This window comes from Macaca fascicularis, chromosome 4 (genome assembly GCF_037993035.2).
Source record: "Macaca fascicularis isolate 582-1 chromosome 4, T2T-MFA8v1.1".
Lineage (NCBI taxonomy): Eukaryota > Metazoa > Chordata > Mammalia > Primates > Cercopithecidae > Macaca > Macaca fascicularis.
This window is the reverse complement of record NC_088378.1, coordinates 124,298,268-124,442,446: the sequence shown is the minus strand read 5'-3', so window position 1 is coordinate 124,442,446 and position 144,179 is coordinate 124,298,268. Positions and strand designations below refer to the sequence as shown.

At 41.5% G+C, this 144,179-nt stretch overlaps 1 protein-coding gene and 1 long non-coding RNA gene across 2 annotated transcripts; both read right to left on the bottom strand.

The window, feature by feature from the left end:
- Positions 1-70,246: 70,246 nt before the first annotated feature.
- Positions 70,247-143,898, bottom strand: TNFRSF21 (TNF receptor superfamily member 21). Its single transcript, XM_005552789.5, has 6 exons — positions 143,404-143,898; positions 120,859-121,510; positions 118,863-119,357; positions 93,154-93,419; positions 73,783-74,011; positions 70,247-71,668 (listed from the first exon to the last, which is right to left on the bottom strand). Exons 1-6 carry the CDS (start codon positions 143,497-143,499, stop codon positions 71,439-71,441), a joined length of 1,968 nt encoding a protein of 655 aa, XP_005552846.2. The 5' UTR covers positions 143,500-143,898; the 3' UTR covers positions 70,247-71,438.
- LOC141410106 (uncharacterized) lies at positions 107,619-110,567 on the bottom strand. Its single transcript, XR_012433741.1, has 4 exons — positions 110,380-110,567; positions 110,120-110,272; positions 107,986-108,049; positions 107,619-107,754 (listed from the first exon to the last, which is right to left on the bottom strand). It is a non-coding gene; the product is annotated as an uncharacterized lncRNA (long non-coding RNA).
- Positions 143,899-144,179: the final 281 nt, after the last annotated feature.

Below are 144,179 nucleotides of genomic sequence, written 5' to 3'. Positions count from 1 at the left end.
CCTGGCTAATTTTTTTTTGTATTTTTAGTAGAGACAGGGTTTCACCACATTGGCCAGACTGCTCTCAAACTCCTGACCTCAAGTGATCCACCCGTCTTGTCCTCCCAAAGTACTGGGATTGCAGGCATGAGCCACTGTGCCCGGCCAGGAGCTTCTATATAAACTACCAAGGAAGTTCTCTGGCTTTCAAACTTAGCCTTTAATTGCTGCTTAATCCCTCATAGCTTTTCATTATTTAGTTCCTAAACTGTCCATTGTGCTTAGCAACAGCCACCCACTTCCACTTAGAGTTACTTTTCCCCCTACAAACCCCTGATGCATGGCACCTGCTGGAGCATTCTCTTCTTTCTGGAATATCTTTCCAGTTCATCTCCAGTACGAGTGTTAATAAGTGCACTACTACCTTGTGCCAGGTGCTATCTGATGGTTGGTAAGGTCATCATTGCCAATGAGCAGTGAGTGAGCCAGCTCCGAAAATCCCATTTTAGCATCTGGTTTCTCAAACTACTCCTGGCACCGACTGTCACAGGCTGGGTTCCTAGGAAGCAAACTTAGTGATAGAAAGTCATACACAGGAAATGTGTTACAGATTGTTCTGGTGGTTAATATCTGTGGAAGAGGAGAAGAAGCAGGGCTGGGTAGAGAAAGAAGTTGGGCTGTATTGCAGGTTCAACAAAGCTTCAGGGGACTCCTTGGGAAGCTCTGAATGTGGGATGGTCAAACACAATTGTGCAGAATCTGGCCAGCCTTTTCACCTTTTTACCACTAGTCACTGGATACAGGCTGACCTAGGAAGGGGGTCTTGAATTTGGGTGAGGTGACCCTCTTTAAATAATTCTGAAGAGGATTGACAGATGAAGGCTCTGTGGACAATATTCTCTGCAGCCGGGGGAATAGAGTCTTTTGGTGCTAGTTGGGGACCTAGGTGGCCCACCTCAGCACCCACTACAGCTTCTCTATTGTATAAGGACATGGGATGATTAACACAGGCAAGAAACTGAGGACTAACTTTATTCTTCTTTTAGTAGTTTTTAAATTAACATATAATAATTATAGATACGTATGGGTACATTGTGATGTCTCTCTATATAATGTATAGTGATCAGATCAGGATAATTACCATATCCATCATCTCAAACACTTGTAATTTCTTGTTTTGGGAATATTCCATAAAAGCACCAACTTTAGACAGCTCACCCTGGAAGGCTGTGTGCCCACGAAAGGAGAGTTTGGTTCAGAGAAGTTGTGTGGGCTAAATAGAAGGCAGGTCACTGAATCAGAGAGAGGTCAAGGCTAGATGTGGGGAGAGCACTGCATGGAGGCTCAGGAGACAGAGACTGGGGCCTTTCCTTTCTCAACTACTAAAGACGGGGAAAGTTGATTTACCTCTCTGACCCTCTGTTTCCTCTTCTGAAAATGAACGTGATGGATCAGTGGTTGCTTGTGTCTAGAATACACAAAGGTTTCTCAAAACTCAACAATTAAATGAAAAATTCAAAAATTAGAAAAGGGGCAAAAGGCAAGCAGACATTTCACCAAAGAGGATATTCTGATGGCAAATAAGTACACAAAACGTCAAAGTTCAACGTCATTAGCCATGACAAAAATGCAAAATAAAACTACAGTGAGATATCACTACACAACTATCAGAATAGCTACATTTAAAACAAAATAGTGATAACACCAAATGCTGGTAAGGATGTGAGGAAACTGTATCATCCATATATTACTAGTGAAAATGTTTTGGTTCAGCCACTCTAAAACCAGTTTGGCAATTTATTTAAAAACTAAACATACGCTTACCATATGACCCAGCAAATGTACTCATCGGCATTTATCCCAGAGAAATGAAAACTTATTTTCACACAAGAAACTGAACATGAATGTTCATAGCAGATTTATTTGTATGACCAAAAACTGGAACAAACCAAATGTCCTAAGTGAATGGCTAAAGAAACTGTGATACATCCATACCATGGCACACTACTCTGCAAGACAAGGAGAAAAAACTGCTGATAATGCAATAACTTAAGTGGTTCAAAAAGAAGTCATGCTGAATGAGAAGAGCCAATCTCAGAACTGTATATACCGTTTGATTTAATTTATACAACATTCTTAAAATGATAAAATGGTAGCTATGGAGATCTGATTGTTGGCGGCCAGACACTGGGAGTGGGAAGCAGAAGGAGCGAGGTGTCTGTAGCTCTGAAAGGGTAACATGAGGGACTCTTCTGATGTAACTGTTATATATTTTACTGTGGTGGTGATCTCATGAATCTACACATATGACAAAATTACATGGAAGTAGATACACACACACACACACACAGAGAGTACATGTAAAACTGATGAAATCTGAATAATATTGGTAGATTCTATCAATGTCAATTTCCTGGTTGTGCTATTGTACTACAATTATGCAAGCTGTTGCCAATTGGGAGAAACTGGGCAAAGAGTATATGTATTATTTCTTACAATTGCATGTGAATCTATAATTATCTCAAAATAAAGTTAAAATGTTATCAGAGGTGGCTTTAGGATTGCATTAATTGATCGTCAATCAGGAAAGTGATCATCACCCTCCGATTCGAACAGTGGAGAGGTTCATTGGGAAGAGAGTCATTTAGCCAATTGTATATTAATTCATTCAACAAATATATAGTAATTACCTATTACGTGCCAGGCACTGTGGAAGAGGCAAAGAATACAACAATAAATAGGACAGATGTGATTTTTCCCTAATGGAACTTACAGCATAGAGAGAAAGCCAGACATTAAACAGATAATTACGTAAGTAATAAACTCAAAATTACTGCGTAATTACTGGTTTGGGTACAATGGGAAGCTTGACCATATATATGGGGCTACGGAAGGCTTCCCTGAGGAAATGGGGTTTAAGATGAAACCAATGGAAGTACAATTACTTAAAGGTAGAAGAGGAGAGGCCAGGCGCAGTGGCTCGTGCCTGTAATCCCAGCACTTTGGACGGCCAAGGCAGGTGGCTCACAAGGTCAAGAGATCAAGACCATCCTGGCCAACATGGTGAAACCCCGTCTCTACTAAAAATACAAAAATTAGCAAGGCGTGGTGGTGCACACCTGTAATTCCAGCTACTAGGGAGGCTGAGGCAGGACAATGGCTTGAACCCAGGAGGCGGAGATTGCAGTGAGCTGAGATCGTGCCATTGCACTCCAGCCTGGGTGACAGAGCGAGATTTTGTCTCAAAAAAAAAAAAAAAAAAAGAGGAGGTAGCTCCAGGAGAAGGAAATAGACTAGAGCCATGAGAGCAAAGGGGCTGTGTGGGGATAGTTCAGGGACCCAAATTGAGTCTAGAAAGGCAGGCAGGCAGAAACTGGATCATGTGGGTCCTCCAGGGACAAGAGCAATGGGAAGATACGGAAGGTTTTAGGCAGAGGGAGAGGTGATTGCAGCTGTATGAGAAATGTAAGCTATTTCAGGAACTTTGCGATTACAATAGAAATTCAGTACTGGAATAGACTATCAACAGAGCTTGGGGGAGCATTGTCCTCAAATAAATCGAGTTGACTGCTAAGGAAGATAAATAACCTCACATGGGAAAGCGTGCAGAAGAGAGCTGCAGGGCTTTGTAAATTAGGTCAGAGTGAGGGAATTGGACAATGCAAGCATATCAGGCCTGATATCACGCCTTTAAAGTAAGAAAGAAAAAGTAGACATTGTGCTCCTTTTGCCACAAGCTGGAAGTTTACTTTGCAAAGCTATAGTACCGTTTTCCCATTGTTTCTTAGGCTCACTACCATGCAGGGTGATAGGGCAATATTTCAAAAGGGAAGGAATGGTTATGACAGCCAAAAGAACATGCCCACAAACTTCTGCAAAGAGTTTTTTTTAATTTTTTTTTTCTGAGACAGGGTCTCACTCTATCACCCAGGCTGGAGTGCAAGTGTGCAGTCTCAGCTAACTGCAACCTCTGCCTCCTGGGCTCAAGTGATCCTCCCGCCTCCACCTCTCGAGTGGCTTGGACTGAAGGTGCGCATCACCACACTGGGCTAAGTTTTTGCATTTTTGGTAGAGACAAGGTTTTGTCATGTTCCTCAGGCTGGTCTCAAACTCCTGAACTCAGATGATCCACCTGCCTTGGCTTCCCAAAGTGCAGGGATTACAGGCGTGAGCCATCGTGGCTGGCTGCAAAGACTTTTTCAGAGACTTCTCCACCCACATCCATGGATGATTATTTTCCTAGAGCAACACCTGTGTCCAATAGGTGGGCAACTTGTGGGGAAGAGAATAAGGAAGAAGATGATCTTAATTTTCAACAAATTCTCAAGAAATTTTTCCTTTTCCTATACGGTTTCCCCAACCTCAGGCTAAACTCTGTGTGAGTCCCTTTGTTCTGTTTCAAAATTGCTGTTGCTTAAGAACAAATAGTTACAATGCTGGAGTGGGGAAGCTTGTAAAATCTGTTGTCACAGTGGTCAGTGGTGATAATTTCTAAGTACAGTTTCATTGTATTTAATTATTGATAATTACATTAATGGTTATTGAGAGCTACATGCCATGCTAAGTGTATATTGTTTTATACATGTAATTTATAGAAAAGTATGAGTGCAAATGTTTATTGAAAAAGTGACTGAACAATAAATAAAACACTAAGATAAAAGTGATTAAACTACAATAATTCTCATTAGGTAACCGGAAACTGACGACAGAATTAGGGAGTGAATGAAAATGAGTCCTACTAAGTTAAAGAACCCTAATTTGGCACACATCTACCAGAGAATACACCTAGCTGAAGGAAAAACAGACAATAATAATCACTTAATTACCCACATTGAGAAATCTCTAAATTGGCTTGGAATTTTGTAAAGCTCAAGTACGTCCCGGTTACTAATTGATTTGAAAGGATTATCAAGGAAAAGTTAAGCAAATTAGCAGAGACACCTGAGTAAGCTTAGCTATTGTGTAAAAGAACAAGGAATCATTTTGATTGCATTTGATGGGAATCGCTAATGAAAATCCCTTTTAATAAGTATGAACAGAGCTAGACACTGAAGGGACTATGGAAATTGTGACCTCGATGTGTAGGAGAGGATGTGTGTATATATGAATAAAATACTGTGAGAATTGAAACTTCCACATTTACTAGTACTTCAAACAAGCCTTTAACCCTAATATTTTATTTGGTCTTCTTTGATATTCCTCTTAACTGAATATCAACTCCTTTCTTTCCCTTCACTGAACCTAGGCTTAGAAGTTAGAGAAAAGTCTGAGAATCTATTGAATGGCAGAGATCAACATACAGTAACCAGCAACACCCAGCATGTTGGTTGTTCTATCAGCCTGATTCCCTAAGCCAAGGCCCACTGTTGACTCATAGTTGGCATACAATTTGAGGAAGGAAAAAGCCTTTGTGGCAGCAACTCACTGAGAGTTTATAGTTGCTTGTTATTGCAGAATAAATCTAGAGCATAGGGCCCAGCTCTCACTAGGAGCTCAATAAATGTTTTATTTTGTTTTCTTGAATCAGGCTCACAGAATTGGAACATTCATAATCCTTGGTTCATGAAACAGCATCAGCAGTAATCCATGCATGACCCTCTTTCATTTTATTTATTCTTTTGAATTTAATTATTGTTATAATGAGCATCTATGAGCCTATCACCCAGCGCAAGAATGAGAACATTGTCAGTAAATTCATCTCTGTGTGCTCTTTCTTTACCCCAACCTCCCTGCACTGATAATTTGAATTTACTTCTTTTTTAATTTTGAATTTTCTTTTTCTCATTTCATTGCTTAAAAAAAATCAGTTTATACATATATATATAAATGCCTAACCAATTTATTGTTTTGGCTTCCAAACTTTGTTAAAAGGTTATTTTACTGTCTATATTTTCCTGGAACTTGCTTTTTTCATTATTCAATCTTATTCATTCATGTTCTTATCCATAGCAGTAATTCTTTAATTTTCTTCACTGTATAATATTGTTTTGCATGAATATCCCAATTGTCTCTGGCTTTATGCTATTATGAATTATGTTGCTATAAACATTCTTGCATATGTCTACTAGCATACATCTGTAAGAATAATAAGATAAATACAAAGGAAGGGACAATTAGATATCTTTCGTTATAAAATTATTTGAAATATCAAAAATTTAAAAATCTACCAAGATTACGTGTTGGAATGGTAAGTAGCAATGAGATCTTGTATACACATTGCTGGTAGGAATGTAAGTATAAGCACCATTTAAAACAATTTGGCATTATTTTTAAAGTTGAACACTGGTAAATCCTATAGCAAATCTCCATAAATGTTGAATGAACAAATGAATGAGTAATCACCCAGCAATTTAGTCAAAGATATTTTCTATCTTTTGTCTCTGACAAGTTTCCTGGTGATTTTTCCATATTCATGGATTTTGCTTCCTGGCCCACCACGTTCTTCTCTGCCATCATTTAGATTGACATCAATTCCCAAGTGAATGACCCATGCTAGACTTCTCTTGACATGACAACAGTTACGAGGACCAAATAAGCTAATAAATATAAAGTGCTTATAGCAGTGTCTAGCACAGAGTAAGTGCTATATAAATGTTTATTATTATCATATTTCCTTCAGAGCTCTTATAGGAATTGTGACTACGGTCTGTTACATAATTTAGATGTTGTTGGTTCTTGGCCAAATGTTGTATTTGTATGCTCCTTTCTATTTCTTTCATTTTGAGTTTGGGGCCCAAATATTTGTTTTCCTTTGTTTTGCAGATTTTCCCTTGGGTGTCACCCCACAATGAGTTCTGGGTCTGGTCAAATCACGCATTATTCAAGTAAGTCACAACTCCCTTCCTTTGGGAGAATTGTTTTACCCAAATGTTGCCTGCCCTCGGTCATTACAATACCTAACAGAGGTCTGAACTTCATCTCTGCCTGTATCTGCTTGAGAGCTCCCTTTGGAGCTCTGACTTCATTAATTGTCTCTGCCTGTTGCCTCTTACTCATTTCTACTTCCCCATTCAATCACACTGTCACCTTGAAACTTACCAACCAATGCTTGAAATAGCCGATGCTGATCTTCTTGTTCTTCCTCTCTCCAAAGTATCCAGAATATATCTCCCACCTAGTGCATCTGCCCCAGTCATCAGAGGCAGGTTCTGCCATTGATTTTATTATTGATTCTTTGTCTATAACTTTCAGAGAACTGCTAGAAACTTTCCTTCTGGGTCAGAATCAAACATGCATTAGGCATTGCTATTTTGAGATTTAAAGCACATGCTATTGGCTCTGGCTTCACCATCTATTCCATCTAAGCCAGGAAGGACTTGGAGGGTGTAGCTGGGATTTAATGAAGTGGTTACCATACTAATCTTGTGAGCCATGGAGTACAATATTTCATTTTTGTCTCCACCAGGCAGAGGTCATCAAAACAAGTCAACTACCAAGGTCTGGGAGAGGATTGTGTCCTGGGCAGCCCGGATACATTGTTTACAGGCTTCTGGGAAAGGGCTTGGAATGGGACATGTGTCTCACAATAGCACCTGGAAACGTGGTTTACTCAGTCGGTAACTATGGGCATGAACTGGTCTAGGTTAAGAAAAGGATAGAAAAAATAGGTGGATTAATAAAAAGAGTGCCAGATCTGAATCAGATAACAAGTGGAAGAGGGGTTAACACTAGATCATGCATGCCTTCGAGTCATTGAATTTCAGAACCGAAAGCGACCTCAGAACCTGTCTAATTTAACCAGCTCGTTTTACAGGTAGGGAAGCTCAGATCATAGAAATGAATAGAGTTGCCCAAGGTCAGAGAGCTGTCAGCTGGATGGAAAACTCTTTCCACACCAAGGTGTCTTCTTTCCACTTCCTGTACTATAAGGTGGTAGGGGCGGGGGGAGTAGGAAATAAGCTAAATGGCTACAAATAGGAAGGAAGTAAGGAAAACATTTGGTTTATGTCAAGCAGTTTATCATAACATGAAAAAATGCTTGCTATCTTAAGGGTTAAAAATAATGCGGAAATGTAGTGTAATAAGGTAAGAATAAAACTAAATTAACCAAAGGTTATTTTTGGTCCCTTGGCCAAAAACTATTACAATTTTACCTTGGTTTTTAACCATGGATGGAGGTTTTCTCTGGTCCAGAGAATTATAGGTATTTTTACTCTTCTATTCTTCTGTATTTCCATTATAATCACATATTTCTTTCAGAATGATTAAAATACATATGGTTTACCCTTTGACCTAGCCTTATTGGTCCCCATCAAATTGAGCAGAAAAAAACAGTAAATTAGATAATCCCTCATCCCATTTTATGATATGCAGGACTCGGCAAACTTCTTTTAGTTGCTATTCTTAGCAGAGAATCCATTTTAACCTTCTGCTTCACACAGAGTCTCAGGTACCCTCTTTACTCTCCATTTTCAAAGTACTAATATAGAGTGAGCTAGAGGATGGAGCAAACCCGATATGGGATCTAAACATTGTCCTACCATAATAAAAAGCAGAACTTCCCACCACTTCTAGATGCAGATAAAAATTCTCCCTGCTCAGCTTCTATCTGCCCTCAACCAGGTGAAGATAAACAGAGGCCAGTCATAAATGAAGTTGCTAAATCTTCCAACTTAGTCTCTGAACCTCAGTACAGGCCAAGATGCCTTCTCCAACCTTTTTAACTTTCATCCAACCCCACCCTCTGTTCCAGGACAACAGGTGATCACCTAAGTTTTCAGAAATACTGCTTTTTAAAATAATCTTGAATGTCATCTACTGTTTTTATTTTTATTAACATAGCTAGAAACTTTAGAATATACAGAAAAGCAGAAGGAAGAAACTAAAAGTCATTCAAAATTTCACCATCCCAAAATGACCTCTTTTAATATTTTTTGCATATTTCCTGGCAGTCCTTTTATTATTTTTTGCACACACATAATATAGAAAACTGAGATCATATTGTACATACTCTTCATATACACTGTAAATTTTACAGATCATTAAATATTATTCCATAGCACATTTAATGCCTGAATAATAATCATTTGGAAGTACAGTAATTTATCAAGCCAATCTTTTAGGGTTGCACAATCAGGCTGTATTCCATTTTTCAACATGCCGTACCACACTGCTGTCAACATCCTTGAATAGAAACCTTCACTCATATCATTGTTTTCCCTGATTTGCTATCAAAGTCAATATTTAATATGTTTAATTCCCCTGTCCCCCAGGTGTTGGAAAAATGTCCCTATTTTGTCTACAGAAATTCTACCTCTGATTAGGAAGTTTCTACCTATACTTAGACGTGTCTATATAATGTATATTATGTATTAAGAGACATAGAATTAATGCTCATTACTTATAGTAGTTATGGTCTAAAATGTTGCCATGAAGATTGAATTAGTGAATACCAAATTGCTCCTAGGGGAAATACAGGATTAGGTTCCTGCAAGCCTATGATCACAAGATTTTCATCACTCAATCAATGCATAACCTTGTTTTATGTTTTTCTGTTTAAAACACTATATTTAAAATATAATACTGATTCATTAACATTGAACTCAATCACCAATGGCACTATAATTCAGGCCTGGATAAAGCTTATCTGGCCTGGCGAGTTGGCTCACGTCTGTAATCCCGGCACTTGGGGAGGCCGAGGGGGGCAGATCACGAGGTCAGGAGATTGAGATCATCCTGGCTAACACAGTGAAACCCCGTCTCTACTAAAAAAAAAAAAAAAAAAAAAATTAGCCGGGCGTGGTGGCGGACGCCTATAGTCCCAACTACTAGGGAGGCTGAGGCAGGAGAATTTCGTGAACCCAGGAGGTGGAGCTTGCAGTGAGCCGAGATAGCTCCACTGCACTCCAGCCTGGGTGACAGGGTGAAACTCCATCTCAAAAAAAAAAAAGGCTTATCTAATCTAATGCATATCTTTCCTCCATTGCAGCCTTCCTGTTCTTTAGGAAATCAAACAGAACTTCAGCAGTATGCATTGAGACCATTTTAAACAGTGAAATCACCAATATAAAGCACAAATATTTGAAAACATTACCTTAAATAGACCACAAAAAGGAAACCTGTTAACAGTATAATAACTGAAACAAGAAGGCAGAGCATCACCCTGTTTGACCCCAGCTGGGAACACATCTATCAGATGACTCAAATGTTTTCTTGCTCTGTGCATGTCTGCAAATGACCATGAAAGCCACCTATACTGATTTTGGAGTTACAAGTAAATTTTAGCAAGTAAAAAATTTGCAAATACATACAGAATCCACAAGTAATGAGGGTCAACTGTATTTTGTTTTCACATATTTATTCACACTTCATTATATGTGGCTTATAAATATAAATAATTATATGCTGCTTATCTGCATTAACTTTTACACTCATGTATAAGATTTCAACTGAGACTTGGTTAATTCTTCCTCTTCATTTGTTTTCTGCAATTGTGCCTAAAAGGTGATCAGCACAGGACAAGCATTCAGAATAAACCTTTCATGGTGTGCCACATTGTGCTTCAAATGTATTATCTTTAATAATAGATTTATTATTAAATCCTGCTTGATATATAAGATCACATAAATGCACCAAGATGCCAAGAAACTGAAGGACTTGCAACATCAGTCATGGCTGGTTCCATACCTGACAGCCATTCTTTCTTTGCTGACAGAACCCTGATTTTGTGTTAGCAGCATTGTGCTCAAACCCACTGGGTGAATTGTGAATTATCAATGCTAATCATGGCAATCCATATTCTTTAGCCAGTGAGTCTCCTGGAGATCTAACCAATGAGAAGTAAAGAGACATCTGCTGGAAACTCTGGCAAAGTTTCTTCTACCTGATAAAAGATATGTGGAGAAAACCCTCTTTGGCATTGCCTCTTTCTCTCTCCTTTCTTCCTTCCTGCTTTTAGAAGCTGTCATGTGAGGACCTAATGCCTAGAGTAGTTGATGCCATGTTGTGTTTAAGAGGAGGGAATGAAGAAAATTGCAAAGATGCCAAGCTTGTACTCTGATATCACTGAGGTGTTTCACGTAATTTGTACCAATTAGCTCCAGACTTTGTGTTAGATGAGACAATTAAATGTTCATTTATGGCTAAAGCAACTGCTGGTTGGGGTTTCTGTGACTTGCAACCCAAAGATATTCCTAATCAATGCCATTGGCTGACGTCATCATATTATTAGCAGAGCTGGGCTTGAATGCAATCTATCTGGCTCCAAAGTCCCTTCTTCTTTTTTCCTTAATTTTGGATTTTTTTGGAGAAAGGGTCTTACTCTGTTGCCCAGGCTGGAGTGCAGTGGCACAATCTTGGCTCACTGCAAACTCCATCTCCCAGCTCAAGCAACCCTCCCACGTCACCCTCCGGAGTAGCTAGGACTGCAGGTATGTGCCACCATGCCCAGCTAATTTTTTTTTTTTTTTTTTTTTTTAGTAGAAACAAAATTTCACCATGTCATCCAGGTTGGTCTCGAACTCCTGAGCGCAAGCAATCCGCCCACCTAGCCTCTCAAAAGTGCTGAGATTACAGGCATGAGCCACCCTACTCAGTCATCCCAAAGTTCCTCTTTCTGTTATAACGTGCTAGTTTCCTTCCTCTCTAAATAATGAGTGATCAATTCTCTTAAAATACTTTTAAGTTTTTGAAGGGGAGAACCTAGGTCCTGTGTAATACCACCTTGTTTCTATAAGACTATTAAGATCATTTTTAATTTTTCTCTGGTCTTCCTGACTACTAAGCATATTACCTTATTTAGTACCATTATCAAATTTAGTTAATGCCATTTTTACTTTTCTCCAGTTATTCATAAAGATAGAGAACAGAATTTTCTCCAAGTCAGCCTCAAAGGAATACCATTTGAGTTTGAACTTCCCTTCTCCCCATCCTTGCACCCCCAGCATGCCTTCCTCTGAGCTGCCTGTCCATCTGGGTAGCCCTAATACTAGTGATTCTTGCTACCTACTCTGCTGCAGCTGGCAGTGACCAGAGGGCCTGCATGTTCTCTTTTTGCTTCACGAACCTCTAAAGAGTACTCAGTCTGGAAACTGCTCCATCTATTCTACTAGTTGGCTTAATTTTACCAATCACCTTAAATATCACACAGCAAGTTAAGACATTTTGCTGCTTATACAACCTGAATTCCTAGAGTAAAAAAATAAGGTTAGTACTAACTGCAGTAAGCTTTTAATATCCCATACGATATATCATCCTTCCTAAGGAAAGACTTGACTGCTAAGCCACATGATTATGATGTTATCACTTTCAGAAAAATAAGGGTAGAGAAGGCCCTCCAAAATGGTGTTTCATTCCAAGTTAATAGGTTTCTTGATCCCAAACCACAGAAATGGACCTTGATAAACTTAAGCAAAAAAGAAGTTCCGTAATAAGTCCTGGATAACTCACAGAATAAAATATAGTATTGAACACTCAGAAGGATGGGAAGGGAACAGCTTTGGGAATCTTGGTAACCGGGACTAATCCATAGGCCCTGCTGGTCACTACTATTGGAATGACACAAAGCCAGAAGGATCATTAATTCTAAGCAGATCACATGGAACAGGGAAAGGAGAGTTTCCCCAAGAAAAGTGGGGCTCTTTTCAAAAGATAGAGGGAGGAATACTCAGTGCACTAGTGTACGTGAGTGTGCATGTGTGGGTTGAGAGTGAAGAGAGGAAAAATCCATTGACTGAAACTCTTTTTGTTGCAGACTAAAAGGAATCACAGGAGCAGAGTTGGCATCTAAATGAAGGCAACAAGGAGACCACAGAAAGGTGTTATTTCCCAGACTTTACCAGCTACTGGCTATCATAAACCATCTAAAAAACTGATTTCAAAGTTAGGAAGTTTTGTCATTTGGAGAGTGCTAGAGTTCCTGGAGAATGGGAGATGAGGTTACATAAAACTGAAATGTACCTAGAATACTGACCACAATAAGCTTGAAATTTCCCCCAAGGAAGTCCATGAGCTGTAAGCTTCTCCAGATCTGGTACTGACATGCACAATTTGGCCATGCCCAGCCTGGCAGGCATCAGGGCAGCCTCAGAACCTACTCCCTAGTATCCTATGATGATTCCCTCCAGCAAAATGCACTTGACTCACGTCTTCTGCATTGGGGAGCTCAAATTCCCTCTGTAGGGGAGATGGAGGCCTTGTCAGACTATCCATATAGCTTAACTTCTTAGTCAGTGCTGGAGAGAAGGTTTTATGTTACAAAGGGTAATGAAACTTAGCCTGAGGGCCCAGAATGGTACTACAGTGTACATTTTGTTATTGGGTAGCTTCTTTAGCTTTGCATAATCAGAACTTTCCCCCTTTCTTCATGTAACTGTTTAAAGCAGAAATCAGAGTCCCTGGCTCCTAAGTTAATGGCAAGGAGGGGAAATGGAGGCAGTGAGGAACACTACCTGAACCTTTATGTGGCAATAGTCATTGTTGTAACTTCCCGCCCTGGTCACCAACATTTCTGCAAGTGACACAACCATCCGTCCGTTAAGACTGGCTATATCATTTGTAGAAACCAGTGCAACATGAAAATGTGGCACTTCTTATTCAAAACTTATTATGAATTTCAAGACTGCAACAGCAGAACATAAAATTAACTGTGGACCACCCTGAGTTCAGGGCCTAAGTAAATACATAGGTTTCATTCCCATGAAGCCAGCCCTGTGACCATTACTTCCAGCTCACTCATCATTAAATTTCCAGCATTTAAACTATTTATGGAACTGAAGAGTTATTCTTTTCTCTCTTTCCAATCTCTCCCAGAGCTGTCTCTATTCACAACTTTCATATGGAGGTATCAAAGTAAAGAGAATGTAGTAAAGAGAAGAAAATGCTTCTATTAGTCAGGGTTCTCCAGAGAAACAGAACTAACAGGAGGTACATGTATATGAAGAGTTATACTAAAGTCATTGGCTCATATGGTTATGGAGACTGAAAACTCCCACAATCTACAGTCAACAAGTTGTAAACCCAGGAGAGTCAATGGTATTGTTTTGGCTCAAGTCTAAAGGCTTGAGAACCAGGAGAGTTGGTGGGAGAAGTTCCAGTCCAAGTCCTAGTCCAAGAACCACGTCTAGACTGAAGGCTGGAGAAGATCAATGTCCCAGCTCAAAGACAGTCAGGCAAGGAGAGCAAAGTTTTCCTTATTCCATCTTTTTGTTCTATTCAAGCCTTCAATGGGTGGGATGAAGTCCACCCACCTTGGTGAGGGCAATCTGCTTCCCTCAGTCTACTGATTCAAATGTTACCCTCATCCAGAAACACCCTCACAGACACACATCCAGAATAACATGTAATTAAATATATGGGCATCCCATTACTCAGTCAAGTTGATGCATAATATTAACCATCATAATGGTTTTCTCTCTTTCCTCTGCCCATCACTAGAATTCCCATGGTCGTTTTATTCCCTCCAATGCAAGAGGAAAACTAGGCCTGGCTTTCAAGATAACAAAGAAGCCTAGGAATAAAATCTGCCTATGCACACTGGCCTCCAACCAGTCCTCCTCACTCAGAAGTTGGCAGGTTGATTCATTGTCTATACTCCACCAGAAACTTCCTCCTATCCTGTGCTGGGCATCAACCCCTCATGATTCAGGGTTGTGTTTTCTTGGCTTCCCTGAGCCTAACTACTTGGTACAGCTAATCCAGCAGAAAACCTCAGCAGACCATTCTATACTTCTTCACACCCAGTGTGTAACTATTTCCATAGAAACTTCCTGATAACAAAACTAAACTACTTTTTCTTTTTTTGGTCATTTCATCCATTTGTGATACTGGGGCTAGAGCTAACATGTCAAATAGGAAGAGCAAGGGTAGGTCACTGGAGACATTTGGGAGCAAATAGGGAGTCAGGACTTGCCTGTACTTGCTAGAGGGGCAGGGTTGCTTCCACCAACATATCTCGGCTGTATCTGCTTGGTGGGGAGGAAAGAGTTTGGTTTTGGGGTAACCGCTGCCTAAATCATTGCTAACTTACTCTGTGGCTTTGGACACATTCCTTAGTACTTCTATCTGGGCCTCAGTTTCACCATCTGCAAAACAGGGAGGCTGGTATCTATGCTGTGAAATTGCTTTGAAGATCATAGATAAATGCATGAAACACCTGGCACGAAATAGAGCCTAAGGAAATAGTTACTCACAGTCCATCTCCTTGTTCTACAACTAGATCTTGCTGATTCATTCTAAAGAACAAGAGAGAGATGAGATGAGCACATACCCTCAGGGAGGCCTTGAACAGACCAGACGTGTCTTCCATCTTCAAAAGAGGACGCTTGGGCTTGGTTAGCGTCTTGCTTTCCTTTCCCCAAATCACTTCCCCTCTTGGTTTCCTGCAACTCATACCACTCTGGGGCAATCACTGAAGCTGCTGACAGCGAGCCCCGCTCCTTCACTCCTTCCAGGGCAAACATGTCAGCACTTCGTGCTCAGAAACAGAGTTTGCGGGCCCTACTGACATGGCCAAAGGTCACAAAGAAGGACTTGGCTTTGTTTCACATTTGGCAATCAGAGGGTAGCTGGAGATGTTTAGCTGAGATATATAATTCAGGTAAAAAAAAAAAAAAATCCCCTTTCCCCTTTCTCCATTTACAGAATGCCATCCACAATTGCTTAATAATTACATACATGGTCCAGTATCCTTCTGCCCCAGACCTCCGCACTGAAGGTCACACATGTGTTAAACTCTCAAGGCTTGTGGGCAGCTAAGATTTATTTCCCATACCCCATACATAAAGGTTAAGTAGGCAATGCCTCTGGGTTCCAAGGCTCCTCTGGGGTCACTTGAGGTGTCCATCTGGCTATATTTAATAGGGACAAAAAACTGGCCTCCTTCAGTTACCAGGCCCAAGACTGTGTCCTACTGAGGCTTCCCTGGCCTCCCTTACTCAATCCCTCAGACCTCGTGCTCTGCAGTGGTCGACCTGCATGGCTCCCCACTGCATTTCAACCTCAGGCTGGCCAAAGGCCTCCTGTGTGGGGTGCAACTGCAGCAGAGTTGGCAGAGGCTTTCTGTACAGGGCCTGATAATTAATATTTTAGGCTTTACGACCCAAGAGGCAAAGTCAAAGATATCATTTGTGTATTAACATAACACTTTAGGCTGGGCATGGTGGTTCACAGTTGCAGTCCCAGTACTTTGGGAATCCAAGGCAGGAGTATCACTTGAGGTCAAGAGTTCGAGACCAGCCTGGTCAACATGGTGAAACCTGTCTCTACTAAAAATACAAAATCAGCCAGGCATGGTGGCAAGCACCTGTAATCCCACCTACTTGGGAGGCTGAGGCAGGAGAATCTCTTGAACCAGGAAGGTAGTGGTTGCAGTGAGCCAAGATTGTAGCACTACACTCCAGCCTGGGCGATAAGAGTGAAACGTCATCTCAAAAATAAAATAAATAATAATATAACACTTTTAAATGTATTTTTGGCCGGGTGTGGTGGCTCACCCCTGTAATCCCAGCACTTTAGGAGGCTGGGGCAAGTGGATTCCTTGAACTCAGGAGTTTGAGACCAGCCTGGGAAACATGGTGAAATCCCATATGTACTAAAAATACAAAAATTAGTCAGGCATGGTGGTGCACACCTGTAGTCCCAGCTACTCGGGAGGCTAAGGTAAATAGATTGCTTGAGCCCAGGAGGTCGAGCCTGCAGTGAGCCAAGATTGTGCTACTGCACTCCAACCTGAGCAACAGAATGAGACCCTGTCTTAAAAAAAAAAAAAAAAAAAAAAAAGGACTTTTTTTACTTTTAATAATTTTAAGTTTTATTTGCAGAAGTTCTATTTGGTTGTTTGTTGTCGATAGTCTCTTATTTTTTGCTCAACCATTTGATAGCATCTCTTCTGTGTTAAGCGTATCTAACATGCCTGAATTTGTTTCATAATTAATAATCAAGCATTTAAAGTGTTTGTCAGCCTATATCTGCTGTTTGTTGTTTTTTGCTAGTTCTTTTTCATGGTACCTTGTTTTCTCAAGTATATTATGATTCTTTCCTTCAGTTGCAAGCTCCAGTTCAATAGAATTTTATATCTGGAAATCTTTTGATTTTTATTGTTGTGAGTACATAGTAAGTGTATATATTTACGGGGTACATGAGATATTTTTTATATAGGCATATAATGATGTGTAATAATCACGTCAGGGAAAATAGGGTCTCTATCCCCTCAAGCATTTATCTTTTGTGTTACGAACAATGCAATTATACTCTTTTAGTTCTTTTTAAATGTACAATTCAATTGTTATTGACTCTGGTCACACTATTGTGGTATCGAATACCAGATCTTATTCATTCTGTCTAAGATCTGGGAATCTCTGAGGCCTGTGATAACAGTGGTTCATCCAGTGAAGATTTGTGCTTGTTTCTGGACTTGAGAGTACTTCCAACTCTGAGTCACATTAAAACACATTTTCAGCTAGGATTGTTCAAACCATAATGATATTATAAATTTGGTTACAAGCCTGCATAAAGCTAACCTATAGTTACAAATTCTCAGATGTTTCCCTACCATCAGAGTGAACAGGCAACCTACAGAATGGGAGAAAATTTTTGCAATCTACCCATCTGACAAAGGGCTAATATCTGGAATCTACAAAGAACCTAAACAAATTTACAAGAAAAAAATCAAACAACCCCTTCAAAAAGTGGGCAAAGGATATAAACAGACACTTTTCAAAAGAAGACATTTATGCAGCCAAGAGACACATGAAAAAATGCTCATCATCACTAGTCATCAGAGAAATGCAAATCAAAACCACAATGAGATACCATCTCACATGAGTTAGAATGGCGATCATTAAAAAGTCAGGAAACAACAGGTGCTGGAGAGGATGTGGAGAAATAGGAACACTTTTACACTGTTGGTGGGACTGTAAACTAGTTCAACCATTGTGGAAGACAGTGTAGCGATTCCTCAAGGATCTAGAACTAGAAATACCATTTGACCCAGTGATCCCATTACTGGGTATAAACTCAAAGGATTATAAATCATGCCACTACAAAGACACATGCACACATATGTTTATTGTGGCACTATTCACGATAGCAAAGACTTGGAACCAAGCCAAATGTCCATCAATGATAGACTGGATTAAGAAAATGTGGCACATATACACCACAGAATACTCTGCAGCCATGAAAAAGGATGAGTTCATGTCATTTGTAGGGACATGGATGAAGCTGGAAACCATCATTCTGAGCAAACTATTGCAAGGACAGAAAACCAAACACCACATGTTCTCATTCATAGGTGGGAACTGAACAATGAGAACACTTGGATACATCACACATTGGGGAACATCACACACTGGGGCCTGTCATGGGATGGGGGTTGGGGGAGGGAGAGCATTAGGAGAAATACCTATTGTAAATGACAAGTTAATGGATACAGCACACCAACATGGCACATGTATACATCTGTAACAAACCTGCATGTTGTGCACACGTACCCTAGAACTTAAAGTATAATTTAAAAAAAAATAAAAATAAATAAAATCTCAGATGTTTCCTCTTGCTATCTAGAGCCAGGGTTGAGGCAGGCAGATTTCCTTTCTATTCTTGTGTGGGGAAAGGGAGTTGAAGAAATTCCTGGTGTAAATAGTCACTGACAAGATACCCTTTGGGATATAAGGTGACTTATAAGAGGGTCTCTTATCTGACTTCCCATGTTCCCCTAGACTTTGTCTCATGTTTGCTATGCAGATGTCAAAATCAGCTCTCTGGGTCACTTGCAGGTAGATATCCGTCTCTGGGGGAGTCTTCAGCTCACGCACTCACTTATCTCCCTGGATTCATGCTTCCTTGTTTGTTTGTTTGTTTGATCTCTTACTTTCCTGCAAAGGTAGTGATGCATTTTTAAAGATTTTTAAAAATATTTTATTCAGCATTTTTTGGTACTTTAAAGATAGGTCTTTAGGATATACAGTTCACTGTATCACCTCTGGTATATGTTTTTTTGTTTGTTTGTTTGTTTGAGACAGAGTCTTACTCTGTCACCCAGGCTGGAGTGCAGTGGCACGATCTCAGCTCACTGCAATCTCTACCTCCCAGGTTCAAGCAATTCTCGTGCCTCAGCCTCCTAAGTAGCTGGGATTACAGGCATGAGCCACCACATTTGGCTATTTCTGTATTTTCAGTAAAGGTGGGGTTTTGCCATGTTGGCCAGGCTGGTCTTGAACTCCTGGCCTCAACTGATCCACCCGCCTCAGCCTCCCAAAGTGCTGAGATTACAGGTGTGAGCCACCATGCCCAGCCTATATGTTTTAAAAGCTCTAGTCTCCCCAAAATATAAACTCAATGGTAGCCAGTCTTTGAGATGGCCCCCAGTGGTTTTTTTGTATAATTCCTTTCCACATTGAATCAAGAAAGGTCATAGTGACCAATAAAATACAGCAGAAGTGACAGTGGGTCAGAGACTAAGCTATAAATGGCACTGATCATCCTGTTTGCTCATTTCTGTATCATTCACTCTTGGAGAAGCCAACTATCGTGTTGCAAGAACACTCACCTATGGAGAGACCCAGGATTCGAGGGACTGACGCTCACCAAGGCCACATGAGTGAGCTTGGAAGCAGACTATTCAGTCAGCCAAAGCTGCAGAGAACACTGTTCAGGCCAGTATCTTGTTTGCAACCTCATAAGTGACCTTGAGCCAGACCTACCCAGCTACGTGGCTCCTGAACTCTTGACTCTCAGAAACTATGTGAAATGGGAAATATTTGTTTTTCAAAGCTGCTCAGTTTGGGAAATTTTTTGCACAGCAATAGATATCAAATATAAACTGTTTCTGCCCTACCTGTAATTCCAAGAATTTTGGAAATGTTTTATGACAATATGTCTAGAAGTTTCTTATTAAATTGAATACTTATTATATCAATGGGTAAATATATTAATACTTAACCTCACATTCTCTTCTGTAACAGGCTACCCCTCTTTAGAAAGCAGTCCTGGACACATGAGACATGAGATGGGTTCATTCTGCTGAGGAGAGTGTTGTGGGTCTGGAGTGAGGACTGCACTTAAGAGGGGCCTGTTGCGAATGGGGACCATGATGCCCTGGAGTGAACAGGGTCACTGAGGTGGCGCCTCCTTCTATACCTTTGTATACATTTTCTCCCTTTGTGATCCTTCTGGTCCTCTCTGTTTTTCTAAACTCTACTCATTCTTCACTCAACTCAAGCCTCACCTTCTCAGAACAACCTTCTCCAACTATACCAGCAAAGAGTGATTGTTCATTCCTGCTTGTGAAGTCCCATAGCTCACTCACTGCTCATGCTCAGGCAGCACAGAGCAGGTCCTATCTCTTCCAAGTTCGATTAGAAATGTCTATACATCTATGTAGCCCACATCCTAGTACCAGGCAAACAATTTTGCATATAGTAGCTGCTCTATGCAATGGTGATGATGAAGGTCAACTTTGGGAGTGGTTTGCCTCCTATTACGACTTAGATTGGAGCCTAAAATAAGATGATTTAGGCTTTTATATTAGTCAGGGTTCCCTAGAGGGGCAGAACTAATAGGATTGATGTATATGTGAAGGGGAGTTTATTAAGGAATATTGACTCACATGATCACAGGCAAAGTCCCACAATAGGCCATCTGCAAACTGAGGAGCAAGGAAGTCCGTCCAAGCACCAAAACCTCAAAAGTAAGGAAGCCAATAGTGCAATATTCAGTCCGTGGCCGAAGGCCTGAGAGTCCTTGGTAAATCACTGGTGTAAGCCCAAGAGTCCAAAAGCTGAAGAACTTGGAGTCTGATGTGCAAGGGAAGGAACCATCCAGCACAGAAGAAAGATGAAGGCCAAAAGATTCAGTGAGCCTGCTCATTTCACTTTCTTCTGCCTGCTTTTATTCTGTCCATGCTAGCAGCTGATTAGATGGTGCTCACCCAGATTGAGAGTAGGTCTGCCTCTGCCAGTCCACTGACTCAAATGTTAATCTCCTTTAGCAACACCCTCACAGACACACCTAGGAACAATATTTTGCATCCTTCAATACATCAAGTTGACACTCAATATTAACCATCACAAATCTACCCCTTGTCAAATAAAAACAATAATAGGGTTATAATTATACCTAACATAAGACAGTTATCCTTTCTACAACCAGAAGTGCACTAATCCTTAACATAAATGTTATTACATAAAGTTAATAATACTTATATTCTGATTTGAAGTCAACAAATCTTATGTCACATGATAAAAGGAAAAAGAAAGGAAGTGAAGATATTTTCTTAGTGCCAGTGTATACATGCACAAACATATTCTTAACAAAATAAAGAGGAAATATTTATGACAATTACAGTCCTCGTTTCTACAACTGGTCACATGGTTGTAGCTGGTATTAATGATTACCTTCTTCTACTACTCATTCTGTATTCCCTTTGCCTTGAGCAAGCACCGCAGTGGGATTTTCACCTGGTGGAGTGACCCAAACCCTCATTCCCGAAGGGTCTGGGCCATTAGTAGTCCTGCCTGGATTGGGTTGTTGTAGTTTCCCATTGACCTTAATCACAGGGCATGGTAATGCTAAGAGATGCCCTAATGGATCTCCTGTATTCCATGCATATGCTTTCTTACCTTCAATGTAGAGTAGTAGACTGATTTCGTATTGATAGTCTGGGTGAATCACTCCAGCCAACACTGTAACTCCCTTCTCAGCCTGTTGACTTAGAGATAGGAGCAGCCCAAAGTGGCCAGGTGGCAATCTTAACTTCCAGTTAGGGGGAATCACTGTTGTGTCTCCTGGTGGCAGCATTCCTCCCTCTGGAACTAAGACCTCTAGGCCAGCAGAATGTAACGTCAGGGGAACACGAAGCAAAAATTTTACTACTGGGTCACTAGGGGATCTGCAAACTGAGGAGCAAGGAAGCCCGTCCAAGTACCAAAACCTCAAAAGTAGGGAAGCCAACAGTGCAATCACTAAGGGTGATGATGAGTGGTGCTGCTTCCACTTTTCCCCCTTGATTCCTGGACCTGTGAATCCTGGCTATGGTGGAAACATACCATATATTGGATGCTGATTCAGAGCATACATAGTCTTCTGGAGAACTTTGCCCCAGCCTTGCAAAGTGTTGTCACCTACTTGGCATTGTAATTGTGACTTCAAAAGGCCATTTCACCACTCTGTCAACCCAGTTGCTTCAGGATAATAGGGAACATGTTAAGACCAGTGAATTCCATGAGCATGAGCCCACTGCTGCACTTCTTTAGCTGTAAAGTGAGAGCCCTGGTCAGAGGCAATGCTGTGAGGAATACCATAGTGAATAAGGCATGCTGTGAGGCCACGGATGGTAGTCTTGGCAGAAGCATTGCATGTAAGATAGGCAAACCCATATCCAGAGCAAGTGTCTATTCTAGTGAGGACAAATTGCTGCCCTTTCCATGATGGAAGAGGTCCAACATAATCAACCTGCCACCAAGTAGCTGGCTGATCACCCCGGTGAATGGTGCCATATCAAGGACACAATTCTCTCTCTGCTGCTGACAAATTGGGCACTCAGCAGTGGCTGGAGCCAGGTCAGCCTTGGTGAGTGGAAGTCCACATTGCTGAGCCCACGTGTAAACTCCGTCCTTGCCACCATGGCCACTTTGTTCATGGGCAATGACAGGGGCAGCTGGGGAAAGAGGCTGAGTGGTATCTATAGCACTAGTCATCCTATCCACTTGATTATATAAATGTTCCTCTGTTGAAGTCACCCTTCAGTGAGCATTCACATGAGATACGAATATCTTCACAATGTTTGACCACTCAGAGAGGTCCACGCACATGCCTTTTCCCCAAATTTCATTATCACCAATTTTCCAATCATGATGCTTTCAAGTCCCTGACCATCCAGTCAAACTATTGGCTACAGCCCATGCATCAGTATAGCATTGCATATCTGGCCATTTCTCCTTTCATGCAAAGTGCACAACCAGATGCACTTCTCGAAGTTCTGCCCACTTGGGAAGATTTCCCTTCACCACTGTCCTTCAAGGATGTCCTAGAAAGGGGCTGTAGTGCTGTGGCTGTCCACTTTTGGGTGGTGCTTCCATATTGTGCAGAACCATTTGTAAACCAGGCCGTCATCTTCTCTTCCTCTGTCAACTGATCATAGAGAACTCCTCATGAGGCCATCGGTGCAGGCTGAGGGAGGATAGGCAGGGTGGCAGAAGTGGTGAACTAAGCATTTGAGCCACTTCCTCATGTAACTTACTTGTACCTTCAGGATCTGCTCGAACCCGATCACATATATATCACTTCCATTTGATGATGGAATGCTGCTGTGCATGCCACACTTTATGGCTAGATGGGTCAGAAAGCACCCAGTTCATTATAGGCAGTTCGGGTTGCATAGTGACTTGATGACTCATAGTCAAACGTTTGGTTTCCACCAAGGCCCAGTAACAAGCCAAAAGGAGAGTAGTCATCTGCAGAAGATGACAGAGTCTTGCTCCAAAACCCTAGAGTCCTCTGCTGTGATTCACCTATGGGGACCTACCAAAGGCTCCAAACAGCATCCCTATCTGCTACTGACACCTAAAGCACCATTGGATCTGCTGGGTCATATGGCCTGAGTGGCAGAGCAGCTTGCACAGCAGCCTGGACCTGTTGCAGAGCTTTCTACTCTTCTGGACACAACTCAAAACTGGTAGCCTTTCAGGTCATTCAATAAATGGGCTGGAGTAACACCCCCAAATGAGGAATATGTTGCTTCCAAAATCCGAATAGGCCCACAATGCATTGTGCCTCTTTCTTGGTTGTAGGAAGGGCCAAATGCAGCAACTTATTCTTCACCTTAGAAGGGATATCTTGAGAGGCCCCACATCACTGGACCCCTAGAAATTTTATTAAACTATAAGGTCCCTGAATTTTAGTCCAATTTATTTCCCATCCCTTGGCACACAAACATCTCACCAATAAGTCCAATGTGTTTGCTACTTCTTGGTCACTGAATCCAATCAGCATAATGTCATCAATGTAATGGACCAGTGTGATATCTTGTGGAAAGGAAAAGCAATCAAGATTTCTCTGAATAAGATTATGACACAAAACTGGGGAGGTGATATACCCCTAATGTAGGAGAGTGAGGGTATATTGCTGGCCTTGCCAGCTGAAGGCAAATTGCTTCTGGTGGGCCTTATGAACAGAATGGAGAGAAAGGCATTTGCCAAATCAATGGCTGCATACCAGGTACCAGGAGATGTGTTAATTTTTTCAAGTAATAAAACCACATCTGGTACAGCAGCTGTAATTGGAATCATCATTTTGTTAAGCTTATGATAATCCACTCTCATTTTCCAAGATCCATCTGCACAGGTCAAATAGGAGAGCTGAACTGGGATGTGGTGAAAATCACCACCCCTGCAATCCCTGTAATCCTGCCAGGGATGCAACATTGTTTTTGATTTACTATTTTTCTAGATAGAGGCAGCTCTAATGGTTTCCATTTGGCCTTTCCTACCATAGTAACCCTCACCCTACCAGTCAGGGAGCCAGTGTGGTGATTCTGCCAGCTGCCAAGTACATCTATGCCAATTATGCATTCTGGCACTGGGGAAATGACCACAGGATGACTCCAGGGACACACTGGACCCACTGTAAGTCATACCTGAGCTAAAAATCCATTAATTACCTGACCTTCATAAGCCCTTACTTTAACTGGAGGACTACAGTGATGTTTTGGGTCCCCTGGAATCAACGTTGGCTCGAGCCAGTGTCCAATAGTCGCTGAAAGGTATGATCATTCCGCTTTCCCCAGTGCAGTTACCCTGGCAAAAGGCCAGAGGCCTCCTTGGGGAAGGATGGGAGAAAGATTAACAGCATAAATTGTCAGTAGTGTACCGGAGTCCTTCCTTAAGGGGACCCAGACTCCCCTTCATTCAAGGGGTTCTGGGTCTGTAAACTTGTTTGAGTCTGGAAATTGATTGAGGGGCTGTGACTCTCTACTTTTACAGTTCAAATTAGTCTTTTGTCCACTCAATCTGGGAGGTTTCCACTTATACAATTTTTACTTATACATTAAGTAAAAATGCAGTAGGCTTCCTATCAATTTCACTTCTAGGAACACTGTGATCAACTAGCCAATGCCAGAGCTCTACACAAGTCAGAGTATGCTGATTGCTGCTTTGCCTCCACTGTCCATTACAGTAACAATGCTCACCCTGTCTTTGACAGTTGAGTGGTGCCACTTAGTCCCTGCCACCTTGGGTCCAATTATTTCCATTGCATTTAAATTTTCTAATTGAGTGATTGCAGTTCCCACTGTCAGATCTGGCATACAGAAAAGAACAATCACAGAGCTCTTCAAGGATGCAGGTGTTCCCCTCACAAATCTATTTTGCAAAGTATTGATGAAGGGTATATATTCTGGACCCTCCCAGCTGGGATGAGTAGGTCTAAAGTGATTAATCCACTCTAGCATTCCAATCTCCCTAAGCCTTTGGATCCCTTCCTCTACATTAAACCATGGGAGATCAGGCATTTCCAGCTCACTCACAGTGGGGCAACTTTTAATCCATATGTCAGCTAACCAAGCAAATAAACTGTTAGAACCTTCTTTAACTCCCTGAACTGCAACATTAAAAGCAGGATCCCGCTTAGTGGGCCCATATCAACAAATTCAGCCTGATTAAACTTTACATTCCTTCCACCATTATCCCACACCCTTAATATCCGTTCCCATAATTATTCTCCAAATTTCTGCTTATATAAATTAGAAAACTCAAGCAGTTCTTTTGGAGTGTAAGGCACCTCCTTGTGGGTCACACTTTGAACCTCACATCTAGGGGCCTCCTGGGACTTGAGTGTAGTTATAGGTCTAGAAGCAAACAAGGTTGTTAGGGGTGAGTCATGAGGTGAATCAACATTGTCTTGCATGGCAACTGCCTCGAGGGAGGCCATCCACTGATGCCTCAGGCAGTGCATGGTTAATCTCCTCAGAAAAGGTGGAAAGGCTGCCTGGGTAGGGGAGAGGATGTTGCCACCACTGGGGGTAGAGAGGCTGTTTCCTCTGGCAAAAAGGGCTCATCAGAGTTTACAAGCTCAGTGTCTCTCCAGCTTCATCAGGGTCCTCCCACATGTCCCCATTTCAAGTTGCAGGATCTCATTCTTTTCCAATCAATACCTTCACTTTAACAATAGACACCTGGCAAGGCTATCGTTGCTGGTCAGCCATTCGTGTGACCATTGTTGCTGGTCAGCCACTCACATGATAAGAGCTCGTGTCTGATTTTCCACAATTTCAGCCCTTTGTCTACAGGAGATAAGACTCACTCAGAGCACCCTTAGAAAACTTGGAGCTCAGTATCTGCTTCTGAAGCCCGGAGTTAGAATCCCTGAGCTCATCCCTTTCTTTTGTCACCTTGTCCAGCAAACTTAAGAGCAGCAACCAACTTCATTATATTCCTTGGTTCTCCACTTATGGTCAAAGGTATTATGTATAGAGTCACTAAACTCCTTGCCTCTCATGAGCAGTGAATCTGGAATATCAAATGTATTTATTTTGCATAACTCTGTGAACAGTTTATGCCAAGGACTATCAATGTTCTCCATACTATTAGAAGTAGAGTTCTTAGCATTTTGGGGTCTAATCATATAATATTAAGCATATTGAGCAACCCCAGAAGCCCCAAAACCAACTAAAGAAATCCATTTTAAAAATTCAGTTCCTCTACAATCACTCCCGGTACCAAAATCTGTATTAGTCAGGATTTCCTCAAAGGACAGAACCAACAGGATAGATGTATATATGCAGGGGAGTTTATTAAGGATTATTGACTCACACGATCACAGGATGAAGTCCCACAATAGGCCATCTGCAAGCTGAGGAGCCAGTCCAAGTCCCAAAACCTCAAAAGTAAGGAAGCCAACAGTGTAGCCTTCACTTCGTGGCTGAAGGCTTAAGAGTCCTTGGCAAATCACTGGTGTAGGTCCAAGAGTTCACAAGCTGAAGAACTTGGAGTCTAATGTGTGAGGGCAGGAAGCATCCAGCAAGGAAGAAAGATGAAGGCCGGAAGACTTGGAGAGTCTGCTCATTTCACTTTCTTCTGCCTGCTTTATTCTAGCTGCCCTGGCAGCTAGATTAGATGTGCTGATTAGATGGTGCCCACTCACATTGACGGTGGGTCTGCCTTTCCCAGCTCACTGACTCAAATGTTAATCTCCTTCAGCAACACCCTAGGAACAATATGTTGCTTCCTTCAATCCAATCAAGTTGATACTCAATATTAACCACCACACCTTCTAATACTTAATCATCTCATTGGTGAAAAGGGGATGAACCTAGAGTAGGGTAGATGAGAAACTCTCCCCATGTTTTGTTATAAAGTATGTGCACTCAACAAAGGGACCCAGCTGAGGCAGGGCATTGATGGCTGAAGTCCAGACACCATTCCCCTCCCCAAATCTTGTGTCAGCTAGAAAGAAGGGACACATTTTTGTAATTCATTCACCAAAAGGGTACTCACATAACACACGCTAGGTTGTGAAGTGCCCAGGGCCTTTCTATTATGCACTTCATGGCCTAGAGTGACACAGTTTTGTCACCTGCACCCTGCCCTAAAACCAGTCCCTGGACTCTGCTGTTAGGAGCCATGGGAGCATCAAGGAATTGTCAAAGAAGCCCAGGCAAGAAGCTGGTTCCATTCCTCAATCACATGGTGAAGAAGTCGGTGCTAATGCTTCTCTATGTGATTGATTGAACCTGACTATATAACCTTGATTAGATATTGTTTCCGTGGACAAAGTTCCTACAAGTTGCCACGTTGCTATCTTCCCAACTCCTGTTCATTCTGTCATGTTGTGTGTTTAATGCACATTGTTTCCTGGTTAAACCAGTTTTCAGTGTTGATATTTAATACATTTACCTTAAAAAAAAAAAGAAAAAAAAACCCTACAGGGTGTTTCCATTTGTACAATGAAAAGTCAAACAAACAGGCCCCGTAACTGCCACTCAAATGGTAACATGGCCCTTTTGTTAAGAAATACAATAGCATAGGCCTTCTTTTTCATCTTCTTTCTAAAGTTTTCCTGTACCCTGTCAGCAACTTCTTATAATGAAGAGAAGATACTTATAGTTACTTAGATTACCATGGTATGCTCTTGATCATTTACATATATGTAAACTTAAAATCTATCTTTAACCCATAACCACATTTCTATACTATTCTGACTTGTGAGAAGATGACACATATTCTCAAAATTATCAAATCTTTTATTATGTCTTCCCACAACAAGAAAAATACTACCACTACAAAAAACCCCAGTTAGCATCATAAACGTATTTCCCAAAACATTACTGTCTCCCTGACTCCTGTTCATTCTGTCATACATTCAGTTTTGACCAAATGGTCAGTTGTTCATAATAGTTTCAACCACATAGTAAATAATGGTTTGATACAAGGTATAAAAACCGGAGATCAGGGTCTCGTGTTCCCTCTGCATCCCTGAATGTCCAAGACTCTAATAAGTTAATTATTCTTCAAGTGCCTGGAGATAGTTTGCTTCTGTCTTCCAGTCTTCATCATTTTCACTGTTATTTTTCCACTTCAGATGTTGTTTTTCTTCATCCATGTCAGCAGTATGTAGAGACGATGCTGGAGGTTTCTTTTTTGTTTTTTCAACATTTATTTTAGATTCAGTGGGCACATGTGCAGGTTTGTTGCCTGGGTATATTGCATGATGCTGAAGTTTGAGTACAAATAATCCTATCACCCAGGTACTGAATGTAATACCCAACAGTTAGTTTTCAATACTTGCCCCCCTCCTTCCCTACTCTAGTAGTCCCTATTGCTGCCATCTTTATGTTCCCAATGTTTGAGTACCTGATGTTTAACTCCTAGTTATAAGTGAGAATATGCAGTATTTGGTTTTCTGTTCTTGCATTAATTCACTTAGACTAATGACCCGCAGCTGTGTCCATGTTGCTACAAAAGATATGATTCCATTCTTTTTCTTTTCTTTTTTAAATCTTGGATATTTTAAATTTATTCTCTGGTTGAATCATGCATTTTTTATGGCTACAACATTCCATGGCATATAAGCACCACGTTTTTTTATCCAGTCCACCATTGATGGGCATCCAGATTGATTCCATGGCTTGGCTACCGTGAATAGTGCTGTGAGGAACATGCGAGGGCATGTGTCCTTTTGATAGAACGATTTGTTTTCTTTTGGATATATATTCAGTAATGGATTGCTGGGTCAGATGGTAATTCTGTTTTAAGTTCTTTAAGAAATGTTGGAGGTTTCTTATGGGCTGTAATTAAAAGAGAATCAGGGAAGTCTTCCTAAAATATAGACACCAACAAGTACCACAAGCCTGAAATCTCCAATGAATGAACCTCCTTGGGTGTAGGTGTTGCCTTTCTCTAGGATCACCTATTTCTCCTCTTGGCATTTTATTACACAATTTTTCAAACACAGAGAAATGTTGAACCATGTGTGCAGTGGACACCTCTAACTGCAGGTTCTACAATGGGCATTTTTGCTGCGTTTATTTATTACAAAACTAAGCATCTATCCCTTCATCAATACATCATATTTTTATGCATGTCAGAGTACATTGCAGACATCACTACACTTCACCCCCAAATTCTGCAGCATGTATATCATTAACTAAAGCTTAATATTTGTTCATGACTCCTTTTTTTTTTAAGGTTTTATTTACATACAATGAAATGCACAGATCTTGAGTAAACTAATGGGTCTTACTTTGGATCCTCTTTTAAGATACAAATATTATCCGTGGAATAACTCCTGAAGTCTTTCATGCCTGAGCATGAATTGGACTTACTTGTTAGCCTTTTTCTTCATATAGAAAAACCCATGACAAGATGGAAATACATAGAAAACAAGGCAAATGGAATGTGGAATACATTTCTAGTTACCTACAATATTACTGTGAAAATCAATACTTCTAGGAAACATCATTTTCACTAGCACTTATAAGGATCTTCTGTGTGCTAAGGCACTGAACTGATTTCTTTATAAGCATGTATTCAATCTTCACAACAATCATGAGGTATATGTTGTTATTATTATTATTTTAGAAATGTGGAGATGAAGGTTCAGAGAAGTCAAACAACTTGCCCAACATCACGCAGCTCACAAGTGGTACAGCAGAAACTCAGAACTGGGCAAGTCTGATTCCCCAGCCCCACTCAATATCAACATTTCACCAGTATTTACTGAGCACTTACTAAATTCCTACCACAGTTCCAGGCATCTGACACACAGTGGTAATCAAAACTTGATGCCTAGAAGGGCTTACAGGTTAGTAGAGGAGATACGTTAAACAAATGAACACATAAATTTTGTTTAGTAAATGAATTTTCATGGAAATCATGAGTGGTAGATTTCATTAATCCCTGATAACGTATTGCAAAATGAAAAAAACTAGATGCCCAAAAATAAAATTGGTCAAAGGCAACAGTTCTAATAAGCATGCCAATGGGATTAAAACACAGATCAATTGAAAATGAAGACCATTAATGGCACATGGTAGTTTTCTTTGTTGGCAAGATTTTGCAAGGCTAAAGAAAACAGAAACAGATGCAGTCAGCAAAATCCTTAGACTGAAATGGAAGCGAAAAAGAAGACAAATTCAATTGAGCACAGAAAACAAATTGTACAGACTTAGCCTGTGACCCTGCTGACCTGGAGAAAGATGAAATAGCCCAAGAGGTAAAGATCAACAAAGAAGAAGCACATCTCAGAAAATTGGGTAACGTAAGCAAAAGGTTCCCAAAGAAGACAATAATCTTGGGGGGAAAAGTCACCAAAGTGCTGTTTTTTTGTTTTTTGTTTTTTAAGAACTCTTTTCACATAGCCAAATAGCAGGATGTTCTATTGCTTTTACATTGGTACTCCTGATAAGTTGTATCCACACTTACAATTACACAGAGCACGTATATACCTAGGATCCATCTACAGCAATTGAGACAAATATTCCTTAAATACAGAGATTTAGGGCCCAGTTCCATAAGAGAGAACAATGGGGAATCAAATTAGATTGCGTTTGTCTTATGTCTTAGAAGGGATGAGGGAAGATTAGTATCATTACAAAGATTATTACAATGATTATTTTTAAAAATATTTAAATCGGAATCTCTGGGGATAGGGTCCAGATATCAGTAGTTTAGGTAAGCTTCTTGGATTGATTCTAATGTGTAGCCAGGGTGAAAAAGCATTGGCTTTGAAGAAAGAGCCTGGGGGTTGGAGTCAGAGAAGTGTGAGTTTCAGTAGAAGTTACCAGCCTTGTGGTCTTAAAGCAAGTTACTAATGTCTATTTCTGTTTTCTCTTTTAGAAAATTGGGATGAGAACATTAATCTTATAGGACTTTTGTGAGTAGTAAATAGGACAATGTAAATGCAGCCTTTAACAGAGTGCCTGATATGGCAGAGAGGTGCCATTAAAGTCACTGAGGCTATTCTTTACACATGTCCTAATAGCAACAAATACATATCAGATTTGAATGATTTTGCAATGGCTACACACCAACCAACTCTGCCTGGATTATTAGGAGATGCCAAAATGACTTATTTCTTCCCCTGTTACACACACATGTATACACATATATTTACACACACACACAAAGGCAATGCTGTTCAAAGGAAGCAGCAATTAATTTCTAGTTGGGAAACTAAGCACCCAGGACCAGAGGAAAGGGAGAATAGGAAGGTAAAATACTGTCAGGAAGGGCGGAATGAAGAGCTACAACAGTATCTCAGGATGCTGCGGAAGGTAGGTTTAGACCCAAAGACAAAGAACTGACATCTTAGAAAGCCAGACACAAACATTAGCCTGAGATGAGGACTGTTGGTTTGGGGAACAGGAAGAAAAATCAAACAAGTTAAGGACTCTCTCCAAAGGAGGTCTGGGATCCGTCTTGAATTTTTATGCTCCAAACTCTGTATAGTTAGGTCATTTATGTAATTCTTACTGCCTGTGGCAGAGTTGCTGCTGCTCTGGTCTGAATGTATTTCATAATTTCCAACAGTAATACCTAGCAGCTATTAAGCACTTTCTGTGTGCCAGACATAGTGCTAAGCCCTTTATATGCATAGAGAGAACTATATGGAATAAGCACACTCTTCTTCCCATTTTACCAATGAGAATGCTTTGAAAGGTAGTTAACTTGCTAAGACTCACACACTTAGTCTTGTGGTAGGAATGTGACGCATCCAGGTCCATCTAATTCCAACACTGAGGCTCTTAGAACTGTGCTGTGTGCCCATACCTACTGGTGTGAAAATCCCTTTACTAATTAACAAGGATTTGCCCAGCAACTGCTTTGGGGAAGAAACATCAGGGCAGCAAGATGAATCAGACAAGGTTCCTACTGTCACATAATGTGCAGTACCTCAAAGGAGCCAGATAAATGTGCACGTATTTATTAAAAAGAGCCATGTGTGAAGGGTTGCCAGACACAAAACACAGGGTGTTCAGTTAAATTTCAATTTCACATAAGAGACAAATTTGTTTAAGTATTTCCTATGTGATATTTGGGACATACTTAAACAAATTTATTTGTTTGACCTGAAGTTGAAATTTGACTGGGTGTTCTGTATTTTATCTGTTTACCTGTATTTTATCCGTATTTTATCATGTAATTGGTTTTATGACAGAGATTTAAAGTGGAAACATGGAAGTGAGAGCTCTGGAAACAAAATCAAGGTATGAGAAATGGCAAACAGATGGGATGCCAAACTAACTCAGAAGAAAAGAAGATTGTACCTAGTTGTGTAGTTAGGAAGGGCTACAAGGTAGTATTTAAGCTTAACCTTAAAAGGTGAATAGGGTTTGTTTGTATGTGAAAGAGCAGAGATGACGTTCCAGGTCAAGGAAACAGTGTGAGCAAGGGTGTGGAGGTGGGGAAAAGCTAAGTTATAACTCAGTAATGAATTGAGGTGGTTTAGAACATGACTTTTTCTGAGTCCAGAGTCCATAACTATTTCATCTCATGAGTTAGAGAAGAATGAGGTCTTCACAAGGTAAACACCAGCAATAGCGGTTGGTTGGAAACAGATTGTGCAGGGACTAGAATGCCAGGCTGAATCCTGCAGGCTTAATTAAAAATAACTCAGTATGAGGGAACACATAACCTTTCAAGATAATTCCATGTCCAGATCACACCTAACAGAGAGACTCCAGCAGCCTTTGGGAGTGAGAATGAAGAGAACAAAAAGAGCCCCAAAGCAGGTCAGTCAGCCAGATGCTGCCCCCACCACCCCTGGGCCCACATCTGTGAGGATGTCCCACAGTGTAACTTGGTGTAATGGAACCAAGAAGGCCCATGGCATTTTATTGGCCAAAGATGCGTTTGGCTTCAGCTAGATGTCTGTATCCAAGGCACAATGTCTACCTTATACTTGTTTTTACCCCCCCCCAAAAAAAGAAGGAAGAAAGAAAAAAGAAAAAGAAAAAAAAATGCACAGTGCATCTCCCTTGTAAGTCAGAGAAAAAATAGGAAAACCCTTTAACAAACTTCCTCATAGTTGTGCTGATCCTTAAAAATGCTTTCCTGATGAGTAGTTGGCCAGAGAGGATAGTCATTCTAACCTTATCTGGGTTGCAAAAATGTGTCCTTTCATCCAGTTGTTTCACCTCTGGAGGGTGGAGTGTGAGGAGACTTTGGAGTAAGGGTGGGAGGTGTTGGGGCAGGTAAAGTGGACAAACATGTGTTGTCTGCTTGTCACCAATGACTCATTTGAGAGCACCTGCTTTCTTGGGGCTACACTTTCACATAGTTTCTCATCCTGAAGAGCACCTTACCACATAGGCGTTCACCCAGTTACTCATCCAGCTGAAGCTCTGGAGAGAGACAAAGAATTAATCAATTAATAACCACACCCAAGATCTCAATATTGAAGAGCTGTGTGAATGATGTGCATTGGGGGTGGGAGAGTCCTTTAGGAAAATCAGCTCCTCACAGGCAATACGTTGACTGAAACCTTTCCCAGCCAGGAAAAGAGCCATAACCAAAAGCAGCTGCTATTTGCAAAGGTATGCCAAATTTTCAAAAGTATTTAGTACCCAGTGTCTGTTCGGGCCAAGAGCTACATACCTTTGAAAAGTGGCAAATTTTTTCTGTAATTCTGATGTTAAATTCACTTAATTTTTTTTTTATCTCGATCATGCTGAATGCAGACCAAAGATACCAGTTTGGCAAAACTAATTTATGGAGATAGAAATTAGAATAATTGCTACCCCAGAGTGGAGGGGAGGTTGACTGGGAATGGGAAGGTACACAAAGTAATTTTCTAGAGTGATAGAAATGCTCTGTATCTTGATTGGGCGTGGTCGCTCACGCCTATAATTCCAGCACTTTGGGAGACCAAGGCGGGTGGATCGCTTGAGCCCAGGAGTTTGAGACCAGCCTGGGCAACATGGTGAAACCCCATCTCTACTAAAAATATAAAAATTAGCTGGATGTGGTGGCATGTACCTGTAATCCCAGCTATGCAGGAAGCTGAAGCAGGAGAATCGCTTGAACCCAGGAGGCAGAGGTTCCAGTGGGCTGAGATTGCAATACTGTGCTCCAACCTGGGTGATAGAGCGAGACTTGGTCTCAAAAAAAAAAAGAAAAGAAAAAGGTATATATAGTCTATATCTTGATTGGGGCATTAGTTTCAGATGAGATACATAAGTTAAAACTCATCAAATTGTGCACTTAGTGTGTATTTTATTGTAAAGAAATACCTATTGTAAATACCTTGATTCTAAAAATTTCTTTAAATGCCTGCTCCCTAATAGCAGTTAAGAGTCAGTTTTTGCCACATGCTCTTGGAGACCATCTTTTGTCTGGAGCCTGAGTTAGCCCTTTGCCAAAGAAGAGATTTCAGCAAATTCTACACCCCCATAAAGTAATCCAGAAAATCACTGGCAGTGACAGTCAGAGTTTACAAAATTCTCCATAGCCATGAATTTTACATTTCAATTTTGTTTTGTATTTTAGCATGTATTAGAAAACATATGACTGGGTGCAGTGGCTCATGCCTATAATCCCAGCACTTTGGGAGGCTGAGGTGGGAGGACTACTTGAGCTCAGGGGTTTGAGAGCAGCCTGGGCAACATAGTGAGACCTTGTCTCTACTAAAAATTTTTAAAAATTAGCCAGGCATGGTGGTACATGCCTGTAGTACCAGTTACTTGGGAGGCTGAGGTGAAGGAATTGTTTGAGCTCAGGAGGTGGAGGCTGTAGTGAGCCATGATGATGCCACTGAACTTCAGCCTGGGCAACAGAGTGAGACTCTGTCTCAAAAAAAAAAAAAAAAAAAAAAAAAAAATGAAGTGGCCCAGTAATTACATGGGTTTACAGATGTTTCTCAAGTGAGACTAAGTAGAGGGAGATTGTGACAGCTATTACTAGTTGCTAACAGCTTCTTACTTCATTTACAGAACCCCAGTTTGGTTCAGGAAGCAATGTTCCAAGTTTAAAATATTCATGTCCCTAGACTACGTTGCAGCTGTGGTGACTCTGTGATCCAGTTCTGGCCAATGAGATATAAGCAAAAGTCTACTGGATGGAGATTTGGGGAAAACTATTGTTTTCCTGATAAAACGGATCCCACCATGGGCAAGTGCCTTTTTCTCTTTGATTCTTCTCTGTCCTCTGTCTTCATCATGAAAATAAGGTGAAATGGTTGGATGAGGTACAGCCATCTTTGACCATTAAGATGCTAAGGGTGGCAGAGCTGGAAGGAAGAAGGAGGCTGCTTCCCAACCATAGTCTCTTCATTACACAAAAAACTCCTCCCACTTTGGTTAAGCTACTGAAGTAGGGTTTCTTTTATATCCAGCCAAATCCAATTCTGGTAGTTTAAAGATTTTAACTTAAAAATATGAATTAACTATAAGTATAGGCAGTACACGATCTTGCAGAAGACCTGAGTGTGAGACACGAGGAACGGGGGTCTAAGAAACACGGGACTATACTGTGAGCTCCCTGAGGACAGGGACCACATCTGATTGTTGTTGTTACATATTTTCATGAGCCCAGCACTCGGACATAGGAGGTGTCCAATTTGTATTTGTTGGATGAAACTCTCTGCCAAGTTAAGCAAGGAGCCATATTTCAAAAGAGCTTATCTCCCAGGCCCAAAAAATCATTTTCTTTATAGGAACTTGGTAGGGACAGTCCTGAATTTAAAAGGTTTCTTTTTCAACCAAATTCAAATTCTTCTTGAGGCTAGAGAAGGGTTCCATTTCCTCTTGACACATCCTTATTAAAGGAAGACATACGATGCCATTCAGAAAATTAAAATCGGGAACCCAGTGCAGATTCTGAGACAAGGTTGTTCTCTGATAGTATATCTGGACTCACAGTAAGGTTCTAGCCTTCCTGTTGAGGATTACAGTGAAAGACCACCAGAAAGCAAATGTGCCATGCTTGTTTGCTTGGTGGTGAGGCTGCATTTGTGCTTATGCCCTGGTGTGTTGGAGCTGCCTTGCAGCGGTGAGAGTTGATTGTGTCTATCTTTTACCACCTCCTGCTTCAGTGACTTCATGCTGTAGCTTGAAATGGGCCATGGTGGAAGCATTTACTCTCTGGAAATAAGCAAATGTTACAAATCAGAGTCCCCCCAACCCATCCCGCTCCCAAGAGCTGGTTATTAAACATCTACCAGTGTACCACTGTGCTTATCTGTCACTGTTTCCTCTCTCAGGTAGTCACTGTAATGCCAATAATGATAGTGCTTTACATTTGGATAGTGGGTTCCAGTTTTTAAAGTATCACCACATAAAGGATTTCATTTGACTCTCTCAGCAGCCCTAAGAGGTAGACAAAGACTTTGTTATTTGCCTCATGTATTAGTTTCCTATTGCTACTGTAACAAATTGCCACATATTTAGTGGCTTAAATGGACACAAACATATACCATCTTAGAGTTCTGGGAGTAAGTCTGAAATGGGTCTCAAGGGGCTAAAACCAAGGTACTGGCAGGGCTGTACTCCTTCTGGAGGCTCTCGGGAGGAATCAGTTCCTTGCCTTTTCTGGGTCACAGAGGCCACTGCATTCTTAAACTCATGTTTCCATCAACTTTCCATCCTCAAAGCCAGCAACAGCATCATTCTGACTTCTGTTTCCATGGTCACATCTCCTTCTCTGACTCTGACTCTTCTGTTCCCTCAAAAAGACTCTTGAGATTCCATTGGATCTACCTGTATAATCCAGGATACACTCCTCTCTCAAGATCCTAAATCACATCTGCAAATCCCTTTTTGCTGTTTAAGGCAACATGGTTACAGGTTCCAGGAATTAAAATGTGAACATTTTAAGGGGGGAAAAGGGTCATTATTCTGCTTACCATACCCCCTTTTATAGACAAGGAAGTCAGCTCTGTAAGATGATGGCTCTGGTTAAATTCATTTAGCTGTCAGTGGTGAGGAAAGAGTTGGTTTGAGGCCCATGCTTTTCCCACTGCAGTGTGCTGTGTCTGTAAATATTTGTCCAACACCTGGCCCAGGGCAGGGGCACATTCTGGGGCAAAGGATATAGTGGATAGCTGGTATCTGGGAGACTGAACCTGTGACTTTATGGGCCCTCCCAGGTCCATGCTTCTGCTGATGACACATCCTCCACTTTTCTTCCCAGAGTCTCTGAGAGACCTCAGAGTTGGGAATACAATTACCTAAAGTCTCTCAGAACTAGATTTTCCTTCTTTTTCTTTTTTTCTTTTTTTTTGAGACAGAATCTTGCCCTGTCACCCAGGCTGCAGTGTAGTGGCGTGATCTCGGCTCACTGCAACATCTGCCTCCTGGGTTCAAGTGATTCTCTTGCCTCAGCCTCCTGAGTAGCTGAGACTACAGGTGTGCACCGCCATGCCCAGTTAATTTTTATATTTTTAATAGAGACAGAGTTTCACCATGTTGGCCAGGCTGGTCTCAAACTCCTGACCTCAAGTGATCAACCTGCCTCAGCCTCCCAAAGTGCTGGGACTACAGGCGTGAGCTACTGCACCCAGCCCAGAGCTAGATTTTCTATGTGTTGGCTGAGACATAACTAAGGGCTTACCAAGACACATGGACACATTTCCTTCCACCCACTCTTTAGCCACTCAGCACTCTGACCCCTTTCTTTTCTGGGACTGAGCTTCCAGCCTCATAACTCATGGCACTTTCTATTCTGTCTCTCAGGTTATCATCACCTCCCTTCCTCAGATGAAATAATATGTAAATAGAGGAAACTATTAGGATGTCAGCTCATCATAAGGACATCTGTGACACTCAAACTGATTGGATTCAAATCAGAAGAAGGATTAGAGCCCCCCCCCCCACTCCTACTAGTACTCTATGCCAAGAGAAGGCAGCAGCTTTAAAGATGCTGAATTCGAAAGCTTGTGTCCTTGTTCACATACTCTTCTTCCAATTCATGGCCTGACTTTGGGCAATCACTTCTTCTGAGCCTTCATTTCCATCTCAGGGTTGACACAAGAAGCAGTTCACTCCTTGGAATGCTATAGCATAATGTAAAAGTGCTGGATCTAGCATCAGACTTTCTGAGTTCACAATCCTGGTTCCGCCAGTTATTAGATGGGCAAAGTTGGAAAAAACACTTCTCTATGTATCATTCTTCTTACAAATAAAATGGAGATGCTAATGATATCACCATTTTACAGACTTATTGTAATGATTGAATGACTTAATGCAGGTAATGTACTTTAGCATGGTGCCTGGCATATCATAAGCCCTCAATAAATGTTAGTTATAGTTGTTGCAGGTCAGTGATTTTTAAACTGTGGTCCCTGAACCAGCAGCATCAGCTTCACATGGAAACTTACTAAAAATGCAGATTTCCAAGACTGTTTCAGACTTTCTGAACCAGGAACTCTCAGGATGATTGAACTGAGTTTCTCAGGCCATTGAATCCTTACAAAAAAAAATCTGTAAGATTGTGACATTATTAGCATCTCCATTTTATTTATAAGAAAAATGAGACCGAGACAAGTGTTTTATTCAACTTCACCCATCTAATAATTTGTGGAATCAGGGTTGTGAACTCAGGCTGGCGCCTAGCAATCTGTGTTTTAACAAACCCTTTAGAGGATTCTGATGCTACATGCTAAAGTTTGGGAACCACTCATGTAGATGCTTCTAAAATCTCTTCCAGTTCTGGAATTATATTATTTCATGCAAGTTTACACATGTATCCAAGGCCCCCAAAATTATTATTATTCATGCATGTTGTTCCACAAACATTTATTACATCTCTCTTCATATTAAGCTCCAGGGCTAAAAAGCAAAGACATAGCTTGTGACCTCAAGTAGTTTATAGTCTATCTCATTAGCCTTAATTTATAAGTTTTAAAATATATTATTTGTAAATTTTTCTGCATTTGATTCACGACTACCTGAGTTTTACTATACTAAAAACAGCATTCTTTAAACAAAAATTTCTGGTGGTTACAGTTAGAGTAAGATATTAGCTAAGTGACCTTGAAACTCTGTTTCTTCGTTTTTAGAACGAGACTAGTAATACCTCATTCACTAATTTGTTGTGAAAATTAATATAATTAAATGTGATGACATGTATGAAATGACAGTTCGTTATAAATGTCTAATAATGGTCAGCTGGGTCACTATTTGAGTCTAGTCATAATTAAGTATTGTTGATTAGTATTGATTTGGCTTTACAGTTTATGTTGTTGATATTCAAACAAAAAGAAAATGGTTCAATTCATTGTATGTTGAAATCTAGCTCCTCAATGCTATAAAGAGCATACATCACATTCACGTTCTCTTTTTTAGAACTCAGGTGATGAAGACCATCTTTGTAGTTCAGAAATAAATCAGAGAAGTAACTGGTGTTTATCCAAAAGGCCACATTAGAGCCAGGAATCAAAGAAAATTTAGACCAGCTACAGTCTCCTCAGCTATTTATGGTGTAACTTTGAAATTCCCTTGGAAACCTCCCTTTTGATTCTATCTCAGAACATGTTATCTGATTAACTAGGCAGTGTACAGGTTGCAGAAGAGTTTCAACTCTTTGTTTAAAATCAAGGACCTGCCCCTGAGTGTGAACTGGAAACAGAGCCCTTAAAGTTATCCAAATTCAGTTCAGCAAATATCACCTTGCTGAAAGGCCATGATGGACTGCTTTTGAAGTTAGTTTTGAAGTTTCTTCAACCAACAGGGCTCACTCTGAGCTTGGAAACTTTCTACACATCAGGAGAAGAATAGCAACGATCCGATTCATTGAGATGAAGCATTCTGCCTGCTTTTCCTTTATCCACCAGAACTAAAGAGAGTCTTCCTTGAAAGTTTCTGGGGTGAGATTTTAAATGTGTGCCAAGATCTTGCTGCTCTGTTAAGTCTTGGCTAAGGAGAAAACAGCTGCTGAAAGGTTAATCTATCACCTTGAGTCCTATCTACAGGTAGGAACATGTCTTCTATTTATTGAATCACACTCTTTAGGTACTAGCCCTTCACTACTGCTCCTGACCTTTCACCAATCTCCACTTGTTCAAATCTAAATGGCATCTCACTTGCCAATGAATCCATGTAAGCCTTGGAGTTTTAACAAAACAATAGTCCCAGATTCTAAGGTGTAAGACAGTAAATTAAGATAATGTCTTGAGGGCTTCGGTGATGAAAATCTAGCTCTTGATAAGTGCTATAAGAGACACGGTCTAAGATGCTTTTTGTCTCTTTGGGTAGCTCATTTGTCCACAGGGATGTTCTGTAGGGATCTGGAATTTAGCACCTTCAGACCTCAAACCATCATCATCTTAATTCACTGAGTGCCTACTATGTGTGTGTCATGTCCTGTGCAAGGCATGTTTCTTACCTGACCTCATTTCAATCCTCACAACCCTGCAAGGTTGATTTTATCAATCCTATTTTACAGGGGAACAATATCAAACCTCAGCCTGGTCACATAACTTAGCTAAGAATTAATGGCTAATTCAACAAAAATGAGATTGGTCTTCAGGCCCATCTGACTCCAAAGCCCATATTTTTCCTAATTTAGCTAGTGGCACAAAAATCAATCCATGTGTTCACAACAGAACACTGGGTATTAATTGCTCCCTCCCTTGTATGCCCCAAGACCTCTCTTCCATCTGATGGGTCATCAAACCTTATAATGGCACCTTTTAAATGTATTTCTTTCTGCCTTCTTCTCCATCTGCATCTCTAGCCCTCTGGTTATGATCAAATAAATAAAATTTCCTCCTATCATTTTCTGCACTCCAGTTTTCATGGCCCTCCAATTCATCCTTCATGCTCTTCTTGGAGTCATCTTCCTAAGACTCAAACCTGATATCTGTGTTTAGATTTAGGTGTTACAAGCAATGGAAGTAAAGTATGGCAAGTACTAATCTGGGAAGATAGGTAGGTACTATGAACACTTAATAAAAGGCTCCTAAATGGTTAGGAGCAAGGTTTGGGGAGCAGGAGGTAGGAAAGGCATCCTGAGGGAAGTAATAATTGAGCTGATCCATGAGGGTTAAAAAAGAATTATACAGGTATAGTGTGTCAAGGACTGGGCTATTAAGACAGGAAAATATATGCATGAAGACTTGAGGCAAGAAGGGATTTAAAGAGAAAAGGGAACTGAGAATAGAGATCAGAGAAAAAGAAAGAAAAGCAAGGTGTTGCAGAAGCCAGGGGATGAGACTGTATGAGAAGGCAAGAGTGGACCACAGTGTCAATGTTGCCAAGACGTTAAATAAGATGAGAGCAAAGAGCGTCCATTGGATTCAGCCACGGAGAAATCACTAATGATTGCACCAAAAGCCCTTTGAGTCAGTGATGTGAACAAAAGTTAGGTCAGTGTTGAGAGAAACAAATGGACTGTGAGGCACTGGAGACTGGAACTGTAGACAAATCACGCAAATTTAAAACATGTCATTATTTTTTTCAGATTCAGGGGGTCCATGTGCAGGTTTTTTATGGATAGATTGCATAATGCTAAGGTTTAGGCTTCCGCTGATCTTGTCACCAAATAATGAACATAATACTCAATGGGTAGTTTTTCAAATCTTACTCCACTCCCTCCTTCCCCACTCTAGTAGTCCCCATTGTCTCTTGTTCCCATCTTTGTGTCTGTGTGTACCCAATGTTTAGCTTCCACTTATAAGTGAGAAGAGGTGGCATTTGGTTTTCTGAATTAATTCACTTAGGATAATGGCCCCCAGCTGCATCCATGTTGCTGCAAGAGACATGATTTCATTCTTTTTTTATGAGTGTGTAATACTCCACGGTGTTGGAGTTTTCTTTCTCCAATCCACCATATTTTCTTTATCTAATCCACCACTGATGAGGACCTGGGTTGATTCCATGTCTTTGCTATTCTGAATAGTGCTGTGATAAACAAGCGAGTGCAGGTATCTTTTTAAAACACCATATCTTTATGTTATTTGTTCATTCTGGACCATTTTCCTCCTTTCTTGCTTCTTTCACTATCTTGCCTATACCCTTCACACCCAATTTCTTTTTCAACTGAAATCCTAGCCATTCTTTGAGACCAAATAAAATACCATCACATCCTAAACTTGCCTGCATTCCTGGTGGTTAGAATGTAGTGTTCCGTACTTGCCACATAAATCTTTGCTGAATTAGCAAACTATTCCCATCTGACTGATCACATGACATCTCCTTTGTGTGCCTGTTATAGTACTTTCTTCTTGCTACCTTTTAATCTTTTTAGTTGTACACACCTGTCTGCCTGACTATACAACTTGATGACAATGAACTAGCTACATATTAGTCATTTTTAAACATCTCATATTTCTCAACTAAGTGCATTGGGCACTGTTGTCAATCAAATTGAATTTAACTGACTATTCTTGGTCTTGCATTGATTTAAGCACATTACATGATCTTTGTCCTTAGAGACAATGATTGTTAATTGTATCTATAATGGAAATGAAAAACCTTAGGATTTGCTAGTCATTTTTAACTTTTCTAAGTATCTCCACTATGATTCACATGCTTTCCATATTCTGAATTCTGTAAGTCATTATCAGATTGGTTAATTCAATATATGTGAATGAATACTCTGCAAATCAACTCGGTGATCCAAGTGAAACAACTCAACTTTTAAGTTGAGTCCTCATGTAGCAACTCATTAATGAAGCTGAGTTATCTATTCACACATTGCTCTCTTTTCAAAGAATGCCAGGCAATTGTTAAACCAAGCCAAACTAGAAAAAGTAACATTGAACTTTTGGGTTTCTAGGGACTACAACCAAAGGAAGAAGTCATATTCTTAAATCCTAAGCGCCCAATGATCATTTGAGAAAGGCTGATTTAAAGGGGGCAACAACAGTAGCTACAATGATGGATAAATTATTATGTTGTGGGTGGATTTTCAAAACCTTAAAACATTTTTTGTTGTTGAACATTTTCACAGAAAAACATTTTTGTAGTTGAATTTAAAAATTTTTGTAGTTGACAAAATTAAGATCTACTTTCATTCTGTTTGACCAGTACAACTTATAAGCTCCAGTTTTTAAGTGTTTTGGAATTTCTACCAAGCATATTTCACAATTCTTCTGTAGTAGAATCTGGAATTTTTGTCACTTTCCCTTCAATAAAGTCCCACCCTTCACTGCATGTTAAATATCAAGCAGAAAGAGATAAACGACTTATCCCCAGCTCACATAATATAATTGGGATTAAAATACAAAGGTCCATTTTTTTTAAAGCAAAATTCTGAAGCAACTATGGCTAAATAATGATATTTAATAAAACTGAATAATGGGTACCCAGGCAATTGCTATATTACTCTCTATTCTTTTCTCTAGGCATGACCTGTACATTTAAAATAAGGGGGAAAATATCCATATAGTCCAAAAAGTATTAGAGAACTGAAGCAGGGAAAGAGTTTCTTGTATTGATTTTTAATTAACCAAGTTCTCCACTTGCCCCATGAGCACTTAGAGGTTGGAGATATTTCTTCGGTTTTCAGAGGAAGAAACAAAAATAGTTAAGAAAAAAACAAATGATTCCAGAACAAGGCCAAGTCAAAGCTCAAGTCAGAGTTAAAATTCCTGGGGTATCAAAGGAAGGGAGGCTTTCTTCAAATATTTATTGGCATAAAGGACATTCAATTAGTACTTATCCAATTAATTGGTTGCTTATTTAATAGGAGTGAAAGCTCAACACCTTGGGACAGGTGGCATATGTCACCTTCTGCTCATCGCCAACAATGGTAGTGTGGGCCCAAACTCAGGAGACCATTGTATGACCTTCTTAGTAGTGGTGACAACTTAACACAAAACAGCTCCTACTGAGGAGGATCCCTGCTTTTGTACGGTGGCTGACCCAGGAGGATGGGTACTGTCAATGGCCTTGGTATTGTAGAGCAAAGTTAATGAATCCAAAGACTAGGAAAAGCTACAGGACCTAAGGGCAAGAAAGAGCAGAAACACCCTAAAGAAACTAATTGTCAAGCAATTTGCCCTCATTTTGCCAGCATTCTGTTGTTACAGAGGTAGCTAGAAGGGATGGATTTGGTTGGTGAAAGAGGCCCCAAAACAAGACAGTGCATGGTGGCTCTGCTACAGCCCTTTAATTCTGCTCTCTCCTTCAGTTCAATCCACAGCATCGATTAAACACTTTCAATGAGCACCAATGGTAAGAAACTACACTATCCTTTCTCTTCTGCCTCCTTGATGTCTTCTCTCTCTCTCCCTCCCTCTCTCTCTCTCTCTATCTCACACACACACACACACACACACACACACACACACACACACCCCTGAAACTGTGAGCAGCTTGTTCTGCCCACAGGGAACCTGTGTCCAAAGTCCATGAAACGTCACTTTAAGCAACTGTAGAGAGTAGAATGGTGATAAAGGAAGGTAAACTTCAACTCTAAAGAAAGATATTGCCTGAAAAAAATAAACTGATCTTTTATCAAAGCTCATTTCATCACAGCTGTTTCAGGACTCCTTAGTACGGTTTACTCATAATCTAGTTACAACACTTGACTGAACTTCTCCTAAGTGCCACAGCAGCTACATATGCATCCTGCGTCCACCTTTCCAGGCACTGACTGTTCACCTTATCCCCAATGTCCTTCACGGATGACCCCCTTCTCTCTGTCCAACGTTATCTCCAACTGCCCATGAAATGCTTCCTCCAACAGGAAAGTTCAGGCTTGTCATGGACCTGCTCTTTCTCAGGTGCATATTGGTTCAGGTTCCCTTGGGAAGTCTCCAGTGTCCACCATTCTAACCAGAATCCTTCCAAGCCTTTGCATCTCTACCCCAGCAGGCATGCCCTCTGGAAGTCTTCAAACCAGGAAGCTCCTCAGCTCCTGAAAACTCGTGAGGCATTGACAGTCTCTCCCCTCACTAGGAACTTACCACATAAATTCTCTGTGGGGACAGTTACCTGTCTCCCCTAACCAAACTGAAATCTTCTTTTAAGCTGAAAGTTTGAATTGCAGTCTCTGAGACAGCATCATGGGCCATGGCAGGGCCTTGAGCACCCTGGGTTTCCACTGCAGGTATAAGAGAGGAAAGCGGCGGAGAAGCTCTGGCAATTCAAGGAAATGGAAAGAGCACAAGGACCAGGACGTGCTGTGACTTTGAGATGACATGAGTGTGTTAACCATGTAGATTTTCCCTTTGTTTTGTCTCAGCTCAGGACCTTAACAAGGTGCAAGAGGTGGAAAGGATACAGGTCATATGTACCCTGAAGCTTCTTGGGCAAAATGTAAGTCAAAATCCCCCTCTCTGGTGAGAGAGAGAGATCGGAGTCAGAGCCACAGGAAGTACAGGGGTGTGTGTGTGTGTGTGTGTGTGTGTGTGTGTGTGTGTGTGTGTGTTGTCTGCAGAATGACTCCTCCATGGCCATTGATTTCATGCACCTCTCTGAGCAGCCACAGCCCTGGTTAGAGTTAAGATTCCACCCAGGCCAGCACACTGAGACTGAGAAGGTCCTAGGGGGAATTCTGAAAGGCTAGAGCTGGAAAGGACTTAGAGAGCAAGAATCCCAAGTCACCCACTGCACAAATGGAGCAGTGGAGCCTGCAGCTGGTGCAGAGCATGGACCAAGAAGGCTACAGCTGAGCAAGAACAGCCACTCAGGCACTACCTTGGGGTGGGGCACACATGCCCACGGGGAGCCTTCCTTGGTACTATAAAACACTGCCAATGCAAAAATACAGGAGCAGTGAGACTCAGCTTCTCATTAACTGGCCATCCTGGGCTTGGCAGTACATGTTGTCTTTCCAAACCTTGCTACTGGGCCTGGCAGTAAAACTTCTCCTCAGAGACTCCACAGGGGAATCAGAGGTGGGTAGAGAAGGTTTAAATAAGTGCAATGTATGAAGAGGTGGGGAAGAGGGATGCCTCAGTGGAGAGGGGCACACAAGGTGAGCCAAAGAGAAGCCAAGGTCAGCCATGGACATATGACTACAGAGGCCTCTGGCCGAATTGAGCAACGCGTTTTCTCCTGTCTGCAGGGGAGGAAAGCCAGACGAGGCGCGTTCTGGGAGGTGCTTTTGAAAATCCCTGCCTGCAGAATCCTTTGGCTTACATCACCTATAAATGTTAGGTGACAGCATAGCCTAGAGGAAAAGCTGATGGTAGGATGAGACCCAAAAACAGACTGTGAGGTCCATCGGAAAACTCCAGCCTTCCCAAGGAGGCCACCAAAGCTGCAACTTGGAGTCCAAAGCAGGGCCAAACCTCAGAATATGGCAGTTCCTTAGGGACTTCTTGTCAACTTTTTGTCTGAACCTGCCTAAGGCCCAGATATCCTGTGCCTCATGCCAGCCTCACCCTCCCGAAGTATGCTGTCATCTCACCCCTCCGTCATCAGATCACTCCCCTGCTTTCATCCTGCCTCCTGCTTCAAGTCTAAACTTTGCTGCTCCGTTCCAGGCCTCCACAATCCAGCCCAGCCTCACTCTCCATCCTACATTCCTCCCTCACCTCCACACCTTCCACTTTACTGTCCCCTGCACTCTGTGCTCCCTCCTGACTCTGTGGTGTCTTCCCCCACTCTTCTACTCAGATAGTCCTGTTTTCTCCCTCTGGCTAAAAATAAGTTACCTATTCAGCAAAGTGTGGCTCACTTCTTCCACGAATCCTTCTTCTTTACCAATGCACACCCATCTCTCCTTTCTCCAAATGTTGTTATAGCACTCCAATACCCATACCAACCCCAATTATGTTACTAATGCCAGTGCTGACACTATCACTGATAGTAAAACTTATGCTGACCTAAACTGTAAGTAATTTTGTGTTCTAGCTCCTTTAATCCTCCAACAATCCTAAGAGACATATACTCTGATTATCCCAATATTACTTGCCTGAAAACAAGAAAGGAGATAGAGTACTCCAGTGGTAAGTGTCTTCATATTTGGTGGATATTTAATATATAAGAGGCCCTCAGTGGCATCCAATGAGAGGAGAAAGCTATTCCCACTTCTCGGCTATAGGGCCATTGCCCCCCAAATAAATCATCCCTGACCTGACTCAGGGTCCAGGATAACCAGGTTTCAGGCGAGGGAAGCAGGAGCGTAGGGAGAGTTGCATTTATCATCGTAAATATCTTAGGTCTTGTTAAATATCTGATACATTACATGTGTGCATTACATTTTGTTGAAGCCATGTATAAACATTCAATTACTCTTCCTTGGCCTCCACTGAAGCAGAACTCATTGTCCTTTTAAGGATTTATTTTGTGTTTTGTATGATGAATAATTTCAAACATACACAGAAGTAGAAGAGTTTAACAAATCCCAGTGTACCTGTAACTCAGATTCAGCAATAATCAACTTACAGCTAGGCTTGCAGATTTTCTAAGGGAAAAAGCTTAGGAAGCTTTTAAACTTTGTTCCATTCACCCCTCACCCAAACTCAAATTATTTTAAAGCGTATCCAAGACACTGTACCATTTCCTGATGAGGATATTTCAGAGAGAAAGGAAAGAGAGAAGGGAAACATACATTTTACATAAATTTTACTTTTCCTAAAACAAGGGATGAGACCTAGGAAAAAGGAATGCAAGACACCCTGTTCCCAGGATGGACAGAAAGTGACTAATTCTCCATTTTAATTGCTTCACCACTTTATATTTATGCAGTGTATTCGTTACCATTGTTGTTGTATGTGTTGCGCTGTAATTTGTAACTTTAAGGATCTCACTTGGGTTTGCCTCATCAACTCCAGTTGAATTGGAAACACCTGGTTAACAGCATCCACATTATCTTCTTACTGGGTTTAATGTTGTATGTTCTTGTGTGCCACATAACATCTGGCTTGCTTTCCTCTCGTCTTTCCTTCTTAATGTCCTTCCTTCCTTTCTTACCAATCCCCTAACTTCCTAATAACTTCCTTTCATTAATCTCATATTTACTGGGCACAGCTCCTGGCATACAGTAGACAAAGTAAAAATGAGACGGGAACATCTAGATGACTTGTTGGGACTAAGAGGTGGCAGGAAAGTCTTGCAGAATAAGAATGAATTAGCCAATTAAAAAAAAAAAAAAAAAGAGGTAGCAAGCAGTTGAACATGGAGTAAGGGCATTCAAGGCAGAAGCAGCAGTTCCAGCAAGGATCTGTGAAGGAATTTGGGGTCCATTTGGAGAACTGAAAAATGCACCATGTGACTGGACCAATAAATTTGAGTGGTGAGGGGGTAGAAAACAAGGACGGTGGAAAATGTAGAATTAAGCATAGTTGAGAGCTTCGATAACAATATTGATTGCAGTCATGGGGAGATGGTTTGAGTCGAGCTAGGGAGAGAGGGGGAATTCTGCTACGATAAAGATACATAACTATGATGCGCTCCCCAAGCACCTGAATTTACCAAAGCACTTTTCAACTTTGACATCATCTTCTATGAGAACATATTCTCCCAAGACAAATTTATCTTTTTGATAATTAACTAAAGACTGTTTCCTCCCCCAAAGATTTTTCCTTGATTAAGAACTTGCATGTCAGCTGGGGAAATCCATGGCATGCATATTTATTTAGTTTGCAAACATTTCTTTTCCCAGAAAATGTTTTCAAAACAGAAATTAGACTAGACCTTACGTTTTTTTTTTACAGATTTGTTTTACTTCGTATAACGAAATAGAGGCAAAACAATTATAAGATGGGAGGGTGAGAATGCAAATAATGATTTTTATTGTGGTGGTTGGTTTTTTATTAGGTTGACTGTATCTGCAGTGCACCTGTGGAAACTTACTTAGAAATGTTCAGTTCATGGCACAAGAGCTGTTTGTTTAACCATGTAGCTGAGACTTTGAGCTAGATCTGTAGAACTCAAAATGAAATTTAGTGTTGTCAAATGGCTGCTGAATTGGAGTTGTGTAGATAATCATTGCCACTGAATGATGTGTTCTAGCTATTGTCACTGCCCGCATTTGCTCAGCAGTTAAAAATTCTAAACTTTGCACTTGATTTGTTGCACTTGATTTGTTGCACTTGACTGGTTTCAAAGCTCAAGGGCTGGATGGGTAATGTTTTTAAGTTCCGGGGGTCATAAATTTCAATTGCAGTGCAGTATGCACTAGAGAGCTCTGGAGTGAGAAATGTGATTAAATGACCTCTAATGTACATTCCATTTACATAATACTCTAGTCCTTGAGTCGCAGATGTCTGGAGCTACTTAGTAGATCATTTGTTTTTCTAAAGTAAAACTTAACAAAACTTCTGGAAGATGATTTAATGATCAGTTTGAATGGTGGAGGGAAGCATTCGATCATCCTGGGATCTAGTTTCACACTTTATGAGATTTAGGTTCAGGATCCACCAAGAACCTTGTTCCAGTACAATGCCAGTTTTTCTGCATCCAGACGTGACATCATTTCCGCCAATTTGTTCTCTCATTTAAGTCAGGGGATTATTCACCCATTTCTCTCATTTTCAACTCATGTTTTTCTAGGCTTTGATTATACTGTCTTGCTTGACCCAACTCTCACATTTCACCCAACTCTCACCCTTATTTTGTAAACTCAATTGCGCCCCAACTCTAGGTATAGATGTGATTTTAGACAGAGAGGAAGAGCTGTTTGGAGGGCACTGAGAGCCTAGAATCTCTGTCTTTAATCTCCTACCTTCAGACTGCCACTATGAGGGTTTCTACCTCCTATTTCCAGATTTCAGGCACTAGTTACCCAACATATGCTACTAGCTTTTTTGATACTAACATTCTGCTGTCTGAGCTTTAGCTGGCGTCTCACCCTATTCCTGCCTGGAGTTACGTCTGAATGTTATACTGTGAGATCTTGGAAATGATCCTTGCAACCTACAAGCCCTAGACCCCTGGGACTAGGAATCAAGTCCTAGATCCCTGACACTAGCATGTGCCCTCTGGAACCTGCCCCACATGTCCTCCAGCCAGGCTCGCATGTGGACCTTCAGACTGCGTTGACTCTATGGATAAGCTGGGCTTATGATCCTACAATTCCCCAGTCAGCTCCAGCCCCTGCCAGGCCTGAACCCTCACTTATGACCCTGGACTTGGTTTCTGCCCAAGGAGAAAGTGAAGGTGAAATCTCTAGCTCTGCCAAAGCCTTGCCTCAGTTATCAGCATCACATCATCACTTTCTAATTGCTTTTCTCTGGTGTCAGTTTTCTTTCTTATATGTCCAGTCACTGGTCCCTGACCTGGAGCTTGACCTGACTGTGGTTACAGTGTCTGTCTGATGCCTCTTGCTTCCTTGAAACTCTCAGAGTCTCCTTAGCTGCTGGAGTATTACCTTACTCTGATATTTGGCTTGAATATACTCTGACCTTCCTGGCTTTAACCAATAGCTGCTGTGGGCCCAGGACTTCTGACCCCAAATCCAGCTTTATTTCAGTGTCATGATGTAGCTCAGTGTCAACTGGATTCTATTCTGAAGAAAATAACTATTCCATGAGACAACAGGCCTTGGTTAAAAAAAAAAAAAACACACACACACAACTGATAATTGTAAACTATGTATTAGTTAGGAAGTATGTATTTCATAATCATGTGAATTTGGGAAATGATGTGTTAAATAATGTTAAGCAGGTGACTTCATGGCAGGACTTTTTGAGTCTATTAATATGCTACTAATGAGCATAATAATATTCAAGGAAGGTGAAGGGGGTCAGAGTACGCAGCTTTTTTCAAATGTACTGGCCTACTGAAGTTTTTCCTGTAGAACACTCTACACATCTCGCCAAAACTTTTCCAGAACACTTTGTGAGAAATCCTGAGTGATTTCAGCTCCAGCTTTTGACACTGACCTGGATCCACTCGAACAGGGAAATTTCCCTCTGTCAGAACCTAAACAGAGCATGTTGGTCAAGACATCTTTGAATATGAGAATGAAATTGGATCCTTATTTTACACCGCACACAAAAATCAACTCAAAATAGATTAAAGACTTAATCATAACACCTTAAACTGTAAAACTCCTAGAAGAAAATATAGGGATCTAGGAGTGGAGGACAGGCCAAGATGGCCATTTAGAAGCAGCTGCAACTCTCACGGAAAAGAATGAAAATGACAAGTGAATTTTGCACCTTCAACGGAGGTATCCACGTTCTTGCATTGGGACTGACTAGGCAATCAATGTGACCCACGGAGAGCCAGGAAAAGCAGGATGGGGCGACAGCCCACCCAGGAGTGGCACGAAGCCAGGGAAGTCCCCACCACCAGCCAAGGGAGGTAGTGAGTGATTGTGCCACCCTGCCCGGGAAACCACACTTTTCCCACAGATCTTTGCAACCCTTGGATCAGAAGATCTCCTTGTGAACTTGTCCCGCACCCCTAGGGCCTTGGGTCTGATGCCCAGAGTTGTGCAGGCTCTTGGCAGCTTCTCAGGCATGCACAGAAACCCAGGAATTTTTGCATACTCTGGCCCCAGGAATTCTGGTGAGGCAAGAGATCGGTCTGTGCATTCCCCTAGGAAGGGGGCTGAAGCCAGGGAGCCAAGTGGCATCATTCTGTGGACCTCACTCCCATGGCACCTCACAAGTTAATACCCACCGGCTTGGAATTCCAGCCAGCCAGCGGCAGCAGGCTGGAGAATACCTGAGACAACTGAGTTCCAGAGGGGGGAGGGGCAGCTGCCATCTCTGCAGCTCGAGTTGGGGGTCCTGGCCTGCTGACTTTAGAGAGTTTGGGCAGTCCAAACCATGAGGAATTCCCCACAGTGCAGCACAGTTGCTGTGGCAGTTCACAGCCAGACGGCTTCTTTATGTGGGATCCCAATCCATCCCTCCTCACTAGGAGGGGCCTCCCTGTGTGAATTTCAGCAACTCTGGCCAGGATTTTACTGACAAAACCCTGATCTCCCTGGGACAAAGTCCCTGGCGGGGAGGGGCGGCCATGGTCTCTGTTGTTCAGTGGACTTAACCTTTCTTGCCTGCTGGCTCTGGAGAGTATGGGCAGTCTGGATGAGAGGGGTTCCCCTCCAGCACAGTGCACCTGCTCTGCCAAGGGGCAGCCAGACTGCTTCTTTCAGCTGGTCCCTGATTTTGTTCCTCCTGACTGGGTGAAACCTCCCAACAGGGGTCTCCAGACACCTCCTACTGGAGCGTTTGGGCCCCCATTAGATTAATCCCCCTGGGATAAAGCTTCCAGAGGAAGGAGCAGGCTGCCATCTTTGCTGTTTTGCAGCCTTCACTGGTGATACCTCCAGGTGTGGAAGGGACTGAGACAATTAGGATCTGGAGTGGACTCCCAGCAAACCACAGCAGCTCTACAGAAGAGGGACCTGACTGTTAAAAGAAAAACAAAATAGAAAGAAACAACAAGAACAACATCAATGAAAATGACCCCACAAAAACCCCATTCAAAAATAAGCAACCTCAAAGACTGAAGGTCGATAAACCCACAAAGATGAGAATTAATACAAAAATGCTGAAAACTCAAAAAGCCAGAGTGCCTCTTCTCCTTCAAATGATCACAACACCTCTCCAGCAAAGGCACAGAACTAGGCTGAGGCTGAGATGGCTGAACTGACAGAAATAGGCTTCCAAAAATGGGTAATAACTAACTTCGCTGAGCTAAAGGAGCATATTCTAACCTAAGAATCATGATAAAACATTACAGGAGCTGATAATCAGAATAATAGCCAGTTTACAGAAGAATATAAATGACTTGATGAAGCTAAAAACACACATGAGAACTTCACAATGCAGACACACAAGTATCAATAGCCAAATAGACCAAGCAGAGAAAAGCATCTCAGAGACTGAAGACTATCTTTCTGAAATATGACAGGCAGACAAGATAGAGAAAAAAGAACGAAAAGGAAGAAACAAACATCGGAGAAAAGACTGAACCTACTACTGGTTGGGGTACCTGAAAGAGAGGGAGAGAACAGAACCAAGTTGGAAAACGTACTTTAAGATATCATCCAGAGGCCAGGTGCAGTGGCTTACACCTGTAATTCCAGCACTTTAGGAGGCTGAGGCGGATGGATCACTTGAGGCCAAGAGTTCAAGACCAGTCTGGCCCCATCTCTACTGAAAACACAAAAATTAGCTGGGTAAGGTGGCATGTGCCTGTAATCCCAGCTACTCAGGAGGCTGAGGCAGGAGAATCATTTGGACTCTAGAGGTGGAGATTGTAGTGAGTCAAGATTGCACCACTGCACTCCAGCCTGGACAACAGAGTAAGACTTGGAATAAAAATAAAATAAAATAAAATAAAAGAGTATCATCCAGGAGAACTTTCTCAACTTAGCAAGACAGGCTAACTTTCAAATTTAGGAAATCCAGAGAAACCCAGTAACATACTCCATGAGAAGTTCAACCCCAATACACATAATCATCAGATTATCCAAAATTGAAATGAAAGAAAAGATAAGGGTAACCCGAAAGAAAGGCCAGGCCACCCACAAAGGGAAGCCCATCAGACTAAAAATGGGTCTTTGAGCAGAAACCGTACAAGCCAGAAGAGATTGGGGGACAATATTCAACACTCTTAAAGAAAAGAGTGTCCAACCCAGAATTTCATTTCCATCCAAATTAAGCTTCAAAAGCAAAGGAGAAATAAGATCCTTTTCAGACAAGCAAATGTTGAAGAATTCATCACCACCAGGCCTGCCTTGCAAGAGCTCCTGAAGGAAGCACTAAATATGGAGAGGAAAAACTGTTAACAGCCACTAAAAAAACACTGAAGTACACAGACTAGTGACACCATGAAGCAACTACATAAACAGGTCTGCAAAATAACCCGCCAGCATCATGATGACAGGATCAAATTAACACATAACAATATTAACCTTAAATGTAAGTGGGCTAAATGCTGCAATTGAAAGACACAGAATGACAAGCTGGATAAAGAGTCAAGACCCATCAGTACGCTGTATTCAAGAAACCCATCTCATATGCAAAGACACACATAGGCTCAAAATAAAGGAACGGAGGAAAATTTACCAAGTAAATGGAAAACAGAAAAAAGCAGGAGTTGCAATCCTAGTTTCTGACAATATAGACTTTAAACCAACAAAGATCAACAAAGACAAATAAAGGAATTACAAAATGGTAAAGGGTTTGATTCACCAAGAAGAGCTAACTATCCTAAATATATATGCACCCAATACAGGAGTACCCAGATTCATAAAGCAAGTTCTTAGAGGCCTACAAAGAGACTTAGACTTCCATACAATAATTGTGGGAAACTTCAACACCCCACTGATGATATTACACAAATCATTGAGACAGAAAATTAATGAAGATATTCAGGACCTGAACTCAGCTCTGGATCAAGTGGACCCGACATATAACTACAGAACTCTCCACCCAAAACCAACAGAATATACATACATTCTTCCCATTGCCACATGGTACTGACTCTAAAACTGATCATATATTTGGAAGTAAAACACTCCTCAGCAAATGCAAAAGAACTGAGATCATAACAAACAGTCTCTCAGACCACAGCACAATCAAATTAGAATTCAAACTGGAAATTCACTGAAAATCACACAACTACATGGAAATTGAACAACCTGCTCCTGAATGACTCCTGGGTAAATAATGAAATCATGGCAGAAATCAAGAAGTTCTTTGAAACTAATAAGAACAAAGAGACAATGTACAAGAATCTCTGAGATGCAGCTAAAGAAGTATTAAAAGGGAAATTTATAGCACTAAATGCCCCACATCAAAAAGCTAGAAAGAGCTCAAACTGACAACCTAACTTCACAACTAGAAGAACTAGAAAACCAAGAGCAAATAAACCCCAAAGCTAGCAGAAGACAAGAAACAACTAAAACCAGAGCTGAACTGAAGGAGACAGAGACAAAAAAAAACCCTTCAAAAAATCAACAAATCCAGGAATTGGTTTTTTGAAAAAAAAAAATTAACAAAATAGATAGACCACTAGCTACACTAATAAAGAATAAAAGAAAGAAGAATCAGATGGACACAATAAAAAATGATAAAGGGGATATCACTGCTGACCCCACAGAATACAAACCATCGGAGAATACTATAAACACTTCTACACACATAAACTAGGCAAGAGAAATCTAGAGAAATAGATAAATTCCTGGACACATACACCCTCCCAAGACTGAAACAGGAAGAAACTGAATCCCTGAACAGACCAATAATGAGTTCTGAAATTGAGGCAGTAATAAATAGCCTACCAACCAAAAAAACAGATGAGGAACAGACGGATTTATAGATGAATTCTATCAGAGGTACAGAGAGGAGCTGGTACCATTTCTACAGAAACTATTTCAAATAACTGAAAAGGAAGAAGGACTCCTCCCTAACTCATTTTATTTAGCCAGCATTATCCTGACACAAAAACCTGGCAGAGATACAGCAAATAAAAAAATTTCAGGCTAATATTCCTGATGAACATTGATACAAAAATCCTCAATAAAGCACTGACAAACCAAATCCAGCAGCACACCAAAACTTCTATCCACCACGGTCAAGTTGGCTTCATCCCCAGGATGCAAGTTTGGTTCAACATATGCATATCAGTAAACATAATTCATAACATAAACAGAACTAAAGACAAAAACCATATGATTACCTCAATAGATGCAGAAAAGGCCTTTGATAAAGTTCAACATCGCTTCGTGCTAAAATCACTTAATAAACTAGGTACTGAAGGAACACGCCTCAAAATAGTAAGAGCCATATATACAAACCCACAGCCAATAAACTGAATGGGCAAAAGCTGGAAGCATTCTCCTTGAAAACTGGCACAAGATAAGGATGCCCTCTCTCACCACTCCTATTCAACATAGTATTGGAAGTTCTGGCCAGGGCAATAAGGCAAGAGAAAGAAATAAAGAGTATTCAAATAGGAAGAGAGAAAGTCAAATTATCTCTGTTTGCAGATGACATAATCCTTTATCTAGAAAACTCCATCATCTCAGCCCCAAAACTTCCTAAGCTGATAAGCAACTTCAACAAAGTCTGAGGATAGAAAAATCAATGTGCAAAAATCGCTAGCATTCAGATACATCAGCAACAGGCAAGAAGAGAGCCAAATCATGAATGAATTCCCATTTGCAATTTCTACAAACAGAACAAAACACCTAAGAATACAGCTAAAAAGGGAAATGAAGGACCTCTTTAAGGAGAACTACAAATCATTTCTCAAGGAAATCAGAGAGGACACAAACAAATGGAAAAACATTCCATGCTCATGGATAGGAAGAATCAATACTGTGAAAATGGCCATACTGCCCAAGGTAATTTATAGATTCAATGCCATCCCCATCAAGCTACCAATGACTTTCTTCACAGAATTGGAAAAAACTACTTTAAAGTTCATATGGAACCGAAAAAGAGCCCACATTGCCAAGACAATCCTAAGCAAAAAGAACAAAGCTGGAGGCATCATGCTCCCTGACTTCAAACTATACTACAAGGCTACAGTAACCAAAACAGCATGGTACTGGTACCAAAACAGATATATAGACCAATGGAACAGAACAGAGGCCTCAGAAATAACACCACACATCTACAACCATCTGATCTTCAACAAACCTGACAAAATAAGCAATGCGGAAAGGAATCTCTATTTAATAAATAGTGCTGGGAGAACTGGCTAGCCATATGCAGAAAATTGAAACTGGATCCTTTCCTTACAGCTTATACAAAAATTAAGACAGAGTAAAGATGTAAATGTAAAACCAAAGACTATAAAAATGCTAGAAGAAAACTTAGGCAACACTGTGCAGGACATAGGCAAAAGCAAAGATGTCATGAGGAAAATGTCAAAAGCAATTGCAACAAAAGCAAAAATTGACAAATGGAATCTAATTAAACTAAAGAGCTTCTGCACAGCAAAAAGAAACTATCATCAGAGTGAACTGACAACCTACAGAATGGGAGAAAATTTCTGCAGTCTATACATCTGACGAAGGTCTAATATCCAGAGGCTACAAGGAACTTAAACAAATTTACAAGAACAAGACAAACAACTCCATTAAAAAGTGGGCAAAGGACATGAACAGACATTTCTCAGAAGAAGACATGCATGCATTAAACAATCATATGAACAAAAGTTCAACAACATAACCAACCATTAGAGAAATGCTAATCAAAACCACAATGAGATATCATTTCACACCAGTCAGAATGGCTTTTATTAAAAAGTCAAAAAATAACAGATGCTGGTGAAAAAGGAATGGTTACACATTGTTGGTGAGAGTGTAAATCAGTTGAATTATTGTGGAAACTGGTGTGGTGACTTCTCAAAAACCTAAAGGCAGCAATTCCATTTGACCCAGTAATACCATTACTGAGTATACACCCAAAAGAATATAAATTATTCTACTATAAAGACACATGCACACATATTCATTGCAGCACTATTCACAATAGTAAAAACATGAAATCAACCCAAATGCCAATCGATGATAAACTGAATAAAGAAAATGTGGTACATATACACCATGAATGCTATGCAACCATAAAAAGGAACAAGATCATATCCTTTGCATGATCTGATGGCGATCATCACGGATGGAACTGGAAGTCATTATCTTCAGCAAACTAACATAGGAACAGAAAACCAAACACCACATGTTCTCACTGACAAGTGGGAGCTGATGGATGAGACCACATGGACACATTGGGGGAACAACACACACTGGGGCCTATTGGCCGGGGAGGGAGGGAAGGCATCAGGAAGACTAGCTAATGGATGCTGGGCTTAACACCTAAGTGATGGATTAATCTGTGCGGTAAACCACCACAGCACACGTTTACCTATGTAACAAACCTGAACATCTTGCACATGTACCACGGAACTTAAAATAAAAGTTGAAGAAAAAAAAGAAAATATAGGGATAAATCCCCTTGTCATTGTTCTTGGCAATCACTGCATAGATATGACACAAGAAGCACAGGCAACAAAAGCAAAAATAGACAAGTAGGACTACATCAAACTAAAAAGCTTCTGCAGAACAATGAAAACCATCAACATTGTGAAAGGGCAAATTATAGATTGGAAAAAAATATTTGCAAACCATTTATCCAACAAGGAGTTTTTCCAACTATATATTTTCCAAATATATAAGGAACCCCTACTACTCAATAGCAAAAAATACTAATATCCCAATTTAAAAATGGGCTAAAGACTTGAAGAGACATTTCTCTAAAGAAGACGTACAAATGGTCCACAGCGATATGAAAACATGTTCAATGTCATTAATCATTAGAAAAATGCAAATCAAAACCACAATGAAATATCACTTTGCATCTGTCAAGATGACTGTTATGGAAAATTTTAAGGTAATTGTTGAGGAGGATGTGGAGAAATTGGAACACTTTCACACTATTGATAGGAATGCAAAATGATGCAAACCCTATAGAAAACAGTATGGAGGTTCCTCAAAAATTAAAAATAGAACTATTGTGTGATCCAACAATCCCACGTCTGGGTCTTTATCCAAAAGAATTGAAATCGGGATCTTGAAGAGATGTTAGTGCTCCCATATTTATTACAGCACTATTCACACAATAGCCAGGATATAGAAACAACCTAAATGTCCATCAATACATGAATAGATAAATAAAATGCATATATAGACAATGGAATATTATTCAGCCTTAAAAGAAAATTCTGTAATGTGTGACAACCTGGACAAACCCTGAGGACATTATGATAAGTGAAATAGTCACAGAAAGACAAATACTGCATGATTCCATTTATATGAGGACTCTAAAACAGTCAAATTCATAAAGGCAAAGACTGGAATAGTGTTTCCAAGGGGAAATGGGGAATTAATAACCAACAGGTCTAAAGTTTCAGTTAAGCAAGATGAATAAGTTCTAGAGACCTATACTACAACATTGTGCCTATGGTCAACAATACTATATTGTAAACTTGAAATTTTAAGGGGGTAGATTCATGTTAAGTGTTCTTAACACACATAAAGTGAATTTTTTTAAGAAAATAAATAAGAATGAAATTGTAGTAAGTAAATAGAAGTAAGCATCAAAGCATTTTCCTTTTCTTTTCTTTTCTTTTTTTTTTTGAGACAGAGTCTGGCTCTGTCGCCTAGGCTGGAGTGCAGTGGCAGAATCTCGCCTCACCGCAACCTCTGCCTCCCAGGTTCAAGCGATTCTCGTGCCTCAATCCACCACCACGCCCAGTTAATTTTTGTATTTTCAGTAGAGATGAGGTTTTACCATGTTGGCCAGTTTGATCTCAAACTGCTGACCTCAGGTGATCCGCCTGCCTCAGCTTCTCAAAGCGCTGGGATTACAGATGTGAGCCACCACACCCGACTGAGATAGCACTTTTCAATTTTAAATTCTTACTTAGTTGCATGTCTTCGTAACTTTTTTATTTTTTATTTTTTGAGGCAAGGGCTCACTCCAGTTGCCCAGGCTGTAACACAGGGGCGCAATCTCAGCTCACTGCAGCCTTGACCTCCCACGTTCAGGGATCCTTGAACCTCTGCCCCCCAAGTAGCTGGGACTACAGGCGTGCGCCACCATGCCTGGTTAATTTTTTGTATTTTTAGTTAAGACAGGATTTCGCCATCTTGCGCTGGCTGGTCTTGAACTCCTAGACTCGAGCAATCCTCCAGCTTCGGCCTCCCAAAGTGCTGGGATTACAGGTGTGAGACACTGCACCCAGCCCATAACTTTATAAATTTAAGTTTGTATCACTAGACACTTAGTTGAATGACTATAATAAAGAATATTGACAATACCAAGGACTAGCATGGATACAGCGCAAGTGAATCTCTTATACATCAATATGGGATTATATTACAAGATAGTGTTGTAGTAGTTATTCAGAAATTATTTTAGCCAGATAGAGAGGAAAAAGGATCCTTGGGAAGTTTTCGTTTTTAAAGCAGCTCTTAGAGCCAGGCCAGCAACCTTTGATATGCAAATACAGGCTATTAGAAACTGGGTCCACCCAAACATGGCAATTGCCTCGGCCTTCTTGCCCTTGCCCCACATGTTCCTGGCAACATGCCCAACCCCACATATCCCCACGTGTGTAGAACCTCAAGCCCTCAATTTGCATATTAAAAGGCTAGAGTGGGAGTGCCAGATTTTTCACTGGCTAAGTGAATGACATACCTGGTCAAACCAATCCCCCGAGCCCTATGCAAATCAGGCACCGCCTCCTCCAGCCTACTCATAAAACTGACCGGTATCCGTGGCACTTAAGTTGCCTCTCTCAGCTTTGGAGCCCCCCTCCCTCTGTCTCTTTACAGGGCAGCAGTCTTCTTTCTTTCTTCCCCCTTCTTTCTTGCCTATTAAACTCTACGCTCCTTAAAACCACTCCGCGTGTGTCTGTGTTCTTTTTTCCAATTAGACTGGAGACAAGACCCCTGGTGTTCCTCCACTGATCAGAGCCGTATCAATAGTACCACTACTGCGAAAACAGCTTGACAGTCTATTATAAAGTTAAACATACATTTACCATATTCCCCAACAATCCTACTCTGATGTATTTACCCTAAAGAAATGAAAACTTAGGTCTGCACAAAAACCTGTATATGAATGTTCATAGCTTTATTTATAATAGCCAGAAACTGGAAACAGTCCAAATATCCTTCAAAGTTTGAATGGTCAAGCAAACTATGGTACATCTATACCATGGAATGCTACTCAGCAATTAAAAAGAACAAATTTTATTTTTCTGTTTTTTTCCTGCTACAACAAAAGAAACTTTAAAATATTTTTTACAGACATGAGTGCTTTAAAAAGCTCTTAACCATTATGGAAATGAAAAAATTAATAATTAATGTTAGTGTAACAGACCTCTAAATGTTAATACACTGGCAAAATAAAATAGACTTAAAATGAAAATGAATCTTAAAGCTCTGCTCTCTCTGTAAGAACATTTACCTTCTATTTTTCTTTTTCTTTACAGGTGATAATGATTACATACAATTACATACTGCTAATATAAATAGTTTTTATATTAATGACACACTTTTTAAAATAGTCTGTGGAATTTGTTCAAGTTCTTTATGGATGCTGGAAATTAGACTTTGTCAAATTCATAGTTTGCAAACATTTTCCCCCATTCTGTAGGTTGTCTCTTTACTCTGTTGATAGTTTCTTTTGCTGTATGGATGCTCTTTAGTTTAATTAGATCCCATTTGTCAATTTTTGCTTTTCTTGCAATTACCTTTTTTGTCTTTACCATGCAATCTTTGCCTGTTCTTATGTCCAAAATCGTATTGCCTGGGTTGTCTTCTAGGGTTTTTATAGTTTTGGGTTTCACATTTAAGTGTTTAATCATGTTGAGTTGATTTTTGTATATGGTGTGGGGAAGGGGTCTAGCTTCAATATTCTGCATACGGCTAGTCAGTTATCCCAGCACCATCTACTGGATAGGGAGTCTTTTTGCCATTGCTTGTTTTTGTCAGCTTTGTCCAAGATCAGATGGTCATAGGTATGTGGCCTTATTTCTCAGTTCTCTCTTCTGTTCCATTGATCTATGCTTTTGTTTTTGTAAATTTACAAGAGAAAAACAACCCCATTATGAAGTGGGCAAAGGATATGAACAGACCGTTTTCAAAAGAAGACATACATGTAGCCAACAATCATATGAACAAAAGTTTAACAACATAACCAATCATTAGAGAAATGCTAATCAAAACCACAATGAAATACCATCTCACACCAGTCAGAATGGCTATTACTAAAAAGTTAAAAATAACAGATGCTGGTGAGGTTGTGGAGAAAAAGGAATGCTTATACATTGTTGGCTGGAGTAAATTAGTTCAACCATTGTAGAAATTGGTGTGGTGATTCCTAAAAGACCTAAAAGCAGAAATACAATTCGACCCAGTAACACTATAACTTGAGTATATACACCAAGGAATACAAATCATTCTATGATAAAGGACAGGCACAGTAGCTCATGCCTGTAATCCCGGCACTTTGGGAGACCAAAGTGGCAGATCACTTGAGATCAGGAGTTTAAGGCCAGCCCCCGGGCAAAATGGTGAAACTCCATCTCTACTAAAAATACAAAAATTAGCCAGGCATGGTGGCACACACCTGTAATTTCAGCTACTTGGGGGAGGCTGAGACAGCAGAATCACTTGAACCTGGGAGGTGGAGGTTGCAGTAAGCCGAGATCATGCCACTGTACTCCAGCCTGGGCAACAGAGCGAGACTCCATCTCAATAGAAAACAACAACAACAAAAAGAAAATGTGGTACATGTACACCATGGAATACTATTCAGCCACAAAAAAAGAACAAGATAATCTCCTTTTCAGGAACATAGATGGAGCTGGATGCCATTATCCTTAGCAAATGAATTCAGGAACAGAAAACTAAATACCACATGATCTCACTTGTAAGTGGAGCTAAATGATAAGAACACATGGATGCATTGAGGAGAACAACACACATTGGGGCTGATTGGAGGTTGAAGGGTGGAAGGAGGGAGAGAATCAGGAAAAATAAGTAATGGGTAATAGGCTTAATACCTGGGTGACAAAATAATCTGTACAACATACCCCTATGACACAAGTTTACCTATATAACAAACCTGCACATGTACCCCTGAACTTAAAATAAAAGTTAAGTTTTTGTTTGCTTGTTTGTTTGTTTGTTTTAAGTCCACAAAAATCTCACCGTATTTGTTTTGTTTTCTTCTTAACACTGATATACAAATTGGGACTCTTCATTCTGGGGAAAACATCAAGTTGTCTCCAGCCCCATCCAGGTGAAGAATTTCAAAATCATGAATAAGGAGTACTGATATGCAAAACAATTGTGGTCAGATCTCAAGGGGATTATGCTGAGTGATATAAGGTCAATCTCAGAAGGCTATATCCTGTATGATTCCATTTATTTAACATTCTCTAAACCACAAACCTATAGTGATGGACACGGTTGCCAGGGTTTACAGTGGAAAGTGAGGTATGAGTATAAAGTTAGCAGAAGGAAGTTTCTTTGTGTGAAGAAACAGTTCTATATTCTGGTTATGATGGTGGTTCCCAAGTGAATCAATACATGTGATAACATTTCATATCCACCCCCAAAAAAGTGCAGGTTAAAAGCTAACATGAACTGTGTTCTGTAGTTAGTAATAGTGTATCAATGTCAATTTTCTGATTTTGATAGTATCTATGGCTACACAAGATATTATTCTTAGAGAAAGCTGTGTGAAGAATAGAGAAACTATTAAAATACAAAACTAGGTGAAGAAAACAGAAACTCACTGTGGTATTTTTGAAACTTGTGTGTCTTGGCTGGGCGTGTTCGGGAGTTCGAGATCAGGCAGAGGTCGGGAGTTCGAGATCAGCCAGACCAATATGGAGAAACCCCGTCTCTAGTAAAAATACAAAATTAGCCGGGCGTGGTGGCACATGCCTGTAATCCCAACTACTAGGGAGGCTGAGGCAGGAGAATCGCTTGAACCCGGGAGGCAGAGGTTGCGGTGAGTCGAGATGGCACCTTTGCACTCCAGCCTGGGCAAAAAGAGCGAAACTCCGTCTTAAATAAATAAATAAATAAATAAATAAATAAATATAAAAAAAGAAAGAAAGAAACTTGTGTGTCTTAAATTATTTGAAAGTACAAAATCCTTTACTAAGGAAAAAGCGCTCTACCCCAAAATTCAATTTCAGTTCAGTCCAGGTGAGAGGCTCTAGGAAAATAGGAATCAGATCCACTTTATTTGCCATTTTGTCTCCAGGATTTACCACCATGCCTGGCTCACTCATCTCTACCACAAGCCTTCCTGGCTATACCCTTTACTAGCTGTGTGACTTTAGGAAAGTCACTGTCTCTCTTCGCCTCAGATTCCTCATTAGTAGAATGGAAATAACAGACCCCACATCATAGGATTCAGGTTAAGATTGAAGAGTGAGTAATGCCAAGTGCTTTCAATACTTTATAGGAAGAGTCTGTCCATGAGGGGACGTATATCCTTTCTATCCTCTGAGTATGTGATATGCACAAAGGAATAGCATGACTGGGCCTCATGTCTTATCTTATCTTATCTTATCTTGTAATGATGGTAAACAACAAGCCCGGGGAAATGGTGGAACAACCAATTTATAAACGATACAAAATCCTTGCTTATAAAATCATGTCTACAGTATGCCTATATTTTTCCCTTTGTTTTCTTCCCCTTTTCATCTTCCTTCCTCAAGCTTTGAAATGCATGGAACTGCAACTGTCAGCCCTTTGTTTTTGACACAATTTTCTTTAAAATTAATAAGAAAGAAGGTTTACAGTAGGGGATCTTGCAATATTTTTCCTTGATTCATATTTAGTTTCTTGCTTTCCTAGTATCTTCTTCATATTACTATCACTTCACTCGGATATATTTGATGATGTTCATAAGTCTATTTCTCTTTCTAAGCTGTGAATTCTTGAAGCCAGGATCATGCATTCATTTATTTATTCAACATTGTAGTGACTGAACAACTACCATGTTCCGGGCATGGGTCTAGATGCTGAGAATACAGCAGCGAACTAATGCCTTGTTCTCATTGGTAGTTATAATCTTGTATCACATTCCTCTTTGTACTTCTAGCTTCTAACATAGTACCTTGTAGTTGCTCAAATGTTTCATGGATAGATGAGTAGAGTGATGGAATGAATGTTTCTGTGGGAGAGTGTACTACATTTAAACAGCAACAACAACAACAAAAAGCCCATACTATGAAATTGGCTGTTCTAAGTTTCTGGAAGCAGTGAGAAACAATTGTCATGGGATTCTTGGAAATGAACTGTCTTTCTGCCTCTCCCTTCCCCATGAGATTTCCTGTTTGGCATGTTACTGTGGATAAAGCAGTAGATGAGTGACCATGAGACAGTGCCAGTGCAGAACAGAAGTATCTCCTTTGGAGAGATGAACTGCTAAAGGATCCTTAAGAAATCTTTGATATTTTTCCTCACAGAGACATTGATTATGAGCGATATGTTTTTTTTTCTTTTTTTTTTTTGAGATGGAGTTTCGCTCTTGTTACCCAGGCTAGAGTGCAATGGCACGATCTAGGCTCACCGCAACCTCCTGCCTCCCGGGTTCAAGCAATTCTCCCGCCTCAGCCTCGTGAGTAGCTGGGATTACAGGAATGCACCACCAGGCCCAGCTAATTTTGTATTTTCAGTGGAGACAGGGTTTCCCCATGTTGGTCAGGCTGGTCTCAAACTCCCGACCTCAGGTGATCCGCCCACCCCAGCCTCCCAAAGTGCTGGGATTACAGGCGTGAGCCACTGCGCCCAGCCTGATTATGAGAAATTTCTGTGATAAGAAATATAAAAAGATGTTTTGGCCAGAAATTAGCTACTCCATCCCATCTCTCTAAATTTCAAACTTTGAATTCTCTCCATTTGAACTTTGTATTACTTTTGTGTTTGTGATCTAAGCCCAAGAAAAGGATGTCAAATTCTCACGAAGAGGATGTAGAGGGGTGGGGAAGGTGGCCACTTCTCCTGGAGAGCAGGGCAAGAGGCTGATTCCCTTTGCAGATTTTACTCAAATGCTCCTCAGAAAGCTATTGCTAGCATTTTAAGTCTAGTGCATACGACTCTTACCTTGGGCTTCATCAGTGCACATTTCCTGGAAGCCATAGAAACATTCTACAGTTTTTATTTACAACTTTTTGAATTCAATAATATATACAAATATTGTACTACTCAAAACGCTCAAAATAACAAATCATGACAAGAACATGTCCTTCTTTGCCTCCTGTCTCCTTGCTAGCCCATTTTCCTTCCTAGAGGCACCCATTGGCATGTTTCTTATGAATCCTGGCAAGCTATCCTATGAATATCTATATTGGAAATCCAAGACTCCAAAATCCAAATGTGTTTCATGTAAACAGCTACTTCAAAGTCAAGTACAATAAAAGCCTTTTTAAAACTTAATCCTTACTCAGATGAGTGGATTTTGTTTTCTACTTACGTTCAAGAAAGGTAGTAAGAAAAGAAGTAAAAAGAGATAGCTTGGAATAATAAAAGAGTGCTGACAGGGGCTAAGGTGACCAGGCTCCACCACTAACTAGCAGATGTGAGTCTAGCTCCTCCACCAGAAAATCACAGGGCTCTCCAGGTGATGTCCAAGGCTCCTTCCAATGTAAGGACCTCAATTCTGCTCAACAAGAGATCACATCTTTTTTCTCCAGTCAAAGGCCAGCATAGGTACCTGTTGCACCTGCAGTATTGTACAGTAGATTGCTGCTCCAAATGGCCCAGTCTGAGACTCTAATATAGTCAGGGCAGTTTCATGACTCATTATATTTCACTATATCTCTTTGAAAATTGGCATATCAAATATAAATACAGTAAGTTAAATCATAATAACATCATTTCCCAAATATTCTTGACTAATAATACCCTATACATTTTGCTAAAAACCATGAAGAATTGATTACTGTACTTGCAGGTAGGTTCATCAATGCAATTGAGCTTGAAGGTGTTGCCTCATCAGTGCTTGGTGTGTATCAATTCTTAGCATAATCATATAAATCTTACAGTAAGGTTATGGGTCCTAAAGCAAACGTGCAGAGTCAAGTAGGCTATAGAAAAATCACTTTTCAGTTACAGATCTTCAGGTTAACTCCCTGCGAGGTTTGTTCATCAGATCTTGGGTGAGGCTTGAGAAAGGCTCTCTTCCTAAGCTCTCTTAGCTGACTATACATTGAGATCCCCTGGAGAGCTTTAAGAAATGCTACTCAATCCCATTACTGGGTATATACCCAAAGGAATATAAACCATTCTACCATAAAGACACATGCATACATATGTTCATTGCAGCACTACTCACAGTAGCAAAGACATGGAATCAACTAAATGTCCAAGTATGGTAAACTAGATAAAGAAAAAGTAGTACATATGGAATGTGGTACCGTGGAATACTACACAACCATAAAAAAGGATGAGATCATGTCCTTTGCAGGAACACAGACGGAGCTGGAGGCCACCATCCTTTGTAAACTAATGCAGGAACAGAAAGCCAAATACTGCATGTTCTCACTTATAAGTAGAAGTTAAATGATGAGAATACATGTACATGAAGAGGGGAACAAGACACTGGGGCCTATTTGAGGGTGGATAGTGGCGGGGGGAGAGGATCAGAAAAAATAACAGATCCTAGGCTTAGTATATTATTTGGGTGACAAAATAATCTGTACAATAAACTCCTGTGACAAGAGTTTACACCACACACACACACACACACACATATATACAATCCGCCCATGGACTCCTGAACCTAAAGTAAACCTTTTTTTTAAAGCTCCCCCTCCACATAAAAAAAATTTAAAAATTTAAAATGAAAAAAAAAAGTGCTGCTGCCTGAGTCCTATCTCCTGTGATTCTGACATTGTTGGTTTTGTGTATGACCTGGGCATTGGGTCTCTCAAAGTGCTCCTGCTGATTTCAATGTGCAGTCAGAATTAAGACCCACTACTGTAGAATTTGCCCAAGATTGTCTGGTTCTGGAAATCTCTTTGGATCATCAGAATCTGTTTACTTCTCTCACACAGAAGTGGTATAATCTCCCATATTAGTGCTACCCTTTGCATGAAACTGAGGCATAATTGGCCTGTTTCAGGCTACCCAGTGTTATCTGATGACCAGGAGCATCCACATCACCCAGGAGCTTGTTAGAAATGCAGCCTCAGGCCAACTGCAGTGGCTCACGCCTGCAATCCCAGCACTTCGGGAGGCCGAGGTGGGCGAATCACGAGGTCAGGAGTTCGAGACCAGCCTAGCCAACATAGTGAAACCCTGTCTCTACTAAAAATACAAAAAAAAAAGTAGCCGGGCATGGTGGTGGGCACCTGTAGTCCCAGCTACTTGGGAGGCTGAGGCAGAATTGCTTGAACCTGGGAGGCAGAGGCTGCAGTGAGCCGAGATTGTGCCACTGCACTCCAGCCTGGGTGACAGAGTGAGACTCCACCTAAAAAAAAAAAAAAAAAAAAAAAGGAATGCAGCCTCAGCCCAGTCCCACAGACCAATTAAAACCCGATCTGCCTTTAAGATACCTAGGTGCTTCATTTGCATATTCAAGTTTAGGGAGCACAAGATAGTGGCCTCAAATTCTGCATTCCTAACACAATGCTTCCTAGTGTTATGGATACTGCCGGTCCTCATCCACAGTGGCAAGGATCTAAAGCACTTTCTCTAAGTGTGGGAAACTCATTCTGGAATTCACCACAAACCTGAATCGAATTCTCTCCGAAACTGCCTTTTTGACTGACGGCTTATTCCCAGGTGATTAGTTACATGAAAGTTTGAGAACCACTGATGCAGGCCCAACTTTTTCCCAGAGCAGGAATCATTCTCTTATTTGAAAAGCAGCTCAGTCTAATTGCACTTAGCCTACATCAGCCTAGAGGAAAGTATATTACCCTCTGGAGAAAACTACATCATCCCTTCCTTAGCCCTTCAAATAACTGAAGCTCATCTTTCTCCTGCTGCCTGGTCTTCATTGTCAGGCTTAGATTTGCTGACAGTTGCTCCTCATTCTGTTTCTTACTCTTCTTGGTATCCCACTATATCCCCCTGACACACTGGAAACCTTTCACTTCAGCCATACTCCTCAAAGTAAGACAGCCCAAAGCTAGAGGAAAGCTCTGAAGCGAGCCACACAGTGTAAAAATGACACTATCATCGGCTCTGATCAGAACTTTTTATTTTTTAATAATGCAGCTGGAGGTTGCATTCGTTTTAGAAAAGATATGTGTCATGTTAGTTCAATATTAAGCTTTCATTTAACCACATGTCCTATGTTCCTTCCCTATGGGTCATCAACTGATGTCACCTCATTCCAATACTTTCACAAGTACTGACTGAACTTGCATATAGGGCTTTACTTATAACCCAAATAAATTTCATCACTGTGATCTCTGCCCACTATTTCAGCCAATAAGGAATTTCTGGTCACTGGCCCTACATACACGGAACAGTCAGTCTTGGATACAGATAGTCAGAAGACATGGTTTCAAGTCTGATCTCTACAACTTTGCTATAGGTCTTAGACAAGTTATTTGGCCTTTATAAGCCGGTTTTTTAATCTATGAAATGGACACAATAATAGTACCTATCCTATAGTTGTGAAGATTCAATAAAGTAATATAAAAATTACTTTGTAAAGTATAAACCTGTGTAAATGTGAGTTATTAATGAAAGCATCGCAAGATACAAGGTACAAATAATCCACAAACTTAACCGTAATAACAATTTGTTCATTCTTTGTGCTTTCTACCCCCACGTGAAATTAGTGGCAGTTCTGAAATCCTCTGAAATGCAAACTCTTGTCTCCTCCACTACCATCTGTGACCGATTCTAGTTTGCTTTCCTTCCTTACAGAGTTTCTGTCTTTTGTCGACAAAAGAAGGGGAAAGCCGGTGTAAGAACCAGTGTCATTAAATACCAGGATAGTTCTCTAGAAACCAACCATGTGGAAGCGGATGAAACCAGAAAAACCCTTTAATGTCATTGACGTGGGTGTCCAAATGTTCAAGCAAGGCATCCACTTCCAGTTTCTCATGGGAAGAGGAACTTAAAATTGCTGAGGTTCTGGTTGTTGGAATTCTGTAGAGCCATGGTCCCCAAGAAAAGGGAGACACACAATGAATACCAATGTGAGATCTCACCCTGCCTCAAGACCATGAGAGTCCTCTGAACTTATTCAGGAACAATGAGGTATCTACCCATTTCCTATAATAAGGACAGTCTCAAAAACTGAATTCTCAGATTTAACCCAAAAGACTAGGAAATGCTTGGTAGTTTTCACTGAAGTCTCTCCCTACGAAACTCCAGGTACCTTTCCAAACACAAACCTTTGCAAATTTCCACGATTTACAGATTAGAATGCCTGAGGTTTTTAGAACACACATACTTTTGCAAAAGACTAATCAACACACAACTAGAGGAAATGTACAAAGCAAGAGATTTAACGATTAAATACACTCGGACTACTTAAGTAACAAACACCTAATGTTTATTAATAAATTAGTACACTTGAAGGCATTTTTCTGATATCGGTCCTTCACCACTACCCACGAACCCCGCCCACAAAAAGGGAGTCCACGCCACCTCTGCATTGGAATCTGGCAACTGAGCATTAGAAGGTACATTTGTAAATGGGAGCATAGTTGCAAATATATCAGACAAGGGTTCTTATAGCTGCAGCCATTTTTAATTAAAGTAATTGGTGAAGGAATCCCACCAAGACCAAGGCCTTGAGAGCAGATTGGACCTATTGACTATATGTATATAAAAAACAAGACATATGTTAAAGCAAAGCTGGGCAAACTCTCTATGGAAAGGGTGCCACTGGCACTGGATTTTGACTTTCCAAAGTGCAGCAATGTGTTCCAGAACAGCTCAATTCTTAAAAGGTGAAGTTCAAGTTCTTTGGTGGCCCAGTTGTCAAGCCACTTAAATAGCAAATCCTGATGGCTTGAGGATATCATTTCTCCAGCCCAGAGCATATTAGCATAAGAAGAGTACAAGTAATCAAGCATTCTACACAGTGTCCAGGTGAAAACCATACAATCAGCAACAGTGTGGTCAAGTTTCAGCCATGAATATGAACTATACAAGACGTATTTAAACGATAACTCAAAGTTGAATTGCATTACAGTAACTCAAATGGGGTCTTAAATTTTCTTAATCTTTAAGAAAATTTATAAAGGACAAATAATAATAAAAATAGTAATAATATTTGTTTTTAAAAAGTAGGTGTGAATGTTAAGAGACTTAAAGACTGCTTATAGGATTCACAAGATGCCATTATACTTTTAAGAAGTTAAGAGCCTCACAATCCAGTGTGTGGGAAAAGTCACACTGCATTTATGGTAAGTTAAGTAAATTTAAAGTGCACAGAACAATCTTGAAAATACGTAAGAAGGCAAAATGGAGAAAATATGGAACTTAAAAAACTTTAGTGGTGGGTATTTCACAACAGTTACACCTTGCAAAGGCTTATAAACCAACTTCCCAGAAGAGTTATTTAAAAAAAGAGAGAGAAAGAAAGAACTCAAGCGCTGGCCATATACTCTGTTAAACACACACACACACACCCCAAACAACAAAAATCAGAAACAGAAGAAAATAAAAAAAACCACCCTGCCACTAAATTCAGTAATTTCCAGAATGCAGTAACCCTATGTTCTACAGCAGGTCAGGAAGATGGCTATAAACAGAGTCCAGGAGGGTCTGGCTGGCTTCCTGGCTCTTGACTCCAATAATTTCGAATAGCCGGTCCAGTTTGTCCTCAGCCTGGGGAATCTCTTCAATCACCCGCAGCTCCTCAGGATTTAGAATATGGAGCATGTCATCAAAGATAGGCTGCAAGTCACAGGGGTCCAGGCGTACCTGCCGCAACACTGTGTCCTTCTTTTCTGCAGAGAAGAGAGGGAAGCAAAGACAGCTGTAAGGTGACTGTACTGGCAAGGCCCGGGGGAAGGAGAGGGGGTCCTGGAGAGAGATACATCTATTTCCTCCCCAGCCTATTATTATCCTTCCTCCATTACAGTGAGAGAGTGAGTGACCCTCTGGCACATTCGAAACAACACAAGAGTTTTTACTGGCATTGCACGTGTAAGATAGCAAACAAGATTTGCCTGATAGAGAGCAGCCAAGGTCTTGCTTGAATAGCTTGCTGAGGTATCGTTAATGTGACATTTGCTTAGACTTAACTAACTTCTAAATTATTTTGGAATTCAGAAGGTGAATGGTGAGATACTTAAAGAAACCAAAGAAACAAAAACACAAAACTAAAAAACTTTTACTACTTTCCCTAGCTGTAATGTGTTTACTAAACTAAGATATACATAGGCCCACGCCTTTTCCAAATGATCAAAAATTCTAAGACAAAGTAGTCTACTTATCTGACTTTCCGATTACATTGTGATACTTTAGAACTAAACTGCTGAGAGAGTAAAAGCACATAAATAAGAAAATATTATTTCTTCTCAGGTCATACCTTACATTGGGATGAGGAACTATAACTTTTATTACTATCAAAAAGCACCTTTTGTAAAATATAATATATAACATAAATATAAACTAAAATATAAATATTTTATGTAAATGTAAACGAGATTAATATAAATATATAAAGTATATAAATTATATAAAATAAAACATTTTATAAATACATAAAATATCAAATATAACCCTTTCACTAAAATATAACTGGAATTACCCAAAACTAGAAAATTTCTTTAAAAACTGTCATAGTGTATGCTAATTCCCTAACCGATACTAAAAATTAAAAGTTGCAAATTCTTTGCCAAAACTACCAATCCATAATGTTTAAAATATTGGTATTTGCAATGTAGTTTAACAAAGTGAATTTTGGGGTATTTTTAAGTCACTAAAACCTGTAGTTTTCTTTCTTTTTTTTTTTTTTTGAGACAAAGTTTTGCTCTTGTCACCCGGTCTGGAGTGCAGTGGCATGATCTCAGCTCACTGCAACCTCTGCCTCTCGGGTTCAAGTGATTCTTTTGCCTCAGCCTCCGAGTAGCTGGAACTGCAGCGGGCTAATTTTTCTTTTTTTTAGTAGAGATGGGGTTTCACCATGTTGGCCAGGCTGATCTCTAGCTTCTGGCCTCAAGCGATCCGCCAACCTCAGCTTCCCGAAGTGCTGGGATTACAGGCGTCAGCCACCGCACCCAGCTAGAACCACTTTATCAATGATGCTCAAGCTTGGACATTGTGCCTACCATCTGGATATGGTGCCAGCCAGAGCCTGGACTTATAAAGAGGCAAATGAGGCACTCGCCCCTGGTACAAAATTTAAGGTGGCACCACAAAACTCAGTAGTCAAGTTAAATTTCAACGAAATGGGTTTTTTTGGTTTAGGGGTTTTTTGTTTGTTTTTGAGACAGGATCTTGCTCTGTTACCAGGTAACAGAGTGGCACAAACTCCTGGGCTCAAGGGATCCTCCTGCCTTAGCCTCTGGAGCTGCTGGGACAACAGGTTAATTTTTAATTTTTTGTAGAGACCACGTCTTGCTTTGTTGCCTAGGTTGGTCTCGAACTCCCGGTCTCAAGTGATTGGCCCACCTCGGCCTTCCAAAGTGCTGGGATTACAGGCATGAGCTGCTGCGCACGGCCTAAAACCTGTACTTCTGACTCTTCAGGTAAGTTCAACTTTAAATCTTTGGACACAGCAAGCTTGGTAAATAATTTTCAAAAATCTTGCCAGACTACATTTTGTCAGGCCTTCCCCGAAACACTCATTTGATAGCATCATGAGGCCAAAGGGTGGCCCATAGCTCTCCACCAGGCAGTGTGAGCTGTAAAGATTTCGGAGGCGTGTCTTCGCCAGCCAATGGCAAGGTTTTTCTCCGGCCAGCGTATCTTGAAGTTTTGGACTGGTCTTCCTGGGCAGGTAATTCAGATGACTCACCTCTCAACTACAACTGGACTGTGGAAGGGGAGGGACAAATCCCAGGGGCTCTTCGGGGGGTTTAAAGTGCGTGTGTGAGGTCTGCTGAGATGCCTGTACCTTTGGTAATAAAGGAACCGTTCCTGCTTAGCGCCGAGGAGCCGCTGGATGTAGAGTCACAGCGGAGAAGGGGCTCCGACTCATCCACGAAGAAGCCCTTGTTCTTGTCCTGGGGGGAAGGCTCCACCGTCAGGAGAGCGGAATTCTCAAGTTTCGCGTTGGGGCTGGGGATGGGGCTCGGGCTAAGCGGGCTGGGGCTCATCGGGAGAGCCAGTTTGTCAGTTTCCAGCTGTAGGAGGGAACATTTTTTTTTATTATATATAGACAAAAACAAAAACAAAAAAACAGTAAAATTAAAATCCCTCCTCAGAGGCTATTTTTTTCCCATTTAATATTTTATATATTCATCCTCCCATTTCAGTTGACCATAACTTATTTATATGATTACTAGACATACACACAGACTTTTAAACCCTTCAAAACTACAGTGAGGATATGCATGAGTACTAAAAACTGGGAGGCATATGAACTAAGCTATTATCTCAGGGGATTAGAAGGGAACATGGGTGTAAGGAGAAAGATCCCCAATTTAAAATATAATTTTGTAGAGCCGAAAGGAGTCTTAGATATAATTTAGTATTATGAGCTGAATGAATTATGCCCCTCCATGTTGAAGCCCTGACCCCCAGTACCTCAGAATGTGACTACTGGGAGAGAGGGCCTTTAAAGAGGTAATTATGGTAAAATGAGGTCATTAGGGTTGGCTACACTCCAATATAACTGGTGCCTTTAATAAAAAGAAGAGATGAGGACACAAACGCACACAGAGGGAAGACACAGTGAAGACGTGGTGAGAAGTCAGCCATCTACAAGCCAAGAGAGAGACCTCAGAAGACAGCTTTCTAAGGTTCCAGAATTGTGAGAAGATCAATTTCTGTGGTTTAAGCCCTCAGTCTGCGATCCTTTGTTACCGCAGTGCTCGCTGACTCTTACACTCAGCATCACAGGGAATGAAACTGGGGCCTGGAGAAGTGAAGTGACTTTCTTAACTAAGGGCCACAGGGAAGTCACAGAACTAAAACTAGACCCCAGGTTTTCTGACTCCCATTTCAAATGCTCAAGAAAAAAACTGCTAAAATTAAGAATGAGAATAGGAGAAAATGAGAGGCGTCAGTGGCTGGGAGGAGAGAGTAATGACCGAAAGGACAGAACAGAGACTGTGAACATTGCATTCTGGAGTGGGGAGGTCAGAGAGACAATACCAAACATACAAGATGGTTTCAGATAAAGATGGTGAGCTTCACCACCACTCTGGCTGGTGGGTAGAGAATGGATTTTAGGGAGGCAAGAATCAAAGTAGGGAGAGCAGTTAGGACGCTCCTACAGTGGCTACATACAGTATGACTATGACTTGTACTGGGGGCGTGCAGTGGAGATAGTGGGGAGTGATAGGTGATGTGACCTCATTTTACCAGTGAAGTGACTGGGGCCCAAAGAGAGCACACAGCTACTGGGAGAAAGCAAGCAACTCAGGCCTGCTTGACATCTCTCTTTGGCCCTTTCATTTGAGAAAATACATCAGAACTCTGGCAGGCACTTGTGGCCTCTCCTAGTAATTGACTTTATCTTTTTATTGGCTCTTCCGACATGGATTAAAAAATCCTGGGAGCCAGCTGGCCCGATCACCCAGAGCAGGGTTCATGGAATGATGGGCACTCTCCCCAAGCTGTTAATCACCACTCAGAATCCTCAGCCCTTCACTCACACACTTCAAGTAAAATGTTTTCAAGCTCTTCGACGAAGATATTGATATTTCAGAGTATTACAAGGAATAGTTATATAAAGCACAAACCAAACACAACTGCTTCTTTTACAAATTTTAAGGCCTGAGAAATTCTTGCAACTGATTTCAGATTGTGAAAGACAACTGATGACTGACTGCACATGTCTAATGTTCCAACAGCGTTTTTCCTCTGAACCACCACCCTCGCCCTGCTGCTGCTTCCAGTGCAAGTTTCAGACTTGGGAAACATGCATACCTAGCAGTCCCTTTCTGATCTACAGACAAATGTTATGTATACGCTTGTAAAATTTTAATTCCATTGACCCTGGCACGTGCCCCTCCTCCTTGAAAATGCACATGGCCATTTATGCCAACACACTTCATTTATGTTTTGTTTTGTTTTTTGTTTGTTTTGAGACAGAGTCTCGCTCTCATCCCCAGGCTGGAGTGCAGTGGCGCGATCTCAGCTCACTGCAAGCTCTGCCTCCTGGGTTCACGCCATTCTCCTGCCTCAGCATCCCCAGTAGCTGGGACTATAGGTGACTGCCACCACGCCTGGCTAAATTTTTTGTATTTTTAGTAGAGACGGGGTTTCACTGTGTTAGCCAGGATGGTCTCAATCTCCTGACCTCCAACACACTTTTTAAATTCATTCAGTTACACAAAGAACATTTGTCTACATTCTGGTTCTCGGGGACAATACATTGGAAGACATGGTCAGTCAACATAGTACACTGTTCTTGCTTAAAAAGGAAATTCCCACCCACAAATCACATGCCAACAAACCAAAAAGTCCACCCACCTATTTCCTAAATTTATCTGAAAACTTTAAATGTTTAATTTTCCCCCCCATTTCGCCAAAAGGTCCTATAGCAAAAATTAAGCGCACGATTTCCAACATAATTGGAAAGACAGAATGCTGAACTGATGCTCTCCTGTAATTAGCAATGAATCAGGTGAATATGAAAATGCCCCTACAAATGATACTAGCATCACAACAGAGCTCACAAGCGTTGCTAAAGTCAGAGACCATTTAAAAATCATCTTTCTAGAAAATCTACTCAGTTACTAAGTATCTCTTAATTTGTGCAACAGTAGCTGGTTGCATTCTGACTTCATCTAAAGTTGTTTTCATTTTTTCTCAAAAGAAAAAATAATGTTCACAGAAATTTCTTTCCTCGCTTTACCATAATATATACAATATCCATCAAAGCTGGTTTGCAGTACTGCTACTGTACTAAGCATTGTGTTACTTCTGCTTTCTAATCAGAGCACTGAGTCATCAGAATATGTGGAATAAATTAATTGCTTGTTTTATTAATTCTGAAAGTTCATGGTTCAGTATTCTGAGTTTAGAGCCAATGAAGAACACCTACAATAAGATTTAGATATTAAAGAGAAGACAAATACTCTAAACAAGAAAGCCGTATTTCCAGAGAAGAGGATCCTCTTATAAAAACTTTGAGCATAAACTTACCAAGATACTCATAAAATAAAATAATTTATATCCTAAGGTTCTTTGAGCTTTCCAAATTCTCTATAAAGATATATTAGGCTGGGCACGGTGACTCACGCCTGTAATCCCAGCACTTTGGGAGGCCGAGATGGGTGGATCACTTGAGGTCAGGAGTTCAAGACCAGCCTGGGCAACATGGTGAAACCTTGTCTCTACTAAAAATACAAAAATGAGCCAGGTGTGGTGGCGTGCGCCTGTAATCCCAACTACTTGGGAGTCTGAGGCAGGAGAATCACTTGAACTCGGGAGGTGGAGGTTGCAGTGAGCCAAGATCGTGCCACTGCATTCCAGCCTGGGTGACAGGGGGAGACTCTGTCTCAAAAAAAAAAAAAAAAAAAAAAAAAGAAAGAAAGAAAGAAAAGAAAAAAGAAAAAAAGATATATTAACTTTTACAGCTAGAAAATCAATAAATGTTGTTTTTAAAAGCAGCCACCACCGATAAGTATATTTTCCTTCGGCTACCTTGAAAATGTTGTGACCGCAGCAGCTCTTATTTATATGGGTAGCCAAGAAACAGGGTAGCAGGAAGATTATCAATGTGGCTGAGCTCCTCTCTATACTTCTGTGAAATGTTCATGGACTTGGCATTCATACCATGCCCCAACTTATTTCAATGAGGCAGATATTAAGAAAATGTGTCCTGTAAAGGCAATGTATCTGTCACTTTTTTGAAGCTCCTTTGGAGAAACTTGAAAACTATAGTTCTTTTTGCTTACTGCCGTGACGTAATCCTAACTTGGAAGACTCACATGAGAAATGAGGTGGGGACAGTAAAAAGACCAGAATGGTAGGGGGCATGGAGTGCTCCCAAAGCAGCCCAAAAGGGAACAATTCTATTTTGTGAACTTCAAGAACGTGGCATTTCTTTTGGCCAAACAAGTCCCAAATGTCCTTCTGATTAGTTTCCATGCAAACACACTTAGTCCTTCCAGATACTTATTAGTCCAAACTGATAAGGGAAGAAAGATAAATGGTTCAACTTACTCAAGGCTGAGTCACACCTAAAGCTCTGCTGCTGAACTAACAATTTTCCTTTCCAAGCATCTCTACCACTGAGTACAAGGAACCATCCAAACGGATTAGGTAAACAGACTACTGCTGGAAATCTGGGAATCTGAACATCTCTGGGCTACTGAGTTTGGTAGCAGTGTTTATGAGAATAATGGTTTAACTTACATCTGGATTGTACCACAGTGAGCCATGACTGTCATCATTGCCCTTCCCCATTTCCAGCTGTGACCTTGCCAACCCTACATTCCCACACCAACCAGACTTCTAAAAAACTGAAGGACCCACTCTAGGTGCTCAACCAAATCAAAATTGGAAACTGAGGCTGGGTGCAGTGGCTTACACCTGTAATCCCAACACTTTGGGAGGCTGAATGGGCAGATCACTGTAGGTCAGGAGTCCAAGACCAGCCTGGCCAACATAGCGAAACCCTGTCTCTACTAAAACTACAAAAATTAGCCGAGTGTGGTGGCACATGCCTGTAATCCTAGCTACTCAGGAGGCTGAGGCAGGAGGATCACTTGAACCCGGGAGGCAGAGGTTGCAGTGAGGCAAGATCGTGCCACTGCACTCCAGCCTGGGCGACAGAGCAAGACTCCATCTCAAAAAAAAAAAAAGAAAAGAAAAGAAAAAAGAAAAAGAAATGGAAACTTTAGCTCAAAAATAATTCTCCACTTCTAATAACAAACTGAAAAATCACTTCCCTGTTGACTGGCCTTTCCTGAGATGACACACTGGTGAGGGTTGCAGTATTCCCCTAGGCCCTGGGGATGGCAGAGCCATGGATGGTAAAGGAAAATCCTTCCAAGTTTTATTCATGACAAGGGTGGTAGAGAAATGAAATAAGATTTCGAGGCAGCAAGATCTGGCAGCATTCCTGAATAGACTCTGAGAGCAGGAATGGGCGAGAACTCCAGCCTCAGCTGCCACCTGTGTGGCATGCACTTCATGTTCCCCATAGTCAGCTCCTAAAAATCAAAGTCATGACAATCCTGGAAAAAGCATTGCAAGAAAAGAGAGACGACATAACACTACTAACTGTGTGGTGCTAGGAAAACCACTTCCCTCATCAGACCTGTGGTCTCATTTCTAACCTAAACAGGTTAGACCAGGTCACTTTTGTGTTCCTTCCATTCAAATTATGTCTTAGTTATTGCTGGTTTTACTGTTGCTACTTCATTCTCCTCATGCCCTAATCCCCCACTCCAATTCTCTTTCCCCTTCCAAGTTACCCCCAACTGAACTACCTACTCAACTAAAGTTTACCACAAAGTTATTTTCAATTACTACCCAATTACTATCTCCCTGTGGTTGCACAATCTGTTTTCATAAAACTAATTAATGACTTTGATGCAACAGTAACCCCCTGAAATGAAGTACTAATTACCTGGCATGGATGCTCTTTGCCAGCCTGCTAACATGGTTCAATTGAACCCCTTGGCTCCTGACACTACCCAGTTCAATAACACCAGGCCCCCTTTCCCTAATATAACCAGATATGCCTGATAGTCCCCAGCAGAAAGCTCCTTACAGTAAAGTCGCTGTTTTGATTTACTTTTCCCTCCAGACCTCATTCAGCACTTAGAAAGAAGGAAGAGTTCTATGTTACATTTGTGAAAATCTCTATCACTTTAATAATGGTTTTTAAAAGCCCTTTGCTAAATCTAACTGAAACTTATTGCTGTTCCACATGAGATAACAAAAACAGACCCGAAGAAATAAGCCATTGCCGGTACTGTGCTAGGTGACTCAGCAGAAAGTATCTGTGATTCGTTTGCTGCTAAGGAAGTTGTATCAGCCCCATTTTATAGATGAGGAAACTGAGGCTCTAAGAGGTAATAACTTGCCCCGAGCCATAGAAACAGGATTCAAGACCAGGTCTGTCCAGTTTCAAGGTTACCCTCTTTGCTGACAAGTCACTTCCCTGTCTGGACCCCACAGCATTTAGAGAGAATTGACAAAACCTGTAATCTGATCACAAGCAATCACATGACCACAAGGCATTGCCTGAGCCCCTGTGCCAGAGTGAAGGGGGTAGAGGTGAGATCTGTAAGTACCTGGGACTCAATGGCAGATTTACACTCCAGCTGGATGATTGCCCTGAGATAAATATGAAAAATTCTGTAAGTACCAGATACCTCAACTGTAGTCAACAACTTTGTTTTCTATTGAAAATATTTCAGATCCCAACAGACCAGTGGCTGGTTTAAAAAAAAAAAAAAAAAAAAAAAAAAATTCAATTTCTACTAAAAGTTTATCTCAAAGGAATTCTAGTCACAAATAAATATAAAATTACAACTATTTAAGAATTATGATATTATCTCAAGCCCATTTCCCCTGCTTTCCCAGCTGTCCACACAATCAAAATCAAATTAGATTTCAAGACCTTCTATAGGCCTATATAGGCATATAAGATTGGGCTCTGGGAGGAAAAAAAGGCATATTTCCTTTGCCAGAAAAGTATTTCTTGATATCTGAATCTATGGGGTCTTTAGAGAAGAGGAATTCAGATAATAAGAAATGCTTTCTTATTCAAATCTATGTGGTTCCAGGATTTCAGATATAAATGAGGGTTCATATAATGAGGGTTACCAGCCTGATCACAAAACAATTTATCTGAATCTATTCAATTCCTAAGTTCCGACACTGTAGAATACTTGTATATAATGGTTTCTCCCTTAAAAAATAAAAACAAATACATCACCCTAAAAAGAAAAAGTTTCAAATGATGAGAGACAATGATTTTTAAAATTATTCTTCTGAGTGTGAATTCTTGTTCAATTCAATCCCGAGTAAGGGGTCTTCACAAGTAGAACCCAAATATACTCAAATATTTTGCAAACAAAAATCTTAAGAGGCAAATGGAAAAATGCTGATTTCTAAACGCTTGAAAGAAGGATTATCAGTTATAAGAAATTTAGGGAAAGTCTTCGAAACGGGAATATGGACTGGAAACGTATACATACATAGATAAAGCAAATATGCCAAAATGTGAATAATTATTGAATCTAGATGGTAGATTTATTATTTGTGGTAATGTGCTTCCAAATTTTCTTTGCTTTGTAAGGCTTCTCTTAAAACGTTATTTTAAAAAATTAAAGAGAAGGGCCAAGAGTTAAGTAACTTTAAGACAAAAATTCCCCAAACTTTTCCTGAGCTTCTGATCGTTGAGTTAAAACCTCTTGTTTTCTTTCCTTCTTTCTTCTTCTCCTGTGCAGCGCAGACTTTAGTGCATGAAGCAAGGAGGTGCTTCCACTGCAGAAGTAGGGAACAGCACCAACACTTAAATCTAAATTGTCCATTGCCAAGTGGACAGCGAGGGCCATCTGCTGTCTAGAGCTCCCTGGGATCACTGGATGTCATGGGATGGAAGAAGGAACAGGAGTACAACACCAAGATGTTCTGCTCAGCTTCCTTGGGAGCCCTTAAGCCAGGCCACAGAGATGCATAGGTGAGTGAACCTTAAGCTGGGAGCCAATGCAGAGCCTGCAGAACAAACTCACCCACCATCAAGGGAATCTAGGATTAACCTAGCCAAAAAAATGCCAAAACCACTGGGGAATTAGTTTTAAAAACTCCCACTCACCCTAGATCTGTTCAAGCACAAAATAATGAAAAGGTTTTGTTTCAACTGCAGCCTTACTTAAGGCATATGAAGTTAGCCTAGGTTAGCTGGTCACGGTGGGTTTCTTGCTTAAATACCCCAAACTCAAATCGAGGTAGTTGGCTATAATTGTCTGTATCTACCTTGTCTTAGAATTCTCATTCTAAGAGTTAATTTCAAAATTGAGCTCCGACATCTATAAATCCACCCCCATTTAAGTCAAAGTGTCAATAGCCAATCCTTGCCCTAAGCAAGAGAGCTGTGCCTTTCCTGTATGTACAGGAGAAAAGTCACAACGAATAGTGCTGCACAAAGCTGCCAAAGCTGGTAAGAACCAGCTGGCTCCAGAGGAAGGGAAAAGCGGGGAGGGCCCCCCTCCAACCGCCCCGCTGCCGGCGTGGGTGTCTGCAAGCTGTCCAGGCTGCTGACATCAACGGTAATGGTGCTGCAGCCCTGAGCTGACTCACTGACTAGCTTTCTCAAAAAGAGGAAGTGAGGACAGTGAATAAGTGGGTTCTCTTGATTCAGAGCTGGAGCCCACTCACGTTAGAATATGTTGCCAAGCCTTCTGAGAGCTCAGCACCATCAGAACATGAGGAGATCATGCTCTGTTGGAAATTCCTTACATTTCCCTAAACTTCTATTGGAAAATCTTTCCCACAAAAAAGCCTTTCGATAATCCTATCCATGAGAAAAAGTTTCACAAACCTTTTTAAAGCTTGCCATAAGACACTGTGGAGGATGGAAAGAAATTTCAAAGGAAACTCAAGACCTTGAAGTAAGAAGGCTTAAGTTCATCTTTATGATTCAGGCTTTTTGAACTCAACAAATCTGATTAAATTAGCATTGCATACTAAGTCCATTAATTAGATTCATGCCATTAGAATTACAATGCATATGGTCTACAAGTCTAAGTTACCTTTGACTTTAACCTCTGACTTCCAAGTCTCGGCAACTCAGTTTCCCTCCATGGTGGTAACTACTGTTACCAAGTCACAATATACTCGTCCAGAGATGGTCTATACTTATACCAACAAATAAATACATATATTCTCCACCCCCCTTATTTTTTAAAACAGTTTTTAACATCTATGTATATACTGTGTGTGTATATATATTTGCAATATGGTGGCACAATGTACATACTGTTTTTTGTTTTGTTTTGTTTTTGTGTGTCTCCCAGGCTGGAGTGCAGTGGTGCAATCTCAGCTCACTGCAGCCTCCACATCCCGTATTCAATTGATTTTCGTGCCTCAGCCTCCTGAGTAGCTGGGATTACAGGCACGCGCCACCAGGCCCAGATAATTTTTGTACTTTTAGTAGAGATGGGGTTTCACCATGTTGGCCAGGCTGTTCTCGAACTCCTGACTTCAAGTGATCCACCCACCTTGGCCTCCCAAAGTGCTGGGATTACAGGTGTGAGCCACTGTGCCCCATCCTACATATTACTCTTCACCTTGCCTTTTCTCGCTTAACCCTTCTTGAGGTTAGCACATGAAGAGCTGACTCACTTCTTCTGACAAGTGCATGCTGTTCCACTGTATGGATGTTCAATAACTTACGTAACCAGTCCTCTAGTGAAGGGCATTTGTAGATCTCCTCATTCTTTTGCTATTACACAGGACACTACAATGAATACACGTGTACTTGCATCATTCGGAATGCATGTGAACCTGTGTAAGATATCTTCCTAGATGTGGAATCATAGGTCTCTGTGCCAGCCTGAGAGGTTAAAAATCTGCATGTTTAAAAAGTCTTCAGTTTTCCTTCTCTGTGAACTGTCTTGTTCACAAGACTGCACATGGTTTTCTTAATTTGTAAAAACTCCTTATTTTTCAAGAAACTTAACCCAATGTTTCAAACAATTTCTACCTGTGATTATTTTGTCTTTTGATTTGCATATAGTGTTTTCTGGCTTGTGTATTTATTGTTTAGTTGCATTGTTCTTGTCCGGCTTCTATGTTTTATGTTATTCTCTACTGTTGTGATTATAAAAACAAAACATTTCCCCCAAGTTTTTTTTTTTCTAATACTTTTTTGGTGATAAGTTATTTTAGTTGTTGGGCATTTAATTTCAGTCTGTCCTCTGAAAGTCCAACTGTAGATCAATCAAAGTTTCCTCTGTGGCAACTGTTTATTAAAAAATCAGGAATGACATTAGTTTCTCCCAAGGAAATGGTGACAAATAAATGATGAAAACCTCGAAATTAACTGATACAAAATAAAACCTACCGCTGACCATGTGCAATTCCTCATCAGCAAGTGTACCTGTTATTGACACTTGGGTTATAACGGGATAAGGGACACTTTCACAAACACAGAACGGAGAAGCTAGGCCAAAGCTGGAAGCTATTCAACTTTATCCAAATTGGTGCTTTGGCTTTAAAAAGAAAAAATGAAAATATGCTCTCCTGCACTGGTAACTGATGGAGAAAATAAGTTTCTTTTCACAGTATTGATTCTGATTTCCTCACAATGCACTTTTTAAGAAAGACAGTAAAGGGGTGGGAAATGTCATCCACTAATAGACCCAGCCTCTTCTGAATGGTGAGATCCTCTGTCTCAGAAAAAAATTAAAGCCCACTTCAATCCCTCTGTATAGCAGCTTCACAGAATATATTCTCAAGTCTGGCTCACACATCTATCCCTCCTATAAAACTGGCAGTATCCTAAGGGATAATTCTGTTTTGTATTTTGTTTTGTTTCATTTAGTATCTCAGTGCCTGGTACAGGGCTCAATACATAATAGGTGCTCTGATAATCTATCAAATAAATTGTCTGTGTTAAATTATCTCAACCTTAAAAGCAATACTAATAAGAATGTGTGTGTGTGTGTGTGTGTGTGTGTGTGTGTGTTGGGGAGGGAGTGTACATTAATATAAAGACCCCAAGAATCTGTTTCCTAGACTTTTCTCCTTACGATCTGCATACAGCAAGCTCAACTACTACATTTTTTAAATTCTATGATGCGTATTTTTTTTCACATTTTAACATCTCTGAAATGGGGATGTCTCTCACAATTATAATTAGCAGTATTTTATTTCTTTCTCAGTAATACATAATGACAATGGTACATCTTACAATTGACATGGGATTCAATGAAATATAGTAATATATCTGTATTAGTCAGTTTTCATACTGCTATAAAGAAATACCTGAAATTGGATAATTTATAAAGAAATGAGGTTTCATAAGCTCACGGTTCTGCAGGCTGTACAGGAAGCATGATTGGGGATGCCTCAGGAAACTTATAATCATGGCAGAAGGCAAAGGGGAAGCAGGCATGTCTTACCTGGTCGGAGCAGTGGTGACAGGGGGAGGTGCCACTCGCTTTTATACAATCAGATCTCGTGAGAACTCTATTACAAGAACAGCGCCAAAGCGGGAAATCTGCCCCCATGATCCAGTCACCTCCCACCAGGCCCAACCTCCAACACTGGGAAATTACAATTCAACATGAGGTTTGGGCAGGGACACAGACGCAAACCATTTCACTATCTTAATTAGAACATACCCACCTATACTTCTCAGGACCATGAAGCTTGCTAAATAAACCAGTTATGGAGCACCCAGACAGTGTTTGGGACGAAACAGATACTTAGCAAATGCTGGTCCACTTTCAACTTAATGGGCACTTATTGAAAACAGGATGCATTTGCTGTTAAGTCAAAAAAAGGGCAATGTAGAATTCAAATCCCAACACAGAAAACAGTTGCTAAGATGTACTGAGCCCCCTACTCTATGTCAAGTGCAGGACTGGGCATTTACACTCACCTCTAGTTCTCAGCGAGATCTTTCCAAGACACTTACAAAGAAACTGAGGCTTGGAGACTTTATAGGACTTGCCCAAGGTCACATAGTGAGTGGCAAAAGCAAAATTCAAACCCCATTCAGAGGGACAAAGTCAAATTCTTGAATGTATCAGTTCCTTCTAGTAGTTCCTGGAGATTCAAAGTGCGATCTCTAGCACGTGACGTGAAATGGGATATTAAAACCTTACTTCTATGCCTTAAATATTACAGAACTGTTAAGGGTTTCTAAAAAGCTTGCTACTGAGCAAAACAAGAATATAAGTAAAACAGACGTTCTTTGCAGAGTCAAAGATTTGAGAAGCCCTTAATATGAAAAAGCAGGTGGGGCTTCCTAGGAGGAAACCAAATGTGAACGCTTCAGGAAAGAAGACCAAAATACAGTCTTGAAAAAAAACTAGTCTGATTTTTTAAAGTGACTTTCAAATGGACAAATATATATCTGCTCTAGCTTTCTATGTATTTTTTTGGCCGGTTGAGTACTCTTTCACTCTGATGCTTATAATTCCTCATGCACACTTCAATGATAATTATTTGCACATGCATCTCCATTGCCACAAGTGAGTTATTGAAAGGCACTGACCACTTCTCTTCTTTACCCAGTACCAGGCACACAGCTGGCGTCTGACAAAAGGTTGTCGACTAACTGAATGAAACCTTGGACTATGATAATAAATAGAACAGCCTGAAATGTCATTAAAAATCTAAAGGCTATTTATAAACATTGCTCCTTTATGCCACAATGACAACTTTAAACACAACCATAACTAAATGTTCCTGGTTCTAAGTGTGTCAGTCAGCAATCCCTTTATAACGTCCTCTTCTCACCACCACCCCAGAAGTTCCCTAGAGCCCGCAGTCACACCCTACGAATTAAGTAACTTGACCTTAAATAACCCTCCATGCTGTAGTAACACGGCAGAGGGCAGCTGCTAGATAATATGCAAGTTTAGCTGTTACCTTAGGTCCTCAGGTCTTAGGACAAGAATCCCTGTTTTCTAAGAGATGACAAATAGGAAAATTAATGACAAAGACTAATTTGAACAGCCAAAAAGTCAACAGTTAATGTACAGCTGGTAGTTGCTTCAACTCAGCCTCACTGTATTAAATTTCTGAAAATAGCTGGTCTCAGTCAGACCCGTAGATAAGGACAGCTGCATCCTGCAGCTGGTAAGCAAAAAATCAGTAACTGTAGTTCCCTCTGCAGCAGAGGCAGGAGTGCTGTTCTCACCAAAATAGAAGGGCCAGTACTTCTCTAGCTGTTGGGATTCTCCGAGTTGATTATACAGAGCAAAGCCATCCAGGCTCCAACACAGAGTCTACTATAGTAGAGAGAGAGAGAGTGCCTAAGTGCACAAATGCTCTGTTCCTGAGACATAGGTCTCCTATGTAGTTCTGGAAAGGACTAAAATACCCTAACAAAGAATCATTCTATTATATAGAAATCAACAACCACCACCACAAAACACTGGCGGTGGGTCCACTGGCTGTTAACTTATAGTGTAGTTTTCATCTACTGAATCTTATGGAAGGAGAGATAAGAAGTAGAGCATGGATTCTCCACTCCACTGCCTGCTTAACATCAGTCCTTTATATTTGTGAATCTCTGATCAAAGCAGACAGCTAAAGGAACAATTTATATTATTTTAAATTGTTGCGGTTGTTTTTAATATCATCATTTTTAAAGTATCTATAAAATTTCTTTTTCTGCCCCTTTCTCTCATGAAGCAATGAAGGGAGGCTGAAACTCTAACCACAGATATAATACTTCTGAACCTAGCTGCTAAGCATCACTTTAATATCTCACTCTAGTACGGCCCACAGTAATTTGATTATTAAAATTAATTTTGATAACCACTCCAAGTGTGAAGGGCAGGTCCTGTAATTCCCATTTTAAAAGGAAACATCTCAGAGTTAGAGAAATTGTTTGCCCAGGGTTTCCTATGGAGAAGAAACAGACTCCCTTCCTCCCACCCTGTCCAAGGCGCAGGGAAAGAGTGTACTGGTTAAGTCTCTCTGCACATACAAAGGCTGTAAAATAAAAGAAGGGAGCGAAAAAAAAAACAAAAACAAAAACATGGAAAAGCAAATCATAAGGAAAACCAGAAATTCACTTGCTCAATTTTGTTTCTCTTTTTCTGCCCGCTATTGAGGAAGCAGACCATTATCTGCCTTGCTAGAGAAAACATCCCAGCTAGCCTAGGAACATGTGCTCAGGCAGTAAGCAACACATACCTACAGTTAGCTGGGATTTCCAGCTCTGGGGCACTGAACCCAGATAGCAGCCTTCCTGCTCGGCCATCTGCTTTCAGCAGTCCTGGAACTGGGTGGACATCCCCACCCAACACTAAGTGACCCTCAGTATTCAGCATCTAAAAGACCCATTATGTGTATGAGTTTTCACTAGTTAGGAACATTCTTCCATCTCTTTTGCCTCCAGAGCCTGGAAATAATTGCAATATTAATAGTCAACATCTGACAAGGGCTTACAGTGGGTCCCAATCACCTCATTCTCAGAGTCACCCATAGGACAGGCTCTCATGTTGTTCCTATTTCTTCATGAAGAAACTGAGGCAGAGAGGCCAACTAATTTACTCAGGTCCCCAAAGTGACTATGTTGCCAGGACAGGGATTTAACTCGGCACACGTCTCCATACTGATGTTCTGATCAGAGCCTTACTGGCTGGTTAGATGGCGATCCAGCACATTCCTCCTCCCGACCTCTTGGATTTACTCCTTTAGATTATCTAAGTATGTGTCAATTTCTTCCTTCCATCCAAGTGTAAGCTTCCTTGATGGCACTGACTTTGTCTTACTCATCTTCGCATTGCCCAAAGTGCCTGTTATAATATTGTGCACAAAATTTGTTATGTAATATAGATTTAAAAATAAAATCACATCCTCTCCTTTACTGGTTAGCAGGGGAAACTTAAACCCAGGCATTAAACGACTAAAGGAAAATAACTGGCAAACTAGAATTTTATTTCCAGCTATCCTTCAAAAAACTAAGGTGAAATAATGCAATTTATTTATTTATTTAGAGGGCACTTTTCAGACCAAGAAAAACAGAGTTTACTGCTGGAAACCTATACAGAGAAGTATTCTTTAGGCAAAAGAAAAATTATCTTAGGTAGAAGTTGAAGCTCCAGGAGGAAGGTATTAAGAACAGAAAAGATCAATAAATCCGTGTGACTCCTGACTGTGTAAAACCATAACAACTCTGCCTTTTAGCAGTATTGAAAGTGTAACCTGAAAATTCATGAAAACAAAAGCAAAGTGTAAGAGGAGGATAAATAGGATTCAAGCCTTCTAAGGTTGTTGTAGTATCTGTAAAATTGTAAGAAGTACATTTATTACCTATATGTCATAATTTAAGTACGTGTGTTGTAATCCCTTGGGTATTCATTAAAAGTGAAGTAAAAAATGTGAAATTAACAAGCTAACAGATGAGGAAAAATGGAATAAGAAAAAAATACTTGATTATTTCAAGAGAAAGTAAGAAAAGATGGAGAGAGAGAGAGGAAACAAAGAGGACAGGACACATTGAAAACAAAGATATGGTAGATTTAAACCTAAATATTTCAGTAATTACATTTTTTAAATTACATTTAAAAAGCAATTATATAATTACATAAAAATGTAAACACACTGAAATTCTCTAATTGTCAAAAGCTATCAGACTAGATTCAAGGAAAAAATCTGAAATATATGCTTCTTACAAGAGACACTCTTTAAATAAAGACAGAGAAAAAATCAAAGTAAAAGGATGGAAAAAGAGATAACATATAAATTGGAATGCTGTATTAGGGCAGTGTTTTGTTTTTTAATAGCTTTGGCAAAATTGCAATAACTTCCAACTATCATCCCACTGCTTTGCTGCTTCTTCCAAATGCTCATGTCCCAGAAGGGAAGAATAGCTTTGATTCTGGAAGGCTGGGTTCGGTTTAGATGTTGAACTTGAAAGAAGAGGGTGCTGAAAAATACAGCTCATACCTCAGATAAAGAAAGAGTCAGACTCTGAATGGGTGTAATTTAAAAATGGCGAATAGGCCACCATGGTTAATAATGAACTGGCTGTTCTTGACAGAGGCAACTAAAAGCCACACCAGGGTTAATCCTTTGAGTGGAACATAACATAGGCACCTTCAGGCTTATGAAGAGAAAAAACATTGACCATTAAAAAAAATGGTCATTTTTACCCATTAAGAGTCCATTAACTCCTGGGGCAAAGCCCCAAATCCCCAGCAGTACCACCATGCAGAGGGAATACAAGCCCATCACAGGATGAGAATAAGAAGTCTCAATTAAGCCCCCTGCCTTCTGATTCTCTTGTTAGCCAGGACAAACTTCAGAAATAAACTATGGACAGAGAGTAACATACTGTGCAATTACCACTTGAGCATCCCTAATCCCAAAATTCAAAATCCAAAACTTTTTGAGCGCCAACATAATGCCACAAGTGGAAAATTCCACACATGAGTACTTAACACAAACTTTGCTTCATGCACACACTTTTTCTAATTTTGTATAAACTTACCTTCAGTCTATGTATATAAGGTATATGTGAAACATAAATAAATTTCATGTTTAGACTCGGGTCCCATCTCCAAGCTATCTCATTATGTATATGCAAATATTCCAAAGTCTGAAAAAATCCAAAATCTAAAACACTTCCAGTCTCAAGCATACCAGATAAAGGATACTCAACCTGTAATAAGAACTGGCAGCCAGAAATCCATGTTCATTGGCTATTAAAATTAGAGTTAGAGCTGGATCCAAAATGCTGCTAGACATTGATGTATATTATTACAACGTGAAATAAAAAACTTAATATTGCCTTCTGAGCCTCCATCATAACTCACAGGGTATAGCAGAACCAAAGAGAAAGCTGTAGAGTGCTTTGACATTACTGTTCTCAAAAAATAAATAACAAAAAATAGCTACTATTAGAATCTTTTGGTATTATAGAAGAGATAAGGGGAAGGAAAGGATTAAAGTGTACAAGAATTTGGCACTTAGGAAGAAGGTGCTTTGTTCTCTTATTTGTTGACCTAATGATTTTATTCTTTTTGACACGCACTCTCCCCTTTTTATTTTTCCATGGGCCCACCATAGGTTTGGGTTAACCAAATCCTAACCTTGCATCAGTTGTATGTTATCTTTCTTTTTTTTTTTTTGAGACGGAATCTCGCTCTGTCGCCCAGGCTGGAGTGCAGTGGTGCGACCTCGGCTCACTGCAAGCTCCGCCTCCCGGGTTCACGCCATTCTCCTGCCTCAGCTTCCCGAGTAGCTGGGACTACAGGTGCCCGCCACCGCACCCGGCTAATTTTTTGTATTTTCAGTAGAGACAGAGTTTGATCATGTTAGCCAGGATGGTCTCGATCTTCTGACCTCGTGATCCGCCCACCTCGGCCTCCCAAAGTGCTGGGATTACACGCGTGAGCTACCGCGCCTGGCCATGTTATCTTTCTTTTAGGCATCATCAAGAACATTAGGTGACTTATTCTCACGTATCTAAATCCTTCTTTGAGCCTTAGGCTTGTCTTCCAGCTCTCTCCTTAAACCCAGTCTCTAAGAATGCATGGCAATGCTTTGCCTCTAAACTCCCTATATTCAAACTGCAGCCATTTTACGTAATTGGAGGGTTAACATCTCCCTCACTTTTCCCCAAATCCAGCTACATAAAGCCTAGTTTTAGTTTTGAATAATATTTCACACCTAAATTATTTCTTAGAAAGTCATAAGACACTGGTGTATGCCTTTGAATGTTTATCACTTGGGTCTATTAATAAGTATTTTTTTCTGAAATTCCACATTTCAAAGAAGTTAAAAATATGCCAGGAGCTTTAAAAGACCACCTTCAAAGTCAGTTAGCACCTATAAATTATTATCATCCAGTTACTTGGATAAAAGATTCACCTGATAAATGGTTACATCAATTGTCAAGAAGTACTGCGCTATCAGTATAAAAAGATAAAAGAATTTGGACTTCTTAAGTACATAAAGTATACTTAAGCATAAGTATAAAGTATATAAAATGGAATCCTTTGATACACAAAATGTGATATAGAATGACAGTAAATTGATGTCATAAAAAATCTCTACCTAGCTCTTTTAGGTAACAAGTTTGGACCACCGGAATAATAACACAGACCGGCCCTTTAAATCTTTTTTTTTTTTTTTTGAGACGGAGTCTTGCTCTGTGGCCCAGGCTGGAGTGCAGTGGCCGGATCTCGGCTCACTGCAAGCTCCTGCTCCCGGGTTCACACCATTCTCCTGCCTCAGCCTCCCGAGTAGCTGGGACTACAGGCACCCGCCACCTCGCCTGGCAAGTTTTTTGTATTTTTTAGTAGAAACAGGGTTTCCCCGTGTTAGCCAGGATGGTCTCGATCTCCTGACCTCGTGATCCGCCCGTCTCGGCCTCCCAAAGTGCTGGGATTACAGGCTTGAGCCACCGCGCCCGGCCTGGCCCTTTAAATCTTAAGTGGGTTTTATCAAGTCTTAGTGGCAGCACTTTCCTTACTTTGGGAATATGTTCTGAAACCTGAATCGAAGTCTGTGGAAAATATGATTCAATATCCAAATCTGTACTTTATTCATGGCCTTTCAGGGAAGTACATACAATTAAAGAAAGGTTAAGTAAAATGAGTTACATCATGGTCCTAACTACCATTTGTAGAACACTTGCAATGAGTCAGGCATTTTATATGCTTTATTTCTCATCTTAATCTTTTTTTTTTTTTTTTTTTTTTTGAGACGGAGTCTTGCTCTGTCACCCAGGCTGGAGTGCAGTGGCCGGATCTCAGCTCACTGCAAGCTCCGCCTCCCGGGTTTACGCCATTCTCCTGCCTCAGCCTCCCGAGTAGCTGGGACTACAGGTGCCCGCCACCTCGCCCGGCTAGTTTTTTGTATTTTTTAGTAGAGACGGGGTTTCACCGTGTTAGCCGGGATCGTCTCTCGATCTCCTGACCTCGTGATCCTCCCGTCTCGGCCTCCCAAAGTGCTGGGATTACAGGCTTGAGCCACCGCGCCCGGCCCATCTTAATCTTATATAGCAGGCTTGAAAACGTGAATAACAGAGGCAAGGAAAATTGAAGTAACTTACCCTTCGTCACCTAAGCTAATATGTACCAGAGCCAGGAGTTAAATCCAGTGTTGTCTGGCTCCAAAGCCAGGGTTCATTGGCTATAAAGAAATCACACTCCTGGGTCCCTTCAGTTCCCATCTGATGTGCTCCACGAACAACCCAAGGAGGAGAATCAGTTCTGTCATCAACTGCTGCTAGCACCACCTGCATCCTCAGGATGCGAGAATGCTGCTTTCATAAGCCACTTCACAAAAACACCCTCTGGAGGAGAGGCGGGTGTAGTAAAAAGCGTATTTTCTTGGTTTTGTTCAAAGTGTGCCACGCAAAATGATATGGTAAATGGGGTAACAGAGAGCTTTTAAAAATACTGATTCATACTCTGCCCCCTGGAGATTCTGATGTGACTGGTCTGCAGGTAGGGTCTGAGCATCAGTATTTTTTTAAAAGTTTTCTAGATGATTCTAATGGACGGCCACTGAGAACCCCCATCCTAGAAGTTAGGGTGCGTGTGTGTACGCCTATCCACCGAATATGTTATTTTTCTTTGTTCCCATACAACTGATAAAATTTGAAGCATAGGGGCAATAGGTCAGTGGTAAAGACACACAACCAGGGCTCCATTACCTGGGTGGTGTCTTCCATCAGCCCACGAATCTTCTCCACAACATCGTTTCTCCGGTGCTGGCGCAGGGCGCTAATTAGCTGGGCGAGGCTGGCCTCGGGTCCCCGGATGGTCCAGTGCTGCAGAGCTGCGTAGGCCCGCTCGTGGTCGGCTGTGTACCCGTTGGAGAAAGCAGCAACTTCCCTCTCACTGGCATTGCAGAGAAACTGATAGATCTCTTTCCACTGGCTTCCCACTTGGGCTGCTACAAGCTTCAGGATGTCGATACCTACACCAGAGAAAAAATAAAAAACAAATGAGGGCTTGTAAGGAAAGCTTCTCATCTAAGGCAGCTCTGTTTTAATGAATGACTAGAAGAGGCACGCTTTCCTATCGCCCTGTGTCAAAGGAATGCATTGCCTCCCTTAAGCACTTGGCACAAGCAGCTCATCTTGACTAGCTGGTACCCTCATACAAATTTCACTTCCTGAGTGCGGAACCAGAAGAAGGAGCGATCACGGAATTATAATAAATCAGACCCAAAACGATGTTTTGAAAGCCAAACCCAAATAAGGTATTCACAGTGATTTCTCTGTTACTGTAGTAATCCACCCTTGTTGAAGGAGAGGGGTGGATAAGTTCCAAGATCCCCAGTGGATGCCTGAAGCCATGGATGGTACACAGCCCTTTACACACTATGCATGAATTTATTTTTCCTTCTTCACAATGTCGTGGATAGAAGATTCCTTCTTCTTGTAGATCTTAGCAACCTCAGCATACAATTGGCTTTTTTTTCCCTTTTATTATTATTATTATTATTATACTTTAAGTTCTTTTCTTATTAAGTAGGGAACTTTCACATTTTCACTTAAAGGAAGCACTTTATGGCCTCTGGCATATCCAAATTGTCAGCATCATTCCTCTCGAGTTTTGGGCCATTATTAAGTAAAATAAGGGTGACTTGAACACAGGCACTGTGGTACCAGTACCGAGACAGTCAATCTGATAACCTAGACGGCTACTAAGTGACTCACAGGCAGGTGAGGTCTCCATCATGGATATGCGGGACAAAGGGATGATTCCCTTCCCCAGCAGTACAGAGCAGGATGGTACAGGACCGTGAGATGTGACCACATTACTCAGAATAGTGCATAATCGAAAACTTAACTACTGTACTAAATACAACAGTAACCAAGTAAATTAGAGGCTCCCATCTAAAAAACATGGTGACTTCATGGCATTTAGAAAAAGGGAAGCTGCAAATTAAAACTGCAATGGACTTTACCCAGCACTGTCTAGGTAAAAGGTGTTCAAGTTCTGGGAATGGTGTCCTTTATATCAACTGACAGCGTGCTCAGCTGTTCCAGGCCAATGGAAGCATTCCTGAAGAACACCTAACTTGTGCTCAAAGTCATGTTCAACAAGCAATTTTCTAATTCATTATTCAGTCTTCCAACTTGACTTGCATAGTTATAATGAAGACAGCAGCCAAAAGGACAGTGTAATAACAATAGCTGTTATCTTCCAGGTATTATGTTAAGGCATTAGCTCACTGAACATCTTTATAAGGCATTAATATTTCAATTACACAGGTAAGAAAAAAAAAATACACTTAGAAAAGTTAGGCTACTGGCCCAATATCACAAAGGTAGTTGAGTTGGTTATTGAACCCAACTCACCAGGTTTGCAATTGAAATCCTGTATGTGTAACCACTATGAAATGTGACAATATTGATGGCACCTTCCAAGAGGAAGGAAATGCCTTGGCTTATAAATGACCATGATTGGTTATTCTGACAGACAGCTGTCCCCAGTGATTCAATATATTGTTATTCTGGCTCAGCAGTCACTTGAAAACCCAGTGAGTGTGCATTTGTGGTCCCCAGATCTGATGAACAGATGAAATGGTGATGATGAAACTGGTGAATTGCAAAAATCAAATCTCAAGATCCAAAAACTCAGGATAAGCACCTGGCACCAACCCTTCGTGAGGCGAGGCTCTCCCTGAGTAGCTCAGTTTGGTGTCTCTCTTTACGGTATCTTCTCTCTGCAATTACCATCGGCTTTGCCAGTATTTACATGTGGGGTGCATATATCACCCTTATAGTAAGGGTTCTGGTATTTTACTACAATGGGTGAGTAAGTCCTCTGAATCAATGTCATATCTTTGTTTTTTTTTTTTAGATGAAGTTTTGCTCTTGTCACCTAGGCTGGAGTGCAATGGCACAATCTCGGCTCATTGCAACCTAGGCCTCCTGAGTTCAAGGGATTCTCCTGCATCACCCTCCCAAGTAGCTGGGATTACAGATACCTGCCACCACACCTAGCTAGTTTTTGTATTTTTAGTAGAGATGAGGTTTCATTGTGTTGGCCAGGCTGGTCTCGAACTCCTGACCTCAGGTGATCCGCCTGCCTCGGCCTCCCAAAATGCTGGGATTACAGGTGTGAGCCACCGCACCTGGCCAATATCATGTCTTTGAATGAGGCCATGCTCACTTGCCCTGATAACATAGCTGTTCTAGTTAACAATATCTTAAAAATATTTACTAATCAATAAAAAAATAGGGTCACATTCCCAAGTGAGGCTTAGAAGAGAAAGGAAAAAAGAAGAATAAAGAGGGGCTTACTGTTCTGATTGCTCAGTCAAAGGTTTCCTAGAAAAAAAAATTTTTTTGCATCCATCAGTTGTTCAGAAAAATATTTATAAAATGAGCTGTCAATTATTGCCAATAAAAACAATAATAATTATAAAAGTGTCTGTAAAAACGAAGGACACTGTGGCTCCTCAACATGCATTCTTACTCTGCCGAGCAATCCTACTGAGGCAGATGATGTGGAAGGCTGTATACACATCCTGAACCAATCCACTGAAAATGGTTTTCAAAAATAAGTTCCTAGTAGAAGGCTGTTTTCTTGTCAACTATAAAAGTAGAATGCTGGCTGGGTAGGGTGGCTCACACCTCTAATGCAGCACTTTGGGAGGTTGAGGCAAGTGGATCACTTGAGTCCAGGAGTTCGAGACCATCATGGGCAACATGGTGAAAATCCATTTCTACAAAAAATATAAAAATTAGCCGGGTGTGGTGGCATAGGCCTACAGTCCCAGCTACTTGGGAGACTGAGGTGGGAGGATTGCTTGAGCCCCAGAGATGGAGGTTGCAGAGCCAAGATTACACAATTGCACTCCAGTCTGGGCAAAAGAGGGAGACTCTATCTAAAAAAAAAAAAAAAAAAAATGTAGATTGCCACAAAAAATAAAAAAAGGACGCCACAAATTGAGTCATTACTGTACTTCTCACAGTTTTCCCTGGCAGTGTGACGTTACTTGAACCAATTGCTTTTCAGTTTTCTGAGCAATGCTTAGTCAGATACAGAGTTTTTGATTTCAAGCAAATAGACTCCTCAGAAAACCCATATCCGATTTAAAACCCTGCAGGTAGCTTTAAGGAATAAGCCAGCTCTTTGTGGTTGATGTGGTAGACTCTTCCAAACACCAAGTCTTGTTAGTCCCTGAATCTTAATTTAGATCAATTTGACTAAGGCCCACAGTGTCTTACATGAAAACATGACCGCGTTTTCTGGTAAGTAGGACCATTGCTTAAATCCTCATAATGCCAATGACAGTGGCTTTGGGCAAACCTCTAACTGTCATGTCCATTTCCTCATGTGTACAATGGAGAAACTCACTAGGGTCACGGGATAAGCTGATTAACATTTTCTATAGAGTTAATTTATTTTTGGAAGTGCTCCCATCATTATGAAAGCTCCACATACAGAGCACTAAACTTAAGGCTCAATACATTTCAGATGCAAATACACGGCCTTTACGAAGTAATTACAGAGTTTAAAAGGTTTAAGTTTAACAACCACTCCTTCTTCCAAAACCCAGTACTGTATTTATCCTTTTTTTAAGGCACAAAATAAAGAAAGAAAAAAAAACCCACAAAGAATAGATACAATGAGATTTCCCATAAACTAAAATGGACTGGAAGCTAAATTTAAGGTCTACGAATCAGGTTTCATCTTGTTCTCTCTCTCAACTAGATTCTCTACTATGAAAACGTGAGGTCAACTCCATGAACTGATTGGGGTCGCCAATGTTCTTTACTGCTGTCCTCTCCCTCCATGGAGTTGATAAATCAAAGAGAAATCAATGACTTCCTCAGGGGATACCAACCTTTTAGTCTAGCACATTATCACAAAACCCCAGTGAGGAGACCAGATTCGGGCTTTGAATGCCTTCTTTGTTTAGGAAAAAGTGTTAGGCAAAAGAAAACAATCAACTACACAGAAAAACAGGAGGATGATTTGCCAAATTGAGATAGTTACCTCTTTGGGGAGGGGAAGGAGTACAGAAGGGATTTCAAAGGTATTCCTAAAGTTCTGTTTCCTAGGCTGGACAGTGGAGAAATGGGTTTTCTTTTCATGTTATTACTTGTATTTGAGATTTATTTTACTATTCCTTTTTAAACTGTCTATATAACATACACATATAACACACACACATATATAAGATGTGTTTATATATACTTTATAAATACACACGATTAAGTGTTCAATTTTGTTGGCAAGGAAATCGCATGCAGAGGGGTTGGTGACTAGTCCGGGTCACCCACCCAGTTAGTGGTGTCTCAGTAGTGGTTAATAGGGAATATGATGTAGTGGAGGAACATTATTATTTGCTGGAATTACTCTCCTCAGGAATGGCCATCCAGCCTAGGATGAATGCACTCAAGGCTGGCCACAGTGTGTGTGCTGCCTCCTGGTCTGTTATTATTGACCAAGTATATGTTGGTGCAAAAGCAATCGCAGGCTGGGCGGGTGGCTTATGCCTGTAATTCTTTGGGAGGATAAGGTGAGTGGATCCTTGATTCAGGAGTTCGTGACCAGCCTGGCCAACATAGTGAAACCCTGTCTCTACTAAAAATACAAAAAATTAGCCAGATATGGTGGTGCACACCTGTAATCCCAGCTACTCAGGAGGCTGAGGCAGGAGAATCGCTTGAACCTGAGAGACAGAGGTTGTAATGAGCCAGGATTGTACCACTGCACTCCAGCTTAAGCAACAGAGTAAAACTCTGTCTCAAAAAAAAGTAATTGTGTTTTTTTTTTTTTTGTCACCAAAATGGCAAAGACCACAGTAATTTTCACACCACCTAATAGACACTGGAACAGTTTCCCCAGGGACTTTATTTCTTTTCTTGTGATCTCGGCTCACTGCAGCCTCTGCCTCCTGGGTTCAACTCCCACCTCAGCCTCCCTAGTACCTGGGACTACAGGTGCGCACCACCATGCCCGGATAATTTTTGTATTTTTAGTAGAGACGGGGTTTCGCCATGTTGGCCAGGCTGGTCTCAAACTCCTGACCTCAAGTGATCTGCCCACCTCAGCCTCCCAAAGTGCTGGGACAACAGGCATGAGCCACCGCACCCTTTATTTCCTTTCTTTAAATCTATGATACCCTAAAAGAAAGAGAAAAAGAGAGAGAAAGAGAGAAGTCAGCAAACTTTTCCTGTAAGGACAGCAGTAAATATTTGAGGCTTTGAAAACCATACAGTCTCTGTCATGACTCCCCATCTCTGTTGGAGCATGAAAGCAGCCACCAACACCACAGATGAATGTGGCTGTGTTCTAATAAAACTCCATTTACAAAAAAAGTAGGCTGGATATGGCCCACGGGCTGTAGTTCTCCAGCCCCTGCAATGACAGCAATTTAAAGAGACCTTGGGTAGGACTGTCAAATAGCATAAAGATTTAGAAAAGCATTTCATTCAAAGAAAAGAAACCACACTCAGAAGACAATGAAAGTTCCCACTCCAATTATTAACCTCAATGTGAAATGACAGTGACATGGAGACCACCTCTCTGCTTGGCCGGATGCCCAGTCGTCTGTCCCATTGGAGTTCCCAGAGTTTTCATCAAAATTGGTGACAGTGGCTGTGTTGAATTGATCTAAATTGTTTAACTGGATGTGGTGCCAAGTGTCTTTTTCCTTACGTTGAAAAGTAGCACAACCCTCAACCCACTGGAGGGCTGATAGACAGGGGCATAGAACATCACGTTGCCTCTTTTTCTGTGTGTGAGACAGAGTCTCACTCAGTCACCCAGGCTGGACTGCAGTGCAGTGGTGCAATCTTGGCTCACTGCAACCTCCACCTCCTGGGTTCAAGAGATTCTCCGGCCTCAGGCTCCCGAGTAGCTAGAACTACAGGTGTGCACCACCACGCCCAGCTAATTTTTGTATTTTTACTAGAGACAGGGTTTCATCATGTTGGCCAGACTGGTCTCGATCTCCTGGCCCCAAGTGATCCACCTGCCTAGGCTTCCCAAAATGCTGGGATTACAGATGTGAGCCACCGTGCCCTGCCAACATTGCCTTTTCCCTTGGTGCCAGATCCTGGAGTTCTGGAGAATGGATGAAGTTTCTGGGGAGGTCATCAAAGGAGTCAAGCCCTATACATCCGAGGCTCTACTAGTCAGGAACTGTCTGAGAAGTTGGCCCTGGCCCCTGGAGAAAAGTACGAGGATGGGAAGGATCAGGTAGTGGGAAGATCATCGGTAGTAGTTGCAAGACATGGTTTCAAACTCCAGCTTTGTGACTTGTTAGTTGTGTGACCCTGGGCAAATGGCAACCTCTCAGATTTCACTTTTCACTTAAGTGAAATAGAAACACCACCTCTTATCTGGTAGAGTGGTTAAGGAGATTTATGCGATCAAGCATTAAAGACTCCTAGGGTGGCACGTCAGTACAGTTCAGCTCTCCTTCCCCTGCCCCTCCATTTTTGCCTGGACAAGTGTCATTGGGTCAATGAACCTAAAAGATGGGAAGAGTTCTATACAAACACAGGTATTAGCATCGGGATTACTGGTGCTAAACAATGGAGCCAAGCACCAGACTCCCGGCTTCCTGTGTTTCTTGGAACCTCACACGTACACGTTAGGAGATCGCTGAAGTCATCCACAGGAGGGGAAATGTGGAAGGAAAAATGCCGCTGCCACCACGTCTGCCACATGCAGGCCATCACAGCCATACTCAATGGCTTCTTCCAAGCGAGCTGGTACTGACCTGATCCCCAGCCAGAGAGCTCAAGAACTGAGGTATGAGCTGATAAACTGGTTATTATGGAAGAAATGGCAATTTCCAGTGCAGTAGAAAATCTTGAATTACATATTATCTGGGGGACAATCCTAATTTGAAGCTCATTTTTTAAAAGCTGAATATCAGCTTCGGGATGCAAAAAGGGGTTCCTTCTCTTTTAATAAAAACCCATATTGACCTTTGTAACTAGAGAAAATATGAAGGCTGTTTTCCTCGTGGAGATAAATATCTGAAATGAATGTCATCACTGAGAAACCATATCAAAGCCTTCCTTGGAAGAAGTATAAAGGACAGTGAAGACAAAGTCGGAGGAAGCAAAGGCTACCCGGAACTACACAACATAGCACTCAGTTTCATGCTGCACAACCACGCTTCATGCAGAATGGGTGCATCTAAGAGATAGGTTTATAAACTTTTTGATGGTATCAAACTCATCCTATAAAAAGATTCAAGCACCCCCAATACATTTTGTTACACGTAATGTCAGTTCTCATTATTCTTCTAGAAAGAGAGTTGTAAAGGGATAAATAATGAGAAAATTCCCAGGGAGGCAATTAATACACAACCTCCTCCCAGGACAGATGACTCCACAGTTATCCCTATGCCAGTTTCTCAACACACACACAGCAGTCTCCTGAGATGTACACATGGAAGATGGGAGACATGAACTCAAGACAACTTCCCTTCTAACACCCCCCCAAACCTCCTCAAAAGACATGCTCCTAGTGGGCAAGCACTGTGTCCATAACCTTACAAGCTGCAGATACAGGGACAAAGATGGCCACAGCACATACAGCAAATATAGAAAGCAACATATGTCAAAGTCAGAAATCGGAATAAAAGCCTGGCTTTAACATTACTGCAATCGATGTTCCACATACAATGGTCACGTCCTCAGAGGTGCCTTTGAGGCCAAGCCCAAGTCCACACTGCTTTGACTAGCAGTATCCCCAGAACTTATCAGAGGAATACCACAAATATCTTTGGATGAATGGATGAGAGCCTTTTTTTTTTTTTTTTTTTTTGTCATCTCTATCCTCTTAACTGAGTCTCCTCACCATCTGTCATCTCCTCAGCTTCTGTAAGCTAAGCCACTGAGAACCTGAGTGGCCCCAGGCCCACACACACTCTAGCCTTGTGGCCCTGCCAGATCTCCAGCCTCTACAATAATGAGACGAAAGAACAACGGTTCTACGGTGTTCTGTGCTCACCAATGGGTGAAACCTGGGCTCCCAGGAACCCCGTTCTTGTACAAGGGCCTCTCCCTCTGCCAGTGGCCTCTTCCCATTGAGAGTAATCCACTGCATCCACTTTAGTGGTCAAAGCTCACAAGCGGGGAAGTTCTCCCAGATTCTCCCACTGCAGCAGAATCCTTCTGCTGGGATCAGCTGTCCAAGCTGCGGTCTCTCCGGCCTAATAACAGAGTAAGTGTTCCTAAAAGCAACATACCCACATGTACCTGTGATTCATAGTAACCAGTATACCATAGCGTGGTTAAAAATTTGTGTACCAACAGCAGTAACTTCCAGTACGTCCACTACAGAGGAAACTGCTTTATTAGTGCTGGGAACTATGTATGCCCCAGGTTAAAAATAGTCCTTTCCTAATTGAGGTGTAAAAGTTAGAAGATCTGTTTAGATTTTACTTTAGCTGCAAAAAAATTATTTCTGAAGCAGAATTTATCACTATCTGGTTGAAGGTTTAATAGACAATAACCGTAAGCTCAGATGAACCCTGGGGACTATTAAGAAAGAAAACGAAAAAACAAAAAACACTGTGCAAAGATCTCTTGAAGTAAATGGACAACATGTTTTCCCATGATAGACTATCAAAACAGTAGACAATTTTCCAAATGGAAGAAATATCACTGATACTGCGAGGAAAACGAATAATCTTTTATTTCATTCCACTGGGCAAAAAACAAAACAAAAACATCCCTCCTTCCTCTTTATCTCAGTCTGTTTTTGAAGCTATCCCAAATACCTGAAGCTGTTAAACTTACTCATTCAACAAAAATTTATTGAGCATCTACTTTGTGCCAGACACTTTTCTAGGTACAGGCACTTTTCATGGCAGTGAACAAATGCCAAGTGAAACAAAATCCCTTTCTTTGTGAAGGCTACATTCCATTGTGGGGAAGTAATAAAACATAAGTGGTGTTAGATAGGGAGGAGAGCTAAGGAGAAAAGCAAAGCAGGGAAAGAGGATAGGGTAGAAGGTGATGGGGCTGCCACATCTAAGAGAAGCCTCACAGAGGTAGCATCAAGCGCTTAATGGAGAAAGCTGTGCAAATTATCTGCAGAAAGAGGGTTCTGGGCAAAGGGAGCAGCAGGTGCAATGGCAGGAAGGGTATTGGCATGGACAAGATGGAGCAGGAAGGCTGGCATGGCTGGAGCAAGTGGGCCAGGCAGAGGGACCAGTAGGAGTCACAGAGAGAGAAAAAATTGGAGTTGGGAGAGTGCAAATCACATCTGGCCTTTAAGTTGCTACTCTGCATTCAACAGAAAGTCACTGGAGACCTTGGGGAGAGAAATGACACAGTCTGACTTTACATTTAAATGATATCATTCCAGGTGTTAGGTCAAGAATACACTGAAGGGGGCACAGATAAAAATGGAGCAACCAGTTAGAGGCCACAGCAGTAATCCAGCAGAGGTAATAATGGTCTAGGCCAAAGTGGTGTCCGTGGAGGTGATGGGAGATGGTGGACTTCTGCATGTATTTTGAAGGTAGAGCTGACAGACAGGATTGGCTAATGAGTCAAATATGGGGCAAGAATGTAATAAAGGAATCAAGGATGCTAAGGTTTCGGCCTGAGCAAGTGGAAGGCAGGGGACCACTTTCTGTGATGGGCAATTGATGTGGAGGTATGATTTGGAATTTGGTGTTAGACATCTTAAGCAGGAGGTGCCTGTTAAACATCCGGGTCTGTCAAGCAGGCAGGAGCATATTTCTATAGTGAGTTCAGGTAAAAGATCCAGGCTGGAATACGCACTTGGGAATTACCAGCAGATAGATGGTATTTAACGTTGTGGGTCACCAAGGGAGAGAGTGTGTACATTGAAAAGAGGTGCAAGCACTGAGTTCTGGAGCTCTCCACTGTTTAGAGGTCAGGAAAATGAGGAGGAACCCGCCATGGAGACAGAGAAGAAAAAGCCCAAGATGGAGGAGGAAAACCAGGACAACGTGGTGTTTTGGAGGCAAAGGGAAGAAGGTGTTTCAAGGAAAAGGGAGGTAAGAGTGTCAACTGCTGCCCAATAGGCCAAGCAGAGGAAAACTGAGAACTGAAAAGTGGCGTTAGAATCATGTTGTCAGACTCTATGGAAAAAAGGTGAGACTGCAGCTGAAAGATCGCCATATTTACTAATTCTAAGACACCTGAATGTATATTTTAATCAATGCCTTTTCATAGTTTGTTTGTAGTGTTTCCTTTTTCTCCTTAGTGGTGTATAAAAGAGTGGTATGTCTCACAGTTAACTGTGTCTCAGATTTGGTGAAATATAGTAAGAGGTTTTTTTTACTTATACATTTGAATTCACCTATTCGTTAAAATTTGACACATCATCAATAAGCCTAATATGTCAAATTCTATACATACATTGCAATGTTAGCCACCAATTACTCGTGAAGAACATCAGCAGAATTCCAGAAATTCCTCCTCTTCTGCAAAATCTGCTTATGTAATACCTGACCAGGTTGACTCAAGGACATACATTTTTAGATGTATTTTTTCTATTTGTATTTGAGTCCTATGTGGGGGAAATGCTGATTTGCTTTTCAATATCCGAAACAGCTTAAATTTAAAAGCTGTTAGTTAAAACAGAGAGTGACATATACATTTTAAAAATAAATACCTTAGGTCGGGCACAGTGGTTCACACCTGTAATCCCAGCACTTTGGGAGACCAAGAGATCAGGAGTTTGAGACCAGTCTGGCTAACATGGCAAAACCCTGTCTCTACTAAAAATACAAAAATTAGCTGGGCATGGTGGTCCCAGATACTCAGGAGGCTGAGGCAGAAGAATCACTTGAACCTGGGAGGCAGAGGTTGCAGTGAGCCGAGATCACGCCACTGCACTCCAGCCTGGGCAACAGAGCAAGACTCTGTCTCAAAAAATAATAAATTAATTAATTAATAGCTTCACCCTAAAGGCTAGAGAACAAAGTCACTAGAGGGCGGGTCTGAGGAGAATAACAGTCTCTGACTTCCAAAGTCAAAGGCCATGCCTCTGGCCACCTTGTGCATAAGATAATGCTTTTTAGGCTACAACCATGAGAGGCTTTTTTCCTGCCAACAGTTTTGTGTGCTTTATAATCCTCAAACACCCTAAGAGGTTAAAGAGAAAGGTGCTGTCTACTGGAAATGGCGTTCCTGGACTCAGAGGTGGAAAAGGCAGTGGGATGGGGGTGGGGGTGAGAACAGTCCAACCCCGCCGCTGGAAAATGACTGCGGCCATCAGCCCGGAGCTGGAACACTAGGACACAGCAGCCTCTTAAAGGGAATAACCTGCTCCTTTCAGCCTGGCTTCCTGCTGTTTATTTCAAGCCTACTTCCCATAGGAAATTCGGGCTGACAGACAGGATGACTGTCTGGAATTTTTAGTCAAAAAGTCTACCTGGCAAAGGAGGGAAAGCTGCTTTGGTTGCAGCAACTGCTGCTGCTGTTGCCACTGCTGTCTGGTGCTGAGAAAAACATCAAGTTCAACAGAAGTGAGTTCAGATTAGAAGGACTCCATTACCTCTGACTTGAAACAGCCTCTATTTCTTAAAACAGCCTTGTAGAGCCTTCAGCCATTGGGTGTCTGGCTTTAGAAATTTTCTATTTCAAGTAATTTCTGAACAAGTAGGAAATCTGAGTGATTTCTACAGAGGAAAATTTACTGCTGATGACAATTTTGTAGGCGTTTTATTTCAGAACAAGCTGGGCTTTGCTAAGGTAAATAATTTTTTTCTTGATTGAGCAGTTTTGGTTTTTTTTGTTTTGTTTTGTTTTTTAAATCAACCACAAAAGGTTAGACCTTTCTAGCACCAAGTAATTTATGGGAAAATCCAGATTCTGATCATTAAGGGACAGTGTCTAGCGTCAGATCAGTGCCTGACTTTAAAACCTGGCACTGCTACTTCCTAGCTATGTGACCTTGGGGAAGTTACTCTTCAAACCTCAGTTTCCCCATCTGTAAAATAGGAATAGTAGTGGCCTTCCTTATAGGGTTATGAAAATGGAGTTGATATTTATAAAAACTTAGAACAGGACATGGCACTCAGGAAGCATATCAATCTTTGTTAAAGAAAAGTAGAATGTGAAAACAATGTAGCAGAAGGAGCCTTTCCTATAAAGGTTAAAAATGTATATCACAGTAATCACATTTTATGTCATCTTTGCATTCCAAATCACCTCCTGATCTTGCCTATGCTGGTAGTAACAAACACCCCATAACTTCATTTTAAGCAAAACCAAAGTGGCAAAGTGCTAACATATCATCTCTAACACACTTGATTTGTTCATTTCCAAACACTGCATATGATGGTTTTAATGATTCAGATGAAAGTTTTCTTAAGCTATTCCTGATACTTGATTGAAGAGTTTATTAATATTGTTCAAATATATCCACAGCACAGTTTACAGTTGATCAACTTCTGTCACCTAACCACTGAAACCTCTAGGAAATCTTTGTATAAGAAATATGTAATTCGACTCCTACAACTGCACTGCGTTGCAAATGTACTCCCACTATTGGACTGGCCCTTACTACTTACCCTAGAAAGAGGGAGAAGTCTGCAGGGTTTTGAGTCTGGGAGATGGGTTTTGTTCACAACCCCCAATAAAGACAAATTCTCCCACATTTGACCAATCCTAAAAGAGGAATCACACTTGGGGAAGGAAGGAAACATTTTTTTCTAAGCCTGTGGTTGGGATTCATAGGAACTTAGAACTCTGAACTGGGCTGTTATTGAGTAAACCATTTTTGCTGGTTTGCTAGGGAAAGAGGGATGTTATGATTTGCTTTGCTTGAGTAGTACACTGTGGATAAGGGATAGAATGGAAGAAATAAGAAATGTTATCACCAGAAACTCAAGTCCTAAAATATAACTTAATTCAATATATAAATAAGAACGCTAAGCAAATTATGTCTTGGTTGTTAAGCAGCGTTATTTCCCCAAAGAACAGTCTTTACATTCAAATTGAGACATCAAAGTTATGCTAATAAGAGGTTCGACCACCAAGCCAGCTGGTCTGTACTTTAACTTAGTATTTGAATTTCAATCCTAAAATACAGAAGGGGTTGGTTGTAGGTTGTTTCCAACTGCAAGTTTCAGTTTCTGCATCTCCGAAGAGAAGGATTTTAAGATGAAAAGAGACACTACAAATATTTGAATCCAAGACCTTTATCATTAAGGTGAGCAAAATCAGGCCCACGGGGTCCTTCTCTCTGCACAGCTTCCCTCCCGAGCCAATGCTGCCCCACTCCACACATCTCCCAATGAGCAGGTTTGCTTTTTCACTGGTACACAGAATATTCCCTTCTTTCGCCTCCCAAGGCTGCACCCATCAACTTAGCAGGTGCCACCCATCCTGCAAAAGCAGACCCGTGTGAGTAAATTTCCTTCCTTCCAGCCTCTAATATTGTTAGTCAGACTACCCATGCCACAGTCTGATTTTCTTTTTTCTTTTTTTTCTTTTTTTTGTTGAGATGAAGTCTCATTCTGTCACCCAGGCTGGAGTGCAGTAGTGAGATCTCGGCTCACTGTAACCTCTGCCTCCCAAGTTCCAGTGGTTCTCCTGCCTCAGCCTCCTGAGTAGCTGAGACTAGAGGCACACACCATCACGCCCAGCTAATTTTTGTATTTTTTAGTAGAGATGGGGTTTCACCACGTTGGCCAGGCTGTTCTCGAACTCCTGACCTCAAGTGATCAGGCCCCAGCCTCCTAAAGTGCTGAGATTATAGGCATGAGTCACCATACTTGGCCTCACACTCTGATTTTCTTTTCCACTCTTCTTGTACTGGTCAATCTTTAAGGCATTTTATAGTCAAAGTTCCTAGTGCAGTTGTTGCCTCTGCAACCACTTCTGGCCTATGTGACTCATTATAAATTTTGACCCTAGACAGATTTCTACTTGGGTTGAAAATCAGATATAATGTCCCTCCGCCTGACCTCAGCTCTCCATGAATGCTTCAGTATGGCTCATCTCCCTGACCTTGTGGGGAAGAAAAAGGGGCAACCAACCTGGCAATTTTATCAATGTTACATATTATATCAATCAATCTGCATAGACATCCCATGAGATAGGAGTCACGCCCACATTACAGGTGAGACACAGGCTTGGTACCATGGCATAGACAGGACTGATATTCAAAACCCAAGTATATCTGACGCATGAGCCCTCACCTTTCACTGCACTATGCTGCCTCCCAGGGTGAAGTAAACAATTATCAACCCCATCTTTCTGAATCTTGGTTGCTTCTTTGAATATAAATCTCTTGAATATGTCTCTCCATCAACCCCCACTCCTCATCATGGGGTCCTAGAAAGGGAAACAAGTAGAAATTGAGGAGAAATATGTTGCAACAGTGTATTTGTGATGGTCTAGGTTTCAAGCGTCTGTCCACACCTCCACTCCTCCTTCACCAAAGGATGGAAGGGTAAGAGTGAGATGCAGTGTATGCACTAGTTCCCAGCTCCGGATCCAAAACCATATGCCTGAGAGCCAGTCCCGGCTCACCACTGACTCGTGGTGTGGCCTTAGTCAACTTACTTTATCTTCCTGTGCCACTGCTCCTCGTGTAAAATTGGCATGATCCTGACATCATAAGATTATTCTGAGAATTCAACAAGAAAATATATATAAATCCCACAGAACAGTGCCTGGCACATCATAAGCATTCAGCAAACAGGAAGTATTATTCTCTCCCTTCCCTCACCAATAATAAGGCTCTCCTAGAGGAACTTTCTTATAGATTTATCCTGGACGAGAATATTTTCAAGTAAAACTGAGTTAAAGTCAGAGAATGTCAAAAGCAGCCAGAAAGGTGCTCAAGTCTCTAAGAGGGTTCAAGGAAAGGAGACATGAAGAAGAATACCTTTGTCTCTTCAAGAGAAAGGTGGGAAGGTTTCATGCATGTTGAAAGAGTTTAAGAATTCCTTTAAGTTGCTTTCACCTGGAGCCAAGATCACCTAATTTATCTCACAGCCACCAGTTCTTTCACCTCCCGCAGCCTGAAATCATCCAGGTAAAAGATGCTCATCAAAGGTAGACACATACCACTTCCCCTTCTGGCTTGATTATCATCTGGGGACCATTACCAGTGTCACCCAGGTTATCCAGGGGGAGATAGCAGGTCAAGCTCTGAGACACGCCTTCCATCCCTGCCTCCTCATCTACCCTATGCCCCTGATAAGGGCCAAAGGGCTATGTTCCTTCATTCCTTTGCTTCCCTAACCTCAGTCTCCAGTATCCTCATTTATCTTCTAGGTTTTTGCATCGCCTGTGTGTTTTCTCATTCAAGAAACTTGAGTAATTGTTTACAAACCAGAATGTCCTCTGCACTGAGCAGAAGAACCCTGCAGTCCTTTGACCAGGAAAGCAACATGTCAAATATAAAGAGCACTGTCTCGGGAATTAGAGAGCCAGGCCTTGGCTTCCCTCTAACCCTACTGGCCATGTGACTTCGGGCAAGTCACCCTTCCTTCCTGTGCCTCAGCTTCATCCTCAGTATAATGAGAGGAATGGACTAAGTGAATCTCTTCTAACCCTGACTTACATACAAACACACACACAGACACACACACACACACACACACACACATTCCCCATGATCTTCATTGCTCTCCAACTTGTAAATTTTCCAAAAAATAAAATGAAAACAAGCACTATGTTACTAAAGCCTAGTAGGCCCTAGTCCTGGAACAGTGCCTTGAACATGGTGTTCACATATATATAATTAAATAAAAACATCACAAGTTAAGCAGTCGAATAACAAGTCTTTTTAAAGATTATTTTCTAGTTTTTCCTTTCCCCTGAGATCCCTTAAGAGTGAACCTGGTTACAAACTTATCCCAAACTTCCCTCCATCATTTCAGAGTAGGATAGCATGTTTACTTCATATAATGTATTTCCCTGCTTTAGCCAAATTCCAACTAATTCAGAATTGGGCAGACATTTAGCTTCTATTTAGGCAAATAATGCAACCTATAGATAACAATAACTCTCAACCAAGAGATAATACACCAAAAAGCAGAACAAAGAGGGAGAAATATCATCTAAGACAGCGAATAATTCCTCTCTAATTTAATATCTCTCATTTTTCCAGGAAGAAATTTGGTTGTCATAGCTAAAAATATACCCTGTGGGCAAGAGGTCTACCTGGGCCCCTGGAAAGCCACCTTCTTCCCAGCAGAGCACTTAGCCTGTAACCTGCATGTGAAACCAGACGTGGACATTGCCTTTCTAGAAGTGAAATAAATTATTTCTATAACCCCGGCCTCCACCCATATATGAGTGACAGTTTTCTCCATTTGCAAGAATCACTTTTATGTTATCTTGTAACATTTAAGCACGTAGTCCCAACAAATTACAAAGATTCACTGATCTGTGGTAAACATGTAATTTAAGGAAGTTTTTACTGGGGAGAGTCATGTTCACACTAATAAGCCATGATCAGAAATACTAAAGTTAAGAAGGATTTCCAGTATAGCCAAAACCTGCACCTATTTATTAATACTTAAGAGACTGGAAGGGTTTTACTTCCAGGACATGTGTATCCCAGAAGCTGGCTACTCTCTACAGGTGGATATGACCTGTTGACCTCTTACCAGCCCATACAAGAATTGAGCAACTTTTCCAAAGCAAGTAAAGCATTTACTAGGTATGTAAATACCTCGTGACCCACCTTGTGACCAATGCAAGGTTGTTCTCAGGAGTTCTGTTTATGGCTGGGGCTCCTTGGCTCATATGAAACCAAAGTGTCCCTCATCATAAATATTCAGAGATGGATGAAACCTTTGGATAGGACTTTTCCATTCCTTTACAATCAGGCTGCATGCTAGAATATTATAATTTTTGGTTACACACTTGAAGGGAATGAAAGACTCAAGACATTACTAGTTCTATAATAACTGCTCAATTTCAATTACTACAAAAATATCTCACATTCGGAAGTAGGATCAAGATGGCCGAATAGGAACAGCTCCGGTCTGCGGTTCCCAGCATGATCGATGCAGAAGATGGGTGATCTCTACATTTCCAACTGAGGTACCTGGTTCATCTCACAGGGACTGGTTGGACAGTGGGTGCAGCCCATGGAGGGCAAGCTGAAGCAGGGCGGGGCGTTGCCTCGCCTGGGAAGCACAAGGGGTCAGGGGATTTCCCTTTCCTAACCAATAGAAGGCCCTGACAGACAACCGGGAAAAACAGGACACTTCTGCCCAAATACTGCACTTTTCCCAAGGTCTTAGCAACCGGCAGACGAGATTCTCTCCCGTGCCTGGCTCAGCGGGTGCCACACCCACAGAGCTTTGCTCACTGCTACTGCAGCAATCTAAGATCGAACTGCGAGGTGGCAGCCTGGCTGGGGGAGGGACATCTGCCATTGCTGAGGCTTGAGTAGGTAAACAAAGCAGCCAGTAAGCTCGAACTGGGCAGACCCCACCACAGCTCAAAAAGCCTGCTTCCTCTAGACTCCACCTCTGTGGGCAGGGCATAGCTGAACAAAAGGCCACAGACAACTTCTACAGACTTAAACGTCCCTGTCTGACAGCTCTGAAGAGAGAAGTGGTTCTCCTAGCATGGTGTTTGAGCTCTGAGAAGGGACAGACTACCTCCTCAAGTGGGTCCCTGATCCCCATGTAGCCTAATTGGGAGACACCTCTGAGCAGAGGCCAACAGACACCTCATAAAGGCAGATGCCCCTCTGGGCCGAAGCTTCCAGCAGAAGGATCAGGCAGCAATATTTGCTGTTCTGCAATATTTGCTGTTCTGCAACTTCCGCTGGTGATACCCAGGCAAACAGGGTCTGGAGGGAACCTCCAGCAAACTCCAACAGACCTGCAGCTGAGGGACCTGACTGTTAGAAGGAAAACTAACAAACAGAAATGAATACCAACAAAAGGTCATTTGCACCAAAACCCCATCTGTTGGTCACCAACATCAAAGGCAAAAGGTAGATAAAACCACAAAGATGGGGAGAAACGAGAGCAGAAAAGCTGAAAATTATAAAAATCAGAGCACCTCTTCTCCTCCAAAGGAGGACCTTGTGACCTAATTTAAATAGAAATTTTCACTAACCTGCCCTCACACTCTCATAAACCTGGGGGAAAGTGCTTTCATGTTGCAGTGAGCACACAATCCTTCTGTGGCTTCAGGTTGGCATTGAGCGTGGTCTCTTCCCTCTGACTAGCAGCGCAGTGTTCTCCACCCTACAGCACATTGCAGGACCCCTCAGGCCAATGTTTTTCCTGATAGAAACCAGCAAGACAGTAGGCACACTCAGGTAAGGCACAAATAAACTGTCACACTGATCAAAATCTGGTGGCCCTTCTGTGATGGGTTCAAGTCTCCTGATTTTGCAAAGAAAGACGAGATGAAAAGAGAGGAAGTGCCTTGCCTGAGATCATCCAGTCTTTTAGTAGCAGAATAGATCTGAACCTCAGCTTTCCCAGACCCCCTCCTCTCTTCTCTATGGCTCCAGTTTGGCAAAGAGATGAATTGTAGCAGGTACATGGCATGTACACCTGTGAGGTGGACCCATACATAAGATGGAGCTCTCCCGGCGAAAGCTGACATCTGTTAGGAGATGGAGGAAGCATAGAACAATTTTTAAAGGAAAATACAAGGACAGCTGCCACCTTTTCCTTGCTCCCACTCATAGCTGATGGTTCTCCTTTGTTACTTAACCCTTCAGCAGACTTAGAAACAGTTACTGCTAGAGGAAAAACTGAGCTCGAACTGTTGAAATTCGAGAAAGTCTCCAAGAATCAGACTGTTTATCCAAGCTGTGCAAGCCAGCAGAAGGTGAAAAAGAAGCTGCTAAAAGATGACCAGTCTATGGTGTAGACCAGATGCTGGTACACGACAGCCTGCAGGACAAACCACCTGTTCTTGCAAATAAAGCTTTGCTGGAACACAGCCACACCCATCATTTACATGGTGTCTCTGGCCACTTCATACTACTGACTTTCAAACAGAGTGGAGTAGTTGCAACCTGTAATCCTAAAAATCTCCTAGATTCTCTTAAAATACTTCGTAACTTGCTGACCCGTGGTATAGATAGCTTAGGGAAAATATTGTTTTGGACAGCATATATTTACATCCAAGTCTAAAGTCACTGAAGGTCAATCCATTTCCACACTAGTTAAACATAAGCACCCAAGCATTTACAAAGCTGCCTTGGCCTTTGAATTAGCAGGGTTCTCTCTCCTGGCATCACCCTGCTCTCCAGTGTTCATTGGCTGATGTGTTTCACTTTGAAATAAGCAAATCAGATAAGGGATGTCAGCAATCTTTTCCTAGTCAGTTTTTGCGTATATTAAAGCAGTGCTGTTATAGAAGTCTCCTTTAGCTCTGAAAAATAATTCTTATCATCTATGGCAATTTAGTATAAAGAACCCACCTGAAGGTCTCTTGTTTAAATCCCTAACACCAACATCAGTATAAGTCAACAAGAAAAAAACCAATGCAATGTCTTTAAAACAATACGGTCTTAAAAAGTATATGTAGATTAGTTAATTTATGGGTGCTGTACACCAGTGCTATCCAAGAGAACTTTATATGATGATGGCAGTGTTCTCTATCTGTCCTATCCAATATGGTAACCACAAGCTATGTCTGGCTACTGAGTACTTAAGATGTGGCTGGTGCAACTGAGGAGCTGAATTTTTAACTTTAGTTAATTTTAGTTTTAAATTAAATAGCTCATGACGCTAGTGGTTACCATATGTGCCAGCTTAGCTCTGGACCACCCCTCCTCGAGCCCTATTCCAGGCATAGGGAAACACACAGTAAGACCCAATGTCTTCTCTCTAAGAACTTAGAAGCTATGTGGGGAGACAAACCACATAGCCACAAAGAGTTAAACAGTGACAGATGGCGAGAGCTAAAGGAATGAAGAAATTGCATCTTAGAATCCAGTTCTACAGGATAAGACCTTTGCCCTTTTGCTGTAGTGGGTACAAAACAATCTGCTTGAGAAACAGTGCCTGCCCCGACTGATTTCATAATCCCTGTTGCAGCTGATTTAAAGGAGATGCTGCCTATCTACGGCATGTGCCTCATGTAACTACGTGGAGAGGGATCACTGTCTCTAACAAATGCTTACTGCAGTGTCTCCTCAAGGCAGAGCACTGAAGAATGTGCTAATCAGAAACTGAGCAGGTTTAAACTATATCCGATTCCTTTGTCTCCCACCTTTTTTCCCTCACTTTTCTTCACAGTCTGAAGGAAAAAGGAAATATGATCCAAGCCAGAAACTGCCGATGTTTTGTTCCTTTAGTCACTTTGCAGAGCTTCTTTGTCCATAAGTACTTTCAGGGCAATTCTTACTCCTCACCTGCTTGTCAAACTTCCCCTCTAAATTTCTAGGCCAACTCGTTGCTGAGAACAAGACTTCCTACTTTTTTCAAATGGTTAAAGAGGGAGGAAGAATGGGGAGGGAAGGGAGGAAGGAGAGGAAGAAAGAAGGAAAAGGGAAATAGTAACGGCACAAATTAAAAACAGCAATGAGCGAACAGCAATTGGGTTCTGTTCTCAGCTACACTGTTTTTCAGTTGGGACTGGAATACACTTTTGTAGCCTCCATAGCTATAAGGAAATGAACAAAGTGTTTTCAGCTCATTGGTGACTTTTCTTAGTGCCATGTATGGCCAATTGTATAGGGATTAAGTTCTACTATCTTTACTTTTGTTCTTTTGTGACAAAACAGATCAAATAAAACATGTTTTCCATGTAACCTAGTGGTTAATGTGAATCCACATATATCCTTAATTTTTAATTAAATTGAACTTTTTGGACACTCCCCCGCCACTTACCCCATTATGTTGAGGTTATACAACATAAAGAAATACATCTTTTAAAAATGATAAAAGCATGACAAATTGAGTATTAACAATATTCTTTTTTTTTTTTTTTTTGAGACGGAGTCTCACTCTGTCACCCAGGCTGGAGTGCAGTGGCGCGATCTCGGCTCACTGCAAGCTCCGCCTCCCGGGTTCACGCCATTCTCCCGCCTCAGCCTCCGAGTAGCTGGGACTACAGGCGCCCGCCACCGCGCCCGGCTAGTTTTTTGTATTTTTAGTAGAGACAGGGTTTCACCATGTTAGCCAGGATGGTCTCGATCTCCTGACCTCGTGATCCACCCGCCTCGGCCTCCCAAAGTGCTGGGATTACAGGCTTGAGCCACCGCGCCCGGCCAACAACATTCTTATCTTGCTGACACTTCAACCTCTTAACTATAATTTTGTATATAAACATTCTGAAGTACTTCCAATTCCTGTTGCTGAAGTAGATATACTACATGAAACCACAGTCCAGTCCCCAAACACATACCAACATCTACCAAACATAAAATTGCTCTGACTTCAGAAAGGAAGAAAGCGTACAAAATACCACAGCACCCTCATTCTTCCATCTCCTAGCCATGTGAGGCCTCATCTTATGTTTCCAATACTAGGACTCCATGAAAGTACGATTGTAGCTTTTAAAGTTTTTCACCTTTAAAAACTGTAAGTCCATGGTAGATGAAGATGGATGAGTAGAGCTGAATAATAAAAGAGGTTTCTGTTCGCAAGAAAGACGGAAACCAATGGCCTAGCTTCAGAGTTCGGAGGATCTATATGGCATCCAGGAGCATGACTTGTTCTACTGAGGGTAGGCAGGGATAAGTAAGACCTCTGATAGAAAACAACCCAAGGCTAAGCCATTTCCTTCCCACCTTATCCTCATGAACAATTCAGTGTGAAATAGACAAGGACCAGGAAAAGATCTTATTATACAGGATTATCTGCTGGCCAGAACTCAGTGCAATCAGACCAACAAAGCCCTGTTTCTAGAAGCCACTCTGAGCACCTGCAATGGCTTTACTAAACAGAACCTCTCTTTGTAATAGGATTTTACCCGGTTGCATGTTTGAGACTAGCAATTTGGAAAGAAAAGACTTTCCTTAGAAAAGCATCTTAAATATAAATATCCCAATGCAAAAATCTGAGGAACAAGCCTAAACTATTGGAAGAGACAGTTATGCCTCAATGAAACTACTGTAATTTAGTTTGAAAAGCACATTGCTGAGGTACTGCTTTCACAGAAGGGTAGGATCGGGCTTTGTTTGATTTGGCACTTCCATTATTTTTACAAAGTAGGATATTGTTTTAAGGACACAGGCATAGTAGTTTATAAGGTTACTATGGTCATAAGAACATCTAAGATTATTATATTAAATTGCTTTCTGCTGCTGGACCAGTTTTTACTCTACCACTTGCTGTGTTCTCAAGAATTTTAAAAACCAGACTGCAAAAGAGAGTTTTAAAATGTAGCTGATCATAATCTAATCTATAAAAGCAACTACTAAAGGAACGGAGTTGCTTTTGTAATAAAGTGAATAATGAGAGGACAGTTCCAGATATTTAATTATCTACCAGGATGTTCACATTGTTTTCTACTAATTGGGTAAATCTGCAACAGAACAAATATCCTGACTAGCCACTTACAGGGCAGTTTAATGCAATTCTGATCCTAGACTGGATCCTACGCTAGAGAAAAAAAGTATATTATCTACCAAGGGCCTTATTGCGTCAACATACAATATTGGCAAATGAAAGGCAAAGGATTGTAACCCTGCTAAATTTATTAAGGTTGAAAACTGTAGTATGTTTTCTGCAGAGAATAGTCTTATTGTCAGGAAATACATGCTAAAGTATCAGGGGATAAAAGGCCATAAAATAATTAAGAAAAAATATTTTTTCCATGTATGTATGTGTATATATGTACATAATTATGTATTATATATTACATGTTATATAATGTATAATAAGCTATTCTATAATGCGTATTTTATAATATAAAATCTATGTGTGTGTTTTTTTTTGTTTTTTTTTTTTTTTGAGATGAAGTCTCACTCTGTGGCCCAGCTGGAGTGTATGGCATGATCTTGGCTCACTGCAACCTCTGCCTCCAAGGTTTAAGTAATTCTTCTGCCCCAGCCTCCTGAAGAGCTGGTACTATAGGCATGTGCCACCACACCTGGCTAATCATTGTATTTTTAGTAGATACGGAGTTTCGGCATGCTGGCCAGGCTAGTCTCAAACTCCTGACCTCAGGTGATCTGTGTGCCTCAGCCTCCCAAAGTGCTGGGATTACAGGCATGAGCCACCGCACCTGGCCCTATAGGTGTATTTTTTATGTAGAGAGAGCAAATGATAAAGCAAAAGAGCAACATGTTAATAATAGGTAAACGTTGGCACAGGTATATAGGTATTCTTTGTACTGTTGTTGCAACTTTTCAAAAGTTTGGAAATATGTACAAATAAGATTTTTTTTTTTTAATTAAAAAGAAGGGGGCAATTGAAGCTTTCCCCAGACAGGCTTCCAGTAAATAGTTGTCTTATTCAAGTTTATGCAGGATTAGACTGCTAAGACCCAACTAGGATGTTTGCCTCTGTCCGACTTTCACTTGACTTTTGACCATTTACATCATAGGTGTCCAATCTTTTGGCTTCCCTGAGCCACACTGGAAGAAGAATAGTCTTGGGCCACATAAAATACACCAACAATAACTGATAAGCTTTTAAAAAAAATGCTGGGGGAGGTGGCTCATGCCTGTAATCCCAGCACTTTGGGAGGCCGAGGCAGGCAGATCACCTGAGGTTGGGAATTCGAGACCAGCCTGACCAACACGCAGAAACCCCATCTCTACTAAAAATACAAAATTAGCTGGGCATGGTAGCACATGCCTGTCATCCCAGCTACTCGGGAGGCTGAGACAGAAGAATTGCTTGAACCTGGGAGGCGGAGGTTGCAGTGAGCCGAGATCGTGCCATTGCACTCCAGCCTGGGCAACAAGAGCTAAATTCTGTCAAAAAACAAAAAACAAACAAAAAAACCCTCATAATGTTTTCAGAAAGTTTATGAATCTGTGTCAGGCCACATTCAAAGCTAAAACTTAAAGCTGTCCTGGGTCAGGGGTTGGACAAACTTAATTTACACAAATCAACAAGGGGAAGCAAAATGAGTTGCAAGACTTTAACTTTTCCTAAATTTTTCATTATAGAAGTAGCATGTACTTAGTACAGACAACTTGGGGAAAGTACAGAAAACTAATAAAGAAAAAAGAAAACCATGCATAAATCCCACCACACGGGGGAAAAAGAAATGTCACTTTAGCATATTTCCATTCAGTCTTATTCTCAAGTTTTATGAGAGTTGGGATTATATTCTATAAAGTATGTGGTTTGGTGTTTGTTTTTTTCCTTTAACCTAGTATAAAAACTTTCCTGGCTAAAATCAAAAACTTCATAAAATCTTGAATGTCAACATAATATTCCATTCTATGAATACACCATAATTTACTTAGTTATTTCCCTAAAACTGTCCTTTTGTTGTTTTCAATTTCTGTGAGACATGATGTTAGTTTAAAAGTTTAAGATCTTTGTGCTTATAACTTTGTTTCAATATTTCTGATTATACCTTTATGATAGAGTCACAAGAATGGAATTGCCATGCCAAATGGTATCAATATTTGTAAGACTACAAAAAGCCAAACTGCTGTTTAGAAAAGTAGATACACCCCTTTCTCTTTGAGGGGAGAGGACACACCTGAATGGGGTTATCAAAACTGGGCTGAAGTTTCATTTAGGATTTAAAGAAAGGGAAGTTAACTGCACAGTCTGAAAACTACAGTCTTCAGATCAAACTGAGCTCTGAGACAAGTTCTGTAAGCTATTTTTTTTTGCCCTCAAAAGAGGAAAGGCCAAAATATTCCAGCCCATATGCAACACATGCTGACTACCAGGAAAGTAACACTGAGCCTCAGATGATGACCGACCTATTAGGTTTCTGGGGTCTACAATCCAAAAGACCATCCTACCCTCCTGACAGACATGGGATCCTAAAAAGTTAAGTGGGGAAAATATATATGTGAGGAAATTGTTAGGAATCTAAAAGCAAGGTTCTGACTGAAGAAGGCAAACTTATGACAAGTTGGGTTTTGTCCCCTTTACTTGCTTCACAGCCTAATCGTATAGAAAAAGCAAGTGCTCCAACAGTCAGGAGTCTCGTCCTATCTGTCCTCAAAAACAACTAGCCTCTTGTTTGGATCAATGTTGCCAAACCTCTCTGAACTCAAATTCCTCATTTGTTAAATGACAAGGTCAAACAAAGTCCCTAGGGGTCACCCAGGTCTCTGATTCTGCAACATTGTTCTGTTTTAAAGGCACCAGGGGAAAAGGAGGAAGACAGATTACTCTCTCTGAATGTATTACTTCTAATAAGACAGTCAATCTCTTTTTCTATAACACGACTGGATCAAGTAGTGTTTGGTCTACGAAAGAGATTCCACAAACTATGCATTCCCATTCCTTCAGAAAACAGGGACCAGGGAAAAAGCAGCAGAGAGATCTGTGAGCAAGGAGAAAAGAGAGAAGGCTCACCATGGCCATTGCAGTAGTAGATCCATTTCTCCCGGTTCTGGGTTGGAGTCATGGATTTCTTCAGCCCTGCCTTTTCCACAATGGCACTGGGATCCTGCCGGGGCCCCTTTTTCAGAGTCCTCGAGCTTTTCCGGATACTGCACACCACAATCACCACAAGCACCAGCAGCAGGAAAAGCACAATCATCCAGGGCAAATGCTCATTGATGTCAAAATGCTTGTGTAGGTTCTGTCTAGGATGTCCCCTCTTGGGGCCCTTGATGGGCGTGCTGGACTTCTCGCCCCCAGTGGCCTCCATGGACGGCAGCAGCTTCAGGATGTGTCTGTGGTGGGGGCCTTGCTGGTGGTTGACTACCTGAAGGTTTGGGAGGGTCTTGTTCACGTCTTCCTTCCCCCTTGCTGAGCTTGTGTTGTCAGGGACTGTCCCTTCCTGGATGCTACTCAGTACCTTTGGTCTAACAGAGGCAGAAGAGTTGGATTCTGTTGAGTTCATGCCTAGAAAAAAGAGTAAGGAGGGGGGAAGAGCTTTTCCATATTTGGGGATCTATACATTCCCTCCTTTCCCAGGTCATCTCCAAGCTAGGCCAGATAATCAAAGATGAGATGACCTTTGGGGCTTAAGAATAAATTATGTTGCACATTTTCATAAAGACCCTATGTGGAAGGCAAAAATGGAACTGAACCACTAAACTCACTTTCTTACACCAAAACCAAGGGCATCCTTAAGGATCCAACAGCTGAGCTTGACAGCAGCTTCTCCTGTACTTCATATACTGAGCAGGCACATACATGTGCAGAGATCTAATCAATTCTTATTTTCAGTTTTCAGAGAACCAGTTCAAATTTAATTCTTTTGTCCATCCTCCTTCTCCCACCTTTTGATTATTTTATGATGCAGTGGTAAAACTGAGACTATGACTAAGATAAAGAAAAGAAATCAAATGCAAATTTGACTAGTGAAAGACTTGGTGGGACAGGTCAGTGATTAAGAGCATCTGTTAACAAGAGATTAAACAAAATTTGGGCTGGCAGCTCAGCGGACTTCTCTCAGAGAAGTCTCCACAAGTAATCTTCATTAAGAAGTATGAGAGATGGGAATCTTGAGTCCCAAGAGACAGGACTTAGCCTAAGAAAAGCTGGAGTGGCCATCTGAACTCTTGGAGGCTGTTTCTTCATTTCAATTGGCATTTGTAAGATGGCTTTCTCCACAGGGTTATCATGAAGGCTAAATGTAATCATGCATGAGAGGACACTAGGAGGAACAACTCAAGTGGGTCATCATCTCATGAAAATTACATTCAATCAAAAAGGATTTGAAAATAAAGCATAAATTTTATATTCTGCTGGAGGTTCTGATGGAAAACTTGAATAATTGATACAAGGAGTAAAGTTAAAATCATTGGGAAAAACTAAAGTTATTATTTTCCAGACATGAGTGCTAGTTACCTTCAATCTGATACAAATTTGCCTATTTCCTGATGCTTCTAACTTTCCTACCCATTCTTTGCCCCACCTGGATTCAAAATTCGTCCCTCGCTCCCAGATGTAATGGTATTTTCTCCCTTTCTCCCTCTTTCTGTGCTCCTGCCTGTGTCTGCCTGGGACTGACTCCATGTTGGAAAACTTTTAATCTGGAAGGAACCTGAAACATCTAAATCATTCATTTGTTTGACAAGTTTGAAACCGAGGCCTGAAGAGGTTAAGTGACTTACATAAGGTCACACGCTGTCCTTGTTTCTCTTGGTCCATATTTTATAGCTTAATGTGACCTAGTTTTTAGATATTTGATCTCCCCTAATAGAAAACTTCTGAGTCTACATGTTTCTACTAAGTCCAAAGAAGCCAGATTTAATTAGCCACCATTTGAAGGCCTCTTCTCCAAGGGGTGACTTTGGAATAACAAAGTGGAGAAAACATCTTTGGTATAAGCCCACTCTTGGTACCGCCACTGGGCTCAAAGCCTTCCTCAAATAAATAATTCATGAGGTTAAGTTACCTTTGGGAACATAAGTGGAGGAAGGGACTTCATGGGAATCCATGTGCTCTGGGCGTGAAAAGATGGCTGTGCCAGGGGAAGGTGAAGTGGAGCTGGAGAAGGACGGAAGTGTGCCACAGACGTTGTCTGCCTCCTTGGTCCCCGGCTTGATCACCACCAGGTTCTGACTCAGACAGTCTGTGTATGCTTTGCATTTCATCACACTAGAAGGCACATCTGAGAAGGTACCCCGAGCACACTGCTTACACCGCACATCCTCAGTCTCTGTCCCTTTCTTCCGCACACCCCAACCCACAGGACACACCGTATGGGGGGCACAGGTTGCGTTAGACTGGAACATGCCAGGTGGGCAAGTGCATTCTCGGTCAGTCAAGGCAGCACAAGGTAATTTCTCAATCATTGGCCATGGGCATGGCTGACTACAGTCATGGCATTTCTCTATGCCATTCTCATGCCTGGTAAAGGTCCCCACAGGGCAACTGCTGCAGACGCGCAGGCTTGTGTTGGTACAATGCTCAGAGACATAGGTTCCTGCTGGACACTTGTCACAGGTTAGCACCTGGCCGGTGGCACGGTCAACATGGCGGTATGTGCCAATGAGATTCGAGGCCTTCTGTTCTGGCTGAGCTGTGGTGGTGCTAAGCAATCCAAGCTGAAAGAAACAGAAGGGGAGGGAAAGGAACAAAAACCAAGAAGATGTTACATAGGAGCAGGGGGGAAAAAGGGTCAACAATTCCAGCACCACCATCATCATTCCTGTTAAAGATCCGACCAGGACTGCATCCTCTTGACAGCGTGCTGCAACACAGTAGAACTACAGAAACGAAGACGTGGATCCCATCCTACAGCTTGATCTACTGGCTGTGATGCTTTGGTTTCATTGCCTGACCTTTGCCTCAGCTTCCTTTTTTTCCATTTGTAAAATGAAACTGACAATGTATCTCAAATTGATTATAAAAATTAGTTGAGAATATGGATGTGAAAACACTTCATAGCTGAGATTTAAAATGTTATATACGGCTGGGTGCAGTGGCTCACAATCCCAGCATTTTGGAAGGCCAAGGCACGCGGATCACCTGAGGTCACGAGTTCGAGACCAGCCTGGCTGACATGGTGAAACCCCGTCTCTACTAAAAGTACGAAATTAACCAGGCATGGTGGCACATGCCTGTAATCCCAGCTACTCGGGAGGCTGAGGCATGAGAATCGCTTGAACCTGGGAGGCGGAGGCTGCAATGAGCCGAGATCTCGCCATTGCACTCCAGCCTGGGTGACAAGAAACTCTGTCTCAAAAAAAAAAAAAAAAAAAAAAGTTATATACTAGACAAAATCCAAATGCAATAGGAAAATAACTTGCTAAATAGTTCTCTTCCTCTCCCCAACCCCAATGTTAAGCTGCCATTTCATGGTGGGAGGACAGGGCAGCTGAGAACCAGGAAGGCATGCATTCAAGCTGCCACTTCCACAGCACCAGATTGCCTGCTTGGCATTACCTGACAGTCACGGCATGATTTTTTCATACAGTTTGCATATGTGAAGCTAAAATTTTATTTATTTGTCAAAACAGAGGCGGGCCTTTGGCATTTTTGTAATGTGCTTTAATCAACAGAGTTGATGCTTTTAGATTCACATTCACACCCTGTTTGTTCAGCCTTTGAAGACCATAGCTACGAAAGCATGGGCCTGCAGCCACCCAGGAGAGGAAGCACAAAGCTAGACCCAGCAAGAGGGAGTCAACAGGCGCTTAGGGGAAAGGAAATTATATTTGTGGGACTAAATCCTGAGGTCCTTCTGAGAAGACAGTGGGGGAGAATAAGAATATTAAGAGAAAGGTTTTCTGCATTAATCAATATTGAGAAGTTCCAACAGTTTTCACTATCCTTTATGAAACGCACAAAGTTTATGTGTCAGGCCAATAATGGCTGCCTCAAACTACCAGCTACCCAGCAGGGCAAATTCCCTCTAAATTGGCTGCTATAGCAGTGACTAAGAGAATATATCAAAAAATTTTTTCATAGTGATCAGTTTCTGTCTTTTTAGCACCTTGACACTTAATTCAAGGTTCAATTCTCTCCCATCCCAAAATTTAACTATTTGAATCAAAAGTATTTCCCTGAAGTCCCTTCCCCTATCCCAGAGCTGCCCATCTAGTTAAATGACAATATTGAAAACTAATTTTCAGCTTATGACGGTATATTCATTTTTTCTGTCGAGACCCTCCCCCCTGCCAAAAAAAAAAAGGACAGTTGTTGATTCTCTTGTGAAGAAGCTTAACCTCATCTTAGAGCCTGGAAAAAATCTCCTGCTTGATGATAAAATCTGTAATGTCTTCCCTTTTCCCTTCTGACTTTACCTTTTGTTTTCTTGTTCCTTCTATTTGCAAAATAAGCCCCAGCCACCTTTTTCCGAGCACAGCAGATGCACTGGATAAAAGGAACCATCCTGCGGAGCCCAAGTTACATTTGTCAAGAATACCAGCTGGGCACAGTGGCTCACGCCTGTAATCCCAGCACTTTGGGAGGCCAAGGTGGGCAGATCATTTGAGGACAGGAGTTCGAGACCAGCCTGATCAACATGGTAAAACCCTGTGTCTACTAAAAATGCAAACATTAGCCAGATATGGTGGCGCATTCCTATAATCCCAGCTACTCAGGAGGCTGAGGAGGGATAATTGCTTGAGTCTGGGAGGCAGAGGTTGCAGTGAGCCGAGACTCCGCCACATTACTCCACCCTGGGCGACAGACTCAGACTCCATCTCAAAAAAAAAAAAAGAAGAAGAAGAAGAAGAAAAGAATACCAACGACGGGATTAGACCCTATCTCCCCACTAAAGACCCAACCCAAGAGGTTGCAAAAGTGGCTCTGCTCTGTACTTCCTGGCATGTCTACATGCAAAAGCAGTTTTACATAGCTGCGGTGTTCTGAAAGTTTGAAAGCTGTATTAGTAACCCAAATGGCAGCTTATTACTCTTCAATTAATGAAAGAAGAGAACTGAACCCAAGATCTGGGCAGGGAGTGGTGGTCCACGATGAATATCACTCTGATGCATTGTGCGATCTAAGTCAGCCTCCCTACCTGTGTGGGAGGATGGGCGGTCAGACACACCCACACACTCACCAGGGTGGCTCTGCAGAACGAGCACAGGAGGTCATGAATAGCAAGCATGTGTGGATTTGGGTATGGAGTTGGGGTAGGCTTCCTACAGCTTTCTATATTTCCCCCCAGATATGCACTTCTAAATCTAAAGTAAGGAAACCTGATTACTGAGTCACCAAAGAGGTTTTCCCAGCTATACATAAAACCCACCTCCAAACGCCACAGCCTCCACACTCTTTCTCAGACTTTAAGTGGATTTTAGAGCTCTTTGTTCATTTGGAATAATAGATCAAGTTTCTAATTAAAGCAAAACTCGGCCCTGTTTAAACTGTATCATACTGGGTAACCCACTTTAGACAATGTGTCTCTAAAAAAGAACCTTTAAATTACCTCACACAACAAGAGACAATTCCAGTTCCCACAAGCAGAGCCCACAAACAATGATCCTTCCGCAGTCGCATGCGAGCTGAACACTAGAAATGAGATATGGCAAAAACTAGACACTATGAGTTCATTGGACAAATGCTTACTGACGATCTAATAGGTGTGTGCAAGACACCATGCCATGGGCTGAGGATAGAACCTTGAGAACTCTATTCCAGCCCTTATGAAGTTTACATTCTAGGCTGGGATGAATAGAAAAAGAATATACTCAATTCTCAACTCCTGACCTCAAGAAAAAGTAATTACTCGATTAGAATTGAGATCACTGCTGAGAAAGAGAAATATAGAATCCTATGACAGGGAATTTAACAGGCGCTTCCTAGCTCAGGGAAGTTAGAGAAACATTTTGATATAGCTCTTAAGGATGGAGAGGCAGAAATTAACTCCAGGTCAGAAGCAGTGAAAGGGGGTTAGACAGAGGGAGCACCAGAGCAAAAGTGTGAAGCAGAAGGAAGCTCAGTACAGGAACTAAAAATCTTGTGGCTCTATCTCAAGATGGAACAGAGGGGCCACAGTTACATCTGAAGAGCCTCCACGTGCTGATCTTAATTCAAAATGCAATGAGAAGTCATTAAATGTTTACATGATAGGTGGGGGGAGGAGGCATATAATTGCACCTGTGAATAAAAAAGCTATCTGCTTCAGAGCAGAGGGTGAAAGGGGTATATGGGAGAGTAGACGAGAAAACTCAGTTAGAGGGTGAAAACCAACGTGGAAGGTGGTGGTGACTCGGACTAAGGTGGTGGATGTGGAAATGGAGAGAAGGTGACAGATTTGAGGGCTCAGGTTAGCTGAAGTTGGTGAATGATTACCTATGGAAGGGGAAAGAGGAAGAAATCAGTGGTTTTCAAACAGGATTTAAGTGAGCACTGGACAGAATACAGCTCTCAGGATGCCCCTTAGACCAGGGAGCAGGGGAGGTAAGCTCCAAGCCCCCCATCTCTGCCTAAACCAAGCATCTCCACTTTACCAATTTGCTAATGTGGCTTTCCAAGTAAGAATTTATTTGCAAGGGGTTTATTCCTGAAACAACTGAAAATCACTGAACTAGAAGGACCTCGAAGGCCTCTTCCAATTCTGAAGTAAACAGTTAACCCAATCTGTGCTGCAAAGCTGGAGGGACCGCTCCATGGGCTCTTTTGCCTGAGTGAAACCCTGCTGAGAGGAAGACTTGGCAATATCGCTTTCTCTTTATAGAGACTCAGATGGCACCTGAGAAAAGCCATTTTCCTAAGGCCTTTTAGTCAACTTATGATCTAAAACTAGGGCTTTTCCCACTAGCCTGGTGGCAACCCTCTGATTTCTAAGAAAATTAAAACACTGTAGAAATTATTCCCAATGATGATCTGGGAGTGAAGCAATGGGAAATGGGGATGAGGTGGACCCTATTCAAAAGTGGCATTTAAGAATGTTTTCCATATAATATGACAACAAGTTGAGATGCCACCCAAAGCTAATGCTAGGAAAACACCTGAATTAGGGGACGCAGTCATTGAAAAGTACAAGAGAGTGGGAGCCAAAAGATCTGAGGCTGAGTCCTACCTGGTCAAGATCCTTAATTCCTTCATTTGTACAGAGCTGGATAAACTAGATCGGAGACTCACCAAAGCCTCGGGTCTCAAAGGCAGCATCAAAATTACCTGGAAAGCTTTTTTTAAAAAAAATCACATCCCAGCCCCATCATCTGAGATCACTGTGGGTCTGCAATGGGGCCAAGAATTTATTTGGTTTTAGCTTTGGTTCATTTTCTTTTTAAGCTTTCCAAGTGATTCTGATGCCCATCCAAGTTGTGGACACCCTGAACTAAGGGCTCTAATCTCTGGTTCTGAGACACATTTTGGAGACAGCCCAATCACACTCTCCGTACCACTCTCTCAGCCTCTTAACCAATCTGGCACTTTTAATTGTTTTAATATTGCCCTGTATTAATTAATATTTTTATGATGAAAATAAACATTCATGTAATAATTCTAATAATTAGGAACTAAAAAGTAAAACATTTAAGTCTCTGCTCAAATGCACTCATTTCCAGAGAGACTCTGTTAATTTTGGTGCACATCTTTCCAGACCCTTTTCTGAGCATTTACACATAATACATACGTACATGCATGCATACCTTAAATTGGCTGTTCCCATTGATTTTTGTTTTGTTTTGCCTTACACATTCAAGGGGACTGTGGATACATAGTGTTCTGTGATTTGCTTTTGTTCATCTTCTAACACTGCATCACTAAAATTTGCAAGTCGGACTAGGTTGTATTCACCTCTAACCCTCTAAGTGTTTACAATTATTTCTGTCAAGTTCCACCTTCCCCGTAAAGCCTTTAAAATTATTCCTAGACACCCAGATTCCAAGCAGATGAGTGAACTCTTCATCACATTTCCTGTTTCTGTTCATCTTATTGGTGCCTAATTATATATTGTCTTGTGATGTTTGCTGATGGCCACTTAAGTGTATATACTTATCTTCCCATAATGATTACAAGCAGCTCAAGGCCAGGAACGACCACATAGATTGCATTTCCTCCCTTGCACAACTACCTCAATAATGAAGATCATGGGAATAAGAAGCAAAGCATTCTCCAAGCCAGGGGTCAGCAAACTAAATCCCACATGCCAATTGTTCCTATAAACACGTTTATTGGAATTCAGCCATTTATGTGGGTATTGACTGTGGCTGCTTTCATGCTACAGTGGCAGAGTTGGATAGTTCCAAAAGATACCTTATGTCCTGCAAACTTAAAATATTAGCCAGCCCTTTACAGAATACACTATATATACTATATGCTGGATAATATACTATCCAGCCCTTTATAGAGAAAGTCTGTCAACGCCTGCACAGGGCAGTCAAAAGAAATGTCAAAAAATACAGAGAGCAGAAGCTCACTCACAGAAATCGTCAGACCTCTGAGAGTTTAGCAATGAGTACTGAGATCTTGGCTTCCTTTCTTGACACCCACTCCAACTCACACACCAAATCTCATCCTTTCATCCCCTGCTTAAAACTCTCAATCACTTCCCACATGACTCAGGATGAAAGGCAAAGTCTTTAACAAAGATAGGGCTTTCTCTGGAATGCCATCCCTGACCACCTCTCCACTAATAAAAACAAGTTTCACAAGATCCTCTCATTCCCATTTTTTCCCCCAGTATGGCCACCACAATTTTGTACTTACCCATTTTTCTGTTTAGCATGTCTTCCCCTATGGATCACAAGCTCCATGTGGACAAGGATCAGGTCTATTTCATTTACTGGTGCTATCCATGCCCTCAAGGACCCGACTCATGGTAACGTCTGACAAGTGTTAGTTGAATAAATGAATGAATGGACTTACAGACCATACATAATTAGAACCAGCATATTAGAAGTGGTGGTAGAGGAAGTTGCTAAAGATGAGTGCAGGTTTTTTTTTTTTTTTTTTTTTTTTTTGAGACAGAGTCTTGCTCTGTCGCCAGGCTGTCTGCAACCTCTGCCTCCTGGGTTCAAGCTATTCCCCTGCCTCAGACCCCCGAGTAGCTGGGACTATAGGCGCCTGCCACCACGCCCAGCTAATTTTTTGTATTTTAGTAGAGACGGGGTTTCCCCATGTTGGCTAGGATGGTCTCCATCTCCTGACCTCGTGATCCGCCTGCCTCGGCCTCCCGAAGTGCTGGGATTACAGGTGTGAGCCAACATGCCCAGCTGAGCGCAGGTTTAAAAGCAAGCAGGAGAAAACCCAAAGCCTCCACAATGTAGCCACAATAACTCAAGAGATAAAGCAGTCTGGCCTTATACCCTTCAGTACAAGGGCAGATACTTCATTTCATCTCCAAAGACCCTGAGGACATCACTCTGTTTTAACAGAATGACAAATGGCTTACAAGAATTACACTCTGCAGGGTACTTAAGGTGACAAGCAAATGTATCAAAGAGTTAAAACATTCCCTCCTCGTTTCTTTCTTTTTTTTTTTGAGGGGGGCCAGGGGGTCTCACTATGTTGCTCAGGCTGATCTCAAACTCCTGGCCTCAAGCATTCCTGCCACCTCAGTCCCCGAAAGTGCTGGAATTACAGGCATGAGCCACTGGACCCAGCCTCCCCTCTTATTTCTTCAAAAAAGATGATACTAACTTGGTGATTAGAATTATAAGCAGCATAATAAGATTATCCTCTGGAAGTTATCTATGCTCTGTCCTAGTTTAAACTTTAGTTATTTGGAAAATTTCATTTATCCAAGACATTTATTTCACCAACAATGGATACATGAGGTAAATATCAGTGTGCCATTCCAAACTATACAGGATTTATGAGCACTATAAAATGCCTACTGAATGACTGATTAAAAGGTAAACCCAGAACAACACAAATTTCAAAAGAGGGAGGAGGTAGCTCTAAATAACCAACTCTAAGGACTCCCTGGGTCTCAGCATTCACCCTGGTGAGCCACATCACACCTCTCCTGTTGTCACTTCTATTCTAGGACACAGAGATGGGCCTGACTAAGGACAGGAAGCACCCAGATCTGCAAAGACATGTCAGAATGTTGATGCCTATTTATTTAACAATTCTTACTCCATGACCTCATCCTTCAAACAAACAAAACATTCCTCACAGCTGATGGTTACAATATATTTTTGTCATTCTTGTTCCCTATCAAACTCTAATAATTTTTAGTGGAAAATGAGCAAAGTCAAGGCAGCGATACACTTTTTTTCTATTCATAAAGGGCAGGCAGAGACACTGCCTATGAGTTTGTTGTAGAATTTTTTTAATGCTGCATAAAACTAATATTTGGAGAGGAAACCTGTTACTGTAGAGATGATAATGCAACCAAGTTATTCCTGAGATGGTGAATCTAAAACATGGTAACAGATGATCAAAAGGCAAAAGCCAGGCAGAGCTAGACCTTTCAGAATTTCTGATCATTTTATTTTGAGCATCACATTAAATATGTCATATCAAGACACTGGCTGCTTAGAATTCTGTAGATTTGAAGTGGGGGGAAAGGAACGCTCAAAGAGGAAGGCTTCAAGGACAGAGCTTCCACAAATCACAGACAGAACTGTTCCCAGTTATGTTATATACATTTGGTCAACTCTCGCATTTGCTACTATCCTCTCTGATTTAAAAAAAAAGTCTTCTGTTGCTAAGACAAAAGCAGGGACCATTTTTAAAACTGGCAAATATAGAGGATGCCAAGGCTAGAATGTGCTGACTGCAGGACTGGAAGGAGGCAAGCTCAGGGGACACTGGAAAAAGGAAAAGCCATGCGAGACTTAACCCAGGTGCTGTTTTCCCTGGAACCTGCAATGCAGGAGAGTGTACACTCAGCAGCACTCAGTCCTGGGGCCAAAGAACCTCATCTCCTTCCGTGTCCTTAGAAATAACTATTTCTAAGACTTCTGCATACATGAAGAAGCCAAGAGTAGGCTACCCATTTATTTAGTCACTAAGTAGTATATGAATTGGCATTCCATGCAAGACAGGAGGAAAGATGCAGAAGGAATGTTACTCTGTGCTCACTAAGGATTTAAAGAAAAGCCTATAAACCAGGCAAAACCAATGACTCCAGCCAGTGCAGCAACTCCAGTATAAAAGCACACATAAACAAAACCTATTAATATTTTAGCCTATAGCGTGCTGAGCAGCCCAGATCTACCAGGTACTAGCTAGGTGTGATAGTGTGATCTAATAAATATATATTTGGTCTCTGTCCCTGGTTTCTGGTGCACAACTCCTAAAACCTTAAAATCTCCAGTCATAATAGTGTCTTTTGTATGCTAATGAGATGATTGGTGGCTGGGGGCTGCTAAGTAGCTTCAGGATAGGGGCTGGTCCTAAGAAAGACCAAGGTATGATTGAAGGGTTGGGACTTTCAACCCCACCTCCAACCTCAGGGAAGGGGAGAAGGACTGAAGGTTGAGCTGATCACCAAAGGCTAGTGATATAATCAGTCATGTCTAAGTAATGAAGTCTCCGTAAAAGCCCAAAAGGACTGGGGTTTGGAGAGCTTCTGGACAGCTGAACACCTGGAGATTCCCGGAGGATGGCGCACCCAGAGAGGGCATGGAAGCTCCATGCCCCTTCCCACACACCTTGCCCTATGCATTTCCTCCATCTGGCTGTTCATTTGTATCCTTTATTATATCCTTTATTAAGAAACTGGAGTTGGGCGTGGAAGTACACGCCTGTGGTCCCAGCTACTCAGGAGGCTGAGTAAGTAAAGTGTTTCCCTGAGTTCTGTGAGCCGCTCTAGCAAATTAATCAAACCTGAGGAAGGGTTTGTGGGAACTTTGATTTACAGCTGGTCAGGCCAAAGCACAGGCAAAATAATCTGCGGCTGGTGCTTGACATCAGATGTTGGGGGCAGTCCCCCGGGACTGTGTCTTTAAACTGTGGGATCCGACCCTACCTCCAGGTAGACAGGTCAGAACTCAATTGAATTAGAGGGCACTCAGTTGGTGTCTGCTGGAGAATTTGGTGTCAAAGGTGTTGTATTGAGCCTTGTGTGCAAGTAGAAAAACACGTTGGATTTTTTTTATCCTTAATTCTGGGTGGCCTTGGCAAATGACTCACTTCTGTGTCTCTGCTTCCTCATTAGTGTAAAGGAGTTAATTAGCAATACCTTCAAAGACTGTCTTGAGAATTAATTGTTAATACAGATAAAGCAGGCAAAACGTGTCTGACACATAGTAAGCATTCCATAAATGTTATTTTAATTATCCATCCCGCCAACTTAACGATGTACTATATTTTAACAATCTTTTAGTTTTTTACTTTTATTTTTCAAATTTTCTAACCAGTGATGGAAAATCCTTTCTCTTTTTACTTTTCTTTTTTTTTTCTTTTTTTTTTTTTTTTTTGAGTTTTTTGAGACGGAGTCTCGCTCTGTCACCCAGGCTGGATTGCAATGGCACAATCTGGGCTCACTGCAACTTCTCCCTCCTGGGTTCACGCAATTCTCCTGCCTCAGCCTCCCCAGTAGCTGGGATTACAGGCGTGTGCCACCATGCCCAGCTAATGTTTGCATTTTTAGTAGAGGTGGAACTTCACCATATTGACCAGGCTGGTCTTGAACTCCTGACCTCAAGTGATCCTCCTGCCTCGGTCTCCCAAAGTGCTGGATCACAGATGTAAGCCACTGCACCTGGCCAAGACAATCTTTTAAAACACCCCAATTAAAATGCGAGTATTCAATTCCTGAGAAGTGTATCAAAGACTTCAGATTTTTAAAAGCTATAATCCTGAAACAAACCATCCAGGACTAAGAGCAAATAACGAAACCAAAAATACAGACTGCACAGCAAAGAGTTAAAAGAGAAACATGGGTCCACTAGCATTTTCAAAACATTTACAATAAAAACTTGGTATACAGCAAATGAGAAAACACAAGAGAGCAGAAAGGATTTACTGTTAATAAGTACTTTAGATAACTGGAGCAAAATTTAAGTAAGCATGTCCCACAGTGAGTTTCCCTGACCTAGTCCCATGAGATATTAATGATTCTACGGTCTTTAAAAAGAGTGAGCATGGGAGGGCAAGGGGAGAGGATCGCTTTAACCCAGGAGCTTGAGACCAGTCTGGCAACACAGGGAGACCCCATCACTACAAAAAATTTAAAAAAAAAAAAAAAAAAGCCAGGTATGATGGTGTTCCAGCTACTCAGGAAGCTGAGTGAGGTAGGAGGATCACTTGAGCCCAGGAGGTTGAGGCTACAGTGAGCTGTGATCACACCACTGAACTCCAGCCTGGGTGACAGAGCAAGACCCTGTCCCAAATTAAAATAAATAAATAAACATTTTAAAAGAGTGAGTAAGCTCCAGTACCTGCCTGTTTCTGCTCACAAGCTAAGATTGGTTTTTACATTTTAAATAGTTTCTTTAAAAATCAAACAAATAATCATATTTTGTGACATATAACAATGATATGACAATCAAATTGTAGTGTCCACAAATAAAGCTATATTGGAACACAGCCACACCCAATCTCTTAGGTATTGCCTAGGGCTGCTCTCAGCATTCAAACACAGAATTAAGTAGTTAGAGCAGAAATCACATGGCCCATAAAGCTGCACATATATAGTATCTGGTCCTTCACAGACAAAGTTTACCAGCCCCTGGCCTAAAACTTTAGAAAGTGCTCCTGATTAGAGCCTTCTCTCAGAAAGGCACAATTAATATTAACCTATTGACGGCTCCAGCAGGCCCTGCAGGAGAGCTGCCAGAAATGGTGACTTAGTTGAACCTAGCACTCCCTAAACATATTTGACCACAAAACCCTTTCCTCATATAATCAGTATTACTGTCTTGCAGAACATACTAATGTAGTTCTTACCACAAATATGACACTAAAGTCCGAAAAGTCAACAAACCCAACGTTTAAAACATCACATAGAAAATTCAAAGTTATCAGAATAGTTCATTGCACCTGCAAAGAGATCAATTTCTGTTAAAATGAACAGCACCAACAAAATGAAAATATTCTCAGACACAAAATATTTTCAGACACAAACAAAGAAAAAGGTTTAAAAATATAAATCTCAGCTGGGTGCGGTGGCTCACACCTGTAATCCCAGCACTTTGGGAGGCTGAGGCAGGAGGATCACTTGAGGTCAGGAGTTTGAGACCAGCCAACACGGTCAACATGGTGAAACCCCGCCTCTACCAAAAATACAAAAATTAGTCAGGCAGGGCGGTGCACGCTGTAATCTCAGCTACTCAGGAGGCTGAGGCAGGAAAATCGCTTGAACCCGGGAGGAAGAGGTTGCAGTGAGCCGAGATCGTGCCACCTGCACTCCAGCCTGGGGGACAGAATAAGACTCTGTCTCAAAAATAAAAACATAAATCTCAATTTTTATGTTATTAAATATAATAATATTAAAAGTAGAATGTAAAAAAGACATACACTGCTAATAAAAGCTTATAAAACTAAAAATGTATATAAAGAATTCATGCAAATGTGGCTAACATAACTCCTACTCAACAGTTATAACAGAGGGCTACATGAGTACATAATTACAAAGGTGATCATCCTATGGATAAATGTCTGATATCCCTAGGAGCTATTGAAATTCAAATTTGCACAACCAAGGACCCTCACATATCTATAATTAAAGCAGCATAAATAAATTATAGTTATAAACTCCAATACTGGCAGTCTTGTGGGCTAGAAAGCACATTTATAGGTGGCTGGTGGCATTCTAAATTAATTCAGTTCTTCTGGACTACAGTCTGGCAATGTGCAGCAAAAGCCATAAAACTGCTCATTCATTTCCTTTGACCCAGCAATTCCACTTTGAGGAACGCACTTTGGGGAAAAACCAAAAAGGAAAAAGAGCCATTGGTTTATACAGAGACAACTTCATTAGTGCTGCTTGCAATGGAAGACCAAAGAGACAGCAAGCCAAGCATCCAACAACCGTAGAATGGCTCAACACAGTGCCAACTGGAGGGGATAGAGCTATTAAAAAGTGGCAGCCATAAAGGCTTGAAAAGAGTGAATCACAGGCACCTCAAACGTATTCAATATGCATCCAAACTTAAGGCCTCTCAGTTTCACCCACTGCTCCCCAAGCCTTCCCTTTCAAAGTAATCAGACCACCATAGACTGCTCAATGTGGGAACCTAGGAATCAGCCTTGATCACTGCTTTGTTTCAATATCACCTGCTCCTTCCTATCTCGCCATCAGCAAATCTCTCCAAAATTTCTATCTAGTAATCCCCATCTTCATTGTCACTGCCCCAGCACCATCATCTCTGCCCTGAATTACTGTAAAAGGTGCTAACTGGCCTCCAGCTTCTATGCTCCCCTTCTCTAATTAATTCTCCACAGAGTTGCCAGTGAGTTTTTTTTTTAATTGCATTCAAGTCATATTATTACCCTGCTTCCCACTGCACTGAGTGATGTCCTGATCCCTTAAAGGATCTTGTATGATTTTGCCTCTGCCTGCCTTTTCAAGCTCGATCCATTGTCCCCATTCACTGAGCACCAACCACCGTAAATCTTCTTTCTATTCTCTGAACATGTAGGCTCTTTCCTCCCTCTGGGCCACCCCACATACCATCCTTCCTCCTGGCATATTCTTCCTTCTGTTCTTTAAATGGCTGGTTCTTATTAAGCATCACCACTTTTATGGCATCCAAGAAGAAAGCCCATGAATAGCCTTTCACTATCATATACCCAAAGTCTAGCAATGCCTGACATTTAATAGATGCCGCATAAATTTTATTAAATGGATAAAATATAAATATCTCTCTCTAAGATAACAGAAAATATCTACACTAAGAAAAGTAGAACACAAGCAGGTACATACATATTAGTTTTAACTATACATAAATACTGTAAACAAAGGGAATTGAATTGAAATGACACATAAAGAGAATTCTACACCCAGTAGGTTCTTCTAGTCTGCCAACTTACATAAGTTTAAATTGTTCTTTCTTAATAAGTCAACTATTCTTCAGTTGTAGTTCAAAGGACTGAGATGTAACTCTAGCTCCAACTAACCTCTAACTTGTCTAGAATGAATGAACAGTTAGTTTAAATCAAAATCCTTCTGAAATTCATTAATCATTTATTGCTTAACTGCTATGTGTCAGGACATTGAGCCAGAAACACAAAGATGAAGGGCATATTGTCTTTGAGAAGCTGAAAAACAGTATTAGCCCTGAGCTTTTCAAATGAGGAAACACACACAAACCTTGTCTATTTTGTTATTTTTCCTTGACCAGGTCAGCAAGGTTTAAACCCAAGAGGAGAGTGGAGTCATGGACTTCTACACATAAAGGAACAGCAAAGATTGAATCATGATATAGTTAGGATGTACGTCCTCTCCAAATCTCATGTTGACATGTGATCCCCAATGTTGGAGGGAGTCTTACGGCAGATGTTTGGGTCATGAGGTGGATCTGTCATGAATGGCTTAGCATTGTCCCATTGGTGATAACTGAGTCCTCTTAATTCCTACCAGACCTGGTTGTTTAAAGAGCCTGTACTTCCTTCCCTCTCTCCTGCTCCCTCTCTCACCATGTGACACACCAGCCACCCTTCCCTTCTGCCATGACTAAAAGCTTCCTGAGGTCTTACCAGAAGCCAACCAGATGCTAACTCCATGCTTCTTGTACAGCCTGCAGAACCACGAGTGAAATAAACCTCTTTTCTTTATAAATGACCCAGTCTTGTGTATTCCTTTATAGCATCACAAAACGGATTAACAAAAATATCCAGCTAGATTATTCTGGGGACCTGTTACCATTTGCCTTGGAATCTCTTTCTTCCTTCCCAACACTCCCACCTCTCCTCATCCTGGGTAAGCTGACCTGGCCGTATATAGGATGAAATCAAACAATGGTCTTGTCCCAAAGGTTATTTGGGAGACCAGAATTCCAACCTGTTTTCCAGGACAAATGATTAAATAATTTCCTCTCACCCTTTACCTTTTCCTAGTTTACTCAGTCTCTACAACCTACAAAGCGATGTTTAAAAGCTTACTTAAGCGAGTGCTACCAGTCAGTATGATAAGCCACACACAAACACATGACCTCTGACACCCCTCAAACCATGGAGTTAAACCGGTTTCCAAGAGACCTGAAATGAAAAGTGAAAAAAGGAAATACTAATAACAGATGGTACAAGCCCGTGCACTTATCCTATACAAATAACTAGGCTGGCAGCAAAGAAAACCCTAAAAGGTCCTCAAGTTCTCAGGATAAGTGAGATAAAACTACATTGCTAAGCAGAACCCATGTCACACTGTTACTCACTAAACAAATATTTTTCAAAATGACCCAAGTAGCAGGAAAGTAAAGCATTCATTCCCTATTTATAACATTTCAATTTACAGGAGTGTCTTTCCATCTTAGCCATGGCACCATTGCCCGTCAGAGCCACACCATAGGAAAATGCTGGAAAAAGCTTACCAATGACTGCATACCCTCCCCTTTCAATCGTTGCTCTCACTTTATGACCAGCAGTTTTAGTTAAACTTCCAAGTACCATCACGGAGCAGAATTGCTCATTGAATTTCTGGAAAGAGAATGTTCAACTCTAGGGTAAAGTCATTCTCTTTACAGAAAACAAAATTCTGGTAAATTAAGGTGACCTCTCTCTCCTACCAACAACTTTCAGAAAAAGCAGTGTGCACAAAGCCACATTGACCTAGATTTAAATCCTGTCTCCAGCAGTTGCCAACTGCAGGACCGTAAGATTTTTCAAACTCCATTCGCTTATCTATAAAATGGGGCTAATGCTACTACCTCATAGACTTGTCAGATGTATTGAGATCATTTGTAGAAAGTATTCAACACAATATCAAAGATAAGTACTCAATAAATAAGTGATAGCAATATCAATGATTAATATTAACACCCACTTGCTTATTCCTCCCCCTCTGGGTTCTCAGAGCTGAAGCCCTATTGAATCCACAGCTGCTCTCATTTGATTCCAGGACTCATGGACTCACTCCTCTCCTCTCTCCTAAATCCATTAAGCTCATGCTCCTTTTCCCAAAACGGATAGATTTGCAAGGGAGCCAAGCAACAGAGCCACACAGCAGTACTGAGAGCAGCAGAACAAATAGAAAAGTATACAAAGATTAGATAATGAGCCTTGCTATGACTTAGCTTACTAAGTGCCCCTCCTTACTTTTCTTGTTTTTATTTTTGTTTAGCACAAAGTCTTAGGTATAATTTTTAAATATGAAGCCACAGGGCAACGTCCTGATCCCCACCCACACCCTGCTCAGCCCCACACCTGCCTGAGATCTCTCTGAGCGCAACTTTCCCACCACCACACACATCTGTCATCTCGAAGCCAGGATAAATCTTCTGGTGGCTTTTAACACCTCTCAAGAACACTGAGATTGCTATTGCCCACTGATCTCACTGAGATCACTATTGCTCACTATTGCTTTGAGTCAGCAGCCTAAATATCAGTGAACCCCACCTCTGGATAGTCCTCAGTCCTGCCTGTACTCACTGATATCTGCCAGGTTCCTCCCAGGTTATAATCTCTGCCCAAGCTCCTCCCCTCTTGGATTCAGGCTAGAAATGAAGGTGGTAAGAAAGCCAGGTGGCAGCGTGCAAGCCAATTTAGGATTCCTATTTTATTTTTTGGTATTTGACAAACACAAACACTGGGGCAAGGCCAGTATTTATTCATGATCTCGCCCCTATCCTAAATAATCAAAGCTCAGCAGCTGTTGCTGCTACAGCCACAAAACCCAGCCTTCTGCTAATGCTAAATGAGGATCCAACTTTGGGGACCAAATTGATTCCTATTATGGCTCCTATTGTCATTCTGTCAAACAGACATATCTTTGTCTAATGGTCCACACTGAGTCAGCTCCAAGTGATCACTGGACACAAGCCCAAAGCTCGGAGATAATCTGGGCTCTTCCTGTCACAGAAGAGAAGCACCTGAGTTTGCCAAGAAGTTGCTGATGACCTGGTATCACCGGAATTTGCCAGGCCTGCTTGGGGAAAGAAAGCCAACAGAATATTATTGCTTACTGGAAAATAAGCATGAGGAAAAGTCACTCAATTCATACCAGCCCCTGAATAACAGCGGTCTGATAATGCACATGACCATTTTGTGTCACCAAAAACCAAACCAAAAAAAAAAAAAAAAAATAGATGTTTATTTAAGGCAATTAGAGTTTACATGCTTTATGAAGGACCAGCGGAGCACAAAATTAATTTGTAAACGGTCTATGCAGCCTCCAAAGAGGCTTCGCCTCTCATCTTCGTGGATATAGTTGCCTGAAAAGCTAAAGTGTGATATCTCCACATTCTGGTCTATAATGCAGAAAGGACAAAGACCATCTGCCAGAGCCAGCCCAGAAGCTCACACCTATTTGTTCCGACCCAATGAGAGCATACCTGGAGAAAAGGACTGTCTGCAAACTGCCCCAGAAAATAGAGCATTAACTGTGCTTACCATATCCTGCTTGATAGACTTTGTCAACATTTAGCCACACTAAAACATGTCAAGCAGGCATTAGGTGGATATATGCCTTTTCAAGTCTCCCTTTTTTTCCTTCCCACCTTAAGGTAGTCCTTAAATCCCATTTACAAGGAACTTTTTTTATTGCTGATTTGATTTACTTGTGTAGTTTATTTACACTAGAGGTTTGCTTGTTTTGGACTAGACTTGAAGAAGATTCAAAAACATGTCTTCAGAAACAGTTCAGATGAGAGAGCTCAACTCTGTTATACACATTTTGAATGTGATGACAACCCATGGGGTCGGTCAGGACTCCTGCAGTCCAGGACAGGTTTTGCACTCCCCATTCCTCTGATTAGAAGTTGCTTTCTCTACCGAGGCTAATGTATGTCATTCTCAGATTTGAAAGTGTTTTTTTTTTTTTTTTCTCTGATTCTCAGACCAACAGCCAAAGTTACTTCAGGTGTTTTAAAGATTTTAACATCAATCATATTTTGTGTATTACGGTAAGTATAGTACCTTCATCCACTGATTCCATATGAGCGAGTAAAACCCAACCAGCACTGGTGATGGCCATGTTCATTTTATATACCATATATATTGTACCTTCATGGCAAGATCCAAACCCCAGTTCATCCCTGGGTTCCCACTGCCCAGGATAGTGCCTCGCTTAGAAAGGGTGCTCCATGCAGGTTCATTTGTAAACATGAAAAATGAGTCACTTTCCCAATAGAGTATTTTTTTTTCTCTCAACCAAAAAATATAGGGTGTTAAATCAGTATTTTTTATGCTCCCTTCTAGCTTTCTCATTCTAGGATTGTAGAGCTAAGATATATAGGAGGGAGAACATCTTTTGGATATAATATCAGCTCTAATTTAAAGTTCTGCTTGAATTTGCCACCAAGTCTTGACGTGATTCAGAACTTCAGCCCCCACCAGACCACTCCACGCCTGGCCAAACAGCCAAAGTGAATTGCCAATGTGCCAGGTAATGTACTTTGATAAATGAAGATCAGGAAGTAGCACTAAGCTACATGTCTAGTTTCAGTAACAGAAAAACACTATTACTTGGCACTTTCTAGGCAAACACACAGCTGGACAGGCTATAACAGCAAATAGCCCTCTATCTGGAATTCATAACGCTTGCAAAAGAGTGTTTTCTAAAGCTTCACACCTGATACCCTTACCAGTTATGGCTCCCTTCTCTTCTGACTGCCTCACTGCGAACATCCTATCTACGCAGTTAAAGCGAGCTCCCTGAGGGCAAGAGGCGTCTCTGACTATGTATTGTCATGCTGGGCAAGCCATTCTAGAGCATTCCTTATCAGTGGAACAAACCTAAAGGTCTTGTCTCTGCCTTACAGAGATATGATATAGCAAGGGTGAGTGTCTCAGGCAGGAAAGTACAATTGGTAAAGTCAAGATGGTGGAAGGTAATCTTAGATTCTGAACACAAAGCACATCCATGCACATTAGACTTACTGGGTGTTGAGCAACAAGAATGTTTTGTCCACCTGAGCCCCAGACTTTTGAACCCAGCTCCTGTCTTTCAGTGTATGTTTTACTTCCTATTATCATGCAGACACTCATCAGAAGTAGAAGTGCAAGCAGCAAGAATACTTCCTTCCAAAAGCATTCCTGTAATTCTCATTCACGTTCTGTAATGAACCAAACCGCCATCTTAACTGTTCCCCAACAACAACTTCTCTGTTGTTACATTTTATTACCAAGCAATTTGGACTTGTGAAACACGCAGTGTAGCACAGGGCTAAAAGAGGACATGAGCTGAAGAGCCGGGCAGTCCTGAGTTCTGGCCCCAGCAATATCACGTGCAAGCTGTGTGGCCTGGGACAAACCAATGAAATTTCGGGAGCTTCCATTTTCTCAACTATAAAATAGAGATAATATCACCTGCTTCACAAAGATGCTATGAATAAGTGAGATATCACATACAAAGCACCTGGCATGTAGCAATTGCTCTCTCTATACATATACAATTGCTATATATGTGTGTTTATATATTATGTCATATTGTGTGCATATATATTTGTATTTTTATAAGCTTATAGTAAGCTATCTTTCATGCGGTTAGCCAGTCATGACAAACAAAAAGTCGCAACACAAAAATGACGACAATAAATATTGTCACACAAAAAGGGAGATATTTGAAAGAAGAGCGTTAGAAGACATAATAAACAGAACACTTTATTTGGATTATTACTTTTTTAATCTAACTGCAATATGTGGGCATGCCACTAACTTGCCCACCTCCCCCAGTAGTGTTCTGAGTACCCTGCCACGTGTACCCAGGCTCCAGTACCTGGTGTCCATCATGTTCACATGGCCAATGATCCCAATGGGATAAATACTCCTTGGAACAGTATCATGAGATCACCATTTTACACATTAACAAAGCCTGTCCTGTGGACTTGGGCATGCAGAGTAAGAATGTGAAAGACAAAAGGCATTTCCTCCCCACCCTGGATGGGGATTATAACATAGTCTCTGCTGATTCCTGGCACACCCTCCAGTCACCCTTCAGGATGAAGGGCTCAACCTCATGCCATTCTATGAATTTAACTGAAGTCTTTTTAGCATAGCTAGCGGAAGAATAAGGAATCCTGTATTGGTTATCATCTTGAGACTGCTCCTAATCCCTGTTAGAAATTTTATTTTTTTCAAAGCAGCCAAACTTAAATTGTCAGGTCTTCAGTTGCAAATCTAGTGCACAATTTTTAGGATAGGTTGAGTTTGATGACTTATTTTTTATTTTGGTTTTTGAGACAGGGTCTCACTTTGTCACTCAGGCTGGAGTGCCATGGCATGATCGCAGCTCACTGCAGCCTCAACATCCTGGGTTCAAGCCATCCTCCCACCTCAGCCTCCTGAGAAGCTGGGCATACAGGGGTACACCACTACCACACCCACCTGACTTCTTGTAGAGATGGGGTCTCACTATGTTGCCCAGGCAAATCTCGAACTCCTGAACTCAAGCAATCCTCCCACCTTGGCCTCCCAAAATGCTGGGGTTACAGGCATGAGCCAGGGCGCCTAGCCTGATGATTCAAAAAAAAGGAGCTGGACCTGGCCGGGCGCGGTGGCTCAAGCCTGTAATCCTAGCACTTTGGGAGGCCGAGACGGGCGGATCACGAGGTCAGGAGATCGAGACCATCCTGGCTAACACGGTGAAACCCCGTCTCTACTAAAAATACAAGAAAATTAGCCGGGCAAGGTGGCAGGCGCCTGTAGTCCCAGCTACTCGGGAGGCTGAGGCAGGAGAATGGCGTGAACCCGGGGGGGCGGAGCTTGCAGTGAGCCGAGATCGCGCCACTGCACTCCAGCCTGGGGCACAGAGCAAGACTCCGTCTCAAAAAAAAAAAAAAAAGGAGCTGGACCCTTTCTCAGTTAAAGCAACCTACCGTTTGATTACATCAAGATCTTTGTTTAATTACCTACCTCATGCTAAAAGGTAAAATAAATGGAGTATTGCACAATGACTTAAGATTTAATCTGGGAATGGACTCTATGAGGCATATAATAATCAGATGTGTTGGAAGCACCTGAAACATAGTAGTGGATAGTAACGGATGTACAGCCGTGAAAAAGGAACCGATGATAATTCTCACTCCACTGAACTAGGATCAGTGTTCCCATGGACCTAGATGTGTTTCTCTCCACACCAAGACTGTCAATTCAGGTTCATTGTCCCAAGAGACTCCCCCACTACTGCTTACCATCCACCACACTTGTTTCAAAGATATAAACCTTGGCCATTAATAAATGGGCAGAAAAGAGTTTCTGAAGGGAGACTGTGACTTGCTTCATTATAAATGCTAACAGTAACAAACTTTTCTTTAGTCTCTCTCTTCCTCTTAAAACACACACACAAGGAACCAGAGTGTCTGTAGGATGAATTCCCAGGCCATAGCAACTGCAATGCCCTGAGATCTAAGCAGTTCTTGGCTGGCCAGGCGTTAAGCCCTTTTGGGGAAGGAGACAGCAAGCCTGCTTTTCCCTTACACAGCGCTGCCATGAAAACAAGCTCTTGTTTTTTGTTTTTGTTTGGTTTTTAGCTAAGAATCTCCATCCTTCCTGCAGGGATAAAAGATAGGCAAGGGAAGCTCAAGGGTTTGATCTCAAATTTTCTTCTATCTAACTTGCCCCTTCACCCCAGTAGTTGGAAATAAAGGGAGGGAATTTGGGGGAAGTTGAGGGTAAGTTTTTGGTCAAGATGATTGACCCGAGATGTGGATGCAGCTTGGGCGATGAGGAAGACTGCGCCACCCTGCAGGGTCACCTGCCTAGCCACAGGTAAACGAGGGATCGGAAGACCGCAGAAAATTCATCTTCCTTTACACACATCTCCTTCCCCCTCCCCCCATTCGAGTGCCAGCGCGCTGGCTGGCTGGAAGCCGGCGCTTTGGAGGCGCCGGAGAGTGGGTCTAAGGGTGATATTTCGGCAGGCAGAACCTGAGACCCCACCCAAGCCAAGAGGGAAGAGAGAGGGTAAAGGGATGGAGGCGGGGGCTGCTTGCGCTCTGCTCGGGAATGCACCGCGAGGCAGCACCCGGAGGTCTCCGGTGTCCGGCGCGCACCGGTACCACTCTCTTCCACTGCCGTAGCATCCCGACATGACATTGCAGCTGCAACAAAGCGCCGGGCTCGGCCGGCCTCGGAGCCCCACACCGCGGCCCCGGCCCCACACCACGCAGAGGGGCAGTGGCCAATGGGTGGAGGGCTGTGGCTGCGGGCGTGGGGAGCTCGAGGTAGGCCGAGTAGGGGGAAAAGCCCTCAAATGCGCAGAAGCCGGGCGGCCACCTCTAGCGCCTCCTCCAGCAAAGCCAGACTGCAAGGAAAACAATTCGTCTTCATTCCCCAGCCCCGGCTGAGCCCTGTGATTCCCCTAAATAACCTAGTCGAGGCCCTCCGGTGTGTTGCCTTCCCTTGCAAACCCCTCAGTGCCCGTAACCCAGTCGGCCGGGCCCCGCGCCCCCCGAAGCCCCGGCTGGGAGATCCGCCCGGCTCCCGGAGAGCGGTTCCTTCTGCTCCGGCGCCGCCGCCACCCCCGGTCCCCGCAAGCGCTCACCAGCAGAAGGGAGCCCGCGATCATCGTGGCTCTGGCTCGGCGGGCGATGCGGCTGCAGGAGGCGAGGGCGGTGCTGCTGCTCGCAGAGGTCCCCATGGCTGAGCCGGGGACTCGCAGGGGCGCCCGGGGCGCGCGGCCCCACGGCAGCTGGAATCGGCGGCTGCTTCTGCCCAGCGCCGCATCCACCGCCGCCTCCCGGGCCGGGAGCCCATCTACCTCCAACACCCCATGTGCACTGCTGCAGCCGGGCAGAGGAGGGAGGCGGCAAGGGAGGCTCTAGGGGCGCTCAGCACCTGCCCAGCGGCGCGGCCGCCCAGGCGGGGAGAAGCCGCCGCGACTGCAGCCCGCGCCTCCGGGTGCTCTCCTCCGACAGCGGCTGCGGAGAACCAGGGAGGAGGGCTGGGCGCGAGAGATCAAAGAAACAACTTCCCATAGCGAAGCTTCCAGCCACTGCCAACCACCCTCCTCCGCTGCCCAGACTGGCCGGCGAGGACTGAGTCGGTGGCCACCGGGCGCAGGGACACACGTGGTGGCGCCGAAGGGGCGGGGGAGCGGCCCTTTGTGATGTCACCCGGGAGGAGGCCGGGCTCTTTGTGCTGTTGGAAAGAGGAAGGCGTTCCAGGTACAGCGGGGAGGGAGAGGGTGCCCCTTGGCGTTCGCTGAGGGAATTGCACTCTCCTGTTGGCCCAGGGAAAGCGCTGAGAAAGCATTACACCCCTAGTCTAACTTTACTTCTTTTTTCCAAGATAATTCCAACTAAATTATTTCAGCTGCAG

Excerpts from the sequence above, each read along its gene's own strand:
- TNFRSF21 (XM_005552789.5), bottom strand. The coding sequence starts at position 143,499 with ATGGGGACCTCTGCGAGCAGCAGCACCGCCCTCGCCTCCTGCAGCCGC. Across the intron at positions 121,511-143,403 it reads TCGCGGGCTCCCTTCTGCTG|CTTGGATTGCTTAGCACCAC; the intron begins GTGAGCGCTTGC and ends TGTTTCTTTCAG. Across the intron at positions 93,420-118,862 it reads CTACTACTGCAATGGCCATG|GTATCGACATCCTGAAGCTT; the intron begins GTGAGCCTTCTC and ends TCTCTGGTGTAG.